The sequence below is a fragment of the Phyllostomus discolor genome, chromosome 1, assembly GCF_004126475.2.
Source record: "Phyllostomus discolor isolate MPI-MPIP mPhyDis1 chromosome 1, mPhyDis1.pri.v3, whole genome shotgun sequence".
NCBI classification, from domain to species: Eukaryota; Metazoa; Chordata; class Mammalia; order Chiroptera; family Phyllostomidae; genus Phyllostomus; species Phyllostomus discolor.
The window spans coordinates 45834718-45978896 of NC_040903.2; the positions used below are offsets into that span (position 1 = coordinate 45834718).

General features: G+C 39.1%; 1 protein-coding gene, 1 long non-coding RNA gene and 1 pseudogene across 4 annotated transcripts; 1 reads left to right on the forward strand and 2 right to left on the reverse strand.

Moving 5' to 3' along the window:
* Positions 1 to 476: 476 nt before the first annotated feature.
* RASSF6 (Ras association domain family member 6) lies at positions 477 to 65810 on the reverse strand. 3 transcript variants are annotated; one of them, XM_036021969.1, is made up of 11 exons: positions 65520 to 65810; positions 55459 to 55556; positions 36156 to 36234; positions 31993 to 32129; positions 13823 to 13920; positions 12474 to 12658; positions 8460 to 8561; positions 8090 to 8141; positions 3713 to 3831; positions 3513 to 3610; positions 477 to 3411 (listed from the first exon to the last, which is right to left on the reverse strand). In XM_036021969.1, exons 1-11 carry the CDS (start codon positions 65709 to 65711, stop codon positions 3336 to 3338), a joined length of 1236 nt encoding a protein of 411 aa, XP_035877862.1. In that variant the 5' UTR covers positions 65712 to 65810; the 3' UTR covers positions 477 to 3335. The 3 variants fall into 3 exon arrangements, with proteins under 3 accessions (XP_035877862.1, XP_028363049.1, XP_035877863.1); XM_028507248.2 differs by having other exon boundaries at positions 65651 to 65803; XM_036021970.1 differs by lacking the exon at positions 65520 to 65810 and adding an exon at positions 59531 to 59848.
* A 38981-nt stretch (positions 65811 to 104791) lies between these two features.
* On the reverse strand, positions 104792 to 109751 carry LOC114491876 (annotated as a pseudogene).
* A 5301-nt stretch (positions 109752 to 115052) lies between these two features.
* On the forward strand, positions 115053 to 136592 carry LOC118499745. Its single transcript, XR_004902276.1, has 2 exons — positions 115053 to 115105; positions 136190 to 136592. It is a non-coding gene; the product is annotated as an uncharacterized LOC118499745 (long non-coding RNA).
* Positions 136593 to 144179: the final 7587 nt, after the last annotated feature.

The window sequence follows — 144179 nt, forward strand, 5'->3', positions numbered from 1 at the left end:
GAATATTGAAGACATTATGGATGTATTTTAAAAGTACCACTGGAGTGATGTTAATGTTTCATTTAAATAATGTATTTGAACTTTTTTGCATATAGCAGAACTGTTTGCATGTTCTTGCTACTTTTTTTGGTAACTTTTTAATCTTAGCTTTCCCATTTCCTGATTTAAAAGTAACACATGTTCACTGTAGACTATTTAATAAGCATAGAATAATATAAGCATGACCAATCCATAATTCTATAATCGACATAACCACATTTAACATTTTTTTGGTTTGTGAGTTATATGTACAAATATTAGTGTTCACACACATATAAACAGATATTTTATGGATAGTAAATATTTTGAAACATTTTTATGTATAGTCTTACTTAGATACATAAGGAGAATTTATTGCCCTAATTAAAATTTATTTGAAAACAATTCTATTACCTGCATAACATTCCATAGGTAAATATTTCTTTTCTTCTCTCACCCTTTTCTATTTTTGACATTTAGGCTATTTACTTCCTTTAACAACAATAAATAGGAACATAGTAAGTATATTTGCTTAATGTCTTTGTATGTCTGATTATTTCAATATGAGACTCTAAAAGCAGAATTATAATATAAACTTACTGCTAAATTGGTTTTGAAAAATTCTGTACATTTGTATTTCTATCAGTAGCTTAAAAGCCCATCTTGTAATTTGTTGAGTATTTAATATTATCATTTCTTAATCTTCACTAATTTAATAGACCAAAAAGTATATTTCACTTTTCTTTACTTTGTGTTTTGTTGGCAGGCTAGTTATTTTATTGCCTCTCTGCTCCAAATTCATTCTTTGTGTCAGCTTTGTGAAACGGAGGTGTGTCCTTTAAATATATTTTCTTTGCCCTTGCAGGCCATGACTCGTCAGCAGAGGGCACTGGAGAGACATAGTACATCAACAGAAGGAAGTAGGTCTTTTCTGATTGCTATGAGCTGACTGGCCAGGCTCTTAGAAAGCTCACTTTTTTCTTTCCATTTCTCTGCCCAGAGTGGTTTCTGCAGTGCTATTTGACAGTAGGGTGCAGCTTTCCCTAGCATTTATTTCTCCAACGTCTTTTCCAATTTTTGATTGGGTTTGTGGTGGCGTAGCCTGGAGTCTCAATGCAGGCCTGTGACTAGCTCAAATCATTGCTCTCTGCACCTTCTCCTCAAGTTGGTGCATGCTCCCCTAGAGGGCCCTGTGCGGCTGGCCATCTAGTGAGCCACTTACCCAACCTTTGTTCCATGCAGCCTGAAAGACGCTGCAGAACCAAGTCATACACAGAGTTGTAGTGGGTTCCTCCAAAGGAGGCTCCTCCAGCTCTCAATCCTACCAGCACCCCTCTTTCTCTGTGCATACCTTGGAGTCTTGGCTTTCCTGTTCCTTCAAACCATTTCCTCGGCACCTTCAGTCACAGACCCTATGTGATCTGAGCCTTGCACCAGCAGGGAAGTCCCAACCAAGGCTCTCTGCATACCTGCCCCCCTGCCCCAGGTGGCCTGCTTCACAAAGGCTGTTCCTGCTTGCCCTAAGGCTGTGGCCCTGCTCTGGTGTTCGCAGCCAGCCAACTTCTCCTTCTTGAAATAGAATGCAACCCCACCTACTCCAGTGAATTCTGAACCCCTTCCAAGCTTTTCCTTTTGGGGGCACTCTTCCTCAGTACTAGGCTGGCCTTTGGGCTCTCCTTCCATCTTTTGGTTACTCTCCTATCATAACTTAATGATTCTTTGTACTAAAATACCCCCTGTTTAAATTATTATGTGGCTTCTGTCTCCTGATTGGACACAGACTAATACAGCTGGTCACTATTAAGATACAACTTTTTTCATATACTTAGTAGCCACTTGCATTTCCTCTTCTGTGCTTTTTACTTTTCATGTTATCTGCCTTTTTTTTTCCCTATCAAACACTTGGTATTTTTCTTATGCATTCTGTGCACTTTCAACAGATTAAAGATAAATCTTTTGTCATGTTTATGGAAGGTACTTGATGCTACTTTAAGTTTTTTTTTTTAAGTAGCATCACTGAATTTTAACTGTCATATTTGCCTATCCTCTTACTAACTGACAGGTGAAAGAACAAAGAGGCAAGCCTCTGTTTTACACAATAAAACAGACTTACTGGGACTGACTAGGCCCACTTTTCCTCTCATCCAGTTTAAGTTTTGGTGACACTGAGAAGTAACACTTTTGTTCTGAAACTGTTTCATAAACCAACTGCGTTTAGTATAGAGAGCCATATCCCAGAGGACATGTAATGTATTCAAACAGTTTAACACAAGTGTATGAAAAATGCAAGTAGAAGTAGTTCACAGAATGGAAACAAGCTGCATACAACTCCATTTAACACAGAGTTCATAAATAGAATCACAAATGAGACTTATGGCATTCTCAGTTTTGTTTTTTTTTTTCAAATTGGTTTACCAACTTATAAATACCTCAAGCATTGTTTTATAGAATAAGACGTCTTGAAGAAAAAGAGCAGCACTCTAGAGCCCTTGCCCAGCTTCAGCTGCGATAGGTCCGCATTGTCCTTTGTATTCATTCACTAACAATGGTTATTGCAGACCAAGTCTGGGCTTAATAGCTGATTAAATGTTAAGTCTCCATGGTATGTATGTTTGGAAAAATAAACTAGTTTAACTGACCTAAAAAAACCTTTGAGAATATTTTTGAAAGTCATCAGTAAAACAGAGCAAAAAGGGGGGAGGCTCAGATTGAGAAAATTACAATTTGGATTTCTTAACAGAGTGCACAAGCTTTTCCTTCCCAAAGGACCAATAGTTTTGACATTACAGATAGCCAAAAGTCACCTACCACATAAAGACAGCCCTGGACTTTATGAAAATACTAGAATTTTCAAAGAGCTATAAGACACTGTTATGATCAGATTTCTTGGTAGGGTAAGAATATGCTTCTGTTTTATTTCAAGAGCTGGCAGCTTTTACTTCTAAATCATTTCTGAGAGTTGATTGTTGGTATTCCAGTTCTCTTGACAGTTCGGGCTAAGAGGTGTTTAAATTGTATCATATTGAAGACACCATTTAAATTCCAGTTCATTGAGTGTTTCACTATAAAGGCTATTTAGAATACACAGTATCCAAGCTTATTTCAGTTACTGAAACTAAATTCAAGCTCATCTCAGTCAAATTGTGAACCCGAGTTAACCTCATCATCTCGAAGAGAGAGAAGCTTTTTCAATATTCAGTCTTCTGCAGACTCAAGTTCATATATATTTGTATGAATGCAAGTACAGGATGTGGGCATTCATACAATAACATCCCTCTGATTTTGTTGAAGTTTTTTAGCAAGAGTGGCCTGTACTACTAAACTGTCGTCTCTGTTTTTACTACCTGTTTCCTTTGAAGATATTTCTGTATAATAGCCTTTTCTGTATTGAACCTGAAAATGAGAAGGAAAAAAAGAATATTAAAATTTGGATGCATTTTGTACATTCAACCTATTAAAGGAGCAAGTACCCACCATGCATGGTCTTGACTTACTTTGTTGTTATTTTTTGAATCTCTCTTGTTTCTTCCTCATTTAATCTTTGAAGGATAGATTCCAGGAGAGAAAAATGAAAGTTAATGTACTGAGCCACCTGAAAAACACACAAACACACACAAGAGAAAGCAGAGCATTTATGTGAGAGGTCCTGAGCCAGGAGGAGGCTAAGTCAGATTCAGGATGATGGGATGCATACATCACTGCTAATCTCCTCGGTGTCTTTATCCATGAGGAAAATGCGAGCGTTCTCTTTGGAAGGTCCCTGAAGGAGTCGATGCAGTAGTGGAATGTCTGTCTTCTTTAGCCGCTTCCTTTCTGAAAAAGAAAATAAGAACCAGCTACAGTCAAGAATCCATGTCAGAGAAGAAAGAAGAACGATAATTTGGCCATTTACTTACTTTCTTTTTTTTTTTTAGCTCACTTTGAAAGATGTGAAAAAAAAAACCCGTCCCTACCCTCCCAAAAACCAACAACAACAAAAAACAAACCCAGGTACAATAGGAGGCACTCAGTCAAAATCATTAAGTTGAAATTAAAACCTTTAAGTGGACTAAATATGGACTTCTTTCTGTTGTTATCCCTCAGAGTTTGACTCAGAGAATTCAGTCTTGCCTTTGGTTAGTATGTTCAGACAAATCTCCAGCTCATATATGCTTTTCATCGAGCAACACACTACAAAATATCTTTATAAGTTTTCATTCATTCACTCATTCAATAAATATTTATTAATACTTTCCTATTTCAGTTAATGTAATTCTATGTTTCTAGTTATTCAGGTTCAATACTTTGTAATTATCTTCAATGCTTCCTTTCTCTTTTATTCCACATCCAATCCTTTTGTCTTCCTTAAATATATATTCAGAATCTTTTGATATTGGAGTATTTTTATTATTTCATTCATCTGTGGGCTTCATCCATTCAGCCATGATAATGAAATAAGAAAGAAAATAACTTCCAATATGGTATATTCCCAGGACTTCTAATTTCCAAAAGTTATATACAAATACTTCTACCACAAAAACTTTCTGACAAAGTAGCTTTCACATCTGTGATTTCATTTTTATCAGGATGAAGCACAACCAGAACAGAGTGCCCTTATGTTCACTGTATTTTTTCCCTCCTTCCTTCCTTCCTTAAATATTTTTGAGTTCCTACTATGCGTTAGGCACTTCTGTATAGTTCTGGGTACACTATAGAACAAAACAAAGTTAAAAACAATTCCATCACAGACCTTACATTCTAGTGAATGATACAAATAATAAGAAAAATAATAAAACATGCCACATGTAAGTGATGAGTATTCAGAAGAAAATGAAAGCAAGAAACAGTGTGAATATGTGTGAATAACATGTGTGAATATGTGTGTACAGAGGAGAAGTTTGCAATTATTGATAGGGTGCCTGGGGAAGGCCTCAATGAACATTTGAATAAAGACATAAGATAGATGAGGGTGGAATCCTGAAGCTATTTGGGGAAGTGTGTTCTAAATAGAGTAAGTAAATAAGTAAAGCAGCCCCGAGGCCAGGGCATGCCCCAGGCTTTTAAAGAGCAGCAAGGGACAGGGGTGGGGGTGGGGAGTGGGCATGGAGAAGATGAGGGGAGGGTAGTAAAAGGTGAGGAGAAGTAACAAGCTCACTGTAAAAACCCTGGCTTTGCTGTGAAAAGAGAGACCAATGGAGGATTTAAGAAGAGGTTCACATCTCATGGCCTGATTTATGTTGTTAATAAACAATCTCTCTGCCATGTTGGAATAGACTGAAGGGGAAAGGGTAGACCAATTAGACCTTTTCACCTTACCAAGTATCTATAAAATAAATTCCCTAGGGTTCTTAAAAGCTCCAAAAGTTGGAACTGTTCTCATCCCTTGGCTGGACTTACCCTGGGGAAAAAGTCAAGAGAGGGTCTAGAGCACAGAAGCCCACAAATGAAGTAACATTATCTATTCCTGAAATTCCTCTACCATTTTGGAATCATTTTATTTGGCTGGTAATTTAGTTCCTCTCAATAACCTGCTAAAATCCTTTTTTTGACAGCTGTATCTTATGTTAACTTGGTTTTGCATTTTCAATTTGTTCTGTTCTGGATCTTGCTCTAGCAAGATTTCTTGCTTCATGATTTTGCTTCATGTTCGCCTGGGATAATTATTAGAAACACATATTCTTAGACTGTCCCCAGCTCTAGAGAGGTTTCGGAATCTGTACTTTAAATGAACTCTCCAGGTAGATAAAGGTATTGAAAGGTACCCATCTTCATTTCCCAGATTACTACTCACACAGGTGCTATATGCTGCATTTTTTCTCTTATGATTATCTTCAGTTCTTGATTTTATGTGCAAGAAATTTTGACACAAAATATAAAAGAAAACATGATATTTACAGATAAATCTTTAAAGACCTACATTTTTACAGTAAAAATGGACATTTTTTATTATAAAAATAACACATGCTATTGAGGAAGGAAAACGGAGTACAAATTTTCAGTTATCAAAAAAATAAATTCTAAAGCCCTGATATGCAGCATGGTGATGGTAGTTAACAATATGGTACTATACACTTGAACGTTCACGAAAGTGAATATGAAACCTTCTTACCACAAGGAAAAAAGTTTATATAAAGTGGTGGATGTGTTGATTATCTTGATATTATTGATCATCATTCCACAATGTAGATATGTATCAAATCATTATGTTTGTACTTCAAATATATACAATTATATTTGCCAATTATTCCCAATTATTCTTCAATAAAGTCAAAACACACAGACACACACTCGCACATACACTATTGTAATCAAATCTACGGAGAGAAGCATGAGGCAGAAGGTGAAAGTCGCCTGGAGTCCCAGGGCTCTGAGACTGTCAGCATTTCTATCATCTGAGCACCATCCCTCCCTATGTCTCTTTCTACACAAGGCACACCATCCATCCAGATGGTGGTATACTAAAATAATAAAATATAACAAAAACAGTGGTTTTTTACTGTAGACATGGTTTTTTAAATCATGATATTTTTCATTCCATACCATTCTCCCTGATTGTATGATCATATATACCACATATGTAAATAGGGATTTATAGCACTTTTATAAAAATTGGATCATAGATAAACATTTTAGGCATCTTGCACTTTTCATTTACTGTATATTATAGAACTTCCTCCTATTCAACTGGCATAAAGCTTACTCATTCCATTTAATGATTCCCCTAGGGTAAGTAACTTTAGCTTTTTGTCATTATAAACAGGATTGCGTATAAATCTGTAGGTACCAGTCTTTTTGTTTTTGTGAAATAAATTCTCACAGTGGGATTGCTGGGGTAAAGAATACATATGTATACTGTACATTTTAATAAATACTCCTATAGTGACTTCTGAAAAAGCAAAGACAGTTATATTTTCACCAGAATTGCGTGGAAGTAACTTTTACCTTTATCTACACTAGCCAGAGGTAAAATCACTTAAAAACATTTTGCCCATCTGATGAGTGCAAGGTAACATTACATTGTGGACTGAACCTGCATTTCCTTCACTACATTTCTTTGAAGACTTGTATTGCCTTTTCCTAAAAAATATTTGCTGGTCATTTTAATTTCTTATTCTTTGAATTGCTTTATCATACCTTTTTCTGTTTTTACTGAATTAGTTGCAAGGAATCTTTGATATTTTAGGCACTAATCTTTTTTTCTGGTATTCTTCATAATTTATTCCTTATACCTTTTACATGTTTCTACTTTTTTATACCTTTCAATGTTTTTCTTAAGCTAGCATATGAATATATACAGCCTTAGAAATTAAAAAAATTACATGTATATTTCTTATGTTTAAGCTTTCAAATGATGAGAACTTTCATTTTGTGTATATTTGGAGATCCAGCTTTAATTTTCTTATAGATATTCTGACATCAAAATGTACTATTTTATTTTTTTTATTACTGGTTTAAACATTCTGAAATTTAAATCATCATCTGGGATATTTCCACAATCTCACATTTCAACTTTTTCAAATTTGAGGTTTTCAAAATTTGAGCATCACCTTAGGGTTTCTCTGATCTCTCACTAGCAGCTCCTAGCATCCCACAGACAACAGCTTCCCAGAGCCTGGTTCTCACATTCTACCCCCTACCAGCCACTTCTGAATGCCTCTCTAATGAGGAAGAATAACATCCTACAGTGTGTCAGACACTCTGCTAAGAAAGAGATAACAAGATCAGAGGGAAATGATATGCAATGATGACTCCAGTAAGAGCCAAAGCGAGAAGGAAAACCAGAAAGGCGTGCAAGAGACCAATAATGACTTAAATGCTTAACAATTACTGGAAAAGTTCCTGGGAAACTTCATGGATTCGTGAGGGCTTTAATCCTCCTTCAGATAATTGAGGGTTTAGCCAAGGAGTAAATTCTTTTGTATTACAAAGTCTTCTAGGATACCTTATTCGTTGGTTCTTCTAGAACCCTCCCCTCTTTCCTTCCTTCTGCCCTTTCTTCCATGGAATGAAGTCAACTGCTCTGCTGCCTCCTCATGGGCAGAATACTGTAAGCCACAGGAGACAAGGACAAAGCACAATCAAGCTTTCTTACCTCCTGTTGCAAAAAGAATGTAAAGCGCAAAATCCTGGGCACTGTTTTCAATCTGTCAGTGGAAAAAAATGAACAGACATGAATTCTTTGTTTTCATATGATGTTTTCTAAGCCAACCAGACCCAAATTATGTATCCATCATCTCACATTAATGTTCACTTTCAGGCATGAAATCCTCTGCTCCCTGGGAATAATGTAATTTCTCAGGGCACAGTTGATAAAAGGTGTCATACATAGGAAAAAATTCTTTGGAACAGAACATTGAACTTAGATTTACATGTTCATAGGTCTTTTTCAGAAGAGAGAATTTATGGGTGTAGAGTTAAATTATAAAGAAGGTATTTATATCTTAGTTCAGTGATAAAATTACCTTGAATTTCTGAAGAAGTTGCTTTATTACTTCTTCAGTGTTCATGTTACTGTTTACTCTGACCTTAGTTTCTGATCCAAAGGCTGGAGTGAAAATGGATGTCTTAAAAAACAAACAAACAAACACATATGTCTTAAAATTACAGCAAAGTAACAACAGTCAATATTTTGAAACTGGCCTTCTTTGGGCAAAATAAAATAAAAATCCAAGGTCATCAAGTATAAAAAGCCTGTTTTCCTGTTTTTGCTTCTTTGCTGTTGTTGAGTGTCCTGTCTCCTTTTAAGAAGCCTTGCATTATTTCTAAAGTAAATTAGGTAAAATATAATCTAGCCATGTACAAAATATTTTCACTAGATAACCACACCATTATTTAGTACAATTTAAGATTTTAAAACAAATTAACTATTATAACTAAACACAATTGGTAGGAATGCAGATTTGGTACAACTACTGTGGAAAGCAATGAGGAGATACCAAAAAATTAAAAATGGATCTGCCTTTTGACCCAGCAATCCCACTTCTGGGAATATATCTGAAGGAACCCAAAACACTGATTTGAAAGAACATAAGCACCCCTATGTTCATTGCAGAGTTACTTACAATCACCAAGATATGGAAGCCACTCAAGTTCCCATCAGTAGGTGAGTGGTTAAAACAAATATGGGACATTTACACAATGGCATACTACTTGGCCATGAGAAAAAGAAAATTTTGTCCTTTGAAACAGCACTGGATGGACCTGGAGAGCATTGTGCTAAGTGAAATGATCCAGTCAGAGAAAGACAAATGCATTTGATTTCACTCATACGTGGAATCAAAGGAACAAACAGAACTAACAAGCAAAATAAAGACAGACTCGTAGATAGAGAGCAGGACAGCTAAGGAGGCGGGCAGTCACGGGGCAGAGGGATTGAGCAAGAAGGAAAAAGGACTCATGGACCTGGACAACAGTGTGGTGGTTACAGAGGGGTGAGGAATATATGGGGACTAAATGGGTAATGAAAAAATATATAATGAAAAAATATATAATAAAAAAAGTGGAAAAGAAATATAAAAACTTTTTTTAAAATTGAAAAATGTGAAAAAAAGGAAGCTGAGTTAAAAAAAAAAAAGTAACACAAACAGGCTTTTTCAAACTCACATGCCACTTTCCTCCTGCATAGAAATAATTGTTCTACTAATTATTATTAGTTTGAAACATATGAAAGCTCTCTGTTTTGATTGATCAGAAATGATCCAATGTTGGCAATTTCATATGGATCAGCCTGTATCTTAGCCAAGGGTTGGCATGAAAGTGCTACCAGTTGGAGCTCTGAAGTGCTACGAGATCTGTTCAGAAAGTATCCAGCCATGTAATGTAAACATATAGGCATTTATTGAAGAAGATTCAAGATACAAGAAACATTGTACATAGAATAATGGCATGTCAATCCCCTTCCAAGTAGGGACCTTGGGACTCACATAGTTCTCCCAATTTCCATCAGCTCCCCTGTCATATTTTCCTGAATCTCATAAATGGTCTGAAATCTCTTCTCTTTCAAAGGTGATTTTAGCTTGGGGAAAAAACCACAAGTCATAGGGTGTCAAATCTGGGCTATAGCCATGGGTGAGTCACCTGGGTGATTTGATGTTTCACCAAAACCTCTGCATGAGACGTGATATATGAATGGGTGCATCATTATGATTAAGTTTCCAGTCACTAGCTGCCCATAGATGTGGCCTTCAGAATCATCTGAGTAGTTTCCATGGAGGAACATTCCAGCTCAACGCAAAATTTGATGCAGATTTGTTGCTCTACTTTCTCAGTCACTTTGAACGCAATGACCACACAGTACACATGCTCACTCAATAACGGCGTCTACCCCCCCACTATCCCCTGAATCGTGCAGTGAAGACATCATTGTTCATGCATGCACCTTAGCTGCCAGGTTACATCAAGGTCATGCAAACCATTCTTGTTATATTAACAAAGGCTGGAATTTTTCTGGACAGACCTCATACGGTTTGACATCTTCATGGAGTTTGACAATAGAACTAGATTAGGATTCAGGAGACCTAAAATCTAGTGTCTGCTAATTCCAACTTTCTCAACTTACTTAGCGTTGGGACCTGAAGAGGCCTCAATGATTTCATTTACACAATAAGAGAGTAGGACTAGATAATCTCCAAGACCTCATGTGCCAACATACAAGGACTTTGAAATTATGTTTTTCAGAGTTTTATTTTAAAACAAATTCTTTCTATCAGTTTTGTTGGCCAGATATCTAATACAACCCTATCATAAAATTATTTCTTATTGCATGGATAAAAATATGCTACAGGTCAAGTCATATTCATACGTTACCTACTAATATCACAATGTAAGCTCTAATGTGGGTGTTATCCACAGCCTAACAATGCTGGTTATTATCAAGAGGTTTCATGGTATAAAAACACATTTAAAGACTACATCAATTTAAGTTTATAGATGCTCATAATTACATACCCATTGATAGAGTGCTTTGGGTTTTGGAGTTTTCTTTTTCTTTTTTCTTTTTGTTAGTTTTTAAATTACAGTGAATGACATTTGTATAAAATACTTGTAGTCCCAGCTTGATCTCTTTCAATCAACAACAGTAAAGGTAATGTAAATGGAATTCCTTTCTTCCCTTGTATTAGGCACTGTGTTTAACTCACCTTGTTTCATTCAATCTCTTCAACAGCTTTGTGAAGTAGGAAGGATGGAGGAACTAAGGCGAAGAGATTGAGTACATTTTTAACTTCGCTCAGCAAGAATTTGAAATCAGGTCAGCAAGCTAACACCCAAGCATAGAACCATTTAACCACTATGCTACATGGCCACCTTAGTAACAATTTCATTTTTATCACAGGAGATCGCATCTGGAAGTCAATCATTTGGTACAATGTGGCTTTCTCAGCTTCCTTTAACACAAGTCACCTCACCAGATGACCACACATGGCATAGTTCTGGGAAGAAACCAGGGAAATCTGTAGTTGCGCACTGGTTGGGGAGTGTCTATGTGACTTTATGGCCAGGAGATAATTTTTGAACAAAAAAAAAGTGTTAATTTGAACAAAGAATTCAGAAGAGAGGTTGGCTTGTTCCCACCAGCCTCCAAAGGCATAATACTGATAACCTCACAAGGGTGGAAGAAGGAATAAGGTAAAAAGCCCTATAGGAAAGGCTTAAGATGAAAGAATTATTATCTTGAATCAAAGGGCTCAGAATGGTGCCTGGCACAGAGTAAATACTTTTGAAGTATTTATTCCATGAATGGATGAATAATTGTTAAAATACATGACATGAAAAATATTTGTTTTAGAAAAATGATATATTTTCTACCTTCAGTACAGTGAAATGTCTTACAAATAGCATGGAAAGGCACATGTAAATTGAACACATATTAGGTGAAAAATCAGAATACAAATGATATCTAAACTACAGCTATACTTATATAAAAAATAACATGTGTATTTTTACAAGACTTGGAAGGGAACATGCAAAATGAGAACTTTGACTTATTAAAGTAAATAGGACTCTTAAAAATTTAAATAGTATTTAAATGTTAATGTTTAATGTACTGATTTTTTTCCCATGTCCTGAGCTCCTTTCTGGCAGGGGCTTCAATGGATTTATTTTTATATTTCCAAAGCTTGGCATAGTACTGCCACTTAAATAGGGATCATCCATCATGGTGGCTAAGAATTTGGGTTCTGGAGTAAGACAAAGCTGGGTTCAAGTTCAAAGCTACTACTTAAAAGCAGTATGACCTAACACAAATTGTCTAACCTCTGTGAGTCTCAATGAACTCATATGTAAAGTAGGTAAAATAATGGTAACTATTTCATAGTATCATTACAGTGATAATGAGAAAATTAATCAAAATTAATTTAAAAGTTAAATACCTAAGGCACAGAGAATACCCAGTCATTATTAGATATACTAGTACCATTGTTATTGTTAGTATAATAAAGAACACTATTTTAAATGACACCAACAGAATTGAAACTCACTTCATGGTTGTAAAAGTGCCCGTTAATAGAGGCTCTATGTCTCTGTCTGTCTTTTCTGTCCATCATTGGAGGCTTCATCCTTTTTCTGACCAGAGCTGCTTCACTCATGGTTCTATAGAGCAATGGAGGTTTTGGCTCTTCATCTTCAAGAGGCTTCAGAGTGCTGCTGTGATAAGATAAATAATCTGGGAAGAATAAAGATGATAAGGCCATATCATTTAGTGTCCACCTCTTTGCATTCTGGGTGGACTTGTATATGTATTTAATAACTAAATATGTAGCTAAGCAATGGATTCTAATGCTTTTAAACAGTGGGAAAATAGCAATGTTCTCATGTAGGAAGAGAGCCTGCTGGTGATACTTGTGTTCCATTTTACCTTGAGAGTTTAAATAATTCTATATTGTAATTAAGAGTATCATAAAATAATCATGAGATAGTTCACTTCCTCCAGTACTGGTCCTAAAATACAAGTAGATTTTTATGGTATCCTTGGTGTCAAGATATTGAGATTCCCCTAGGTTTAGATGAGTATTTTTTTTCCAAGTGGCTAATTGGAAAGATCCTTGTCTACAAGATGTCAAGAGGCCATGAGACAAAGATAAAGGAATCGTGGAAGAAAAATCGTGTTTGTCATAGAAAATGGTTTATTACAGTGTGACAGCAGAGGAAGCTGAATTAATAATAGTTTGATAAAAACAACTAAACATCAGAGGTTGTTGGAAGACTTGGGAAGGTAAGGCCAAAAGGAACCCTTGTTCAGTGTGAAGCCAGCTTGTTGACATCACTACCAGGAACATGAACCCACTGGCAGCCCCAGTCATCTTCCTTTGTGGATCAGTACATATTATATGGAAACAAAATCCATGTGCAATACAGCATCACACCTGACACTTAGTAGAGTTTTAGTAAATGACGATCATTGATGTCATTAAATCACATAAATATTATTGTTATAACTACTGATGTGACTTGTTATAGAAGCTGGCATTTTCCATTGGTTTGGCATGGCCTAACATGACAAGCTACTGAGTATACTGAACCATCCTAATCCTTGAGGAAAATATTGAACAATTTTATGAATATAAACTTTATTCAAATCTCCCTAAAAATCTGGGCTCTGGAGACATCCCTTAGTGAATTGGTGTAATTTTTAAAATCATCACATTTTTATGTAGGCAAGTAACATTCTTAAACACCATACCAGAACTATAGTGATTTAAGTTAGTATGCTTCTAAGTGCCTTTCCTAAAAACATGAAATAAGAGCAGTGTATAAAATGTTAAATTTCAGAGAAACAGTTATGATTCATTCATTAAAGTCTCTTTACTAATAACTGTTTGACACTGACCTTTCTGGGGATTCATTGATTCAGGCACTGGAATCTGGGTCTTGTCCAGTTCACTAATATTATGAAGATCATCAAATTCTCCCCAGCGTGTCATTCCCCTGAAAAATAATAGATCTTACACGTGACATCAATTTCATTTATAATGAGGTCTATGATGGTTTTCAGATTTACAGTATTTATATTAGTACTGTGGGCCCATGTTGATAGGTAAATCATCCTAACTTATAACGATTTTACATTATTAAAATAATATTTATATCAGAGTGCTCAGCATGTATTTTAAATACTTGCCTTATTTATTGTGGACATATCTTAATGTAATAATTCAGTTATACACTGAAATACAAGATTATATAGATTCTGTAAAATACATGTGCAAACAGAATTAGTAGAAACCAACATAATCCATTTTATACAGAGACCTTATAATGCTTTCAAGTGAGTTTGGACACAAGTGTTCATTCTGCCAACATGCCTTGGGTTCCTCTTTTTTTTTTTTCCAAGCATTGTTGGGTAGAGTAGCTCTAAAATAATAAGACAGTGCCTATATTTTAGGTGTTGACTACTATGAAGAATGCCATTTGCAAAGAAGAAAAGTGTATAGAAACTTCTTTTCTAGAAAAACTTGATTTATATGGATACTAACAATTGTCAATATATTCTAATGCCTAGAATAAGTAAAACTGAGCAGCATCTTATTTTTTCCACATGGGCCAATAGTCATATTTTGTTTTTTTAAATCTGGCCTTAGACAAGTTACTTTACTTCTCTGTGGCATTTCTACAAAATAGGGATGATAACAGTATGAGCTATAATAAGGTAGTTGAAAAAATTGAGTTAATTTGTATAAGTCTTAAAAACAGCACCCAACATATAGTAAGCATTCAATATTTGTTAATGATCAAATCATCCTCATCTTCACTGTCAACCTCATCATAGTCACCATGATCTACATCTACTTCATTATGACCCAGGAACCATTGGAGATCCAAGTTATTCCTGGATCTCTATATGTTAATGGATACTGTTATTGACAGGACCACCTTAGTTTTACTACAAGTTTTTTTCATAATGTCTATTTTTCCTTATGACCAAAAATATTCACCCATAGGAAATTTGTGGCACTAACTGGTGGCAACAAAAATTACTTATTAATATCAGTGCTCATTATCTGTAAATTAATAAACCTGATATAACCACTTAAACAAAGTGAAGGATAAAACTCACATGATCATATCAATGATGCAGAAAAAGTATTGATGATATCCAGTATTCATTTTTGATAAAAACAGCCAGCAAGTGAGAATAGAGGAAACATACCTCAACAAAGGCTGTATATGACAAACCCACAGTCAACATCAAACTCAATGGGCAAAAACTAAAAGTGTTTCCCCTAAGGTCAGGAGCAAGGCAGGGATGTCTACTTTCAACACCCTTATTCAACATAGTACTGGAAGTCCTAGACACAGCAATCAGACAAAAAGAAGAAATGAAAGGCATCCAAATAGGAAAGGAAGAAGTAAAACTGGCATTGTTTACAGATGGCATGATACTGTATATAGAGAACCCTAAAGATTCCACCAAAAAAACCTACTAGAACTGATAAATAAATTTAGTGAAACAGCAGGATGCAAAATAAATATCCAGAAATCAGCTGCATTTTATACACCAATAATGAACTATCAGAAAGAGAAACTAAGAAAACAATCACATTTATAATTACATTAAAAAAACAACCTTGAAGTAAATTTAACCAAGGATGTAAAAGACCTATACTCAGAAAATTATAATAACTGAAGAAAGAAATTGAAGAAGATAGAAATAAGTGAAAGCATATAATGTGTTCATGAATGAGGAGAATTAGCATCATTAAAATATCCATACTACTAAAACAATCTATAGACTCCCTGCAATTCCTATCTAGATAACAATGGTATATTTCACAGAATTAGAAAAAATATTCCAAATATATACATAGACCCACAAAAGACCCTGAAGAGCCACAGGGATCTTGAGAAAGAACAAAGTTGGAGGGATCACACTATGAGATATCAAACTTTACTACAAAGCCATAGTAATCAAAATAGCCTGGTACTGGCATAAAAACAGACATATTGATCAATGGAACAGAATAGAGAGCATAGAAATAAAAACCATGCCTTTATGTCAATTAATATTTGACAAAAGAGGCAAGAACATACAATGGGTTAAAGATAGTCTATTCAATAAATGGTGTCAGGGAAATTGAAGAGATATGTGCAATAAAATGAAAATAGACTACCTTCCTACACCATACACAAGAATAAACTCAAAATGGATTACAGACTTAAATGTAATATTTGAAACCATAAAATCCTAGAAGAAAACATAGGCAGTAAAATCTTGGACATATCTCATAGCAATATTTTTTCTAATGTTTCCTCAAGCAGGGGAAGCAAACAAAAAATAAACAAATGGGACTACATCAAACTAAAAAACTTTTGCGAAGCAAACAAAAGCGTCAACACAATGAAAAGATAAACCGCAAATGGGAGAACATATATGCCAATGATACATTTGATAAGGGGTTAATATACAAAATGTATAAAGAACTTATAAAACTCAACACCAAAAAACAAACAATTCAATTTAAAAATGGGTAAAAGACCTGAATAAACATGTCTCCAAAGAGGACATACAGAGGGCTAATAGATATGAAGAGATGTCACTAGTCATCAGAGAAATGCAAATTAAAACTACCATGAGATATCACTCACACTTGTCAGAATAGCTATCACCAAATCAATCACAAACAAGTGTTGGTGAGGATGTGGAGAAAGGGTAACCCTTTGTATTACTGGTGTAGAATGTGCAGATTGTACAACCACTGTGGAAAACAGCATAGAGTTTTCCTAAAAATTTAAGAATGGGACTGCCTCATAATCCAGTGATTCTACTTCTGAGTATATATCTGAAGAAACCCAGAGCATGAATTTGAAGAATATATGCATCCCTATGTTCATTGCAGCAGCACTATTCACAATAGCCAAGACTTGGAGCAGCTCAAGTGCACATCAAGCAGCTAAAGTGGCAGCTCAGGAGATGAGCAGATAAAAAAAAATGTGGAACATTTACACGATAGAATACTATTGTTCTTGGCTGTAAAAGTAAAGGAAATCTTTCCTTTTTTGACATCATGATGGACCTGGAGAGTATTACCTAAGTGAAATAAGCCAGTCAGAGAAAGACAAATACCATGTGATTTCATTATACATAGAATCTAACAAACAAAATAGTAAGAGACACATAGATACAGGAAACAGACAGCTGTTAGAGAGGAGAGGGGTGGGAACTATGTGAAAAAGGTAAAGGGTTAAGAAAAAAACCTCACAGACACAGACAACAGTATGGTGATTGCCAGAGGGAAATGGGGGTTGGGGAGGTAGAAGAGAGTAAAAGGGGGATAAATGGTGACGGAAGGAGATTTGACTTTGGGGGGTGAGCACACAGTGCAATATACAGATGATGTATTAGAGAATTGTACACCTGAAACCTATATAATTTTATTAAACAAGGTTACCCTGATAATTCAATAAAATTTTTTAAAAATATTAGTGGTGGTGAATATGATAGACATGATATTTTTTCCCCTTGACCTTTCAATTATTTTGGTCTTTTTTATACTTTTATAGCATTTGAGCCTCACAATATTCTTATGAAGGAGATAAGGAAAATCTAATATATTTGTTCATTAGTTGTCCCAGTGAACTCTACTACCTAGAGAATAGCCAGTCCAAACAAATGTCATAATGTCAAGAAATACAGGCAATAACTTTAACAACAGGAGAACTATTAGGTCTTGACTCAGAATCTAGTTCTTATTATGACAGATGAAATTATCCATTCCTCTCATCTATAGAAGATTAATAAAAAAAGGAGGCAGATAAAATTACCATAGAAAATTGGGTAGCAATTGAGACAGAATGCCAAAGAAAAGCAAAACCTCAAAAGGCAAAGCAACCAGATTCTATTTCATATGGGAAAATGAAATGCCCAAGAAGGCCAGACCAGTGATGTGCTTCACTGGAAGTGAAGCTCTAGCAGAGCTTGGAAACTCTAGCAGACTTGGCACCTGTTCTCACTTTCTTATAACTTAGCAGTTTCACACTACTACAGGGAAACAAACATGGTTCAATATATGCAGTGTTTAAACCTGTTTTCTTCCTACCATTTTAGGAGACTACACAAATGTTAGCTCTGGATTGTATAATTTGAAGTATCACCATCTACAACTTTGCCCATGAGTAAGTATGAGGACAGTTAGCCCATAGTTTCCTAACCAAACTGATTAGAACTTTATGTAGTACCAAGTAGTTAAAGTTGCCCCAGCATGAGACTATTTACATCACTCTGACCAAGCTCTGGGATACATATGGTTAGCAAATTTAACTGTGGGGAGGTTTGCTAATGAGTTTCAAGGAAAAAGGAGGTAGAAATTTGATAGACAAATAGAATGCAGTCACTTTTCTACCCATATTGTAACACTATTGATAACATTCAAATATACATCTGTCCAGTTTTGGCTCTTTGTTTTATTCTGCCATGACTTGTCCAAAATGTCCCAAAGCTGACTTCGGAAAGATATGAAAAGAGGAAATAAAACTGATATAAGTAAATATAAAACTGTCATTTTAAAAAAATTTTTAAAGAAAATACTTGTACCAAATATGAAAGATCAAAGTACTGTCCATAGACTTCATTCCATAAAAAACTAATTACAAGTGATCACAGATCAAACAACCTAATTTATTTAAGCTTCTACCACTCCTATTAACTGTCTCAGTGTGGCTCATTTCAAATGTAATTAAAACAAACCAGTGTTCCTCCTGCTAAGATAGCAGCATAGGTAAATGTGGCACTCACTTTTTCACACAGCTACATCAAAATTACAACTAAACTACAGAACAGCCATCATTTAGAACTACCTAAATGGAAGTCCTACAATTACAGAATTAAAGAAGCCACATTGAGACTGATAGGAGGTTCACAGGCATGGAACAGGCTGGTCACATACCCACACGTTGCAGATAAAAATTGGGAGGGATATCTTGGCTGCAGAGATCCCTCTGAAGAGTGAGGAGTCCCAGACACACACCAGTCCCCTCATTCCAGGTTCCAGTTCCAGGAAGATAAGTTCCCATACCTTACAGTTGTAAAAACCAGCAGGGACTGAGGCTGAGGGAGATGGAGGGCTCTGGAGTCCTAGGCAGTTCCTCTTAAAGGGCTCATGCATGGATTACCCAGACTGCCTCCCTCTGAGCTCCAGCACTGAAGCAGTAAAAGGCACCAGACACAAACAGGGAAAGACTGAATTGTCTGACATCAGCATGAGAGCTGGGGGAGCAGCTTTCTCTCAGACTAAAGTGCTGGCAGAGGCCATTGTTCCTTTGATGAACATCTCCCTCCCCCAGAGCTATCCCCCCAGCCCCACAGAGCTATCAGGCTGGTGTCATATCTAAGTCTCCATGGACCTGGTTCACACTGTTCACTTTGCCCTGGTGATTTCCTGAGACACTGTCTCTCCCAACTTGCAGGCCCACCCAAGATGTTTCCAGAGGCTTTTGCATATGAAAGTCCTGTTTTGGCTCTTCCTGGTGTATTTCTGGTGCCTTTCAAGCTACTGTCCTAGAGTTGGAGCTCACTGTGGAACATGAGCTGTGCAAAGGCATACCCTACAGAGCAGAACTTATTTCAGCAAGGCTGTGGTGCCCACTGAGTCTACCCTTTGAGTATGTTATTTGTAGGGGGTACTCGGGTAGTAATGCTTTGATGTGGTCTGAACCTACCCACTGGGTGTTCTGGCTCTGGGAATTCTTGAAAGGTTCAGGGCAAGGTCAACCACTGGCCTATCTTCTGCCCAGGGCTAACCCTACATGAACTACAAAGTGATCTGTAGATGGCTGCTACTTGTGCTGGCTTGGAGGTGCTCGGGTAAGGCCAAGCTGCAAACCAGGCCAGCTGTTGCTAGTGACAGAGCTGAGGCCACTTAGTGAGAGATATGGGGCCACACTGAAGCCAGATGCTGCTTGTGTTGAGAGATTTTAGGAAAATCTGAAGCATGAGCCATTCAGGCATGAATGGACAGTAGCTTGAAAGGTAGCCAGAGATACACCAGGAGGTTGGTGGTCAGTAGCTGCATTCTTGCAGCTAGTTGGCTTGGGGGGTAAATCCCCCCCTTTGATGTACTGATAGCAATCAGATCTCAACTACAACAGGTCCTGTGTGCACAGTCCACACAAGGAACAAACTCAAGTGTCCAGTTTGGGTGATCAAGAAGGCTATGCACTGGACCTTACGGAATACCCACTACATTAGGGCAGTCTACCAAGCCTGGGAGACATAAAAGCTTTACTTAATGCATAGAACAGATATAGAAGGCTGCCAAAATGAGGAGACAGAGAAACATGTCCCAAATGAAAGGATAGATCCAAAAAGAATCTTTTCTCTAGAAAAAGAATGATACAAAATAGAGACAAGCATCTACTAGATGCAGAGTTCAAACAGCTAAAAAACAGCTAAAAAAATCCCCAAATTAGGGTAGTATAAGGGCATCTGAGACAACTTAAAGTGTGCCAACATTCACATCATGGGGGTACCAGAAGGAGAAGAGAGAGAGCAAGGAATTAAAAACGTATCTGAAAAAATAACAACAGAAAATTTCCTACCTTGGTAAAGGAAATAGACATAAAAGTCCAAAAAGCACAGAGAGTTACAAACAAGATAAATCCAAGAAGCCCACACCAAGATACACCATAATTAAAATGGGAAAGGTTAAGCACAAAGGGAGAATCCTAAAAGCAGCAAGAGAAAAGCAGTTAGTTATCTACAAGGGAGCTCCCATAAAACTGTCAGCTGATTTCTTAACAGAAAGTTTGCAGGCCAGAAGTGATTGGCAAGAAATATTAAAGACAATAAAAAGCAAGAATTAACAACCAAATTATCTACCTTGCAAGGCTATCATTTAGAATCAAAGGGTAGATAAAGAGCTTCCCAAAAAAGAAAAATCTATAGGAGTTCATCATTATGAAGCCCTTATTATATGAAATGTTAAAGGGTCTTCTTGAAGAAGAAGGAGAAGAAGAGAAGGAGGAGGAAGAGGAGGAAGAAGGGGAAGAAGAAGAAAGGGAAAAATATGAACAATAAAATGGCAATAAACACAAAAAATCAAACTAGCATTACAAATTGATGATTCTTTCAAAGGGTGAACTGAAAGACAAGATGGCAGCCCTTGCTGCTGCTGAATACACAACTTCTACTTCTTGCTCCACATCCACCCACTAGGGATATCAAATCTGTGATCCTGTGACAAAAGAGGTGTAAGTTCTGCCCTTAGAAATCCAGCATGGGGAAGGAGACCTGAAAGAAGTTTATAGAGTAAGGGAACAGTCCATTTCTTTTCACAATTTATTTGAGGCTCGGTGTGTAAATGAATGAGGGTGTCTAGGATTGGATTGAAACAAAGACTAGTGACTTAGGTGGCTCTGCACCCCACTAAGAAACCAGAGGCCAGGGAACAACATTATAAATTATGCTGCACCTTCCTGATGAGAGTTCATTCAGCTTATTTCCAAGAGGGATTCTAGGCTAATTAATCACACCTAAATCTAATCTCACTCTTATGTGGGTGAAAAAGAGGAGTGGGATCTTTTACTGACAGTTTATACCCACCAGAAAGATCTCACATACCGTGGATGTGTACTCAGACAGTCTCCCGTAAGTCTCATCACTGTGGTAAAAATCAAGCAAAGTATTCCAGGGGATTCTTTCTCAATCTTAAACTAAAGGAGATAATTCCTTTTTCACTTATAGCAATGTTTTAATAAACAATGAAAAATGAAAATGGGGTCCATGGCAGTACATCATGAGGACATTAATTTATAATCTTCCACAGTATGTGGACAGGCATCGTTATTGCCTTGTGTACCTGGGCTCTTGAAACATCCCAAAATTCAGGATTTCTAGGAAAAAGTTTCTGTATTTAAATTGAGACATAGAAACTCTTGGGATATTCAAAATAATGATGGTTTAATGTGATAATATAATATCTTACTGCATTCCCTTGACATTTTCCCATAGTGTTCCATACTTATCAGGTTTTCATGAATCATATTGGGTTGGGAAGGTGGCAGCGTGGTCGGAGGGAACGTATTTCCCTTCCCCTATTCACAGGAGAGAAACTGGCTGATCTGCAGAGGAACAGAGCAAGGGGCCAACAATATCGCAACATTTATGAAAATAGGACATCAAAAATTATAGCAGACATTAAAAAACCAGATGGCAAGGAGACTGCTTCAGGATAATAAGGGCCCAGGATCAGCGGGGAGACCAGGGAGGTTGCGGCCCCCAGGCCTGGTGCTCCAAGTCTGCCTCAGGGCACCCGGGAGAGCAGAGTCACCTCTCCCTTCCCGGACAACAAGGATTGAGCAGCACCAGGGGAGGCCCTGTTGCTTGAAGGCACAGAGAGGGGAGTGAGACTGGGAGATAGTCACACAGGGGCTGCAAGCACCCCCACATAGCCCTGGGAAGGGTGAGTGCCCCAGCCTGTGCGACCAAGGGCAGCCTGGCCAAGCGCCTTCACCCCCAACCCAGTGAGAGTGTGGTTTTGTGGAAGACCCAGACCCCATAGCCCTGAACAAAGAAAGGGCATGGGCGCTCTCGGGATTCTGGAGCCCACCCTGGTGGAACTCGGGGAAGCACGCACCCCTTCGGGATTCCCGACTCTCACACTGTGAACACAGAGAAGACGAAGGTGCTTCGCGAGAACATAGAGCCCGCGGTGGTGAAACTGGGGGAAGGGCGTGACCCCTCACGATCCCTGGAGCTTACACCATGAGCCAGGAAAAGACAAGGGCGTTTTGTGGGACCCCAGAGCCCAGGAGACCGAGGCAGTGATCTGGAGAGCGTGCTTGGGAGCGCCCATACCCCCACCCAGGGCCCTGCGGAGAGGCATCAGATCAGCTCTGGGGAGAGCACGCGGCTAGCCCTGGGGACAGTACACAAGAAACTGAGTTCTGACTAGGAACAGTGAGAAGCATTCCAATAGCCCCTCAGCCTGCTGAAGCCAGCAAGACCAGAAAAACTGGTTTGGCCAGTTAGAAACCAACAAGAGGTGTGTGCACGTGTGCGCGCGCGCACGCGCGCGCATGTGTGTGTGTGTGTGTGTGTGTGTGTGTGTGTGTGTGTTTTGGCTGTTATTTGATTGTTTGATTTTATCTTGTTTTTTAAGTAACCTTATTTTTTAATTCTTCTTACTTTTATATCTCTCAATTCCTTTTGTTTCTCTTCCTTTCATCCTAGTGGTATTCCTTCCACTCCAAATTTATCTCTCCTGCATTCCATCTTCTGCTTTTTTTTTCCTTTTTTTTTTTTGAGCCTGCAAGTTACTGCAAATTTGTATTATCTTTTTCTCACTTTTCTGACATTTTTTATTTTAATAGTATTTTGGTATTCTTTTTCTTTCTGTATAATCTTCTTTGCTTGGCTGGTTATACTGTATCATTTGATAGGTTTCCCCTGTTATCTCATTCATAGTGTATTGCTAATTTACTGTCCTTCATTTGTGTTCCATTAGTACACCACTCAGGGTTCTATACTCCTTGTTCTTGTTATCTAGATCTCATAGATTTTGCCACATGATTGTTGCTTTAATATTACTGTAAATAAGACCTATTTCATACAATTGTAAATACTACACAACACCCCTCCCAGATCTCAGTCCACTTCGCAATTTCTTGAACTCTATTATTGTAGTGGTTATCTCTATTTTTTTACACCCTACTCTTATTTACTAATCTTTATTCCCACCCTACCTCAGAATCTGACCTCCCACAGCCTCACAGCTTTCTAGATCCAACTAACAATGCTTTCCTCCCCAATGAAAGTCTTATCTTCTTTCCATCCTTTCTAAAACGTGGCTAGTGGGGTGGAAGATCACAGTTAACACTATATGTAGCCAAAGAATCTCCCATCTCTTTTCTACTGGCTGCTACTCTAAATATCGTAGAATACTGTCTTGCTATCTTAAGCCATTTTGCCTTACTCCTCCAACTGATCACAAAAAAGTAGGGGGAAGGTGTGAATTCCAGGATACCTGAAGGAGACTGTACTACTGAACCTCACAGGTATTCTACCACAGAAGTTCACACCATAATTACAGGGAACCAGAACAGATCAATTTAAGAAACAGAGGCTAACAAGAAGAGTCTCACAAACAATGAGAAGACAAAGAAAAAATCCCCAAATGAAGGGAAAGGAGGAAGCCTCAGAAAGAATGCTAAATGAAATAGAGACAATTCAACTATCAGATATTGAGTTCAAAACAATGATTATCAGGAAGCTCAATGAGCTCACAATGAGCTACCAGAAACTACAGGAAAGCTACAATGAACTCACTGCAAACTATATCAACATGGAAAAGGAAATAGAAACTATCAATGAGGGCCAAGAGGAAATGAAGAATACAATTTCTGAACTGAAGAACCCAGAGGAAGGAATGAAAAGCAGGATCAATGAAGCAGAAGATCGGACCAGTGAGCTGGAGGACAAAGTAGAAAAAAACATACAGAAAGAGCAAGAAAAGGAAAAGAGACTCAGAAAGAATGAAGAGGGATTAAGAGAAATACAAGACAATATGAAACGTAATAATATCTGTATAATAGGGATATCAGACGGAGAAGAACAGCAAGGGATAGAAAACCTATTTGAAAAAGTAATGATGGAAAACTTCCTTAATTTGATGAGAGAAAAAGTCACACAAATCCAGGAAACACAGAGAGTCCCAATTAAGAGGAACCCAAAGAGGCCCACCTCAAGACGCATCATAATTAAAATGGCAAAATTTCAAGACAAAGAGAGAATCTTAAAGGCAGCAAGGGAGAAAAAGGAAGTAACATACAAGGGAGCCCCAACAAGGCTGACAGCCGACTTCTCAATAGAAACACTCCAAGCCAGAAGAGAATGGCAAGAAATATTCCAAGTAATGAGAACCAGAGGTCTTCAACCAAGGCTACTTTACTCAGCAAGGCTCTCAATCAAGATAGAAGGCCAAATAAGAAGCTTCCCAGACAAAAGAAGTCTAAAAGAATACATCTCCACCAAACCAGCTCTGCAAGAGACGCTGAAGGGACTGCTTTAAGGAAAGGAAGGAAAAGAGAGGGAGAGAGAGAGAGAGAGAGAGAGAGAGAGGAATACACATACATAAATGTCAATGACTAAGTACCTATCAATAATAACCTTAAATGTAAATGGATTAAATGTTCCAATCAAAAGATATAGAATAGCTGAATGGATAAGAAAACATGACCCACACATATGCTGCCTACAAGAGACCCACCCCAGGATAAAAAACCTGCACAGACTGAAAGTGAAGGGCTGGAAACAATTTTCCAAGCAAACGGACAGGAAAAAAAAAGCCGGGGTAGCAATACTCATATCAGACAAAATAGACTTCTAAAAAAGGGCCATAAAGAGAGACCCAGAAGGTCACTTCATAATACTCAAGGGAAGAATCCATCAAGAAGACCTAAATATTGTAAATATATATGCACCCAATATAGGAGCGCCCAAATACATAAAGAAAATCTTAGAGGACTTCAAGAAAGATATTCACATCAACACAATTATAATGGGGGATTTTAACAACCCACTGTCAAAAATGGACAGATCTTCCAAACAAAATATCAACAAAGATATCATGGCATTGAACAATACCCTAGAAGAAATGGACTTATCTGATATATACATAGCCCTCCATCCCAAGAAGCTAAATACAATTCTTTTCAAATGCACATGGAACATTTTCAAAGATAGACCACATGATAGGACACAAAACAAGCCTCAGCAATTTCAAGAAAATTGAAATCATACGAAGCATTTTCTTGCATCACAAGGGACTGAAACTAGAAACCAATCCCAAGAAAAAAAACACAAAACACTCAAAATCATGGAGATTAAATAGCATGCTATTAAACAATGAATGGGTCAAGAATGACATTAGGGAAGAAATCAAAAGGTTTCTGGCAACAAATGAAAATGAACTCACAACAACCCAAAACTTATGGAACACAGCTAAGGCAGTCCTGAAAGGGAAGTTCATAGCAATACAGGCATACCTAAAAAAGATAGAAATATTTCAAACAAACAACCTAACCCGATGTCTACAAGAACTCAAGGAGCAACAAAGACAGCCCAGAGCAAGTAGAAGAAAGGATATCACAAAGATCAGAGCAGAATTAAATGACATATAGACTAAAAGCACAATTCTAAGGATCAATGAATCCAGGAGCTGGTTCTTTGAAAAGATAAACAAAATTGACAAGCCTTTAAGCAGTCTCATCAAGAAAAAAAGAGAGAAGACCCAAATAAACACAATCAGAAATGAAAGAGGAGAGATTACAACTGATACCACAGAAATACAAAGGATTGTAAGAAATTACTACAAAGAACTGTATGCCAAGAAATTTGAAAACCTAGGTGAAATGGACAAATTTCTAGAAAATATAATCTTCCAAAACTCAATGAAAAAGAAGCAGAAAGCCTGAACAGACCAATAACAGCAAAAGAAATTGAAGAAGTAATAAAAAAATCTCCCAACACACAAAAGCCCTGGACCAGATGGTTTCACAGGAGAATTCTACAAAGCATTTAAGGAAGAGCTAACCCCTATCCTTCACAGACTATTCCAAAAAATCCAAAAAGATGGAAGACTCCCAAACTCTTTTTATTAGGCCAACATCATCCTAATTCCAAAACCAGATAAAGACACAACAAAGAAAGAAAACTTCAGGCCAATATCGCTGATGAACATTGACACTAAAATCCTCAACAAAATACTGGCAAACCGCATCCAACAATACATTAAAAAGATCATACACCATGACCAAGTGGGATTCATTCCAGGGATGCAAGGTTGGTACAATATTTGCAAATCAGTAAATGTAATACATCACATAAACAAAAACAAAGACAAAAACCACATGATCATATCAATAGATGTAGAAAAAGCATTTGATAAGGTACAGCACCCATTTATGATAAAAACACTCAGCAAAGTGAGAATAGAGGGAGCATTTCTCAACATAATAAAGGCCATATATGAGAGACCTATAGCCAACATCATACTCAATGGGCAAAAACTAAAATCTTTTCCACTAAGATCAGGAACAAGACAAGGTTGTCCAGTTTCACCACTTCTATTCAAAATAGTACTGGAAGTTTTAGCCACAGTGATCAGACAAGAAAAAGAAATAAAAGGCATCCAAATCAGAAAGGGAGAAACAAAACTATCACTGTTTGCAGATGACATGATAATGCACATAGAAAATCCTATAGATTCGGGCAAAAAGCTGATTGACCTAATAAATGAATATGGCAAAACAGTGGGATACAAAGTCCATATCCAGAAATCAAAGGCATTTCTGTACACCGCCAATGAAACAGCGGAAGCAGAAATCAAGAAAAAAATCCCATTTGAAATAGCAAAAAGAAAAAATGAAATACCTAGGAATAAACCTAACCAAAGAGGTAAAAGACCTGTATTCAGAAAACTACATAACACTGAGGAAAGAAATCAAGGAAGACACAAACAAATGGAAACATATACCGTGTTCATGGATTGGAAGAATTAGTATCATCAAAATGTTCATACTACCCAAAGCGATGTACACATTCAATGCAATACCTATTAAAGTACCAATGGCTTATTTCACAGACATAGAAAAAACACTTTAAAAATTTATATGGAACCATAAATGACCCCAAATAGCTGCTGCAATTTTGAGAAAGAAGAGTAAAGTAGGAGGGATCACAATACCTGGCACTAAACTATACAACAAGGCCACTGCAATCAAAACAGCCTGGTATTGGCACAAAAACAGAGACATGGACCAATGGAACAGAACAGAGAGCCCAGAAATAAACCCAAGTCTCTATGGTCAATTAATATTTGACAAAGGGGGCAGCAACATAAAATGGAATAAAAATAGCCTCTTCAACAAATGGTGTTGGGAGAACTGGACAGCTACATGCAAAAAAAAAAATATGAAACTCAAGCACCAACTTATACCTTACACAAAAATAAATTCAAGGTGGATAAGAGACTTAAATATAAACTGTGATACCATTAAAATCCTAGAGGAGAACGTAGGTAGGAAAATCTCAGATATTTCATGCAGAAATATTTTTACTGACATGTCCCCTAGCGCAAGGGACATAAAGGAAAAAATAAACAAATGGGACCTCACCAAAATAAAAAGCTTCTGCACAGCTAAAGAAAACAGTATCAAAATAAAAAGAGAACCAACTGTACAGGAAATATATTTGGCAATGATACCTCAGACAAGGGTTAATCTCCAAAATATATAAAGAACTTACATGACTCCACTCTAAGAAGATAAGCAACCCAATTAAAAAATGGGCAAAGGACTTCAACAGACATTTCTCCAAGCAGGACATACAGAGGATCCAGAGACACATGAAAAGATGCTCAATATTGCTAGCTATCAGGGAGATGCAAATTAAAACCACAATGAGACACCACTTCACACCAGTCAGAATGGCCACCATGAACAAAGCAACAAACAACAAGTGTTGGAGAGGTTGTGGAGAAAAGGGGACCCTAGTGCACTTGGGATTGCAGACTGGTACAACCACTATGGAAAACAGTATGGAACTTCCTCAGAAAACTAAAAATGGATCTGCCTTTTGACCCAGCAATTCCACTGCTGGGACTATATCCTAAGAACCCCGAAACACCAATACAGAAGAACCTTTGCACCCCAATGCTCATAGCAGCACAATTTACAATAGCTAAGTGCTGTTGTAAATTGTGCTGTGTTGTAAGCCTGGAAGCAACCTAGATGCCCATCAGTAAACGAATGTATCAAAAAACTATGGTACATTTACACAATGGAATTCTACGCAGCAGAAAGAAAGAAGGAGCTCCTACCCTTTGCAACAGCATGGATGGAGCTGGAAAGCATTATGCTAAGTGAAACAAGCCAGGCAGTGAAAGACAAATACCATATGATCTCACCTTTAACAGGAACCTAAACAACAAAACAAAGAAAGAAGGAAAATATAGTCAAAGACACTGAAAGACTCTGATAGAGGACAGGCTGACAGTGACCAGAGGGGAGAGAAGAGGGAATTTCAGGGGAGAATGGGAAGGGTTTTTAGGAACAAATTTAAAGGACACATGGACAAAAACTAGGGGGGGAGGTAATGGGAGGGAAGTTGTGGGGGTGGGGGAGTGGGCTGGAATGGGAGTAAAAGGCAGAAAACTTACTTGAACAATGATTAAAATAAAATTTTAAAAAGTTTTCATGAATCAGATCACTAAAATGCACCAAAATGAGCTGGCTGCTTAGAGAACTTTGCAATGAGTTCTTAGGCAATATGAAGAATAAGAACTAATTTTGCCAAATTCATATCTTGTACAGTTCTCTAAAAGTGGGGCTCATGGGTAATTTCTCCTTTTTAATGATGCTCCTGCTCACTGAGAATCATCAACCCCATCAGCCATATAGTACCCGAAGATGAGAGATGCAGGGTTTCATCAGGCTGCCTAGTCTTTTGTTTCTCTTGCACTCTTCCATAAGTCCTGGACTCTTTGCCCATTGGCAGTCCTTAGCTTAGAGAAGGACTAGTCAGAAGTGGTGTATGTACAAACATTTCTCACAACAGAGCAGAGGTAATTTAACCACCAGGCTGCTGAGGGCTTTGTTTGATACTATATTTTGAGTTTGTTCTTTGTGCCAAGAACCCTGCTGAGCACTAGGATAGCAAAGATGAATAGGGCATGCTCCTCATTCTCGGGGAGCTAGCAGGCTAGAGGAGGGGAGGCTCTCATTACAATGTAATTCATGACATGCTCTGAAACTGATAGAGAAAAGTTGTCAGTGCACCTAGTACAGACTGAGGGGTGAGAAAAAGCTATCTGGAGAATGTGTTATCTGACCTGAGTCTTAAAGCATTGGTAGAAGAGAGGCAAATGGGTATGGAGAAGCAGGTAGTTTGCCAGGCAGAGTCAGCCAAGTAAGAAACTGCATGCTCTGCATAGGAAAGTACAAAATGGTCAGACTTGCTGGAGCATCATGTTTGAGAAAGATCAGCAAGGTGCAAATCATAGTGGGGACTTCAGTGTTTTCTTCAAGGAAAAGCAGAACTTCCTTTAAGGTGATTCCTGGTTTTTCTTGATTATGGCCAGAGATCAGATTGGGGAAATGGTCCTGGCAGCTCTCTCTCCACCCTGCCCTCTCTGCTAGAACTCTTGCCCTTCTACCTATGGAAGGGAAGATAGATGAGGTGAAGATTTAGGACCTTCACATGCACACAAAAGGGAGGTGAGCTGCAATCTCAAGGATTAAAGAGGAAGGGAACTTGTATGGTAGATCTATTTTAAGTTTCTTTTTTTAAAAAGGAATGTCCATTCTATTTCCATAATGGCTGCATAAGTATTCCCCTTCTACCACATCCTCACAGGACTTGCTATTTGTTGACTTTTTGGTAATAGCCATTCTGATGATTAGTGATATTTTCAAATGTCTCTTGACCATTTGTATGTCTTTGGAGAAATGTTTCTTCATGTCCCTGCCCATTTTTTGTGGTCAGATTGTTTATTTCCTTTTATTATTGAGTTATCAGTTTCTTATATACTTTGGATAGTAATTTCTGATAAGATATATTATTTGCAAATATATTCTCCATTTCGTAATTGTCATTTCATTTTGTTGATGATTCCCTTCACTGTGCAGAAGCATTTTAGTTTGAAATCCCATCTGTTTATTTTTGCTTTTGTTTCCCTTGCTTGAGGGGTATTACCCAAAATGGTATTACTCAGAATTATATCAAATAGTTTACTACTATATTTTCTTCTAAGAGTTTTACAGTTACCATATAACTCAGCAATTCTGTCTGGGTATTTGTTCTAAGAAAATGAGAACACTAATTTGAAAAGATATATGTACCTCTATGTTCATAGCAACATTATTTACAGCAGCCAAGATATAGAAGCAACCAGTTATCCATTGATAGAGAAATAAATAAAGAATATACATACACACACACAATGGAACATTACTCAGTGATAAAAAAAAATGAAATCTTTCCATTTATAACAACATGGGTGGACGGATCTAAAGGGTTTTGTTCTAAGTAAAATAACTCAGATAGTTAAAGACAAATGTTGCATAATTTCACCTATATGTGGAATTTTAAAAAATTAAAAAATGGATAAGCAAAAAAAAAATCTCATAGAAACACAGAACAAACTGCCAGGTGGGAGAGGGGTAGAGGAATGGGTGAAAAAGATGAAAAGAAATATAGTCGATAATAGTGTTGTAAGTTTGCATGGTGACAGATAGTTACTAGACTGAGTGTGGTGTTCACATAGTAAGATATATAAATGTTAAATTACTGTGTTGTATATTTGAGTCTAATATAATATTGTATACTAACTATACTGTAATTAAAAATTAAAATTATAAAAAAGGAAGAGAGGAAGGAAGAGAGGGATAAAACACAGAAAAAATATATACATATGATTCCTTCTGAGAATATTTATTGGTTTTTCTAAGAATTGCAAAAAGGTAATGAAAAAAATCAGCCCAACTTATTTATTCAAGGTACAGTTGCATAAACCCAGACAGACAACCGTCATGTGCATTTATTGTGCTTCAGATGCATTTTGCTATGCCTCCTTGAACAGGGTCAGGACAATCAGAGGACCATAATTAAGTCTCGTTTTTAGAAAGCAGAAAGAGCCCTTTGTTCCAAGGGAAATTTAAATTTTATCCTCTTTTTTTCTTGCCTTTACATGTTTTCTTTTCCAATGAAGGGGGCGGTGTTCCAGGAAAGAAGCAATATAGCAAAGAGGTCAAGAGCACAGGCTCTCGAGCCTGTAGATCTGAAGTTCAGTCCAGTTCTGCTACTGAACTGGAGTGGTGATTGGAGATCTTGCATAATTTCCTAACCTCTTAGAGTTCTGGTTTCTGAACACCTGCTTCATAAGGTTGCTGAACGGTTACATGAGATTGTATATAAGCATTTAGTAGAGGTCCCACCTTTAAGAGTACATTCAATAAAAGTAAATATGAATATTATCTAAAGAATTCAAGAGGTGAATGAGAGCTTACATTTTGGAAAAGCCATCTGGTGACTTCACAGTAAAAGAAGGGATTTGTTTCTCATCTTGTATTTTCAGCTGTATAGGCCGTTTTACTCCCCAGCAAATGTCCAACATTCCTTCAACAATTAGTGTATCATCTTTAGTCTAGGGAAGAAACCAATCATCTCAAACATTCTTGTATTATTTATAGAACACAGATGTTTTAACTGAAGATATAGAAATTAAATATGTGAGACATTTTAATAAATAAAAACATAAATTTCCAAGTGGGATTGTTTGGCTTTTCTATCTATCTACAAAATAATTTTGTTTTTGAAACATTCTTTTCAATTTTTGAAAACAACTATAACCAGCAAAGCAAGTCATAATGGTGATGACATGCCTCCCAGAAGGCACAGTATGTTAAAATGCCTTCCGGACTCTGTGAATCTTCAATGAAGTGGAAGTTTAATTCTCTAATTCTGTTTAACTTAAAGTTCAAGTAGAATTAAAAATGGCACTAAATTAGAAATCAGAACTGTTGACAGATTTAGTGGCTCTTTCTCTACTTTTAAACAGGAAAATTTTAACTCACAAAGTTTTTATGTAGAATGAGTGAAATAATGTATATGAATGAAAACAGTGTACAATGTAAAACAGAGATGATTTTTTGAATACCATCAGTAACATTTGAATTATGTCTGCTGAGTTGGAACTATTATAATAAAAAAAGGAAACTCCATGCAAACAAAGAAAAATTAATGAACATCTATGAAATATTTACTTATTTAGAGGTTATAAATATAAATACCAAAGCACATTCCCATAGAACTTATTTTCCAATCTACTCTTCTCATGTTTATGTAAGTCTTTGTGTTTTTAAAGTAATGTATTAGCATTATAGGCAATTTGGAAAGTATGGAAACTAAAAGAGTCATATTCCAACCATCCAATAACTACTGTCATTAAGAGAAATTGATTATTATAAAACATAAATGTCTTAATTCTTATTCGAGAGTGTAATGAAAACTCCAAACTGTGCAATCAGATAGTCTTGTATTCAAACTCTGGCTCTGCAACTTCCTAGCTGTGTGACCTTGGACAAGCTGCTGAAACCCTTAAACCAGGGTTGCTTCTTCAGAAGACTGAATATCACAGTAGTCCCTAAATCATAGGACCTGGTATTTAATACCTGTTCAAAGAATGTTATTACCTATTATTTCTTTAGCTGATAAGCCTACCTTGGAGCCACTTCTGAAACAAAGTTTTGATTTTTCCCACTTTTCAGTTCATATTTCAGATTGCTGAGAAGTCAGGTTACCAACAGTTGTTTTTAACAACCAAATAAAATTTGGGCTGTACATGATGCAGGCACTACATTTCAGTTGTTGATGTATTAAATTCTGTCTTTGCCTAACGAGAATTCAATTAATCCCTTACATCAAACACTCAAAGAGTAACTGCTCTTCTGAGGTTATACAATTCTTGCCTGATTAGCCAAAGAACATATGTGCATGACCCATGGACACAGACAACAGTGTGATGGCCCGAGGGAAGGGTGGGTGGGTCTGGGTGGAGGTGGGCAAAGAGGGGGAAATGGACACATCTGTAACAGTGTGAACAATAAAAATTCAGTGAAAAAAAATTCTCCAACTATCATGTAAGGAATATGAGAATATTTTCTAATTTCAGAAAACATCTCTTGGTAGATTAACTGATTATCCCTGAAGGCTTACTTACACTTAATATAATTTCCTTGTCCCAATTCTTAGGTCTCTTCTCTTCCACATCTACACAAACATCCTTGGTAATTTCAAGGATCCTTATATTCCATCTCTAAACAAGTAGCTGCCAACTTTATATCTCCAGCCCAAACCTCCCCCTTGAAATCCAGTTGTCATACTGCCTACTTGACATCAAACTTAATCTGTTTCTAACTAACTCATGATAGTTCTTCCATACTTTCTTCTCCTAGTCTTTCCCATTTTGGTAAATAGCACCCCCATTTTTCCAGTTGTTCAGGCCAAGAACTTTACAGTCACCATTTATCTTTCTTTCAATACTAAACATTCAATGCAAATCCTATTAACTCTACCTTAAAAATATATCCCTAATATGACCACATTCACCACATCCACTAGCATGATTCTGGTCCACGCCGTTGTCATTGATGACCTGGTTTATTTCAAGTTTCTTTCTGTTCTACCTCATCCTTCTTCTGCCCCTCTGTATATTCCCAGTAGCCTGAGAGATCCTTTATGATGAACCCTTTCACATAATGTCACTATTCTACTCATAACTCCCTAGTGGTTTCCCATCTTATTCCAAGTAGAAGCTAAACTCTTCACAAGACCCTACACACCTTCATGCCTTCCCCTTCTCAGTTCTCTCTCTGCCTTCACTACTCACTAATTCCCACTCTCACAAGGTTCCTGCTGTCTAGGCTCAAAATCTTTATTCAGGCTGTTCTTTCTGCCAAACTGTGAGTCCCACAGACTTCTGCAAAGTTTGCTCCCTCACATCTTTCAGAGTCTTTGGTCAAAGGCTCCTCCTCCCCACCTCACTTAGATTCTGCAGCCTGCTTCCACTTTGAAGTTCTCCACAGCCACTATCACTATCTGATACAGTACATGTTACTTCTGTTTCTTGTCTGTCTACTAAAATGTAAGCAGCATGAAGGCAGCATATTTCATCTAGTTTTTTTAATGCTGTATCCCCAGCTTACAGAGCAGTGTCAGGTGCCTGGTGGACAATAAATATTTGTTTAATTCATTAATCAGAGGTTAAGAAAGCCACATGTTATCCTCTGTGGACTGCCCCTTTTGACATCATGGTAAGTCAGGAAGAAGATTTGGAAAATTCTGTATTCTAACTTCATTGACTGGTGAGTAAAGATGGAAAGACTAAAAAACCTGATACTCTCCCTGTATACTTTACTTCATATAATTTTTAAAAATTATATGAGACATGAGATTTTGTTTTAAAATTATATGACTTTCCTATTGTGAACTGAGTACTAATTCACGGGTTTGGAAAGGGCCTGCCTCAACTTGTAGGTTTATAACATCAAAATCCAAACACGTTCCTAAAGATAACACACTTCCTAACACCATGAATTTTGTGAAAACTATAAAAGAAAATATAAAGCAGCATTTTCTTAAAATTTTGATCTTTTCTTAAGTTTCATATTTTTATGAATTGTGGATATTAGAGATCTGAGATATAGGCCAATATTAAAATAATTTAAAATTTGGCCCATTTATTTTTAAAGGGACTAGTTACTCTTCAGTATATTACATTTGCAAAGCTAATTGACATATCCAATTGAACTAAATTATTGAAGCTCATTAGTAAACGACAGAGTGGTTTGTAAATATCCTTCCATCTCAGCTGCAGATTTAAGCCAAAACATGGTGGCCTAAAGTCAATGTTCTACCATCCAATTTGAAGACTTAAAACAGAATATTAGAAAATTATAATGTTCCCTGGGACCAAGAAGATATTATAAATATGGGAAGTGAGCAGCATTAGAATAGAAGACTGAGTGGAGAGACTTGTGGAGAATGAGGTGTTCAAATGAATGAATGAATGAGAGAAAGAGAAAGAGAGAAGGAAGACCTAAGGCCAGTGTGTGCAGTAGCCTGTCAGCTGCACCCCTAAGAATGCTTCTAGCGTCAGGACTTTCCTGAATTGTTGCTTTAACATTTTTACTATGACACGGTACACACTCATTTTAACAACCAAATCAAACTGTGTTACAGATATGTCATGAGTGATCTGAGCAATTCTCCACTGGTGGAGACTTAACATACCTTCATTTTTTTTTCATTACAAATGATATCACTGTGAAAAATCCTTCTGTTTACATTCTGGTGCATTTATAAGAAAGTATTATGATAGATTTCTGGTAGAATTGCTGTTCAAAAGATATTCATACACTGTTTTTAAAATAGAAAGCAGATGTGTCACTGAAGTTATTTTAAAATACTTTCTTATTCACAAGAAAATGCTTAGGAAGTCACGGATGTCCCAGGACTATAAAAAATTATGATCAAGTTTAAGATTAACCTGTTTCTCACAGACCATTTTTGCTGTTGGCTTATGGACTCCAACTCATCCTGACCCCTCTGTACCTTTATGGGATTTTTTTTCCTGTGAATCAACCGTATTGCATTTCTTTGATGGACTTACCTGTCCATAGGAAATATGCAGATTTTCCTGGTTCTCATAAAAAATGTTATAGGTCTTCAATAAAGAATTAAGTTGTTCCCTACAAAAAAAAAGTTACATTCAGTTACAATCTGTTTTTAATGATGAAAGGCAATGATGGTGCTTCCAGGTCATAAAGGTGTGAGGTGGAAAGAAGTGGTTCAGTGGGATCTTACCGTTCTGTCGTTTTAATGTGATGTAGGTCATTGAGGACTGAAGGCTTCTTATGACCCAAATAAATGTTAGAGGTATTAATTTGTAAATAAATAGCAAAGAAGGGACATGACTGAAGACAAAAGTGGTGAGGAGAGTGTTCTATAGCAGAAGGCGGCTGTAAAATAGAGATTTGGTTTTGCATTCCTTTTTTGTTTTATAACATTTAGCCAACCTAAGTGGAGCAGTTAGGATTTGCCTGGCATTATGCTTCCCACCGGAGACAGAGCTAAGGTTCAGGAAGGGTCACTGCTCCTGAGTATTTGCCCCTTTGTGGCACGTGGGCTCTGAGGTGGGAGGGTGGGGGACCGCTGTTTCCTGACACACCTCCATCCTTTTCCCTGTGCTGCCACAGCCCAAAATGCTTATCTGACCTATTCTGTTCGTCCAACTATTGTCTCTCACCTGGATCATTGCAAGTTTTCTAAAAGCCTCCATGTACCCGTTTGTCTATTTTCAACAACAAGAGTTATTTTAATTTATGCTTGATCATATCTCTCTTTTTTTCAGACTTCTCATTATTAATACCAACATCTTTCCAATGACTTCAAAGGCCAGACGTGACTGTCACTGCTATTATCCCTTCTCATATATATCTCATTCCCTACTTCTCTCTCCTTTACTCATTACTCTCCACCACTGGCTGCCTTGATGTACCTTGAACACCCCAGGTACCTCAGGGCTGCTGTACTTGATCTCTCTATCTGGAATGATCTTCCCCCCAAACCATCACAATGTTAGCATGTTTGTTTTTAAAAATATCTACTCAAAAGTCATCTTCTCAAGGAGTCCTTCTTGACCTCCCAATCTAGAAGTTTTCCTTTCTAAACATTTACCTTCTTTGCTTCTGCTGCTTAAACGCCACTTAACCTTGTATATATTTTACTTATATTCTTGCAATATATATATGTTCCTATGTATTATAAGAATATATATTTTGTAATATTGTCTTATATTCTGCCCCCCTCGTCCTCTGCTACACTAGACCTCCCTGAGAGTAGGCATGTCTGTATGTTTTGTTCACACTCTATTTCTAGTGCCCTGAAGGGGGTCAGGCACATTGTGAGAACTCAGCAAATGCTGGTTGAATGAAGTGATCAGAGAAATCTTTATTCCTAAAACAACAAAACACACTGACGAAAAAGGAAAAGCCTTTTAAAAAATGTAAGTGAATTTATGTGAGAGAAATCTCATGATATTAAACTTCCAAATATATCAATCACTAAAATTCCTTGATCCTCAATATGTCTCTCTCTCCCATAAAAATCTTGGCCCCATGAAGGCAGGGATTTGGGTCTACCCCCCAAAAATTCATTGCTGTCTTTGTAGTCCTTAGAACAGAGACTTGCTCCTGCTGGTTTCTTATTCAATAAATACTGAATATTGACTGACAGAATTAATGTATATTAAGTTTTACATGTTTGTGATCACATTCTTTTTCCATTTGAACACTTTCCCTTGTCATTTTTTTCATGTGCATATTTCCGAAGATCAACACACTCCAACACAATCACCCCTTTAAATATTTCTATAGAATTCTTGCATGCTATCATTCTATGTCCCAACTGGGTTACTTTAAAATTTTGGTGTTAATAAATATTTCTGTCCCAACTGGGTTACTTTAAAATTTTAGTGTTAATAAATATTTCTGTTCTAAATATCAATGAGCACACTGATTTTTGTGCCTTGGAATCATTTCTGTGGGATACTTCCTAAAAATTATAGCACCAGTAAAGATCATAAACATTTTTAGAGCTCTTATCATTAAGTGCCAGAGCAGCATACGGAAATTTTGGGTTCGCTTGGGATGCAGCTCCTGATATGCTGAGCTGTGAGAGTTGTTATTAAAGCAAGTGAATTTTTACGTAATCTTATTCCCTCAGCTTCTGTTTCTGATAAAACTGCTCAATAAGGTATAGTACAAGTATCCTTCAAAGTATTTACCTCAGGATTATGTTTAATTAGAAAGATTATTCTCTGGGAACAAGCTATTTGGAAAATGTTTCTGTATCTGAACAAAATCTTCCTCCACAGAAATAAGCCTCCCAATGACCCAGGCAATTGGCAGACTGTGGTCTTGGGCCATCTGCTTTTTGTAAATAAAGTTTTATTGGAATACAGCCACACTAATTTGTCGGCTTATTGTCTATAGCTGCTTTCCTGCTAGAATTGCAAAGTTGAATCATTGTGACAGAAACCAGATGTCCCACAAAGCCTAAGATATGTATTACCTGGCTCTATACAGAGAAAGTCAGCCAACCTATCAAGTATCACAGAAGTCTTCCTTTTCTTTCTTTCTTTCTGACTGTCAGTGATATGTTGAAGTATTGGAGTATGGGAGAAGAGTAGAGCAAGCTCAGTAAAATAGTGTTGAAATAAAACTAGGTGCACTTCCGGCAAGATGGAGGAATAGGTGGATGCACCGTACCTCCTCGTACAACCAAGATTAGAAAACCAATAATTTACAACAATAATTTACTATCAGAATAACACCCAGATCCGGCAGAGGATTTATCTGAATGGAAGTCGGGCAGCCAAGAAGTTGAAGTAGACACGTTCATCCGGACTGGTAGGGGACGACGAGCCGGCTCGGGTCGGTGGCGCATGGAGGTCGGGGGAAGGTTTGGCGCGAAATCGGCGCAAAAGCCATCGGGCGCATAAGAAGGCAGCGGTGATCCCTGAGTACGCAAGCTGCGGCTGGCAGACCCAGAGGGGCAGCGATTGTGGACCAGGGCAGAACTCGCAGCCCGGAAGCCCAGACAAGGGTCTGAGTCCAGGGGAACGGAACTACCGCCATTGTTTTCTCCAGCCCCGCTCCCACTCCCACCCCGCCCCCACATATAACGTCACAATCTAGCGACCGGGGTGCCCAGCCCTTGTGAGCACCTAAGGCTCCGCCCCCCCACCGTAACAAGAGCAACCAGACCGAAAAAAAAAAAAAAAGGAGAGACAGGGGAAAAAAACAAACAAACAAACAAAAAACATGTTTTCAACAGAGCAGATCAGTCCCCCAGGACTCATCCTTTTGAGTGACCAAGAATTAGCCAATCTATCAGATGCACAGTTCAAAACACTGGTGATCAGAAAGCTCACGGAACTGGTGGATTTTGGACGAAATCTAGATGAAAGAATGCAGATTACCATAAAACAGATGCAGGAAGACACGCGGAGGAGAGCCAATAGTGAAAGGAAGGAATCTGAGTCTCAAAACAATACAGTGGACCAGAAGGAAGATAGAATCAACCAAGCAGGAAAGCATGATGAAATAAGAATTCAAAAAATTGAGGAAAAGATTAAGAGCATCCAAGACACCTTTAAACGTTCCAATATCCGAATTATAGGGGTACCAGAATCGGAAGGGAAAAAGCAACAGATTGAGCACGTATTTGAACAAATAATAAAGGAGAACTTCCCCAATCTGGCAAAGGGAAGAGTCTTCCAAGAAATCCAAGAAGCTCAGAGAGCCCCAAAGAAGTTGGACCCAAGAAGAAACACACCAAGGCACATCATCATTACATTAGCCAAGGTAAAAACGAAGGAGAGAATCCTAGAAGCAGCAAGAGGTAAGGGGACAGTCACCTACAAAGGAGTTCCCATCAGACTGTCAGCTGATTTCTCCAAAGAGACCTTACAGGCAAGAAGGGGCTGGAAAGAAATATTCCAAGTCATGAAAGACAAGGACCTACATCCCAGATTGCTCTATCCAGCAAAGCTCTCATTTAGGATGGAAGGGCAGATAAAGTGCTTCTCAGATAAGGTCAAGTTAAAGGAGTTCAGCATCACCAAGCCCTTATTTTATGAAATGCTAAAGGGACTTATCTAAGAAAAGAAGATAAAGAAAAGACATGTATAGTAAAAGGACAGCAAACTCACAAATATCAACAACCACACCTAAAGCAAAACCAAAAGAAACTAAGTAAACAATTAGAACAGGAACAGAACCACAGAAATGGAGGGCACATGGAGGGTTAGCAGCAGGGGGGTGGGAGGAGGAGAGAGGGGGAAAAGGTATAGAGAATAAGTAGCATAGAATGTAGGTTGAAAATAGATAGGGGGAGGGCAAGAATAGTACAGGAAATGTAGAAACTAAAGAACTCATAAGTATGACACATGGACATGAACTAGAGGGGGAAATGTGGCTGGGAGGGGGGTACAAGGGGGAGGGGAGAGAAGGGGGGAAATGGGACAACTGTAATAGCATAATCAATAAAATATATTAAAAAAAAAAAAAAAAAAAAAAAGAAATAAAACTAGGTAAGTTAGTGGTGCAATGAAGTGAGGAATTAACAAAGAATATTCAGAAGTTAGCTGAAGAAGTTAACTGTATCAATGGGGAGTGCATACCAAACACTAAAAGATTATCACATTTCAATTATATGCTCTGACCAGAGGCCCTTTTAAAGATGATCCCTTTATACAGCTGATGAAACAATGGGTCTAATACAACACAGAATAAAATGTAGCTTGAACATTCTAAGTTGACTTGTTGGCATTAGGAACACAAGGAGCTGAAATGTTATTGTTAGACTGACCATCTGCTGACTGATTCACATCATGTCCCCTAACAGAACACCTGTACTAGTGGTCATTCATTCATGCATTCACTGTGTGAGCACAATCAAGAGGCCTCAGTCATGTTGTGAGGGTGAGTGAGAGCTTGGAGGAATAGATGTATAGCAAACTCTGGAGGGTAGGAATTAAATCAGGAAGAAGTGAGGAGCTTACCAAGCAAAGTAAACAGTAACAAGGACAGGTAGCTCTTTCTATAGTGGTTGTGGAGAAAACTCAAGGAGCTGGGATTCTGAGTGTGACATGTAAAATGGAGAGTGGTGAGCAATGAGCTGAAGAAGCAGATAAGAAGCTCATGAACCATTTTAAAAAGCTTAGAATTCACCCTATAGGTTCAATCAAACAGCATGTACATTTTATGTGTGATATATAAAAATTGACTTTCTAAGATCTGGATATTCTTTAGAAAACATCACACAGTAAATAATCTAGATAGTGTTTTTACAAAACTAGGGAATGGCAAACTTCCATGTAAGCTGGATATCTAACTACATGAACACAGAATCATAATCTTACCCTGGACAGACCCTGGCACTGCTCTCTGTCAGTGCAGAGAGAGGATCCTGATAGATGCTGATGGACACCCAGAATTCCTCATTGAGGTCTCTGGAAGAGTGCTACCCAGGGAGAGACTTAACATGGGTGACAGGTGTAGAGGACAGATACAGAGGAGAGCGCAGGGCTCCTGTTCCTTTAAGGCTCCCAGCTCAGTTTTAATGAGTAATAACAGATCCAGTGTTAAGTGTAGAATGCTTATGTGTACTTTGCACTTTGTGGTCTGAATTGCAGCTGCTCAGCAGATGGGAATTACCCACATTCTGATGTTTGCTGTGAAAAACAGACTTAGCAAGAAATTAGTTCCTCAATCTTATCATGCTATTTAGTTGCCCGGAAGAAAACCATTTTTATTGGATTTTATAAAGCTCTGATATGTATGGACATTGGACAGCAGGATGTGTGAAAGTGAATTATGCCCTATGTAGATAAAATTGATGGCAAATGTTACATGTAATAACAGCCCTATCTCTTGTTTTACCAATGATTTATGGCATAATTAAGTGGATATTGGATTCCTCTCCTGGAAACCAAAAATCCACGTCCCATTCTTTCCTAAGTGATTCTTACAATTTGGATTCACTGAAGGCAAACCATAAATACTGTTGTATGTTGTATTCCAACACAAACTTCAGAGACTTCCACATGACAAATTAAACTTCAGAGGAAAATACAGTCCAATGTAGCCACCAAAGGCATGTTTGGCTATGACTGTGCTTCCTGACTTTTTGTCACTTCTGCCTCTTGGAGTCTTGCTGAAAATGTTCAGGCTCCAAATCGGGCAGCATGAGAGCAGCATTGGGAAGAACATTCCACTGTGTGTGTTGCCTTGTTTAAGAGCAAGAGTCTAAAGTATATGAAAGAGTCTCTTCAAAGAGATGAAAAACTGAGGCAGAATAAAAATGCTAACTTGCTCTTTTACAATTTTTTCTTCTCCGAAAAAGTATCCTCTCACAAACGATTTTGTTCATAACGTTAAATGTTAGCAATGAGATTAACAACTGCATGTTAGGTTCAAAAAGCAACTTAAACTTATGTATATACTTTCTAAAATAACTAGGAATTAAATATGTAAAAGTAACAACGATCATTTGCTGAGAATTAAGGTTGTAATTTTTATTTGACATGTTGTAGTTCTTACACCTCCCACAGTCTATATAATAAGTGCATAATACATTCATAATGCTTTCACAATTTTGCATCCATAAAAACATAATATAAGTGCCTCTATGTCTGGGGAAATGTGGAACCAGGAGAGAGGAGAACGGAGAATAAGTGCAGGCTCATCATGAACATATTTACCGAAACAAAACATCATTCCATATTTCTGACATCTGCAAGCAGTAGCAGAATTCTCATAACCCACTTTACCCTTCATTACTGTCAACCTGAATTCGGGAATTAAAATCGCAACCTTTGCAGCCCCTCTTCCACAAGTGGCCACAGCCCCAAGTCATTTTTGCCTTAGGCTTCAGCTCCTGCCTCAGACAATGAGGAAAGAATGCCTTTCAACCTTTGCATGGAGACCTTCCCCTGCTAGCAAAGTAGGTTATTCACATTTCCATTGCAAATGAGGGGACTGGGTTCCACAGTCTGAAACCTGAGAGGAAAGAGCGTGACTATCTTGATGGAAGTGACATTGCAAAACCTAAATAACCAGAGAGCTCCAAATTTGCCTAACTCTTCCCGACTTCCTTTGAAGGAGCTGCCCTTTTTGAAAAGGAAGGGTTTCCAACATTTCTAGCAACTTTTTGGTAAGGCTATCACTAATTATTGTTGCTGGTTGTGGTGAGAGCACCTGTGATTTGTTTGCTTTGTTCTTCTAAGCAGTTCTGTCTTAAGACCCTAACCATCCCTTCGGCATGGACAACTGATAACTTAAAAATTGGGGCAGGGCGGGGCAGGGAGCAGGGAGTGGAAAGAGAAGAATCTGGAAGTTTTATAATCTAATCAGGACCAGACCCGTCTGTCTCCTCCACAAAACCCACCCTCGGGCTGCTTTTAGCCATTTTGTAACTTTCGTGTTTTCGGGGCCTTCTGTTCACCTTTTCAAGGTTACCCTTGTAAAACACCGCCCCGGACTGTAGAGCTCTGCCCCAGAGCCGTTAGCCGATGCGAGTGTGGGCTTCTCTCAGGCCCACAACTCCTAGACTCAGATAAGAACAAAAAGAGTAAGGAACAATTTTACAGTATTAAGAAGAAACTTGAAGTAATGGCTAGCCAATAAATACAAAACAAAGAAAAACACTTAAAATGTGTTTTGATTATAAAAACTCCACTGTTTAAGAGAATGCCTTTAGCTAGTCCAAACATGTCACTACATTTGATTAGACATGGATGAGGGGATAAAATGGGAGAGGCAAAGAAAGATTGTATCACTTATTAAAGTACTAGTTTTCTGAAGAAAACAGGAATGTGCTCTAGATCTGATACCTGATTTTTTAAGAGAATCCCTTTATAAGAGTAAATATCAGTATTTGACACTTTGACACACTAGTGTATTTTCCAACAACCTTGGATGAAAGTAGACACTTATCTAACCCCTCTCCCTCTGTGGTCTGGCATCTAAAGGTTTTTGTGAAAGAAGTTTGTGAACAGGGAAGAAGCATGAAGAAAATCTATGCTTTATAATCTTCTCTGGCCTGAAACGCAAAGAGGTATGGTCTCTGGACCCCTAACACCATATGCAAATCAGTACCAATCTTTACATTTCTATTCTAATCCACAGCAGGGACTTGAAACTACTTCTGCTTTGGTGAAATCAAACCTGTTTGTTGTTGTAGCTGACTCTTTTGGAAAGAACAGGTAAACATTTAATGCCCAAGAAAATACACTGTAAAAGTTACAAAACAATGTTATGTTCTGTATGTGTGGACAACATGAAACACAGTGGTACATGTGCTAATGTTAGACCAGTGGTTCTAACACCAGAGCTAGCACCAGAATTACCTGAGGGACTTGTTGAAACACAGATTGTGAGTGGCACTCCCAAAGTTTCTGATTCAGTATGTCTGGGATGGGTCCTGGGAATATGCATTTCTAACTTGCTCCTAGGTGATTTTGATGCTGCTAGGCTCACGTGTTGAAATCTTTTCTTTTAGATGTTAGGGTCCTGAGAATCAATGCGATATTTTCTTTTAGGGAAAAGTAAGTCTTTTTACTGGCAGATTGCAGGTTAAAATAGGTGGTAATTCCAATTAAAACTCTAATAGTTACAAGTAACTAGCCCATACACACCTGCTTCTCCCTCCTCTGTTACTGAAGGAAGAACCCTGTACTTTCAGACCTTCTTGCAAGGATGTTTGTTCTAGTTTCCTATTGCTGCTGTTACAAATTATTACAAACCTAGTGGCTTTAAACAGCACAAATATGTATAGTAGCTTATAGCTTTTTTAGGTCAAAGTGCAGGTCAGCAGAGCTGTATTCCTTCCTAAGTTTCTAGGGGAGAGGACATCTCCTGGTTTTCTCCAGTTTCCAGGGTCTGCCCACATTCCTTGGTTTCTGGCTCCCTTTTCCGCCATCAACGCCAGCACTGGCCCTTGAGTCATTCTCACCAGCAAAACTCTGACACTGGCTCTTCTCAAATCGCTCCTTTATGATTACACTGGCTTTAATCTCAGCTGACTAGGAAAATTAATTCCACCTGCAATCTTAATTCCCTCTTGCCAATGTAATGTAAAATAGCCATAGCTTTAGGGGATCATCTTTGAGGGGTCATTATTCCGCTATCACGGACTTAAGAGTGCCTCCTATCTAAATAGTGTTGGGACACCTGGAAGACATCTTATTAGAAATCAGAATCTGTATTTTAACAAAGATCCCCAGGAAATTTGCATGCACATGAACATTGAGAGAAGCCCTGATGTAGGTAATCACCTTGCTCCTAGATATGAATCTGTATTTAAGGGAACACATGTCAAGTCTAAATATTAAATTCTTGACTCTGTTTTTTTTGAGGTAGGTTACTGCTACTCTCATTCAAAACCACCCAAAATTCACTGAAGAATTACTATGTAGCAGATTACATAATAGATGCTGGGGGCACTGTAATCTGTACAACCAATGAGGCCCCTGCAGTGACGGGGCTTACTTTCTGCAGGAGGAAGACAGAAGAGAACAGAAGAACAAATGAAGAAACACAGTAAGTTCACAGAGGGATAAGTGCCAGGAGAACAATAACACAAGATTACGTGATGCAGTGCACTGAAGAGGACGTTTTAGACAGGGCCACCAGGAGGCCCGAAATGTTAGCCAGAAACCTCAGTGATGGAAAAGAGCTGGCCATGAAGAGCCAGGGAGAGTGTTCCAGGCGTGGGATGTGGGCCGCATCCTGTGTGCAGGACTAAGCTTGGCCTGGTTGAAGGAAATAAGAGGGGAAGAGGGGCTCAAGATGAGGTTCTAAAGGTCCTCCAGGCTAGCTCATGTTGGGCCTTAGAGATGCCTCCTGGTAAGGATTCTTCTATAGAAACCTTTAAGGATTTAAGCAAGATGCTGTGACTTAATTGTAAAGGGAACTTCTGGCTGATGGGGGAGAATGGACTGTAGGGACAGAGAATGGAAGCAGGATGCCCAATTGCAAGGTGGTTGCAGCCATCCAGGCAAAAGATACTGGTAGCTTGGACTAGATGGTGAGAAGTGATTGGATTTCGGAGATGGAGCTGATTGCACTTGCTGCAGGGCAGGGTATAGAGATGAGGGAATGGAGCAATGAGATCGGTATCCAACTTCTATTGAGGGGTGTTGTTTCTCATTTTTCCATGAACTAAATTTTCATTTCAGGCTTCTCTAGCACATGCCTTATAGATTTTTTTAAAGCTAGTTGAAAAGTAAACACTGTTGTGCCATGCAATATCAGTCCTTATTGGAACAGATGCAGGCTGGTTGTAAAATACACCCTTTGTGTGTGAACAGCTGGAGGTTTTGTGCTTGCTAAGGATGACGGGCTGGATTCCACAGTCTGATGCCCTTTGTTCCTTTGGGATGGGGAAACGACGTCTATCTAGTCTGCTAATGAAGGCTTTCAGTTATTTTGCTGATATGCCTTTCAGTCTCGTGGATTGTTGGGATTGTCACAAGAGTGTCTGAAGCACAACAGTGGTCATGGATCCTGAGGGCCATCCTTGTGAGTGTGAGCCAGACAGGAGCTTTCCTTACCTCCCTGTTCTGTGATGCTGCCATGGCTTTGACCACTGATTCTCCTTCCATTTGAGAACATATATATTAGACAACCACCTTGTTTCTCTTCTGAGCATCCTCCAGCTATTCTGCATACTCTGTACAGAGTATATAGAACACATCTCATCATATCATCTGCTTTAACATCCTTAAATGTTCCCATTGCTCTTGGATAAAACCCCCTAATCCTGATCACAACAGGTAAAGTCCCGCTTGGTATCTCTTCCTCTTTAGCCTCCTTTCACAAGACACTTTTCCCTACATCCAGTACCTTGGCCACACTGAGTACCTTTCACTTGCTGGAACTGTTTCCTCTGGCAGTAAACATTTTGGGCTGACTCTCAGAGTTAGGAATGCTCTCCTGCTCACTCCCTTAAATTTGCCAGCTCCATCCTCCTTCATATCTCTGGACCCTTCCTGCTTAAGCTAGGTCCTTATTCTCTCCTAATACTGGGTTCCTTTCCTTTTGAACACTTACCCTCAGTTTGTTGTCAGGCCTTTAGACATGTGCTTCTCAAAGTGTGTTTCCCCGACCAGTAGCACCTAGGGTCTACACCACCTAGGATTTTGTTAGGCAAATGATCACTCCAACCTAGACCTACTGAATCAGAAACTCTGGGAATGGGGTCCAGCAATCTTTAGTTCAATAAACTCTCTGAGTGATTCTGATAAAGGCTCAAGTTGGAGATCAGTCCTGAGACTGCCCTTGTCTGTTTTTGCTCAAAATTCCATACCCCACCTTCTAGTACAGCTTCTGGCTTGCAGGATGCTCAGTAATTATTTATTTAGGGAATCAAATATGGAAAATTAAATCCTGGCCCATTTTTAAAGAGAAAAAAATCTTCCATCCATGTAACTAACATATCCAGAAATTCAAGTAAACTCTCAGTTAATATATTTCTAGATTCTTTAAATTTTTATTTTTATCCGACTTTCTATTGAACTATTTTTAGTTTATCTCGGACAGATCTTATTGTTTATTAATGGATTGAAGTAGTGAAATAGATAAATGTGAAATAAATATATTTTACTGGGAATAACAGTCATAATGCTAAGCTTAATGACTATTAACAATATATGTTCATTGAAAAATATCTGATATAAAGAAAGCTTAAAAGTGAACTTTTTCACACATCTGGGGGTACATTATGGACTTATTGTGACAGTAACAAATGTGATTCAATTCTCCTAATGATTTTTTTTTGTGTTCACTAGGTCATCAAACATAAATAATAAGAATTTTAAAATAAATTTTTAAAAACAATCTTCTCATAGAAAAAAATTTGTCATTCTTAAAAAACATGGCTCTAAACATGAATCAAACATTCTCCCTGACGTATTTTAGAATCCTGACTCCTTATGTCTGAGAGGGCTGGCTCCCTCCCCCTTTATCAGAGACCTCAAGCGGCCTTCAGGGAAGTGGTGCTCTCTCTTTCTAAACCTACAGGCAGGGCACGCTGGGGCTCGCAGTGTGTGCTCTAGTTCCTGTGCTCAAGAGAAGGTCCTGGCCATGAACTTGGCAAATATTGCCCTCAGGCTTTCCTGGCCAGGTAGCAGCAGCTTCTGAACACTGGTTCTTTGTGCTGAATTTGTGCTCAGAGGTACAGGTGGCGGGTTCCTTTGTTTCAGCAAAGGGTGCTGGCCAACACACTTGAAAAAAGAAACTGTTTGGAATAATGCACTTTCTGCTAAAATTTATTACATCATGCTAATTAAAGTTATTTACTAAGGACAGGAATGTGCATGTGCCTCGTGGGCTGCCTTTGGAAAGGTGGCAGCCTGCGAGGGTTTGTATTAGGTTCCCAAGCAGGAGGAAGAGTCTCACAGCTTTCCAGAGTGAAATCCAATCTGCACTCAAACACTGAATTCACACTTTTTTTTCAAGCACAGGGTTGGCATTTACTTACCTCCAAAGTGCCCTGGTTTCAGCCTAAGACTTAAAATGAAAGCACTTCAAAAGCATTCATGCAAAACCATTTTTAAAGAAACCAGCTCCCTTTGAATATTAACCAGGTGAAACAACAGAGTAGTGAGGACCCTGGGCAATGAAACAGCAACTGGAACTTAGTCCTGTGATCATGAAGCTAACATATGCCCAACACCCTTTGCTCAAAGAAGTTTCTAAATTCAGAATTCTCACCTGGTAGTAAGACAAATTTTATGTTGATTACTGGGCTATTAATATTAAAACCTTTCATTTTATTGATCACATGTAGTTCTTATGAAACTGGCTAAAACTAAAATTTCCATCAAGCAGATTTAATTTTTGTATTAATTTCCATTATTTTTGTGTATGTCTGTGGAAAAAAATAAAAATCCCTCAATAAGTTGGTAAATCTGTCTTGTTTGCTAGGACAATGACTGGTACTGAGGGGAAGCTGAATGACTACATGTTAAGTGAATAAGTCAATGAAGGTGTTTGCCAGATTCGGGCCGTGTTAAATGTCATTGGTGGTCAGTGATGATTTTAATGTTTCTGGCCATTGCTTTGTAAAGACTGCCCTAGGCTCCAAGAACTTTTTTGTTCCAAGTGGTCTGAAGTCCTCAGACTTTCATCCTTTCCTACTCCAAGCAGTGGCTCTTAGACTTCACTGTGCATCAGAATCACCTACAGAGTTCTGGGGAGGAACCCAGGATCGGCATTTTTCAGAAGCCTCTGATTAGGAGGCAGGTGGCTCAGGGACCCCATTTTGGGCAATGCTGACTTCAAGTCAGGTGTTTGTATAAATACTATGTTTTACTTTGCCATCTGGAGTTCCAACTAATACATGGATAGTAGGGTGTGAAAGCAGCTCTGGGTTACAGAAGATAAACTATAAGTCCTCATTTCATTCCATTAAACATGTGACACCAAATAAGGGTCACTATAATTACAGATATTTCTTTGGAAATATCTTCCTAAAAATATATAGTTTCATTGTGACATATTTACTGCAGGCTAATTATAAAGTGGGAAGGCATATAGATTCTTTAATTTTGTTAGTTTTCTTCCTCCTATTATATTCCTGATTATTAGAAAGTATTTATAAAAGCATTTTCAGAGGTGGAAAACAGTGTCGAGTGCTGGCTGTTAGGCTATTTTGTAGGAAAGTGATTAACACACTCTGGCTGAGAGCTGCGGCTGTGCTATTCGAACTAATTACTCATGTACTGTCTTCCTGACTTTGGGTAACTCCAAGTGTCATCTTTTGTCAAAGTTTTTCTAATTGAATCCTCTTTTTAAGCAAGAGTTTTATTCATCATGAGCAATAATGTTTGTAAAATCAAAAATTTCATGTGTGCAATATACTTCTCTAATATTTTCCTTGAGTGTCCAAATAAAAATCAATGATCTATGTTTCACTTAAAATCACCCAGATGCCCCACCTTGGGAAACAGGATGCCAAAGACGCTTGGGGCTGACCCTCGAAGGGTTTCTACGCTGTGCCTCGGGATACCACACATCTGCTAGGAGGCAATGAAGACGCGTCCAGGGACTTAAGCTGTTGGTGAGACAGAAAACTCATCGAACGTTTTCAGAAAGCTCATTTTTGTAGCGATAACATTGCATTTATTTGTACTCTGATCCAGTATTTCCACTTCTGTGAACTAGCCCTTGTGTATTCAAAAAGTGAGAGCCATCTTGAGGGTCAAAATTAAAGGAATGACTCTATTAAGATATTTCTGTGTCATTGAATGCTATGATATCATTACAGTCACCTTTAGAAAGATTTTTAATGATAAATAATAATATTTCTAATATAATGTCAGGTATGTAAAACAAGATACAGTATGATCTCAACTATGGCAAATATAATCCTTACTAGATGGGGAATGTGACAAGATTAAATAGTGTATATGTTTCCTCAGTAGTGAGATTATGGATAATCTTCATTTTTTAATCTGTATGTTTCTATATTTTCTCAGTTTTTACAATTACATAAAATATTAATATATAAAATACAATAATTTATCAAATCATCATACTTGATAATTTGGAAATAAGTATTTTAAAAGAACAAAGTAATCAACCCAGGCTAATTAAACTCTCACTGCAGTTCAGGGAGGATTTCAAGGGGAAAGTGAAAAGCTGAGACTGGGAAACAAAATATTACAAAAGAAACAGAAGTTGACTTAGCAAATTCTAGCGTCTGTCAGTGAAAATTTGTGATTTTCACATTCTGACTTCACAGATGAACAAAAGAAGAGAATGTGGCGATCCAGGGCAGGCGTTACCATTGGCTGCTCACAGCTACAGTGAGATTGACATGAAGCTTATAAGAACTGAACTAGGAGCTCTATAAAGGTGTAAGAAAACTGTTCTAGAGAAAGGACCAGTGGGATAAATAACCTAGAAAATAAAGGGAAATGCATGCATACCGATGACGGGAGTTAGCCAGGACAGGAATGCCCCTAAGAGCAGACAGGAGTCAGGGAGGCCACAGGAGCTTCTCTGTGACATTGTCTTGAGCTTTTTCCAGGGAAGAAAGGTTGATGCCAGGGTGTGCAGACAGAGGACTGTGGAGGGAGGTGACCTCATACCTGTTTAGAGTATATTTTAATCTGATTGTATGGGTAAATCTAAAGATTTGAGTGAGAAAGGCCTTTGCTTCCTCAGGAATTCAGGAGGTAGAGCTGCTGCGTCAGAGCTAAAGTGACTAAGGGACAATGGTTGTACCCTCAGCGGTTGTAACCTGAGAGGTGGGACCAGGAGCAATTTAGCAATGCACTGGCAGGGGCAGATGGGAGTCATGATTTCACGAGCTGAACTGAGTCATGCAGAGTTGAACAAGAGGACAATATGTACAGGGCTTTGCACATTCTTTTCTTATGCTCTGTGCTTTTCCTTCTCTGAACTTTCCTCCTGGTATGGTAATTTTTAAATTTGTTTTCCAGTTGATTAAACTTACACAGCACAAAAGGCACTGAGGCAAAAATGAACACCAGAGTAGACTCAAGGCTGTTGTCTTTGGAAACACCTCTCTTCCTTCCGTAATTTTTTTGGGAGGAGGCAAATGTGGTAGGGCTCTCACCCTGTTCTTCCCCTTCTGTCACTCTCTTGGGGGCTCTTAGCTTTTATTCACAAGCTCTCCCATCATTTCCATCATCCTACCTTGAACTTCATTTGCCTCCTACTTCTCTTGCAGATCACTCAACTCTTTTCCATCTTTTCCTTTTCCTTTCACTCTTCCCAAACTGCCATCTTTCTGGTCCTCCCAACAATGCCCATCTTGTTACCATGTCCATTTCTTATCAGTCTCTAGGAACTTCCGTCCCTTTTATCTTCTTATTTATGTGGAGAACTACCTTCCCTGACCTTCATTGTCAGTCATCTGCACTTAATATTTTAAAAAATGAATTTCTCATTTTTTAATTTCAATTTTATAACTCCTCAACTTCCTTCTTCCCCTCATATGTCCATCACCACCAGTGCTTCAGTTATCTTGACATCCTGAAGTGGTTTTATTCATTCAGTTACCCTGACATCTCAAGGTGTTGTCATATATATTATAAATGACATATATGTGGTGAGTAATATATATGTTTTTTCCCTCTATTTTTCATATTACATGGCCGGATATATTCTGGACAGACCTTGTATACACACAAGGTCTTTCCAGAAAAACTGCAGCCATTGTTAGTATAATGAGAATGGTTTGCACAACATCGATGTAAACTGACCATGAAGGAGAGTGGACTGGAATGCACATGCATCAACAATGACACCTTCACTGTACTAGTCAGTGGGAGACAGTAGATGCTGTTGAGTGAGCATGTGTACTGTGTGGCTGTCAAATTAAAAATGACTGAATGAGTAGAGCAACTAATCCACACCAAATTTTGCATTAAGCTTGAACATTCCTTAACAGAAACTATTTGCATGATTTAGAAGGCCACAGCTATGGGCAACTGGTGATTGGCAGCTTCATCACAATAATGTGCCCGCTCATGCATCACATCTTCTGCAGAGTCTTTTGGTGACTCAGCCCTGCTACAGCCCAGATTTGGTGCCCTGTGACTTCAGGCTTTTCCCAAAACCAAAGTCACCTTTGAAAGGCAAGAGATTTCATACCATCGATGTGACTCAGGAAAATATGACCAGGCACCTGACGGCAACTGGGAGAACTATGTGAGGTCTCAAGGTGCCTACTTTGAAAGGGACTGAGGTATCATCATCCTATGTACAATGTTTCTTGTATCTTGTATTTTCTTTAATAAATGTCTCCATTTTTCATGGCTGGATACCTTCTGGGCAGACCATTCACACACACACACACACACACAACCTGCTGTATTACCCAGTACATTACTGCTCTTCCTCTCTGCTCAGTCTCCACAGTCATTTTGCTTACTTTTCACCCAACATACTTCTTTATTACCTTCTTGTTTTCTGTTTTTCCAACTTTATTTCATCCTTTTCTAACCTTCGATCTTGAATCTTCTCCGCTTACACTTATTTCTTTCCTGATCTTACCATTCTGAACTCCTACCCCAAACTTGCTCTTCCTATAGTCTTTATAATAGCAGAAAATTGTAACTCTACTCTTCTAGACCAAAACCCTTGGAATCATCCTTGGTTACTCTTTCTTTCATATTGCACATGAAAATCTTCAGGAAATTCTATTGTCACTTCCTTCATAACATATCCAGAATCTGACCTTTCCCCCCACCATCTCCACTGCTGCCACCTGTGTCAGAGGCACAGGGATCTCTATCCTGGACTATCATCTCCTTGATAGTTTCTCTGCTTCTACTCTGCTTCTTTCTTCAGTCTGCTCTTAACAGCCAGACTGGCCCAGTTTCCCATGTACGCACTATTCTTCAATGGTTTCACATTGTGTAAGTGGGAAACGTGGCATCTCACGACGGCTTCTGAGACCCTCCAGGTCTGGCCCCATTATGTGTCTAACTTCTTCTTCTACTGTCCTTCCCACTTCGCTTCTCCACACCTGCTTCCTCCTCCCTCACAGGCATGTGCCAACCTCAGGTCTGTGAACTTGCTGTCTGTCCCCTTTGCCTGGATGCTCCCAGCCAGTTATCTGCACAGCTCACTCCTTCACCTCCTTCAGGTTTTTATTGTTACTTCCTCACTGAGGAGTCCCCTGGCTATCTTATATAAAATATCAACCTGCCACTCCTCTCCCAGCACTCGGTGCTCCCTTTCTTGCTTTATTTTTATGTTTAATACCTTTCAGCATTTAATAATATATATTTTTACTAATTTATTTTAACATATTGACTATATAATAGTCCTCTCTTATCTGTGAGGGATACATTCTAAGACCCCCAGTGGATGCCTGAAACTGTGGATAGTACCAAACCCTATATATACTATCTTTTTCCTATATATGCATACCTATGATAAAGTTTAATTTATAAATTAGGCAATTTAATGAATGAAAGGTTCTTTCTTACCATAGATTGTGGCAACCTCAGAATAATTTTTTTTCCTTTCTTTATTGAGAACTTTCACCTTTACATTTGCAGGAAGCACTTATGGCTTCTCTTTGGCATATCTGAATTTCCATCATCACTCATCTAGTGTTTGGGGACCATTATTAAATAAAATAAGGGCTACTTGAACACAAGTGCTATAGTACTGGGACAGTTTACCTGGTAAGTGAGAGAGCTACTAAGTGACCAGTGGGTGGGAAGCCTACACAGCCTAGACATGCTGAACAAAAGGATGATTCATGTCTCAGGTAAGATGGAGTGGGATGGTGAGATTCCATCACACTACACAGAATGATACACAATTTAAAATTTATGAATTGTTTATTTTGGGAAGTTTCTGTTTAATATTTCAGACTGCAGCTGACTAAAACTGTGGAAAATGAAACCATGGATAAAGGGGGACTACTGTATTCTTTTTTAGAAGGTAAACCCATAAAGGTAAAATCTTTGTTTGGTTCATTTCTGAATGCTCAGGATCAAAGAGAGTACCTGTCCATAGAAAGCAGTAAATAAGTATTTGAGGAGTGAATAAATGAATCCATTATCTTTTCTGTTACGTCTTCTTCATTATTCTTATACTTCATGCTATCTTCCACCTGTGGCTTTAATTCCATTTTTAACCATATTTGTTCCTTCTGCTTTCCCATTTCCCAGTTCTGCATCATTTTCATCCACACCCCTCTCTCATTTATTTGTCTGGGTTTCTGTTTCTTGTAAGACATGGGTCATGCTCTGGTGCCACTTGTTTTTGCCTAGCATTTAATCTTTTCCTTCCTTGGCTGCAGCCCTAGCTCAGTGAAGTTCAGTTCTCATCTTTTCTCTGATAATTTTTGCATCCCTACTCCATTATCACCAAAGCAACACAAGATGCTATTTGCTGTGTATAAAAAAAATAGCTGTGGATATTGGCCATATATCACATAACCTAATGCTTAGAGAGAAATAGTCAAAATCAAGTGTGTCCTCAGGACAAGAGAGAGAGAGGAGAGGACAAAAAACCCTATGTGGGCTCCAGGGCTAACTCTTTGGATAAATCATTTACGTGTAACATTAGGTCCTCTATTTAATGTTGCCTGAGAATTGTACCAACTACTAAAGAGTAAATTTAGCCTTTAGTGAAATTAGACCACATTTATGAAATGTGAGTGATTTTCTATGAAAGGCTATGGTTTAGCAGTCTTTAGGAACATGTAATTCAACTTCTCATTTAATGTCTCAACTGGTGATTCTTATTTTTAATCTTGTGGGTCATATATCATGCTTAGAATAGCATACTGCTGGGGTATAATCTACACATGACTGGCAACTAGGAAAACATATAAGACAGGCATATAGTTACCCGGTAAGGAATGTTCTCTCATTGACGAAGATCCAAGAAGAGGACTGGTGAGCCATCATAGTCATCGTGTCCCCCTTTCTGAGATCATCTAAGGTACCCTAAAACATTAGAATAATGTTAGTGGTATGTCCTTCTGATGCATTCATAAACCTGTTTCTGACTTAAATTGAATTTTTTTGTTGTGTGCCTGGTGTGTAGAAGTATTTGAGGGGAGTGTTCAAGCAGTGTTTCACATATGGGCATAAGGGTTGGGTTGGGGAGGGAAGGAAAGAGAAGATATTTTTTAGCATTTGCCTGCTATGGATCTCACACTTGGTATGTGAGCCAGTTTATAGACCTTATCTCGTTTAATCCTCAGACCATCCCTGCCAGGTGTGGATGCACTGCCTCCATTGCAAATGCTTAGTAAGCAGTGGAACAGATGGTTTGAAGCAAGACCCGAGTGTCGTCAAGGCCTCCACTTTTTCCCATTTCACCAATGGTGTTTTTGCAGTTTAGAAAAGGTAGTACAGATGAAAAATTTTGATTTTCTATAAATCAGTCCATGCTAAGATTCTTTTTAAGGATTTTTTCTATGTCTGAGAGAATTACTATTGAGAACAAATGAGATGTTCTCCAAAATCTTTAATTATAAGAAGATAAGCTTGGAGTTCAGAATTTTAAGTACAACTCACTATGAGTGAGGTTCTAAATGGCATCCTCCAAACCTAGTTTTCACAATCGTTCATAAGATAATTTGTTTTGGGAACAAGTAATAATGTTTTTTTTTTTTCTGTCTCCCCACCCCCTCTCCCCTAGTCCCAACGTATTTAAGTTTTAAGATGTTTAGGTGTTTTCCTCTGTTCTTATTACTCAACCTGTGCTTTTGAGAAAAATCTGTTTTTTTTCTCTTTTGATATCACCTTCCATTTTAAACTGAAAATTATATTCTTCATATAATTTAATGAAAATAGCAGTGAAGGAAGAGGAACATATAATTTAATTTCAACAGTCTCTAATGAAAGATGGCAAAAAGGACATATGAAGAAATATTGCACAACTTGAAGAACAGCCTTTCCATGGGGAATCAACCTGAGAGATCGACCCCTGTGGAGAAAAGAGAGAGAGAGAAAGGCAGACAGGGTGGAACAGTGTTTCTATGAAAGTGCAACACAAACCACAATGTTGGCCCATCATAAATGCTAATGGTTTGCAAATTCATTAGAAAAATCCTGTATGAAAGTTATGCTGGTAATCACCTTACAGTTGATGGCTGCACTAGTTATACTCCTGGAGGTGAGTGTATCCAGTATGTCCAAATGTGGCATTGCTCCTATTACACAGAATCTTATTTCTGAATTTTTGGTATTTGATTTGGAATGCACCCTAAGAATTTCTTTTTCATTTTTCAATTTATCCACAGTTCTGATATGACCAGGTTTTAGTGATTTAAAAGCTATCCTCCTGTCCCATCTCTGTATAAATGCAAGGGTGTGGGGGTGTTTAAAGCTGCTGCACAGCTTATATTTTATTGAGAAGTATAAAGGTAAAAAATGAGAAGCCACATGAAGAATTTGCCCAGCTGAAATAATGCTTATGAAGGCTTGCCAGTTACATGTTATAGTAAAATCTCCAAAAATTTATTTAAAAATATTAGATGTCTTACTGTTATTATATCTTAAAATAAAATTTCTAGAGACTTGTGGGGAAAAAATCTATTCAGTTTTAAACTTCTGCTTACTTTGCAGCTCAATGTTATTTTTTCTAAGAAGACATTAAGTCCCAAAGTCTTCTATGATTCAAAAAGAAGCATTTTGCAATCACTGAACTTTTTGTGGTAATAGGGGAATACAAGGCAGCAAGAGTAGAGAGGAGATCCTAAAGCAATGTTTGGAGGTGTGAAGAAAGGAGAAAACTGTACTAGGTAAGCTGAAAAACTACAAAATAAGTGACCTGAGACAAGGAAGGATGTGCCAGTTTGGTAAGTCTGATTTTGGAGTATTTCTAGAAAGAACTTCCTCCTGTGAGATTCTTTGCAAGGAAGCATATTCATTCTATTACAGAAATTCAATCCAAACTGGCTGAACTCTGCCCATTCCCACAAACACAATTTTAAGTTCTCAGGCAGCCAAAATCAAGCTCAGACTCGCAGGGTTGAGTTAGCATGATGTCACATCCTTGAAGTCTCTTTCAGGCTCTGGAACTGTGGTCAGACATGAATAATAACCTCCTTTAGGTCTTCATGTAAATGACATTAAGGTATGACCAGAGATTTTAAGTATAAAAATTTCTAGTTATTTCATCTTGCAGAAATGGAATATTTGATTACCATTGCTTCAAGCCTGTAGAATCACAAGGGATATAGCCAGAATAAAGAGGTAGGCTGGAGAGAAGAGATCATTTTTTAAAAAATTTAAAAACAGAGGGGGAGGAATTTCTTTCTTCCCCTTCTGAATCAGATAATTTTGGTTGGGGCAGGGTGTGTGGAAGATATTTCATGTCTTTTTTTTCTCCAGAATGGCAATACAAAGTAAAATAAAATAAAAAACAAAACAAACGAAAGAAAAACAGAGAGAAAATATCTACTCTCACAAAATTCCTGATGCATATTTTTCCTTGTAGCACATTGTTATAATCTATAATCTATACTCGAAAGTATGAGTATATCTCACCCAGTGTATTGTAAGAGTCTCTAACCTGAGTAGTCTCTAAACTAAACTAGTTTCTCTTATGCTTTTATCATTGTTATTTAACATCTCCTTGTTTACAAACCTTCCTGTGATCTCATTCTTAAGCAAATACAGCCCAAGCCCCTAAACTTGACATTTAGGCTCTCTGCAATTCCACCCAAACCTACCTTTTCAAAGTCAAAATTGAAGCTTTTCTTTAATATCAGGTCTTCTAGTCTAAAGGACTCTCAAACCACCAAGTCTTCTCACCAGTTCCTTTGCACAAGTGATCCCTCATCACTGCAAGTCCAGATTTCTGCTTCCTTCTAGTCCTGGCTCAAATGGGACCTTATCTAATATCCTATGGCCTGTTACCTACCTACGCTGCTGTGACTCCATGTTCTGCATCCCACCTTGCATTGTTTTTATTGATTTATGTCTTTTCTACTCATACCCTCTTGCTCAGAGAATGTGTTTCTCTAGTTGGGAATGCCATCCTCTTTGATAGCACATCATTTGGAGGAAGAAGGTCTCATGGAGAGTACTAAAGCCAGAGTGTCGGAGGCTCAGTAAACTAGGCAAATTGACTGTGTAGGTCAGAAGCTACATGAGCATTTTAGGCTGACTTGGGTCACAGCCACAACATGCTCTATGAGCCCCACTAATCTCAGTCACTCATTCACAAGATTTACTTTGGGTTGTTTGGTTATACAGCTCTTGCTCTTGTTTCTAAAACCTGACTTTTGTCCCAAGGTTTGTCATTTTAATCACCCACAAAAAAAGTTATTGGTGCACCCTAGTAAGATTTCCCAGTGTTACCTTGCTGCCCAAACACTACGTTCTCCCTCCTGAATCCAGGCTCTTTATCATCTATTCCTTAATTTACCCCTCCTTGCACCTCTCCTCCTACATTCCAACAGTTTATTTTCTCTCATTATTTTATCTGTCTCTTTGCAGCATTTGACGAGGTTGATTGTTACCCCCTTTTGAAACACTTCTTTCCTTAAGGCTTTTTTAAAGTAATCACAACCACCTTGCCTTATTTTCATGCTGTCTCATAGGCCTCCATGGATTAGCCTTCTCCACCTATTTCTCCTCTAACAATCACAAAATGCTGGCTTGTTCTGTCCGGGGCCATCCTCTCTACACTTCTTTCCAGGCAGTCTAATCCATCTTCAGCACAGCCTCTCTGCTCAGCTCCAGGCTCAAGTCACCACAACTTAACCTCTCTGGATGTCTAAAAGCCATCTCCATATCGACATAGCCAGAATAGGACCATTGGCTTTCTCCCATGCTCCAGAATCCCCACCTCCACAATTCTTCCCTATCTGTCCAATTAAGCACCAAAACTAAGACTCGGTCTTATTTTTTCTTCTTTCATCATAACCAGATTCCAATCCAGAAGTAAAGTCTATTGATTGTACCTTCTTATGTAACTTGATCTCAAAAACTTCTATTTCCAAAGCCACCACTTTGAGCCAAGCCACCATCATCTTTCTCCTGGATTATTCTATCAGCCTCCTGGCTGGTCTCCCTGCATCCACATTGTGACCAGTATTCCATCCTCTCAAACAGCATCTGGCATGATAATTTGAAAGATTGAATAAGACTTTGTCATCCTATGATTAAAAACTTGCAAAGACTTCCAAGAATGAACTAGAATAAAATATAACCTCTTTGCAATGACTCACAAGGTCCTGCCAATCTCTTCAGCATTCACTCAATTTCATTTACGTTGGCCTTACTAGTTCTCTATCACCTCCTAAACTAATTCCTGTCTCAGGGATTTAAACCTGCTGCTCCTCCTGGTTGGAACACCTGCTCCCCTGATGTCACATGGCCGCCTTTTCCCGTCATACAGGTCTCAGCCCACTTGTCTCTTCTCTCAGAGGCTTTCCCTATGCAAGTCTCCATCACACTTACATTATTTTCATCTAGTTACATAAACAGTATCTGAGATGAGCTTATTTACTTACATTGCCCATCTTTCCTAACTACAACATGAATTTCTTACAATAAGGGCTTTATGAAATTTATATGTGTACCTCCAGCTATTAGAATTTTGCCTGGAATATGGAAAGAATTCCATTAATATATGTTGAGTGACTGACTAAATGTAAAGTTGCAGATATGGCCCAAAGGATTAAGAATTATTGACAAAACTGTCCTAGACCTCACCTAAAATGATCTGTAGCTGAGACTAGAAGCTGGAGATATTTTGAACTGAAGAACCACCTCTGGATGCCTCTTACAATCACAAAGTGCAAATTGACAGTGATGGGCTGCAGAATCATTGCAGCAGCTTCCTGATTGGCTTCCTATTTGTATTCATAAAATAGCTAAGGTACCATTAAAGATGGCAAACAACAGCTCTGCAAACTCGTGACCTGTGCTGAAGCCAAGAGGGAGATTTCAGATGGGATTAAAGGATTTCAAAAGCTCTCAACATTATTCTCTGACCTCAGGAAGAAAGATAATTGAATGGAATTTAGGGAAGAAAAGAAAAACAAGATAAAATTTTTGCTCATAGGTTGCAAATGCAATTGAATAGGAAATAATATTGACCATGTATGAATCTACAAATTGGCTAAGCAAAATATTCAAACAGTCTAAATACCTGATAGGTAAAAATGTGATTTGGTAAAAGTCTCATTTTATTGTCAGTTGTTAAGATGATAAATAGATCTATGAATTCAAATAATTTCCTCTTTCCATCCCCATTAACCATGATTCATAGCAAAGTAAAACCTAGTTGGGCCCTTGTGAATACATTTTAAATTATAAAGACTCGGTAGATTTAAGCATCTGAGTTAGTTTCCTCTAAAGACTTAAGAGGAGGAGAATAGAGGTCATGATAAATGAGATAGAGAGGTTTATGAAAACAGAAAAAATCATAGATATAGACACCTAGAGTTCTTACTTTGGGTGTGGACAATTAATTTGAGAGGTCACAATAAACTATGGCTTGAAGAAGGAGGCAGTTGTCAAAATCCATGCACTTTACTGAGAGGTCTCTTCCATCCTGGGGCCAGAGCTTATTGATTAGATTGTTTATGAAATAAGATTGTGTAATAATTGTGGTTATTTACTTTTCGTTTTGTCTAGACAGAGTGAAACTCAAGAGATAGTAATTAGGTGGGTTAGCAATTTAGTTTTGGAGAAATAAACAGTTCTGAAAGTACTAGGTAGGTAGGTATAGGTTCACATAAGCCTAGATGGCTCTGCAGGGAAGGAAAGAGGTTAGGCAGGCAGAATGGGTCTGAGCAGGCAGAATGGGAACGCTGAGTATGTGGGCAGCAGAGACCTGGGAGCATCAGACAGCATCAGTGGTTGCCTCCCCCTGCTCTGTACCCTGCCCGCATATGGGCTTGCCCTCACCGGCCAGTTACAAGAGGAAGGCAGAGGATAGATGGGAAATCCATGTTGCAGTGAACTCAAATGGGCCAGTCATTTAAAGTTCCTTCCTGTGCCTAAAACATGGATTAATGAAATGGTTACTTGATTAAAATGTGGAAGATTTGGTTCACTCCTTTGTATAGTCAACAACTATTTCATGAGTTCCGTCTCTGGCTCCACTCCCATGCCAACCACAGGAAGCATAGCCTGTATCTCTGTCTGCAGCGCCTAATTCCTGAGGCCAGTGGGTGCGCACAGCGTCAGGGTGGCCATCATTTTACAATGAACTAAAAACAAGTACAGATGCTAAATTCCCTAGGTTCCCCAGCCAAAGAGAGTCTCTGCTGCCACTCAACTTTCACAGGAAAATATCTGCAAATTGCTAACTCCTTACTGCTTTCTCTTTCCAACTAGTATATTTTATTTTACTTAGTTTGACTATTTGTTCCTTCAGAACAGGATCATTTCCTATTTCAGTTTTGTAATGCCTAGAGTGAATGTAGATATCCAAGTACATATATCCAATTATATAAAACATATGCAAAATAATGAATATATTCAATATATGAGGAGGTATATTAAAATATTAACAGTAAAATTGAGAGCTATGAAATTAACTGATAATTATTATTAAATTATTAAATAATAATAATAATTTTTAATTTCACAGGTACTATTAAAATTGTATGCAAGGAACATATATAACACACACCAAAAGTTACTAAAAAAACAGAAAGTAATACATTGGCATAGCAAGTATGTATTTCAACTATGAAGTAAGATTATATTCAAGGCTGTACACATGAAATTCTTTTTTTAATAATTGTTTTGGCTTGAAGAAGCAATGGAAAGTTACAAATATGTATTCTGATCCAAAATAAAGCTCTAAAGAAAATAAAGTTTCCTTGAAGCTCTGAACTGGAATTGTGAAGTTGAGAAGAAAGGATCTGTATACCAATTATCTCATTTCAAGGAAATTAGAAAAAAAACTATCTATTCACTATCCAAAAGAGTCAAGAGACATGTGGTTTCTGGGAAACATTTGGCTCCATATTCTTTCATAAAGAATGCGTCTCATTTGCAGAGATGGTCAAAGTTAAGAGTTGGAGTACATAAACTATCATTTTATTAAGTGATATTGATTGCAGTCAGGAAATGTTTGTTTTGAGACAAAAATAAACAAAAATATATCATAGTGCCTGAATTTAAGACAGGACTAAACAGGATGTGGCTCAAACAATCAGACTTCTACATGAGAGTGACATTGCTCTCAGTTCAGGTAGAATTGAATTTGAAAAGCAAGTCTTTAATATTCTATTGCATATTTACACATTGCTAAGGTAACGTGCTTTGTTCTCCCCAGAGTGCCCTTGGGGAAGTGAGGGAAGCAAGAGTAGTGGGATAAGCAAACTAGCTTTAAGCCTCAAAGCATCTTTTGCTTGCACACAGTCTAGAAGGAAGCTGCTCAGCCTGCCATGCGTCTTCTGGAATTGCAGCTGTGGTCCAAAAGAATGGTCATTTAACATATCTATAACCTTTAACTAGTTTCATAGATATGTAAAATAGCTGTGGCTTTCTTTGAGCCAGGGGGTTAGTGACTTCAACCCAGGATGCAACTGGGAGGCAACTCCCCCTGGTTGCAGCACCTGTGTGAGAGCTTGGAGATGACTGGCTTCATACCATGGGGCCACACCTGCCCAGACTTACTGTGGCAGCCCAGTAGAGCTGGAAGGATACAGGAATGCTGGCGGGTGTAACTGATTGTGGGAGGAGTTGGAAATGGGGCTGCAGAGGAAGACTGGCACTGAGATTTAAACCCAGGCATGGCAACCATGTGGGGCTTTTTGGGACCACACAGTTTTGGTGAAAGTTGGGGCCATGCAGCTTTGGGGTGCTTCCTTTTCGCCACGTGGCTTAGAAAGCAGGAGAGACTTTGCCTGGAAGAAAAGGGGTGAAAGGATTCTTGCTAGTGGACCATGAGAAGGTGCCATATGGTTTTGGGGTAACTGGAGAACACTGTGGCAACACAGCTGATGGTGCTGGAAGACTGAATCATGGACTTCTGCTTCTTTTCCTGAGATATGGCACCCTGGACGAGACAAAGGGGAGGAGGAAGGACTGTGCATTTGTGGGTGTTCTAAAGGGCTTTAGTATTTTAATGAAGACATTAACTCATTACTCTAAGTCTGTATAACTTTTAGAATAAATAATCCTTTTCCTTTTCACCAATCTCTGGCATTGAGAGATGTCTTTTCCTGGCCACGGGCAAGGTGAACCTAGTATGGGGGGGAACTCCAGGAACACAAGGGTGGGTCCATTCGTTAATAGCATATCATTAGCCCCCCCATTTCTTCTGTAACAGTAAGGTATGAAAATGTTCAATAACTATATTTTACACTTGAAATTAATATAACCAATATAAGATTGTATGCCAACTATTCTTAAATAAAAAAAATAAATTTAAGAAAGCCAAGTAATATCAACATTCAAAAAAAAGATGATATTAAACTAGGGTTAACTGCAAACCACTTAAATGTTTTATACTGATAAAATAAAAAGATAAAATTTCATCAATGAAAATACCTTGCTAGTCACAGCTACTATATTTGTCCCTTCCTCAAAGTTATCAACACTAATAAAACTAACAACATTATTAACAAAAGTGCCCTTTAAATAAAATTTCATAAACTAAGGTCACTTGCCTATAATTTAAGTTTAAGAGGCAAAGACCAACAAAAACAGGTATCTTTCTCTTATGTTCCTTGACTGTCAACACAGATGGAAGTCCATATCACTTCAATACAAACTATACAATAATGTGCTACGGTGCAGGACATGGACTCTGTGGTCTAATTTTCTCCAGTTATTCAAGAGGCAACCTGTCTTATAAAACTCATACATCATGGGTTCCACAATATGGGATTGTGCGTAACTCTCCTATTAAAATTGTCTTTCATATTTGGAGTAAGATATGGATGAATATAAGTATGACTTTTCCAAAGTAACAGTGATTGAGTAACAAATAAATTTGAATTTGCCACTATCTACCCTATTTGAAAAATGGCAACAAGTCAGATGATTTCATTGCTACTAAGAAAGGTAATACTTTTCCCACTCGCCATCTGCTCCCATGTCTTGGATCCGCTCTCTGGGAACCTGTTCAACTCCAGTGCCTCCACAAGGTCCACAGTCTCCCCAGCTTGGCTCATGCTTCCTGATCCTGCTCCTTTGGCAGAGCAGCTTATTTCACAGGGTTAATAGGAGGTACCATTTATAGGATACTTGCTAAGTATTTAATACCCATCTAAGCCCTATTGGCAGATCCTGTTGGAATGCTCATTTTTATAGATAACAAACTGAGGCTTGGATAAGTTAAGTAACTTGCTAGGGACAAAATGCTAAGTGGCAAAGCCAGGATTTGAACCTATGGCTTTCCTGCCTCTGAATTTTATCCTTAACTCACAGAATCCCATTTAGTTAGTTAGGATTATTCTTTCATTGTTTTGTGTGGTCTTTTATCACAAATATTTTTCTTTTTCTTTTCTTTCTTTTTTTTTCTTTTCTTTTTTTTGGTGGGGGAGAAGTCTCTGTAGCTTTGTGGAAACAAATGGAAGTTTAGCCGAACCCTCAGTTAAAAAGACTTTTCATGTTTGCTGATTCAGTACAATATTGTAACCCTAAGAACACTCAGAGTAAGTAGGCTAGTATCTCTGGAGAGTAAGTGCAATTCCAAGTCAAGTGCTCACTGAAGTACTTCCCTGGAGAAAAGGGAGGAGGGGCTGGGCTCAGTGGCTACACTACCCCCACCCCCCACCTTTCCCACTCCCTCCCTCCTTTTCCTGCTCCTCCCCTCCATACCTTAGTCGGCAAAGACCATTCTGAAAAAATCAAGAGGCAAAGTAATGCCCGGGTTTCAGGTTGCTCTGATGCATTCAACTGGGCTGCCTACGGATTCTGCTTTTCCCTACTCCCGCGTTCGCCTGTTATTCACAGTGTGAGCAGAAGGGGCCTTTTTACCTTAGTTGTTGGGCTGAACTGGCTTCGGAGACTGCGCTCCCCTGCTGGGTCACAAACTCGGAAAATCAGCGCTCTCTCACCTGTTCTGGAGGTCTGTGCCAAGAGCAGGAGGAGGGGCGAGCACGGCTCACCTGAGCACCGCTGGGGCTTTGCTCCCGGCAGGCAGTCCTCCTCCACACACAACAAGGTCATCAAGCCCAAGAAGCTGTTAATTATTACTTTTTTCCACCACCGCAGGGAACTGTCAGAAACCTGAGCCACTCCCTGTGCCTCAGAGCATGTTGGGAGTGTTTACTTTTTTTCTTAGGATCAGCTGATAGGAACACTCCTTTGCTCCTTGTCACACATTTTGAGGAGTGAATGGACGTTCTGATTAACACTTTAACCACTGAATTGGACTGATTCTAATATATCTACTCTCTATCAGATTATAGAAAAGTAGCCTATATAAAAATGACCCCAACTTGGACTTAATGTCATTATTCACCTTTCTTTTTTAAATGTTCTCTTTCAATTAGACATTTCATACTTGTTTTTGCTACCTCCAGCACCCACCGCACCTTTTCACCCAGAGCAGTGCTTCTCACACCTCTGAGTGCACCAGCACCCGCAGTGGAACTTGCTGACCCCCAATAGGGCTTCAGCATCTGTGAGACTCTGACCTAGTCAGTCCGAGACAGGCTGTAGGCATGTCTGTTTCTTTACAAGCTCCTCAGAAGAATCAGGTAGACATCAAAGTCTGAAAACTATTGTAATAAAGTATGAAAGAGGAAATTAATAATACTTTAGATAATACCTATTGAATTGGATTTGGGGATTTTGCTTTTCTTCAGTACCTGCAATTTCAAGAAGACCATTAAGGCCGAGTTAACTAGACTTACTGTGGTGAACATTTCACAATATACATGCAAATATAGAATCATTATGTTGTACACCTGAAACTAATACAATGTTATATGCCAACTATACCTCAATTTTTAAAAAAGAATGGGCAAAGGCATTGACAGAGAAATAAAGAAGAAAGAAAGGAAGGAAGAATGAAAAGAAAAAAGAAGAAAAGAGAAAAGAAAAAAAGAAGCTCCTCTGAAAACAATAAAAATGCCAAAGCTTTTTATTTTTATTTGAAATTAAATAAGATCAGCCTAAAGAATGCGGAGGGGGGCACCAGAAACTTAGAGGCCCTCCAATGACAGATGCTGTGGAAACACAAAGGCTCTTCCTGTTTCCTATGTAAAGCAACCATGGTAATTTTTAAAAAGTTATTTTTTTAAGTATAAACCATAGAGCCTTCAAAAGGAATTAAACATAACTCCTACAATGAGTTTAGGAGGCAGAGTTGATTTCTGGTGTCCTGAATGTTCATGTGTTAAATTCATAGATTGACCATCACTCAAGATTTTTGGGTCACATGTTTGATAGATACAGTATTTCAAAAAGTCAGCCAGTTTACCTAGTTAATTTATGGCATGTAGAGATCAGAAATGATCAGGTTGATCATTCTTTGGACTCTTTTAATAGAATCAGGCAAATGGTTTACTGGGTCGCAGTCAAAGCTTGTACCACCTCCTTTCAGAGGACAGTGTGATTTGCAAGTACTTGTGGGTATTAGTTCGGCTGCCTGGTTGGCACCACACCCCCCTGCTGGTATGAGCTGACCTTTGAACGATGACTAACAGGATGTGCAGTGTCCACAGCGCCTAGGCTTCAGGATGTCTTTGTTCCAGTCCATGCTCCACCCCCACTTGGAGGGGGTCGTTGATTTATTATCAGTATCAGAGGAACCTTGTTTTGCATGTTTTATGTGCAAGCGTCCTGAAAACCTTTCTTCTGATGATTGATCGCGGTTGGTTTCCTTTAGTTAGAGGCCCAGTGACTCCTTTTGTTTTTGAGGACTTACCCTTTTATATATGTAATGTTTATTTTGTAATATAAAAAGACATAATTACACATGTCCAATGTGGAAACTCTGTAAAACACAGACATGTAGAGGGGAAAAAATCACTTACAATTCCATTTCTCAAATGTAGCTACTATAAACAATTTGGTGAATGTCTTTATTGACAAAGTTCCTCTATGAGCATTTACAAAAATGTTATTACATTTGGCTTATTGTTTTATAACCCGCTTTTATCACATAAAACATGTTATGTGCAATTTACCATATGTCAGTCAGTTCTTTTTTTTTTCTGCCATGCGATTTTAGCTAGCTACACTATATTACACCATATGGACATACCATTATTTGTTTAATCAGCTCTCTATTGTGGAAATTTATATTACCACACACAACAGTGCAGTAGTGTTTATATATGACTTCACACAATCTTGACTGTGTCATTTAGCTACATTAAAAAAAATAAAGTTGCCAGATAAAAGGGAATGAACTTTCAGAAGAATTTCTCTCAAAAAAGTGTCAATTTTATTTTCTTAGCACAACTCCTGGATTATTATTCTTTTAAAAACATTTACCAATTTGGAAGGTAAAAAAATCATATTATATTTTAAATATGTATATTATTGATTACCTGTCACTCTTTCTTCAGACTTACCCTGTATTTTTGCTTTTTTGTTTCTTGGGCTCTTTGTTCATCTTTTCCATATTGATTTATAAGGTCTCTTTATATATTAAGCACATCAAATCTGTCACATATGCTGTGATTACATTTTCCAGTATTGTTTGCCTTTTAGTTTTGCTTATGATACATTTTTGACATATAAAAAATTAAAAATTTAAAATCAACCCATTAATATTTTTCCTTCATGCTTACACCTCAGTGTTAAAAAAGCTTTTCTACTTTACTATATACCTTAATATATATGTGTATATACATATACACATATATATTTTCCTTCTAATTTATTTAGCTACTATTTATTTGTTAAATTTAGGCCATTTCAACCTATTTGGACTTCATGTTGTTAAAAATGGGATATTTAAATCTAACTTAATTTTTCTAAATTATTAGTCTATTAACTAAGTAGCATTTATTAAATAGTTATAGATCATAAACTCCATAAGGCAACTACTATGTCTTATTGTCATTTTATTCCCAAAGCTCATTACAGTGACTGGAAGGCTCATGGAGGCTCAGGTCAAATATTGAATCATTGCTCTTGATCCCTTTTGCTCCCCCGTCCACTCCCAGCAAGTCCTCATGTTCTGTCTCAGTTTCTGCATCTACACTACCCTCTGGATTAGGAAGCATCACTTCTTGCTCGATATTATTGATGGCCTCCTCCTTGGTGTGCCTCCACTCTTGTCATTCTATAGTCCACTCTTCACCTATGGCCTGTGTAATCTCTACAAGCAAAAATCAGGACATGACACCATCTCTGATTTCCTTTGTGAAAACCTTACTGCTGCTTGACGGGATAAAATCTAAAGCTGAACTCCTCCCTATGGCCCCCAAAGTCTAAGTGACCTTGCCCTTGCTTGCGTCTTTGACGCTATACCTGCTGTCCTGGATTGAATTTCATTCCTGAAACAGACCGAGCTGGTTCCTGCTTCACTGCCTGTGCACTTGTTATTTCCTCTGCTAAGGAAGACCTGCTTTTGACACAGCTGATTTCTTTGCATTTTCTGTGTTCCCCCCTCTCCCCCCACTGCCAAATTACTTCCTCATGTAACAGCTGAAAATCCTAACAATGGGAAATTGTAACCCACCCCACTGTTCCTTAGACTTTGTTTCTGCAAGTGCTGACTCTGAATAACATGTAGCTTGCAGAAGAACAGCATGTTTGTATAAGAATCCTAAGAACTAACTTCAAAAGATACAGACCCAGACCTTGAGGCAGCCCAGCTCCAGGTGATTTGCTGACCTTCAACTGTGGAGCCAGGCTGACGCGAAGCTGGGATGATATGAAGCCAGGTTGACTAAACCAGGATGACGCACACCGGACCATCATATGCCTTATTGGAATGGGCTGAGTTCTTCTGCTCGTAGAGAACTTTTCAATCCCTTCCCTTGATCCCTTTGTTCTGTTCCCCTCTGCCTCCTTATAAAAACTTCTGCCCACACTGAGAGGTGGAGATGGGCTTTGAGACATGAGTGCCCCATCTTCCAGTTGGCCAGCATCTGCAAACAAACCACTTTCCTTTACATCAGCACCGCCTCTTGAGTATGGGCTGTTGTTGCAGAAGGCAGCTGGGCCTGCATTTGGTTACACTCAGAGAAGTCTTGCATGACTGATCCAAATGAAGTCTTCAATCATTCTCTAACACAGCCCCCTATTTTATTGTACTAAGGCAACTATCACTGTCCGACTGTATTCTACTGTTTTGTTTATTATTGAATGTATATTTATTGTTTTAGATGACTGATTTATTTTACATCTTCTCTCAATAAAATGTAATAAAAGAGGGACCTCGACTTTTCCATTCCCTGCTCTATTCTCAATGCCTAGAACAATGTCAGACCCATGTAAGAAGTTTAAGAAACATTGGTTCATGAGCACATAATGATGGCTTAATAAATGTGTGTTGAGTAAATAAATACAGATCATATTCTTTCCTTATATGCAAGAACACTTTTATCAAGTCCTAAGTACAAACTTTTCTTAATAATTCTAGACTTGTAATGCCATGGATAACTAACTACTCACTGTAGAATAATAAGGATTTAGTTTATATTTAGTATTTCCAATATTCACAATTGTCATTAGCAATTTCTCCTAGGCCAGCAGGCTAATCCACATCAGTAATTGATGACTTCATGCCCAGGGGAGAAAGGCTCCTAAAAATAGATTTTTAAAATTTATTAAATGAGGGCATTGAAGTGAGTGCTAGACTGACCATAGTAATGGCTCTGACTTCTTCATGCCTCCCTGCATGGAAGGACTTTCCGACACTGGTTCTGGGCTTGGCCTTGTGACTTGCTTTGGTCAAAGGGCCAACACCAAGTGATATGAGTAGAGACTTGAAAACCAGTTGTGCAATGGGGCTTCCCTTCTTGCAGCTTTTAGAGTCCTGAACCACTGCACAAACAATCCTGGGCTAGTCATGGGATAATGGGACCCTGGCCCAGTTGCCACATCACTCCAGCTAACATCCTGAAAGCAGAGCTACTCAGCTAACCTGCAGCAGACTGAAGACCCAGAAGCAAGTCCGACTGAAAACAGCAGAAGTGCCCAAAGCGCTAACCCACAGAACTGAGAGTTGCATCAATGGTTATGGTAAGACATTAATTTTGTTGTGTATGTTTTAGAGCACAGGCTACCTGATACATTTGGTGTGTTTTTTCTCATACGGATGTGCATATACACCAATATCTTGTTAATTGGAAAGTAAGAGAAATACTTGCACCACAACATGTTCCTATCACAATCCTGCTGCAGGGATGCAGTGACCCATAGAAATGGAACAGAAAAGCAGGAGGAAAAAAATGGAGGAGCAGAACAAGATGTGAGTTATCTTGAGAATGGGTCATTTCCACAGGCCATTAAATCAGTCCTGAAAATATTTAGAGATGATTGTAACTTGAAAAAAAAATACATGGAGAAGGAGAAATTGCTTGATTCTAATACTGTGTGACCCAGTTGCCACAGGCCACTCATATCAGTTTGTTTCATGGCCTTATTCCTCATTTTGTATCTGAGGCTGCACTTGCACTTGAAGCCTAGGCTAAGCAATAAGTGAAGTGAAAAAGGAAGAAGAGTAGATCCAAACATCCAGGGGATTCCCAATAAAAGCCTAACTGGAAATTGCTTTGGTAAGGAAGCCAGACACTCATAATAAGGCAACATGATAAATTACTTTTCTAATATGAAAGTTCAAAATAAATATATTTTACAATCGGGAATTTTGCCATAGAAATCTTAATAAATTATGAAATGAATGCTCTGGGAAAACATCCCAACACTTATCTCAAGCGTGTAGAATAAACCGTCATTTCCTCTTTAAATTAAGGAACATGTAATTGCTTTCCAATAAAAACAAAGACTTTAGAACTTTGATTTTTAAAAAAAATTTTGTTAAGAAAAATAAAAGGAGTAAGAAATTCCCTTCTAAAATTCCCCCCAATTTTAACTAAAGCAATGCTGTTACTGATACACATGTCACTTAAAAACTTTTTAGGTAGTTGGTGAATTTTTTTAAAACCTCATTCTTCAGAGGTTTTATATATCCTATATTTATATTGACTTTTGAATCAGGCTATGATTTGTCCTAATGATGGAAGAAGATGTCACACAACTGCTTTTATAACTTGAACAATGAAAAACTGTTCAAGTTACATTAATTAGGAAGTGATACAAATAATTTCCATTTCTAATGCATTTTTCCCCTCTAAGAGGAAATTTCTTGTCTTCAATATGGGCCATTTTTCAAGAGTGGTCAGTGGAAAGAATTCAGCTTAGTCACTAAAAATTTGCTGGAATGTGACCAAAATGTAGGAGGGGACATATGTCATTCCATTGATCACCTAGGTCGATTCTGCTAATTTGGCTGGCTGTGCTGACGTCCCTTTCTCCCTCACCTTCTCCATGTCCATCTCTCCCAAAGCTGCCCCCTCCCCTAGTTGAAAGAGGACCACATTTCGAGAAAAGGAGAATTGTTCTTTGGTCAAGGGTGTAGGAGTAGCTGCTGTGCAGTCCTGCTGAAACCACCAGACAAACTCTCCAGGTCCATTTGTAGGAGGTGAGGTAGTCAACTGCCAAGATTCCAGACCCATTGAAATGAGGCGCTGCAAGCAGCAGCCTGCCTGTGCCGGGCAGATGCAGAGAGGTTGCACAAAGATGGAAAAGACAACCTCTGCCCTCCAAGACCTACTGATTCTCAACATTTAGATGGACTCTATTTTTTCTGCCACAGGAGAGAAAGAATTTAAAAGTATGTATACTTTAAAAATTCCATGACAAAGAAACACAGAACATAATGGCATTTTGATAGATTTTAAGAGGTAGAAGATGTAAGGGTTTTTAAATATATGTACCCTTTAAATTTGTGCAGAATCAAATAAATAAAATAATAAATAATAATTTTCTCCCACCCTAAATATTACTGCTTCTTAAAACTGGTAATTGTGTGCAAAACATAAACAAATTCAATAGAATATGACCATGATTGACATTTTTCTAAATATGACATTTACCAATTTGACTTTTTATTCTATTCTGTTTCTCCTTCCTTTTCCCCAACACACACACTTCTTCTTTTAAAAAATTTTAAAAATTGATGAGAGAGAGAAAGAGATACATCTATTTGTTGTTCCACTTATTTATGAAGTCATTAGTTGATTCTTGTATGTGCCCTGACCGGGGAGTGAACCTTTAACCTTGAGGTATCAGGATGATACTCTAACCAAATGAGCTATTTGGCCAGGGCCATCTACTTCTTAATATCAGATAAGATATCTCTTCAAGTTTTGGGGAAAATGAGTAAGATAATAAAATAATAATAATAATAATGTATTATATGAAAAATTTAATTCTAAGTGACAACAGATTATAAACAATTAAAGTCAATGCACTTAATATCAGCAGTTGAATGCTATAGAATTGTCCAGTTGTTGCCTGGACATAGTTTAGGAATGTATTGTTATGGTAACCATATTTTAAAACAAAAAATTAGAATATTTGGTCTGATTCCTGAACAAATACATGAAATTAGAATTTGCTAGGAAACCATGGACATATGAGCATTAAACAAAGAACACGATTCTCACTGCTGCAGACCATGTGTGACGAGGGCTGTGCATGTTTCTGCACGTTTGCCCTGTTGCCAAAGGACCATGGTATCGACAGCTCCCATCACCTTACATTTACGCCAACCATCCTGTTGCTTACAGTACACACTGGGCTCGGTAGTCATGCTTGCGGGTAACAAGGTGGCTTTTTTATTTTTCATTTAAATAGTCTCATACATAATGGCAAACTTTTAAAAGTGTTATAAATATCAACTATCGTTTTTCTTAAGAGGATCCACAATTGCTTTCTGTCACACCCTTAATAACAACTGTAACTACATGCAGGTCATATATTCTAAGCATAAGTGTTTGTATATTTCCAGAAAACGGGATACAGTTGAGCTGATGCTGGTTACAGCCATAACATGCAACTCCTGGAGCAAACCCTGCTTGCACTAAGGGACACTTCCTGGGTGGATTTTGTGATGTCACATAGATCACAGCATATTGGCAGATAAGGTTTAACACTTGAGTGATGCAATTATATATCTTCTGGGTTGTACACTCATTAGTTATAATAAAATGCTGATCTGGAACAAATATTAGACTATCTGAACCACTGTCATTATGTATTTTTTAAAAGATTTTATTTATTTATTTTTAGAGAGAGAGTAAGGGAGTGAGAAAGAAGAGGGGAGAAACATCAATGTGTGGCTGCCTCTCACGCATCCCCAACCAGGGACCTGGCCTGCAACCTAGGCCTGTGCAGCTACTGGCATGGGAATCGAACCCGTGACTCTTTGGTTCACAGGCTGGCACTCAATCCACTGAGCCACATCAGCCAGGGCAAGTTACGTATTCTTTTAAAAAATTCCTACAGATAAGCTTTGCTTTTGGCATCTAATATTTTGTAGTTTTGCTGCTTTTATTTTGGTTGGTCCAACAATCCCAAGAATCTAGAGTTGCTCCCAAATTTCTTCTGCCCTATGACTAAGTTTTTCTGTTTAAATAAATTTAATTGAGGCATAATTTATATCTAATACAATATACCCATTTTAAATGTACAGTTTGGGGTTTTCACCAATGTGTACACCCTGTAACTACCACCACAATCAAAATGAAGCATACTCCCCTCACCCCCACATAGCTCCTCAGGCCCCTTTGTAGTCCCCGCCCCTACCCACAGGTGGCTACTGATCTGTTCCTTATCACTATTGACTATTTTGTTTGTCTTGAAATTGCGGCTGTGTAGTACCTACCCACTGTGATCCTACTTAGTTCGAATACTTACTTGAAATGGCTGGGGGTTCTGATGGAAATTTATTCTCTCTCTTTTTAAAAAAGATTTTATTTATTTATTTTTAAACAGAGGAGAAGGGAGGGAGAAAGAGAGGGAGAGAAACATCAGGTTGTGGTTGCCTCTCACACGCCCCCAACTGGAGACCCAGCCTGCAGCCCAGACATGTGACCTGACTGGGAATGGAACCAGCGACTCCTTGGTTCACAGGCCGGTGCTCAGTGCACTGAGACACACCAGCCAGGGTGGAGATTTATTCTCTTATTTAACAAATGCTTATTAGTTTTCTGTCATATACCAGCCACTTTCCACCAATCCTTTTATCTTTGCAGGTAATAACAGTAAAAATGGAAATAATTTTATAACTATATTTCATAGGTGAAATTTATATTTCTTGTCAATATGTGATATGGAAGTTAAGAGAAAGAAATATTCTGAGTACCTTTCTTCAATTTCCATGTTGGAGAATTGCATCTTGTATTGAGTATTCACTTTTATTAAGCACAATTGATATATAATAAAATACACACATTAAAAGCAGACAATTTAACAAGTTTGACATATGTATACCCCATGAAATCATTATCACAGTCAAGACAATGAACATGCCATCACCCTTAGAAGTATCCTCATGATTCTGTTCCCCCATTCTGTCCATACGAGAATTCCAGTGGTTCCGCATCTTTACAATCACTCGGTATGGTTAGTCTTTCCAATTTTAAACCATTCTATCGGGTATGTAGTGGTATCTTATTGTGGTTTTCATCTGAATTACCTTAATGACTAATGATGTTGAGTATGTTTTATGTGTTTTTGAGTATATTTTTGTGAGTACTTGGGAAAAATTTTCTAATACTTCAAGACTTTTCTGGTGAGATCAGTGGTGATATTGACAAATGTGATTTTTTGATATTATATATATTATATATCTAGTGTCCCACATCTACAAAATGAGAAAAAAAAAATATATATATATATATATTCACCACTGATATATATATATATATATATATAATGAAATGTGTTAACATTTTAAAGATCTGTGTAACTTGGTAAATGAATATTTTCCAAAGAACCAATACATAATGCCACAAAACTTTGCATGGGTAAAAGATCCATCCAAAGTTCAAAATACACTAGTGGACTTTATTACCATAAAACTTCATTAATATGGTTTCAGATTCCACATTGCAACTAACCTTTAAGAAACTACCACTTGTTAAGCTTTGGTGTAGTATCAATAAAGAATATCCACAACTACCAAAATTTTTTTAAAAGGAGAAACTATTAAAATACTCCTCTTTCCAACTATCTATGTGTATGGCCCTGTTTTTTGTCAATATTAAAACAGACTGAATACAGGTATTGTGATCCCTCCAACTTTGTTCTTCTCTCTCAAAATTGCTCGCTAATCATTAGAGAGATGCAAATTAAAAACACACGGAGATATTGCCTCATACCTGCCAAGTGGCTATCATCAACAAATCAACAAACAACAAGTGGTGGCAAGAGTGTGGGGAGGAGGGAACCCTAGGGCACTGTTGGTGGAAATGCAGACTGGTGCAGCCACTGTGGGAAACAGTATGGAGTTTCCTCAAAAAAACTAAAAATGGAACTGCTTTTTGACCCAGCGATTCCACTGCTGGGAATATACCTGAAGAATCCTGAAACAGCAATTCAAAAGAATTTATGCACCCCAATGTTCATAGCAGCACTATTATAAGAGCCAAGATTTGAAAACAGCCTAAGGTCCCATCAGTAGATGAGTAGATAAAAAAACTGTGGTAGATTTACACAATGGAATACTACACAGCAGAAGGAAAGAAGGAATTTCTACCCTTTGCGACAACATGGATGGATCTGGAGACTATCATACTAAGAGTAATAAACCAGTCAGTGAAAGACAAATACTATATGGCCTCACTTACAAGAGGAATCTAATGAACAAAGTAAACTAATGAGCAAAATAGAGCCAGAGACGGAGAATCATGGAACGGGCTGACAGCTGTAAGAGGAGAGGAGGGAAGTGGGGACTGATTGAAAGAAGGTGAAGGGATTAGTCAAAGAACAGATATGAAGGACCCATTGACATTGACAATGGGGTGGGGATTGATTATGGGAGTGGGAGGTGGGCTAGATGGAGGGGGGCAAAGTAGCAAAAATTGGGACAGCTATAATAGCATAAACAATAAAATATTTGAAAAATACATTGAATGCAGAAACAGATGTGAGAGTGCAGAAAGCTTTTTATAAAGCTAGATATCAAATACATTTGCAAACTGCAAAAACAATGACACCCTCTCCAGTACTTTTTGTTTTGAAAAATATAGCTACTTTTCATAAAATATATTATATGATTAACATGTAATGAGTTAGGTTTTTCAGAATGAACTAACAGGTGCATTGAATTTTTTTCTTAGTTTTAATTTCTAAAACAGTAAATATTGGTAAATATAATATACACAAACCAAAGTCCTTTGAGGTCCTGAATAATTGAAAAGTGTAATGGGGTCTAGAAACTGAAAAAATTGAGAATCACTAGTTGGAAACAGAGAGATGTGTGAAACCTGAAGTATTAGATTTGGGAGTAATCAGCATTTAGCTGGCAATTTAAAGTTCACGTGGATTCAATTGCCAAGGAAAAGTTTATCATGGAAACATAAAAAGCACAGAACTAAACCCGAGATTTAGTTTCTTAGCCTGTTCCGGTCTCCCTCATGTTCAAAATGGGAATAACATTCTAGGTTGCAAATGGTTGGCCACTTGTGAAGCTCTTGGCAAAAGGAAGGCACTCAATAAGTGGTGTTTACTTTTTATCTTTCTTCTGAAAGATAATATAGAATTAGTTTCTCAGACATTTTCCAGGTGACTGTTTGGTTAAGTGCTCTTTGTTTTTTTTATGCAGGAGAAAGTGGAGGAGGGAATGAGAGGGGGAGAGGAAGTCTGACTGAGGCAATGGAGGGAAAGGTAAGTGTAGCTTGGCCTCTGCCCTTCCTGTGCTCATGAAGTTTAAGCTGCCCCTGCCATTGGAGATGATTTTGTTTGTTTGTTTGTTTGTTTGTTTTTAGAGCAAAGGGAAAAGAGGGAGAGAGGGAGCCAAACTTTGATGTATGGTTGCCTCTCACACATCCCCTACTGAAGATCTGGGCTGTAACCCAGGCACATGCCCTGACTGGGAATCAAACCAGCGACCCTTTGGTTCACAGGCCAGCACTCAGTTCACTGAGCCACACCAACCAGCTCAGGATGACTGGTTTTATTAGTTCTTTCAAATTAAGTTTAAATGTTCTAACCATTTTGCAGTGTGGAAGAACACAGAGATATCGGGATCAGATATGATTGGAATTCTGGTCCTGCTCCATACTGGAGGTGTGACCTAGGGCAGTTAACTTCTTCTTTTTTTTTTTTTTTTTTTTTAATTTTAAACAGGGATGCACAGAGATTTATTTAATAACTGCAAGTGACCCCGTGGTCTTGTGGTTTTCTTTCCAGGATGTCTTTAAGGGGATAAAATTCAGCATCCTTCCAAAGGGCCTCATCCACATTTAAGCCACTTTACTTTTCTTTGATACTCTTTTCTTTCTCCTCTACTCCACTTAGAAAATGTTTTGGTTTGTTTTTGTCTCAGTTGGGAAAACTTGTATTATTTCATTGTATCTTCTGAAACTATAGTTTATGCTAGATCATTTCGTTTGCCTACATGGCTGAAACTTTGAAGCAAAATGGTAAGAAAAGCATCTTTATTTTCTTTTTTCAGCTGTATGTCCTTTCACTGAAGTGATAAGTAGAGAATCACCCAGGCAGTTAACTTCTTGGAGCCTCAGCTTCCTCATCTGTAAAATGAGGAGCTTGATAGAGACCTCAGGTGGGAGTCGTAGTATATTAGGAGTTGTAAGTGATGTGCTTCTAAAAGTTGCTGAGTAAATAGCAGTTATTATTGTCTACCATGAGCAGAAGAGGGCAAAGATCTCAAAAGCAACAGGATGATGCTCCCAAGACTGAAGTTCTCAATTATAACTGAGAAATGGAATTAAAGAAAAATGAAAGTGGACTGTGCACAATAAAAAAAATTTTAGAAAATAATTTTGAAGTTTTTGTTTTTCATTGTGACCCAAGTATTCATTTTAATATTTTGCAAAAGGAATATAGACACCTGTACCTATACCTATATCATCTGTACCTATGGGTCTACGCCATGGGTCTCTCCAACAAACTCTCCAGGGAGGCTGGGAGTTTCTCCCGCTGCCACAACCCCTGTAGGTTTTTACAGTCAGGAGTTTTGAGGCTTTCTTTTCCCGTGCTGGAACCCTGGGTTGCTCTGTCTGATACTCTGCCCTCCTTGTTCATCCTGGTTTATGTACACACAGATGTGGGACTGCCAGCCACTGCTCCCCTACCTGGTCCTCCAGCCACTGTGTTGCTGTGTCCTCTCCACCCCTCCTACCAGTTTGAATGAATGTTTCTTCTTTAACACCTTGGTTGTCAGACTTCTATGTAGTTTGATTTTCTGGCAGTTCTGGTTGTTTTTTTGTTTTTAAATTTGTTGTCTTCCTTTGGTTGGTCAAGGAGGCAAAGTGTATCTACTTATACCTACATCTTGGACAAAAGTCTTGTTTTTTTATAATTTCAATTACAGTTGACATTCAGTGTTATTTTATATCAGTGCAGGTGAACATCAAAGTGGTTACACAATCGTGTAGTTTAAAAAGTGATTCCCCCAATAACTGAAGTACCCACCTAGAACTATCTATAGTTTTACACTATTATTGATTCTATTCTCCACAGTGGCTACACCAGTCTGTATTCCCTCCAACAGTGCATGAGGGTTCTTTTTTCCACATCCTCACCGACACTGGTTGTTTGTTATTTATTGATGGTAGTCATTCTCATCGTGGCTTTAATTTGCATTTATGGTGACATTTCTTGAACAAGTAGTGTCAGATCAACCTTCTTTAACATTTTAGTTGTGCCAGCATTTGCTCCTGACCTCTGGCAGACAAATGCAACCCTTCCGATGCCTGGCAGCCCTGCAGCTTAGGGAGTAAGTGGTGTGTTTTTGGGGTCTTGGGCTATGTAGAGGCTTGTCAGTGAGAAAAGATGTCAGAAAAGCACGGCTGAAAGGAAGGAGTGGAATAGAAAAACTCATTGTTTTAAATGTTTCTTTCTGCAGGCATGTCCTGAAATGTGACATTCCATCCCCATAATCTGTCATTTTCTACCCTACAGGCAAAGGTTCCAACCTTTCAACTTGTTCCTGCAAGCAAAGATGTAAACAAGGAAGCAACTACAGAGAAATCTCCTTCATTGGTATCAGCAAAGTTTAATTGAAATGCAGATTTCAGAGTCTTGAGCCCATCTGATGCCTTTTAAGTGAACTCCAGAGAGAGAGAGAGATAGAGAGAGAGAGAGAGAGAGAGAGGCCTGTAGCCCAAGGGCTGTAGAGCTAACTGCATCCTCCTAAATCCTGTCTCCACTTCTGATTTCTCTTAGTTTCCTCATCTGCAGAACAGGGATGGTGGTGAAAATAGTAATATCTACTTCACAAGGTTGTCGTGAGGACTGAATGAGTGAACACAGTGAATGTGCAAGACCTTTAGAACAGTTCCCATCACACTGCAAGCGTGTGTACGTGTTAGCTATTATTTTAATGCCTGAAGCCGTTACCAGTTTTGCCTCCCCCCTTTCCAACATATACACATTCATGTGTATATATATGTATATATACGTATACACACATACACACACATGCATACATATGTACATATACACACAGACACTCGAAGTGTTTATGATACTGATGTCAAGATGTCTATAATCTTCTTAGGCTGTTGTGTACAATTAAAAGGGCTTTGAATTTAATGAGTTTTCAAATACTGTAGCTATTAAGGGCACTAGACAAAAGGAAGAATGCTTTAATTTCGACAGCATTTTTCTAGAGACTAGTGTTCTCTCATGACCGTCAGTGCCTGAGGTAGGAAAGAGTGTGTTGTAGGGTATTTTGGATGCAGCTTTTCTTCCTCTTTCCAATTATACGACCATCAATCCACATCAGCCTCACTAGCTGCCCTATCCCCTGGCGCTCGCCCCAGGAAAACTGAGGCCTGGGGAAAAGGTAAAGGGACCGCAGGGCTGGGAGCTGAGCACTCGTTGCATCATTTGGCAGTTTGGCCTCCTGCATCCAGACCCAGGTCTGGTGACCACGTTCACTTGAAGAAGACTGAACTGTTCCAGGCTGAAACTCCAGGTGTGTTTCCAGACTTTGAGGGTACAAGAAGGGCTTAACTAATACAATCGCACCTCGTCTCCAAACCTACGTTGGCTTGCATAAGAAGCAGGGGTTAGCTTTTTTAACTTCGGCCTCCTATGGTACAGGTCCCTGGAACCCGAACCTCAAGGACTCACATTTCCATTACGACTTTATAGCCCGAGGGCCCCCTGTTCCAGCCTCTCCCATGGTGTCCGGTTTCTTTGCTGTGCTCATAAGATTGGGGAACTTGAGGCTGCAGAAAGCAGGCTCAGCGAGGGTGAAGCTGCAGTTCTGGAACCTGAGTCCCCAGTGTCTCTGACTGTCTCTGCCTGACCTATTCACAGCTTCTTACACTGCAGGCTTCAGCGCGTTTTTCTTTGCCACCACTGAGAGATGCCGTGTTCTTTCCTAACGTTCTTTGCTCTAATCATTTGTCTTAACCTAGAAACCACTGCAAAAAGAGACTTGGGCCCTCACACTCTTATGGAGGGGAAATACGGCCTCACACATCATAGATGGTCACCCCGTAGTTGTTAACTGGAGTGTGCTGTCTAACTGCAGCACTAGCACTCAGCCCCAGCAAAATCTTTTTTAAGGGCTTCTAGATTTCCTTAGGGATTTCAGCCCAGCCCACCCCTTGACTCCAATTTGCAAGCATCTGAAGCCATGCCACTTCCACTGCTGCTGGTTTCTTTACGAAGAGGCGGATGTTCCAGCCTGAGTGTTTTATCCTGAGGCTTCTAACAGCCGTCTGAGACCTCACAACTCCTGAGACAGCAACTCCTGATCAGCACCACCCAAACTGCAGCTGCTCCATGTTAGTAAAACGGTAACTCAATCATGCCAATTGTTCTGGCCAGGAAAGATAGCGACAGCCTCGACTCCTCTCTCTTTCTCACCTCGTCCAATCTGTGGACAAATGCTATTTGTTGTATCTTCAGAATATATCTGGGGTGCTCCAATGATTACCTCCTCTACGTTACCATCTGGTCAGAGGCACCGTCGGCTCTCCTGTGGATTTCTGGTCAGAGGCACCGTCGGCTCTCCTGTGGATTTTGGGAAACAGTAATTGGTCTCTTACTTCCTTTCTACTCCTCCCACACAGCCTTGTTTCCAAAGCGGTTTTTCTGGAGCACTTATTAAGATCACCTTTTAGACTGTGTCATTCCTAATGCTTTGAAAAGCTACAGTGTCTCCTTATTTCACTCAGAGTCAAAGCCAAAGTCTTCTAATAATGGTCCTCAAGGCTTTGCTCTGTCTAGCTTCTTATTCTACCCCTGGCCACACTTTCCAATCCTCTCCACACTGCTTGGGAGTTTTGTAGCCACTCTGGCCTCCTGGAGATCACGTCGAGTGTGTTTGCAGTTGCTCTTCCCTCTGCCTGACACACTGTTCCCCAGGTGAGACACACCTATGTCTTATCTAAGTTTATACTGAATCGTCACCCCTGAAAATTGCACTTAAAATCGCAACCCCACCCCTCTCCAGGACCACCTAACCCCTTCCCTGCTTTATTTCCTCCATAGCACATATGACTTTTCATCTTTCTATTTGTGTATTGTTCATCTCCTTTCACTTGAATGTAGACTCCACAAGGACAGGGGTTTTCACCTCTTTTGCTCACTGCTGTAATCTCAGTGGTCACAGCTGCGCCTGGAAAGCAGCAGACACTAAAACAATTTCTTGGTTGACTAACAAATGAATGGATCTGCCAATAATTATATTTACTTTGGAGTACATTGTTAGGTGGAAGACGTGGTGCTACATGTTATTTTAGTCCTTATAGTACCAGGCCCTGTATTAGAGAAGGGGGTGACGACGAACTATTTGGCCAAACACTCAGCAAAGCCCTTCTTGAGGCCTCAAGACATAAAGCTGAGTGCCATTCCCATCTATTCATGTGGACTTCTTAGGCAGATATCATATTTGGGGGGTGGAGGGGGGAATTTTAGCCGAACTGACAGTATGCCCTGATAGAGAATTTTAAAAGGACCATTTCCCCCCAGAATCTTAACAAAGCTGAGCTCTTTTCACATTGTTTGGTTGCATGGAATCATTCATAAAATGGTGATAATATTGTTCCTTTTCTGCTTCAAAGTGGTATCATGAGAATAAGTAAACACTAATGTTTACAGAGGTGTTTTTAGCAATTATTTAAGGGTGTGCGAGGCTATCCAAGAGGGTTCTTGCTAAAGATCCTGTGTTCCACATGAGGGAGAGGCCTGACCTTGCAGCCACTGGGCACAAGAAGCCTAGGGGCATCAGGGCAGTGGCTGAGTTCTCCAGGTGCAGTTGGGCCCAGGGCTCCACACACAGAGAAAACACTGGTTCTTAAATGTTATTGTGCCTCAGAATCACTCCAGGACCTTTTATTTTTTAATATTTTATTGATTATGCTATTACAGTTGTCCCAATTTTCCTCTTTGCCCCCCTCTGCCCTTTCCCTCCAGCAATACCCCCCGCCCTTAGTTCATGTCCATGACTCCTGCATGTAAGTTTTAGAAGACCAGCTACTGAATCCCAGTCCCAGAGTTCCTGAGCCAGTAAGTCCCTGTTGAAATCTGAGAACTCAGCATTTCTAACATGTTACCAGGTGATGCTGTGCTGCTGGCTGAGGGATGAGACTTTGGGAGGAGCAGAGACTGTGTCTCTCTGGCTGGGTGAAAACCCCTCTTCCACCCTCGCTGCTGGACCCTGTGCCCAGGCTGGGGCTCCCTCACTGCCACATCCAGGGCCCCTGCTGGTGGCTGAGTGAGAGGGACCAGAAGTGATGGATGGGAGTAAGCTTAAGTCTCACTGGTCCCTGGCTGAGCTTTGCTTCTGTAACTGTGAGGATGGACATTCTATCCTTTATAAGTGTGAAGACTTGTACCAAAGGGTTGATTTGGTTAACTCACTAACTCCTCAGATGAGGAGAGGCAGAAAACTGAGGCAGGGGTGGATAAAGCCAGAAGTTCTGAAACTTCAGTGTATACAAGGGATGCTTATAAAATGCAGGTTCCCCTCTGCCACCACCATGACCTCACAGGCATGTTGCTTTGTTAAGCAGATCTAAGGAAGTTTAGAAACAACATTTGAAATAAAAACCCACATAATTTGACTATGGACAATCAGGGAACCCACTTTAAGAAATATTTGATTTAATAAGTTGCCCAAGTTCACCCAGATAATAGCTTACATGGAGTAGAATCATTTATAATTTCCTGAAGTATGTCCTTGAGTGCCTACTGTGTGCAAGCTATGTTCTAGGTTCTGAAGAGGCTATGCTTTGATAGATTGAATCAGTCATGTCCTTTCAACTGTAAATCAATCATCTCTTTCTAAGAGTCTGATGAAAAGTTCTTGAGATGAATTATGCTTTTTTGTGTTTCAGTTTCAGCCACTGTCATTTTCCAAAAATGACAGTTATGGGCATCAATTATAGCATCAACTAAAAAATATAACAGCAAATGGAGAGCCTTTTCTCCATTATGTAGTACCATATAATTCCATTTAATACCATGTAATTAAATACCATATAATTCCATATCATACAACACAATTTTATGTAATGCAATTCAGTACAACACATTAGATTGTACCATACAGCCTGAAAACAATGCAGTGCACGACAACACAGTATTTCATCGCAGCCGCAGTGCAGTGAAGTTGCCGCCAACCTCATCTCAGGCCTTGGGCTGTGGCGCCCTCTCGCGGCAAAACTGAAAAGCTTTTTTGTGGCAGTCACAGCTGCACTTTTCAATTGAATGAGTACTGTCAACATTAACAGCTTGTTAGAAAGGAAAGGTGACGAGGTTCAGTTTTATTATACAGCAGAGATCGTGGATTTAGAGACCTGAGCTTCCGCCTGAGCTGGTGATATAATAACTAATCATGCTGTCTGCACTACTGATTATTTTCACCATATTGTTTTGATTAGTGATGAATAAGGAAGTTGCCCAAGTTGGTTCCGATAATAGCATATGTGGAATAAATCCAGGTGTAATTCATTGAAGAATAGTAATCAGACATATCCTCCAGCAAGCAAACAGGAGACCGATGTGGCAAATACAGAGGTGATAAAAACCCTATGAAAAATTAACATAAAATAGAATATATAATTGAATATAATAGAAATAGGAAAATCTGTGTCTTCTCATATAGAGTCATCTCTCTGTGGTTGCAGAGCAGCTGCTTCTGTGCCATTGGAGATAATAAGGAAAACGCTAAGGAGAGGCTTACAGTCAGGATGGCAACGTAGGCAGGCATGGCTCACCTCTTCGCACAACCACACCACAATTAGAAAATATAGAACCGTCATTCAAGAGCATCAGAAAACAGCCCTGGCTGGTGTGGCTCAGTGGATTGAGTGCGAGCTGTAAACCAAAAAGTGGCCGGTTTGATTCCCAGTCAGGGCTCATGCCAGAGTTGTGGGCCAGGTCCCCCGTGTGGGCCACATGAGAGGCAACCACACATTGATGTTTCTCTCTTTTTCTCCCTTTCTTCTTCTCTCTCTAAAGATAAATAAAGAATTATTTAAAAAAGGAACATCAGAAATCACGTTGAATGGAAGTCTGACACCACATCCATCCAGACTGGTAGGAGGGGCACAGAGCAGAACTGGTTATTCCCACAACCACGTGGATAAAAATTTGGGATGGATATCTTGGAAACAAGGAGTTACAGACCCATACCAGGCCCCCTAGCCCAGGATTCCAGTGTCAGGAAGATACACCCCCATCTGGCTGTGAAAATCAGTGGGGGTTGAGTTGAGTTGGTGGAGGAGGCTGCTAGAGCCCCAAGCAGGTCCTCTTGGTGAACCCACACAGGGACTCACCTACTCAGACTTGCTCCCTCTGAGCTCCAGCACCAGAATGGTAGCTTGAAAGGCACCCGTGGCATACAGGGAGAACTGAAGTGTCTGACATCAGGGCTAACACAGGCCATTGTTGCTTGGCTGAGCCCTTCCCGCATAGAGCCGGTAGGATGGTGCCACATCTGGTACTCCATCTACCTGGCTAACACTGTGTGATCCACCTTGGAGATCCACAGAGGCTCTATCCTACCCCAATTATGAGCCCACCTAAGGTGCTTTTCATAAGAATGACTGGTCTTGGCTCCTAAATCCTATCAAACAAGCAACAGCTGGCTTCAGTGAGTGCCAGCAGCACAGATTAGAATCACAGCTTGGCTTCACCTGGGAATCTCCAAGCCCAGCACAAGTAGCAGCTCTCTCAGATTGCTTTACAGCTCAGGCAGGGTGCCTCAGGCAAAACACAGGTAGGGGCTGACCTTGGCCTACACCACCCGGGGTAACCCCAGGCTCAGCGCACCTAGTGGACAGCTACAGATGATGTTGGAGCACCACCACCCTGCTCCGGAACAGCTGATCCTCCATGGAGGGTGCAGGTTGGTGGACAGTGGTCATAGTCATTCCTTGCAACTGACTGGCCTGGGTAAATCCCTCTCATTGATCTGTCAACAGCAACCAAGGATCAAATACAAGGGGAGGGTGTACTCAGCCCACACAAAGGGGCAAACCCCGAGTACCCAGCTGGGATGATAGGGGAGGCTCTGCCACCAGACCCTACAAGACATGGAGTCAAAGCAGCTCTACTACTGAATATACATAAACAAATACTGGAAGGCTGCTAAAATAAGGAGACAAAGAAACATGGCCCAAATGAAAGGACAGATCAAAACTCCAGAAAAAAAGCTAAACAAAATGGAGATAAGCAATATATCAAATACAGAGTTCAAAACATGGAACATCAGGATGCTCAAGAAACTTAGTGAAGACCTCAGAAGCATAAAAAAGATCCAGTCAGAAATGAGGGATACACCAATTGAAATAAGAAACAATTTACAGAGAAACAACAGTAGAGTGGATTAAGCTGAGAATCAAATCAATAATTTGGAACATCAAGAAGCAAAAGACAACAAAAAAGAAGAACAAAAAGGAAAAAGAATCCAAAAAAAATGAGGATAGTAAAAGCAGCCTATAGGACAATTTCAAGAGGTACAACATTCACCTCATAGGAATGCCAGAAGAAGGGAAAGAGCAAGAAATTGGAAATCTATCTGCAAAAATAGTGAAAGAAAACTTCCCTAATTTGGTGAAGGAAATAGACATGCAAGTCTAGGAAGTGCAGAGTCCCAATTATGATGGATGCAAAGAGGCCCACTCCAAGACACAGTGTTATTACAAGGCCAAAGGTTAAAGATAAATAGAGACTCTTAAAAGCAAGACAAAAGAACTTAGTTATTGGAAGGTTGCCAGACGGGGAGGGGAGGGGGGAACGGGTGAAGGAGGTGAAGGGATTAAAAAGTACAAATAGGTAGTTACAGAATAGCCAAGGGAATGCAAAGCACAGTGTAGGAAATGGAATAGCCAAAGAACTTGTGTGCATGACCCATGGGCATGAACAATGGTGGGGGGATTGTCTGAAGGAGTAGAGGGCACTGGGTGAAGGGGGACAAAGGCGGAAAACCAGAACAACTATAATAGCATAATCAATAAAACATAATTAAAAAAGAAAATATTAATAATAAAAATCCTTATTTTGCAGAAACTGCATGCACATTTACAATTCATTCAAACCATGTATATTGAGCACCTACTATGCTTTCACTTGTTCAAATGAAACACGTACACACACACACATAGCCTTTTCATCTGCATAGTAGGATCCTTTTCCTCCCTCACACGTTTACGGAGGATGATGAGAGCTTTTGGTTCCAGGCCAAAAGCCTGTATCAAGTACCAGTGGAGCTCACAGTCATGGGCTGACTCCTTCATCTCATCTGTGGACAGCATGTTCTCTGATTGGGCATGATGCTGTATGGGATCCAATGCCAGTGGGTCAAACTCAGGTGATCCACTGGGGTGCCTGTTGGCATGCTCTTGCCCAGTTCTGATGGTGAATAGACAAGTGTAGCAATCCTGGCCGGGGAAGGTCCCAGGCTCTTTGAGGGCAAGTTTCTGGGTCATGTCACCTGGAAGCCTCTAAGACAAGCAGAGGTGCCAGCTGAAGAGAAAGAGAAGCTTTGGTGGACAATAGAACACAGTATCATCTGCAATTCCGAGACCACTTGCACTGAGAAGACTGTAGTTTTTCCCACTTAACTTCCTCTTGCAAGTTTACCCCAGGAAGTGAGACCCCTAGAGTGTCCTGGAGGAGCTGCTGATCTCTACACATGCATGAGGAGGTGGGCACCAGCAGGGCTGGGGTCGACTGCGGTGCACACGGGCTGTGGCCCAGATTCCCCTTCACTGCCCAGTCCCTGAGCATGGCGAGCAGATGGCCTTCCATTCTGACACACTCCAGCAACTGTCTCCGCTGCACAGTCACCTCACCCACAGCACAAGTTTACTTCAAGTTTCTGCTGTCGTTTGACATTAGGGTGCTATTAAGTTTTAATTATTATAAATAATTTGATGATAGCATCTTAAGCCTGTCATTTTTTTATTTAAAGATTTTATTTATTTTTACAGAAGGGGGAGGGAGGGAGAAAGGGAGGGAGAAAAACATCAATGTGCGAGAGAAATATCAATGTGAGAGAGAAACACTGATTGGTTGCCTCTCACATGGGCCCGGACTGGGGACCACATCCGCAACCCAGACAAGTGTCCTGACCGGGAATCAAACCGGCAACCTTTTGCTTTGTGGGATGATGCCCAACCAACTGAGCCACATTGGTCAGAGCTCATTTTTCTCTTTGTAAAGAATATGCACATAGAACAAAGTCACATGGTCAGTTTTGCTAACTCAAAGCACATGTATAATTTCGTACCTCCTGTCCTCCATGGACTAATTTCTTTTCAAAAGGGCTGTGCAGGTTGGCGCTGGCCTACCTCAGAATATATATTTCCATGTAGTCCATGCTTTATAAACACCTCCAGCTCAGGTATCTATAAAATCTTAAAATCCTGCCTAATTTTTTTTTTGGTATAAAGATAATTTGCTGAGCTAATTTTGAAACTTTCTCAAAAAAATTGGACATAAGTCTAACAATTTTATCTACATGTGAATGAAAAAGATAAGAAATTTTATCGAATTGCTCTAATGAAAGATGTTGTTCACTTGATGAAACAAGTCCCTTCTCACATTATATCTTTACAACTCTTCTCTAGCCCTTTTTCTTTTTATTGGGAGGGTTTACTTTATATGATTAGATACTAAAAACTTGCATGTTTTTGAGAAAGAGAAAAGCTTCCCCTCCCGTTCAAGAGTTGGTCTGGCGATCCCAGCGATATCTTAATGATCTCCTTTTGGAATAAACAATTTTGCAGAACAGAGACTTCAGACAAGCCACAGACAAGACCACTTCATAAACACATCAGAACCTCAAGTCATGAACGTAGTTTAAGCCACAAAAACGATCAAAATCTCTCTGTCCTCATCAGAATGCCTGCTGCTGCTTCTTTACCGTCCCGGTTTTAGTGTCCCTAGTCTTCCCTGGGTGTCGATGACCGGGATGAAGATGCCCAGCTGTAGAATTCTCCCAGTTCCTGCCAACATGGAATCCAGAGCAAAGCCCCGCTTCCCCGCCCCTCCTCCACATCGCCTCACACATGCCCAGCTGCTGAAATAACTTCTTCCCCACACCATTTTAGTGAGATGGCCCTTTCCATGGCGGGCTTTCTCCTTCACATGAGGAGCAACCCCAGGTACTTGTTCAACTACCGTGTTGCCCTGGGGGAGGCCACTGGCCATTTCTTTGCCCCATTAGTAATGGCGACTTAACTTCACCACAACGTTGCAGGCAAGTGTGACTTACCCTAATCTAGCCTTGCATGTTAACTAATTACACAACGTTTTCTCTTCCAATTTCCTCAATTTTCACTACACTTTTTTTCCCAAACAGGACATAAGTCAACAAAACTTGTATTAAATGCTTGGCAATGTACAGTTATTTATACATGTGCATGCCCATGTATGTATATATTGTTATATACTTTTCTTTTTAAACAATTGTATCACAGCACTGCCTACGGAGAGATGATAATCCAGTTTGTATTTGGCTGGTATACTTTTGCCATTTGCTTGTATGGCATTTTGAAACTCTGAGGCTTCTTCTGAACTTGATCATTGCTGATCATTACTTACCCCCATTACCTGCGAGTAGGGAGAAGACACCTGAGAGAACAGCGGGACACGTGTCGCAGGGTAAACGGAGCACAGGATGGAGAGGGGCCTCTGAGGATGGCAAGGGCTGTGGCGGGGAAGCCCAAGGTGGGGAGCCAGAATGTTGTGACTGACAACACGTGAGGGTAGGGGAGAGCCTGAGTCAGGCCTCATGGCTTGTAGTTCTCCGAATCCCAGAGGAAGACTTCATGGGGGAGATGGTTGGAATCAGACGAGAAACAATCAGCCTAGTCATGTTTCCTTTCTCAATGGCATTTCCTGTTCTGAGACTAAACGATGCCTATGAGTGATCCCATTTCCTCCAAGTTCTCAGAAAATTAAGCTTGTTTTCCTCGAGTTTGACATAAACTGTATTTCACACAAGTTACACAAGGTGGTGAATAGGAGTGTGGCTGACTCAGTGTGGATGCCTTTCTGCTGATGGACCTGCTGTGATGCATTTTAGATTACAAAATCGAGGGGAGCTGCATCACCAGGGTCTGCTCACAGCTTTGGTCTGGACACAGTTCTCCTTTACCTTTAGGAAGATGCTCACTCAGCTCACAATGAAGACTTATTACTTTATGTAGAAAGTAAGCTCCTCATTGAAAGTCATTTCACACACCAGAGTTTACAGTACTGGAATCGATGTATCTAGTTAAGAGTTTCAGTTGGGGAAAACCTGAGTCAACGGGACTTAGATAATAACGCAGATTTTATTGGCTCACACAACAGAAAAACGAAGGAAGATTTAGTGACAGACAGGTTGTGGTCAAGACCCTGGTCCTCTCTCTTCATCCTGGCTTTATCCTCAGCCAGGGTGTGGCCACGTGGTCAGGGCGGTGGCTGCCAGCAGCACCTGGGGCCACCTGCTTCCTTGTCCATTTCCAGGGTAGAAAGTGGCAATTTTCACAATAGCAGATGAAATCTGCAGTTCTTTATGCAGGCTGAACCCAGGTGCGCTGGCCACTGTTCCAAGGCTTGCGAGAGTGTGCCGACGGGTGGTCACTGGGAAATGCCGGCGGGTGGGGTGACTTAAACACTGTGGTTACTGCACGATTGCTGCATGGATTCCTTACAGGAAAATTAGAAATCTTCTGGGTGACGGGAAGAGAAGGAATAATACCATCCAGGAGTTTCCATTTTAAATGTTATCCCTAGAGGATGTGATATCTCATCTTACCTGTAAGTGGTAGTATTGGGCCAAAAACTTAGGCTCTGGACCTTATGGCCCTTTCAATTCTTAGGTCCACCAATTACTAGCGGTGTGGCTTTAGGCAAGTCACTTCTCCTCTCTAAGCCTCATCATCTTCCTTCGTAAAATGAAATTAGCAGAATCTTCATGTAGAGCTCCTGTGAGCATTCAGAGGAACGGCACATATATGGCACTTAGCACAGTGCTTTTCAGTTTCTAAGGACCTGTACTTGGAACTATGTATTTGCACTCGAAGTAGCTGTTTAATGGACTCTCTGAGGCATTGGTTTTATCTGCTTGGGTACCTGCCTGCTGCCCAGAATGTTTTGGAGGCTTTTCTTCCCACCCCTGGGTCATTTTTGTCAGTTAACAAGTTCATCTCAGGCAGACTCGGTTCTTTGACCCAGAGGCTAGAAAGGGGTCTGATGCTGAAGAAGTAGTGTGCTGTGGTACATTGTGGCATCAATGTTCAAAAAGAAGCCCCTGCAGGTGTTCCCGGTGGGGAGGTTCCTTTGCAGTGTAACTGTCGGTCTTGAATGGTTAGAAAGCAGGATTCTAGTAGCATCTTACTAGGCCCCTGTAGTTTCTTGCCAGGAAAATTACCACCTGAGGCCTGCTCAACCTGTACAGAGCAATGAAGTTTTGCTATCCCTTCTTACTTCCTTCAGCTCAAGTTGTTGGAAAGCTGAATACACTCACATGGCAATAATAAAGTGATTTTCTTTTGGCCGGCAACTCTTATTTCATTTTAATTGAAGCTAAGGGTGAGGTGGGAACAGTGGTGAGTAGAGAGAAAGAAGGTGAAATAACCCTAATTATTTGTTTTAAACTCACCCAAATGATGGTTAAAATTGGAGCTTGGACTACACGGTTTTGAGAAAATCTATATAAACTTTGTAATGTATAAAGTAGGTGATTTAGGGTTGATTGCACCAAATAGCTTTGCTTTGCAAAATGATTAACCTTATGCATTTATGGCAGTGATGAACTTGGTTAATTTGACATGTTTTGTGTTTATATGGAGACAGTCAGATCGAGCGAAAGAACACCAACTTTGGAGACACAAAGACCTGTCCTCAATTCCTCATGCCACCCTTTATCAGATGTGTGACCTTGGAAAATGCTTTAATGTCTCTGAGTTCTAGTTTTCACATCTGTGAAAGAGGGACAACATTAGCTTCCTTGTAGAGTTTATGGGATGACAAGAAAGAATAAATATAGTTGTCTAGCCCAGTGTCTGGTAGGTATAAAAGCACAAAACCATTCTTATTCATAAAGATTCATTGAACATGTACAGTGTAAGGAAAGATTTACACCGGGTCAGGCAGAAGGCAAGCCTACTTGAGTGCCATTAGCGGGGTATGTGAATATTTCTCACGAGATGGATAGCAGTTTGAACATTTCACCTAAAATGTTATATGGTATGCTTGAGTGTGATATTGTTACGTTACAGAATTACATGAGTATGAATTTGTAATAAAAGATTTTGTCATAAAAGGGGGTATTATTTGTGCTGGACTTTGTATACAGAAGCAAAGCACACCGGGAGTCAGGATTTCACGACTTCTTGCTGAATGTCTCGGTGTCAGATCACAAAGCATTCTCCTGTCACAGAATCTCAAGGTTTTAGGTCCAAAACTGAGAAATTCACATAATTCCTAGTGTAATTAAGGAGAACCAATAAACTTGAACTGCAACCATCAGCCCACAAAATCATGGTTAAGATTGGCTGCACATTGTAATCACTTGAAAACTTCAGAAAACCTCCTGTGGAGAGCAGGGCCAATACAATGGCATTGGTCCGATCAAGATAACACAACATACATAAAACAAAGCAGAGTCACTCCTGTCAGCCAAGATTGCTGTCAGTCAGCCATGACACTTTGGTTTAAGAGGGAACTACCTGAGTCAGAGCAGACACATCTGTCAAGGAGACACACCTAAGATATTTGCGCATGTGACCAGAACAGCCTTGTCTGCAGAGCAGGACCACCCACAGAGAGGCTCCTGGGCAAATTCCCCACTTGCCATCAGGGGTGTCAAGACACTTAACAAAAGACCGAGAAGAATGAAGTACACCACTCTCAAGGGTGCCACTGAAGCAGTCTTCAAACTGCTGCTGAGAAAGCTGAGCTCCACACAGCAGAGGGCTGCTCCACACCACACAGATCTCCCTTGGCACTGGCTGCTGCTCCACACCACACAGATCTCCCTTGGCACTGGCACCTGCCGGACTGAGGACTTCATCTGCCCCACTGTCCACCTGGCTCCAGACATTATTCCTTGCAGGATGCTGACAACTCCTTTGCCCACTGTGCTGTCTCCTGGAGCTGCAGACTGGGACTCTGGGACTCAATGGGGGATTGTTATCCCCCATTGACTGCTCTGTGTGTGTGTGTGTGTGTTACAATTCTCTTAGACTGTTAGAGTGTGAGGAGGATATTAATGTGTGTTGACATTCTACTTTGAGTGATTCTGCATTCAATAAAAGCTGAGTGAAAAGCATAGTTACTGTGTGTGGCTCTTGTCTATTCTTAGGTGCCGGGCTGCTCTGCAGGCAGCTAGTGGAGCAGTTGCCCAGCTGACTTACAGGAAATACTATACCATGAACCTATGCTCGTGACACCTCTGTGCCTCAACTGCACTTCAGTACAATTAAATCACAAGTTCTCAGTGTTGGAAGCAGACATCAGTCTTTTAAAGCTCTGGAGAAAATCCAAAGTGCATCCAAGGTGAAGAACCATTGCTCTTAGCCATTGCTGCTCAAACTATGATTTGCACATGAATCACCTTAGCCACTTGCTAAATTGCAGGCACTGATCCTGTAGGTCTGCGAAGGGGTCTGAGCTCTGCATTTCCCATGTGCTCTCAGAAATGCCAATGCTACTGGTTTCTGGACCTCTCTGTGCAGCCTGGCTCCGAGATACTTGTTTCCTCCTCTCTCCCCCTCTCTCCCCACTGCCCAGTTTCTGGGAAAGCACCTTTTCATAAAAAATATTTTCTCTTTCCCAGAAATTGCTTCACCACCACCACCCCCTCTTTGGTTCTATTAAGATACAGCCTGCACAAGTTTAAGTTGTAGAGCATAGTCACTTGACAGTCATATATTGTGAAATGATTACCACAGTGAAGGCACTTAGTATCCATCACTTCATATAGGTATAACACCTTTTTCTTGTGAGCAGACCTTTTAGGGTTTACTCTGTCAGCAGCTTTCAAACACACCACCCAGCAGTGTTAACCACAGTCATCGTGCTCTGCATTAAATACCCAGAGCTTATTTTTCTCATAACTGGAAGTTCACAATTTTTGACTACCTTCAGCTAGTTTCCTCACTCCCTACCTTCCACCCCTTGCCTCTGGTAGCCAAAAAGCTGTTCTCTTTTTCTATGAGTTTGGGCTTTTTATTTTTTAAGATTATACATATAAGTGATATCCTACTGTATTTGTCTTTCTTTGTCTGACTTGTTTTACTTAGCATAATGCCCTCAAAGTCCATCCATGTTGTACTAAATTTGAAATTTTTCCCCTTTATATGGCTGAGCAATATTCCACTGTGCGTGTGTGTGTGCACCACAGTTTCTCCATCCCTACATCTATTGGTGGACACTTAGGCTGTTTCCATGTTTTGACTGCTGTAAATAATGCTACTATAAATGTGAAGGGGTACACATGTCTTTTCAAATTAGTGTTTTCATTTCCATTGGATAAATACACAGAAGTGGAATAGCTGAATCAAATGGTAGTTTCATTTTTAAGTTTTTGGGAAACTTTCAGAGTTTTTTCCATAGTGACTACACAAGTGTACCCCCCCACCAATAGGGTAACCAGGGTTCCCTTTTCTCTGCATCCTCCCCAGCACTTGCTGCTTGTTGTCTTGTTGACGATGGCCATTCTACAGGCATGAGCTGATATCTCATTGGGGTTTTGTTTTGCATTTTTCCCAGGAATTATTTTTTCTCCTGAGGTCTTCTTTATCTGTGAGAGGAGAATGCTGTTTTTTTTCCTTCAAAAGTGTTTCAAATTTCTCTATCCTTCTTAAACTAATTTTGACTTGTGAGAAGATGACCTATGATTTTTTCAGGAAGAAGTTCTTAAATTATTTGATACATGTGAGCACCTTCAGAAATGCATTTGAGTTTTATGGAAAGTTTTTAAAGAAGATAATTTTTGCACAAGTAAAAATCAAGAAGAATGCTTATTCAGGCAATGTTTGTTTAGACTGAAAACTATCAAGCATTGTTGAAACTTCTGACATTTGCACCTGAAACCCTGAAGCAGCTTTAGAACAAACTGTCTTGTTCAGGATCATTTAGCTAAATTACACTGGTCAGAAAGCCACCTACAACTGACCTTGACAGAGGGCATGGGAAGCAAACACTCCCGAACAAATCGGCACTTGCCCAGTGTGAGCTGCAGGGATACTCACTTTACTGGTGTGTCAGGACACCCTTTGAAAGAAAGAGCCAGGATATTTAACATTCTTTCCTTATTTTATTAGTTTTTTTTTTTTTACTTCTTTAGCCTGGCATATAGGACCAAGCCAATGGAATTTGAATGAGAATATCTGTGTTGGAAATCTCAGCCTTTCTTATTTTATATCTTTGGGCCTGGGACAATGTATTATACTTATTTGCATAAATAATTGTTTATTATGATCTCACATAACAGAAAGTCATGAAATGGTCCATTTTAAGACTGGCTCTGCAGTTTGACTGCATTATCATGTTATCAGGGCTGTTCTGAACCTATCACATTGACAGTGCCTTTCATCAAGACGATGGTGCTATCTCCAAGTATCACACCTGCACGGGACGATGTCCTTAGCAGAAAGAGAGCAGCAGCATATCTATCATATGTTTCTATTTTACTAGGGAAGAAAATCTGTTCCAGGAGCCTCTCTAGGAGATTGCCCTGTTATCCAGCTGGTTACAAACAGGTTACAGGTCACCCTAACTGAGGGTGACCAATTGTAACTGAGCAAACTAGGGCTTGTCCATATGTCGCCTTGATACATGACCCAACAATTAGTGTTGAAGGAAACAGGTTTTTATTTCCAGGATTCTAACCTTGGGGGGCTGGGGGCACTTCTGCTCAGAGCCCTGTTCTCCCACGAGACCCAGCACTTCCTTCGCTCTCCAAATGGTTATAAGCCAAAACCATACCCAGAAGTCCCCCATATCCTTATCTATTCTTAAGCCAGCTATAAAAAACAGTTCTCCATCCCTTCTGGAAGGTACAAGTGTGGGTCTCAGAGTCACCATTCTCTCGCAGCAGCTCTCTCCTTCAGGATCTGGGGTATGTGGTCCTCAGCTTCCACGTAGCGGTTCAGGAAAATATGTGTGGTGTTACACTGGATCATGGAGGAATCCAGGGAAGCACAAGTTCTAAGAGAGTGGCTTCTCTGTATATCTTTCAGAGAAGCAGAAGTCTACACTCCTGGTCACAGTTCAGTTCCAAAGCATCTCCTGCGAATCTGTGTCTGGTTCGGCAGGTAACGACACAGCTCCATCAGCTCTCTCCCTGTACCCTCTCCTCAGCCCGCATGGCTGCTCTCCTCACCACCCTGGGCTGCATGGTCAAATCCTGATTCTGACCAGCACAGCTTCTACTTCACACACAAGCCGTCATGGCAGATCACTTCACTACAAACCGCTTAGCTACTTACTTCTTCCTCTCTCAGACCTCATGGTGGACCCCTCCTCTCTCAGCCCACCCTTATTTTAAATGTTGACCCAGAACTTCCTATGTGACCTCATATCGGGCCCCTCTTATGGATGTGCTACTCTTGCCAGTTTCCCCATATTTTTTACCTTCTTTTGGCTGCCATAGTTAGTCAGGGCAAGAGTTCTCAGTGATGCATGGGCATCAGCCTCCCTGCCTCTCATGCAAATACAGTGTAAGCTACCCCCTACCCTCGGGGTTATGTCATGAGTCACTACACATTCTGACAGTAACATAGTCCTTTCACCCTGGAGGGCAGTCCACTTCCCTCAGGAGGGACATGGCTATCAACTTGCCATTATTATGCAAAGTATCTTAACCTCTATCCTCCCCCCTTCCCTCAACTGTGGGCTGTGGAGAATTTCTCTGAAATTCTGAGAGCCCCCCCACCCCTGCTTTGGTTACACAATCCCTGGCAGAGGAGAATGGGATTGCTGTGATGGATTTAAATTAATTCCTTGGGCAGGGTGGGGAGGCAGAATCCACATGGTCACATGTTGGACAGCACTAGTCAAATCAGGATCTGCTTAGCAAAGAAAAAGGGGACAGGCTATCAGACTGACTTTTACTTGTCTCTATCACACCTCTGATAAATGTTTTTCTTGTTCTTCAAACTACCACTGCATTAGGCAATTCCACATGGCAATTGGCCCACATGGAGCATCAACAGGCTTGTTAGCCCCAAACTGATTTAGTTTTTACTTCAGAATGTTCTTAGTTTGCATCATGAAAGTTTTATTTTAGTAACAAGAATGATTCTTATTTTGTCTCCATCAAAAACTTCTAAAGAGTTTTCTTTGGGAACAGTATCACCTCTGTTGCTCTGTTCAAAATCTAAGCCTAAGGAGGTGAAACTATTTACTTATAAACAAATACTCTCAGATAAAATCAAATTAAGTCTCTCTCAAAGAGGAAAGAGGACAAATTGTGCTCCACCTGTTATCGATGTCTGATAAATACTTATTGCTTCCACTGAAACTGTATTACAAGTTCATCACTGGAAGTGGCTGTGTCTTAATTTAGTTTTGTGTTCAAAGAAGCTGACACACATCCTGGGTCATAATACATGTTCAGTAAATGTTGTGTAGAATATATTAAGACATGATTTCATGCAATCTTACAAGTGGCAAAGTTATAAGTCAAGGTTCTTGTCTTGGCATTAATAAATATTCTAATTTCTTTTATCATACTTTAGGCAGTTTGACAATGATCTTTTACCGAGTGGTGATGACCGTGTCATCCCATGAATTGACATTACTCGGCATGGATGTAGGATTAGGTTGTTTTCATGGTGCAAATCCCTCTATCTTTCCCATACTTGCCGGGGCATATCCGTCCCAGAGTCCGTAGCTGAGAGATATCTGTAGTGTGGGAGTGAATTCATTGCACTCTAAGCCTCACTAATGCCTGTGTCTGAATCAGAGCAAGGCATGAGGGTGCAGGATTTACTGTAAGTCATTTGTCTGGTTTTCATGTGTTGGCTGGCTAACTCTGGCAGTCAACTCATCTCTCAGTTTGATAATGTTGGAACCAATAAAAAGTAGGCCGTTTTTAAAATAAAAAATATATATCTGTTGAGAAGCAACCTCTTTACAATGCTGAAACAGATAACCAACCAATATAGTCACAAACCTCCTGGTTTCAGAGGAGTTAATAAATAGAAATTTCTTGAAAATGAAATACTTAAGATATCGGAGGAAGGTGAGAATCAAGAATAGATGTCAATAAGGAGTTTTAGAATGTGATTTTCTGGGAGTTGAGACAAGACTTATCTATTATCCTGTCCTATCAGTTACCTAATGCAGTACTTTACACTCTAGGAATGAAGCAGGAACTTGTGCCAGAAACCCTTCTTCTCTCCTGAAACATAAACACTAGAGGCCAGGGGGCACTTGCATTCATTAGTACCTCTAGTGGTCATCCTGACCTGGCTCAGTCCTGATAGGAGTTTCAGTGATGGCTGGCAACTCCAGCTGGCCCTGGCTGGGCCAGTCAGTTTGCACACTTCCAGTCTCTCTCAGTTCAGCCTGGGTAGCTGTTGCAGTCTTCCCTGAATGAAAGACGAGACCATGAACTTCCTCACCCTTATGACAAGGAGTTGCTTGGGCTTAAAGCTGACTTTTTTCGGAAGAACACTGAGTCAGAATATGATGGTAAAGGTCTCAGATTCTGGAGCCACATTTTCTGAGTTTAAATCCTAGTGCTGCCACCTGTATGTGACCTCAGGGGAATTGCTGCACTTTTTCCTGGTCTTGTTGCCTCACTTTTCTCACCTCTGTCATAGGGTTGTAATGAAGATGAAATGAGAGCCCTGTCTGCCACAGAGAAAGCACTATGTAGGTAAGGCCATCATCATTCGTGTCCATTCCAATGTAGACTCGTCAGCGATTACACATGGGGCCTGCACACCAGCGGCACCAACCTGGAGAACTGCTAGGCTGCAAAGATACGTACAAAATAACCTCTGTAGCTACTTGATTGTGACCACCCATTTGCTTCAGTATTTTTGTTCAAACTTTTCTTAAGTACTCTTTTTATAATTTCTTCATTTTCAAGTCAAAATTTAAGATTTTTAGAGGCTTGAAATTTCTATTATTTTTTTGTAGACCCAATGCAAAAGTGCTACATATGTCAGATAAAAAATAGACTGTTTTTGAAATTAAAATAAAATTCTATTGAGAGGCAAGCTCTTCACAATGCCCAGACAGATAACCAACCCATACAGTCACAAGATTCCTGGGTTCAGAAGAGTTAAATTCTGGAGTTGATTTCATTGTTCTCAGTGTACTAATCTGACTACTGTATCCTTTAATCTCTCCACCTAACACCCATATGACTTCAGGATACCTGGAATTCATTACTGCCTTTCATCTTAAAGAGGATTGCATGATGGGATTGCATGTCTTCAGTGAAGACAGACATTGTGGTATTGAGGAATAATCTCTATTGAGAGATTAGGAAGATTCACGTCATACACAGTTAGGATCTTTTTTAATCAATGAAGTATTCAGTTGGCATTACTCAAGTAACACGGAGTATCTGATGATTGGAAACCATGCAATGTGGGCAGAATGTTGATGAAACATGGCAGTGTGTCCTGGTCTAAAAAAATAACATTTTGATTGTTTCTCTGGTCATTTAAAAGTTACATCTATACCTTGTATACAGTTTCTTGTAGGCAACTCAGAATCAATTATTTCCACAAAGCAGTAGGTTTGGCCCAGGTAAGTGGTGCAACAGGGTTGTGATAAGCACTGGCTCTGGAACTGGACTTCTGCACCGTCAGATCACAGCATCAACATACTTCCCTGCCGTGCGACTTCAGGCTGAGGATCTATTTTCATGTCTGAAAAATTAGCATAAAAACAGTACCTACATCATTGGGTTACTGGGAGCATCAGATTTGAGAATGTATATACAGTGTTTAGCCCAAAGACTATATAGTTAGAGCTCATTACATTCAGCCATGACTACTCCTTACTATCATTTGAAGGTATTTCCCACCCTGACTCTGCATTGCTAAGTAACATAATAATGAAAAGATGAGAAGAAGGCTCTTCCTAGTTAGTATTAAGTCCTGCTTTATTCAGGGGAATTCTAATTTGCATCGCATTAAATGATTTAATACTTGTGAGACCAGAAGGTCCTGGAATTGGATTCCCACCCTGTTTTTGTCAGAACCTGTGAGTCAAGTTGAGACTAGCTGCCACCTTCCTATACGTTTTTCATTAAATGAGGAAACCTGCCCCCACTGCTTTCTCTGATAGGCCAAGGAGCTCTTGAGAAAACTGTCAATATGTAAGAGCAGGTTCCTGAAAGGTGGAAGTAATTTGCTTGAGGCCAAGTTTCTGTAGAACTACTGGGCCTGTCTTAATAATAGCCAATTTTAACGAGTATCTACTATGTGCTGGCACTGAGTTAAACACTTGACATGCACTATCTCACTTAATATTAATAACAACCTCTTAGAATGGGACTTTCATCATCTCATTTTCATGCCAGAAAATGAAAGTCAAGAGAGGTGTGTAATTTGTTCAAATCCTCCTAATTCTTAAGAGCCAGGGTGTGCTCCAAACACTACACAATGCCGAATACAAGGGATTTGTGTCTGGTAATTGTTGCTCCTCTGAAACCTGCAGGGTACATATATTTTGAAAGTGAAACATTAACTTCTTTTGAAATTTTTCTTTCTCTTATTTATACAGGGTCTTTTTTTAAAAGTAAGTAACAGCTTTATTTTATAATACAGCAGTAATTAGAAACATCAAAGGAAACAAGACTTGGCAGAAGAAGAAAGGTTTCTTTTGGTCACTACAGACTCAACTCACATTTCAACCGCTTTCTATAGATTTACCTCTCTGGGGCTGGAATTCATTCCCTCATCTCTGGGCTCCAAGAAACGGATAAGTCTTGATAAGTAGACCAATTGGCTCACAATCTCAGCTTCCGTGACAAAGTATTTCCAGCATCAAGAAGCTAAGTTTTTTCACTGGACACCAGCACTATTTAACAGGGGGACACAGGAAGTACGTGCAGTATTGTTTAATTCAGGGTCAGGCAGTTCTCAAGATGTTCACAAGACGTTCAAGCAGATGAGTCTTGCAGGTTGTCAAGAGATGGGACTAGAAATGGAAAGAATGGCTTCGAGTTATCTGACTGGACCATGCTTTCTGATGAAAAGCAGAAACTCCATAAAATATTGGACAAACCTCATTCAAGGATGTCCTCTTTCCAGATTCACTGAGGAAAATAAACCTTTAGTGACTTGCTACCCAAATACAAGAGGAAGGAACAAGTGAATGTTTTCTCCCCACCTCTTTTATTCTCTTTAGAATATGTCAAGTTAGGAAATTACATTATCTTCCCCCACCCCCCGACTTGTGTGTGTGTGTGTGTGTGTGTGGCCTCCACCAAAGACTGGGGAAGAAAAACGTGTCTAAATAAATGCTAAATTTTATTAGTATTTTAAAAGTTGAAACAAGTTTCCTGAACCTGAGTAGTTAAACCAGATCAATCAAATGAAGGCTGGGCAATCAAATGAAGGCCCTTTTTTCCAAAAGGGAGGGAGAATATAAATTACCTTATATTTATATCTGCTAAAACCCCATCAAAGTCCTATTCCTAAACTTTAGCCACAGCTCTGTTATCATTACTCTAAGTGTATAAAACATACCTCATAAATGTTCCCTGTGGGAAAAACGACAGCTTTATGGTCATACTCAGAAAATAAGAAACAAATAAGTTTCCATATTGTCCATGATTAGTAATTATCTCCTGAGATAATTATCTCCTAAGAGGAAGCCGTGAATAAAGCCTTTGGAAAAGGTAGCCGAAAAAAAGCAGGGGTTAGAAAAAGACCTTGGCAGTTTCTTTCTCAGCCTGTCCTGGGTTCTGCTCTAAAGCATGATCGTGTGTGTTGGTTGCATTAAACTAGCTAATTCAACAAATGTCTATTAGGCACCTACAAGGCAGCAGACAGACCCTGTCACTGGTGCTGGGATGTGCGCAAATGGAAGTCCCTACCCATCTGGAGCTTATATTCCAGCATCAACACAAGCAAAACCTAGAAGCAAATGAATATGTTTAGATAAATATGTATGTCAGGGGGTTATCAGGACTCTGAAGAAAAACATAGCACGTGGGTGGATAGAGACCAATAAGGGAAATGGCATTTTAAATAGGGGGCCGGGGGGCCTCTTGGATGACACCACCTTTGAACTGAGACTTGAAGGAAGTGAAGGAGTGAGCCAGGTATATGATAGATGAAGAACATTCCAAGCAGAGAACAGCAAGTTCAAAGGTTGTTCAGTTATTCTGTTGATTAATGACCTGGTAATATAGAGTCGGGCTCTCATTTCTACTTAAGTACCTGGGGGCAGTACTGTGGGGCTGGCCAGCAATGGGTAGAAAACACAGCAAAACTCTTCACTCAGGTAGTAGGTGTAAATCACCCTCATGGGAGGAATCAAAAAAGAAAAAAAGAGAAGGAAGAGTTTATGAGTGTAATTTATGAGTGTAAATACAAGTATGTTCATTTGCAAGCATCACACTGCCTCTTTCACTCACTGGATTGCCAGGAGCTCTCTGTGCTGCCCCAGATTTCAGACTTGAACGTGTTCTTGAGGCTCTGGCCATTTTGAAGCCTCCTCATTGTCACTGGCTGCAGCCTCCTCATAGATGCTTATTCTCCGCATTAGTTTTCTTTCAGCCGATTGAACTGGAGTGCAAAGGGTCTCTCTCTCTCTCTCTACAGCTTTGGTTCTCCAAAACTTTTCTTCACAACTAAGCATTTAAAAATAGTAAGGATTTGACAAATATATAAAGGTCTTGACACAACATTACTATTTGGAAAGTTTAGTTAATAATACCCTCTTCCCCTACCCCCAAAAACTTAATGTGTGTTGCTAAAAAAGGAGGGAAACCTATTCTTACTTATGAAAAAAAATCCACCAGGTGCACATCTTCAATGCTGAGGAACATTGTTGTCCAAGGTGAAGTTAATACTCTCTAAAAATTAGAATCTTAGTAAACACCGGTACTGTTGAACTGAAAACAAATCATTTAGGAAACTTGTGACATTTAATGCTCTTTTTGTTGAAGTCCTCCTTGGTGAACAACAGCAAAACAACAGTTTCTTCAGGGAAGATTTTGTAAATAAAGTTTTTTTTTTTTTACTTTTTCCACTTTATCAAATTGGGTGTGAGGGATGATGACTTGTGCTCCATTTACACTTAGGCAAACAGCAAAGTAAAGCACAGATCACACCTTCATACACTGGAACCACAGTATGCTCACATGCTTTTTGTGGCCTGCATTTCCAGATCTTACTTTACTCCCTATAAACTAGAGGGGGGGAGGGCGGAGAAAAGAAATAAAATAGTGATCATAACACAGAAAGAACTCACATTAAACAATGAAATAGACGTCAAGATGTGTACATGTACACAAACATACATACATACAGAAATTTGCCTGGACACATTGAGATGCCTCAAGCCCTCATTTTAGAAGTAAACTAGGGGGAAAGCCAAAGAGTCATTTGGAATGCTGAATTCATTTAAGAATGTTTATCGAAGACAGCCAGAGAACCAAGGGGCCTTTTATGGTCCATTCTAGTTATAAAATGACTCATTTAGGCATTTGGATCAATCTCTGAATGTATTTGTTATAGTTCCAAGAAAAGAAATTCACACTGCAATTGTGAATGTTTATGAAGTAATTAGTAATACTTTATGAGCTGAGAGATACTTTCAAAACTGAAATGCATATGCAGCATTCACTGAATTTGACCTTCTGGAGAGATGATCCCCTGTTGCTAACTACGGGAACCACCAGCCACGTCACACAACCCAGACTACTGTCTGGTCTATGTGGTGTCCCCAGCACATGCCTGGCAGTTGTTGTACTGTTCTATTCACACATAAATGTTTTAAGACTCCAAAAATAAATGCATGTAAAGATGCAACTATATTTTTAAAGATACCCACAAAATAATGCTATCTTTCAGGTATCAAAACTGAATGACATTTGATTTGAAACTATAGTTACTATAACACCCTTTTCTTCTACCCTTTTCTTCTTTCTGATCTTTTCAATTCTTAAAGTAGTGCCAGCCAATTGACAATGAAGTTCATTTTTATAAAATATAGAGAAGAGTTTTTCTTTAGTTCAAGATATTGGAGAACTCATAGAGAATGGCAAAAGTAAGGTACTAATACTTAACTTTCAAAAAATTAAAACTTTTACAAAAATGTTCATAAAGCTCTAAAATAGATGATTTTAAGCCAAAAACATGAAGCCTGTCCTTTTTCTAATTTCTAGGCAGCCAAAAACTTCATGCTGATGCACTATTCAATTTCTTAAGAGCGTGGGTCAAAGAACTGCTGCCTACTTCTTGGATTTCTGTTGTACTCTCTGCTCCTAGACACACTGCTATACCAGCCAAACAACGTGCAAGGAACTATTTAAGAAAATGAAAATGCCCTCTCTTAGACAACTATTTAGTTTAGCAATGAAATAACCCAAACACATCTCAAATTTTTCTACAGATTCTGAAGAAGAGAGGAAAGGGTGCTGATTTTTATGGGCCGTGGAGCTGAGAGAAAGAGTTGCCTGAGGGAACCGTGGAACTACAAGATGCAACATGTTTTGCTTTTCGTAAGGCTTCTCATAAATCACCATAGAAGCTGACACAGGTGCTTGCCATGGCTGTATCTACTGCAGACTGAGGAAATGTCCCGTGCAGAGCCATCTGAATGTAGCCTGTCAAACACTCTTCCAGTGGAACACAAAAACCAACCAGTGGGATGGTTGGACCTGTGAACAAATTCTGGTCTCTTTCCACTCCAGTCAAGACTTATCCCACTAGATAAAAACCCTCCTTGATAGTCCACAGTGCAAGAGAAATCAACAAACTGTCTCGGGGAAATGGTATCCCAAAGCTGATCAGCAGCAGTGTAACCCATCCCACGGCAATCCCCTTCAAAGTGCTCCAAAACATCCACTGAAGTCATTATGCCGTCCAAATCCAAGAGACAGGGACCTGGGCATATATGGTCCATTGACAAGATCACCCATAGCACATTGGGCTTTGAAAAGACATCCATTAAATTCTTCTGAAGGTTTTCTCCAAATTGTGAAAGCTCTTGTTTTCTTGGCAACTTGCCCCTTATTGTCTGCAATGCTATAGTGCTGGATGAGATCGTTTCTAAGGCGAGTTGCAAAAGCAGCAGCAGCATAGGGCTCATCTTCCTTTGGCTTCCAGCCCCCACCCCTCCCCCACCCCCACCCAGAGAAGAAGCAAGGAGTGGTGCAGAGCTCAGAAGCATCCTTGCAGGACAAGACTGCATAAATGCGATTTTCTTTAATTATATAATGTCTTCATTCTTCTGACAACTCAGTGGAGATGTAATCTTAATCATTTACTGCCTAAGGAAAAGTTTACTGCAGTGACTCACCATTTTAGAGTTTAATGAAACCCAACATATCTCTGTGTTTATTTTACATTCTGGAATAAAAGTCCCAGAGAAGTCATACAGAGTTAGCGGACAGGATCTTGATTCTTTTTTTAAAATATATTTCATTGATTATGCTATTACAGTTGTCCCATTTTCCCCCTTCACTCCCCTCCACCCTGTACACCCTCTCCCACCCACATTCCCCCCCTTTAGTTCATGTCCATGAGTCATACTTATGAGTTCTTTAGCTTCTACATTTCCCGTACTATTCTTACCCTCCCCCTATCTATTTTCAACCTACATTCTATGCTACTTATTCTCTGTACCTTTTTCCCCTCTCTCCTCCTCCCACTCCCCTGTTGCTAACCCTCCAAGTGACCTCCATTTCTCTGGTTCTGTTCCTGTTCTAGTTGTTTGCTTAGTTTCTTTTGGTTTTGCTTTAGGTGTGGTTGTTCATAGTTGTGAGTTTGTTGTCCTTTTACTATACATGTTTTTTTTTTTATCTTCTTTTCTTAGATAAGTCCCTTTAGCATTTCATAAAATAAGGGCTTGGTGATGATGAACTCCTTTAACTTGACCTTATCTGAGAAGCACTTTATCTGCTCTTCATTCTAAATGAGAGCTTTGCTGGATAGAGCAATCTGGGATGTAGGTCCTTGCCTTTCATGACTTGGAATATTTCTTTCCAGCCCCTTCTTGCCTGTAAGGTCTCTTTTGAGAAATCAGCTGACAGTCTGATGGGAACTCCTTTGTAGGTTACTCTCCCCTTATCTCTTGCTGCTTCTAGGATTCTCTCCTTCGTTTTTACCTTGGCTAATGTAATTATGATGTGCCTTGCTGTGTTTCTTCTTGTGTCCAACTTCTTTGGGGCTCTCTGAGCTTCCTGGATTTCTTGGAAGACTATTTCCTTTGCCAGATTGGGGAAGTTCTCCTTTATTATTTGTTCAAATATGTGCTCAATCTGCTGCTTTTCCCCTTCTCCTTCTGGTACCCCTATAATTTGGATGTTGGAGCATTTAAAGATGTCCTGGAGGTTCCTAACCTTCTCCTATTTTTTTGAATTCTTATTTCTCCATTCTTTCCTGCTTGGTTGTTTCTATCTTCCTTCTGGTTGACTCTATTGTTTTGAGACCCAGTTTCCTTCCCTTCACTATTGGCTCTCCTCCGTGTATCTTCCTGCATCTCTTTTATGGTAATCTGCATTTTTTCATCTAATTTGTGCCAAAAATCAACCAATTCCGTGAGCTTTCTGATCACCAGTGTTTTGAACTGTGCATCTGATAGATTGGCTATTTCTTGGTTGCTCAAAAGGATGAGTCCTAGGGGACTGATCTGTTCTTCTGTTGGAAACATATCTCTCCCTGTCTCTCCTTTTTTTTCTTTTTTTTCTTTTCCGGTCTGGTCACTCTTGTCATGGTGAGGGGCAGAGCCTTAGGTGTTCACGGGGGCTGGGCACCCCAGTCGCTATATTGTGATGTTATATTTGGGGGCGGGGGCGGGAGCGGAAGCGGGGACCGGAGGGAACACTGGTGGTAGTTCCATTCTCCTGGGACCTCGGTCCCTTCTCTGGGATCCTGGGTTGTGAGCTCTGCCCTGGTCCACAACTGCAGCCTCACTGGGTCCGACAGCCACTGCTTGCGTACTCAGGGTCCACCGGTGCGATCTAGCGCACCCCGGATGGCTTACGCGCCGAGTTTGCACCAAGTTCTCCCCGGCCTCCACGCGCTGCCGACCCACGCCCGCCCGGCTCGCCCTCTCCGCCCCTCCTACCAGTCTGGATGTACAGGTATACTTCAATTTCTTGGCTGTCCGACTTCCATTCAGATAAATCCTCTGTCAGTTCTGGGTGTTATTCTAGCTCTAAATTGTTCTAATCTTGGTTGTGCGTGGAGGTACGGTTCGTCCACCTATTCCTCCATCTTGCTGGAAGTCCCAGGATCCTGATTCTTAGGTTGGGTTTTTTTTCCCATTACAACATTCTGCCCTTCATGGTTGTCTGTTATGTCTTCACATTTCAGAGGCATCTTCCCTTTTCTCAAGCAGAAAATATAGAAATAAAATACATTGTCAAAAAATCTGGAATTCTAGAGGCAACAGATAGGCTCTTACTAGACTTGTGAGCCATAACTTATCCCAAGGCTGAGGCTGGTTGGAGGAAGAGACAGAAGGGTTCCAAATGGGTAGTTATTTCAGACAAACAAGATGACTCCTTTTCTTTCTCACGACAGTTACTATTCAGGTCACTTTTTAAAATGAATTTGTTTTGCTATCAAATAGAACTCTAGTAGCTTTTCCAGCTTAAGAACAATCTAATTGGAGCTCTCCAACAGTTGATCATAGCCCTGTGGAATCATAAATGATACTAATTGATAGTTCAAGTCCAGTAACCAACTTCTTTCCTGCTATTTCCAGACAATGATTTTGGATAGAGTTCTATTCTCTTACTTGCCTTGGCTAATGAGACAAAAAACATGCTATTCATGTCAGTCAATTGTTTATCTATAGACAAAAGGACACATCTTAGGTAAACAGAAACCTCTATTCTAAAAAAAAAAAAACAAAAAGAAAAAGAAAATTTTGACATTACTTTCAGTGAAGTCTTATAAAGAGTAACTTTTATGATATGTGACTCATAAAATGTGTATATACATTAAGAACAAAAATGAGAAATCTCTTAGTCCTTAGGTGAGGCTTGGTGTTTTGGCCACAAATATATATAAGGTATTTTCACTGGTTTATATGCAATGTTCAGTGGGTGATTATCGAAATCTCCACCTCTCCTTTCATTCTCTTTTAAAATAAAAAGAAGTTTTGATACTTCAAGTGGAAAGAGACTTATGGCAACTGGGAGAAACTGGGCAGTGTGGCAATAGTTACAGAGTGAATAATGTTTTGATTTCATTTTTTCTTGATCAAGTATAAATACCTTTGCAAACACATTTATTGCTACAGCCAAAGTCCACAGGGGAAAATAATGTTCATTGTAATAAAAGCAAACAAAGTGTTTTCATAATAGTCATACTAACCAAAATCAATAGACAGCTGCATTGAACTCTGCCTACACAATCTGTATAGATCTCATTCAGCAGTACATTCTTTTTTTGCTTTTCATTTCATGTTGAATATTGAATCTGGGAGAACTGTTCTATTTCCCCTTGAGGTTATATCTTGATCTCTTTCCTCACCCTTCTTCCTCTTCCTCCTCTTTTTCTTTTGCCTTACATTTTAGTCATCCTGTTGAAAGACAAGGGAGTGAAACAATGGGCAAAAAATGATCAACATATTCTTGTAAAGAGCCTACTATGTGTCACACTGTTTTCGGTTCCCCAAATAATAGTGATCTTTCCCCACCTGAAGCTTACATGGAATTTGGAAGAGGTAAAATAATAGACACTGAAGAAATGAGCACAGTAATTACACTGAAACTATTTCAGTGTGAAATATTTAGTTTGTTATTTAGTTTGGAAGCTCAGAAAAGGCCTCTGTTAGGTGGTGATAATATTTGAACTGTGACTTGAAGCAATGAACAACTCTGAGGACAGAGCTTTCCAGGAAGAGCACAAGACTCTAAGACAGAACTGAACTTGTCAGGTTTGAGGATCAGAAGAAGGCATGGATAGCTGGGGCAGAGTGAGTGCCACCTGAAAGGCAGAGATGGTCCAGAGTTTGAGAACCCTGCGGAGGTACAATGAGTCAGTGCTTTATTCAGTAGGAAGTCATCGGAAGTTTTTAAGCAGAGCAGTAATGTGATTTGATTTATTTTTTAAATGGTCACCCTGGCTGTTGTATCCAGGTGAGAGATGATGATGTGTGGACCAAGGTAGTAACAGTGAAGATGGAGAAATGCAGACAGGTTTGAGGTGCAATTAGAATATAAAAGTAAGAAGATTTACTGATGGATTAAATAGACTGGCAGGGGAAGAGAGATATCAAGGATAAATTCTTAACTTTTAATTGAGCAACTAGGTGAGTTTACCAAATTGAAGAAGGGTTAGGAATCAGCTGGTTTGTGGAGGGGGTATCAAGACCTCTTTTCCGGCCATAAGATCCTGAGTAAATCTCTAACACTTCTAAGAGGACCATCATTGCTAATGGTATTTTTTATTTGTAGAGTATATCATACACTTTTAGCGGTTTTATTCTCATGACTGATGGGCAGATTGCATGGGTGGGTGGGGAGAGCTGGGCACAAAGGGGACATGAGTGGGGGGGCACAGAACACGGAGGACAGAGTGCTCACTGTGGAGTTGTTGTTGACCACATGCCAGGCAGTCTGGCCATGGCTCTGCCTCGTGCTCATAAGAAGTTTACTTCCTTTCCTTCTCCCCTGCCTCCTCCAGACCACAGCTCTGGGGGTTGATATGAGGTACTTTCCAGGGAAAGGAAAACAACAATAGGCTTCTACCCTCTTTCTTTTGCAATCCTCATTTGTCTTTGAAAATCCATACTTTTCTTGATATATATGTCATTCTAGTTGTCACATTAAGGCTTCCTAATCTATGAACTTCTGGGTTCACTGAGTTCTAGGAACCAGGAAAGAATATCCTAATTCTGCATTTACTTCTCTGATATTTATATTTCAATAAATACAAGTAATTTGAATGATTCATTTAAAAGAATGTCTTAAACCATAAAGTAGCACTGAGGTTAGATCTTATCAATGATTTATTATCTTTCACTTGGTAGCCAACTAAATTTTAATTTTTATAGGACTGTTTTTTAAAGTTACTAAATAATAGTTATGTTAAAGACTATTACATTTTTAAAGGTTTTATTTTGAAATAGATCAATAGGAAATTACCAAAATAGTACAGAGAGGTCCATTGTACCCTTCACCTGGTAACAATTGTTATTTAAAAAAGCTCCAATATATTTGCTTTTAATTAATTTGAAGGAGCAAAAATTCTCTCACAAATAATTAGAGTTTTGGTGAAAAAGATTTGTGTTTTTGTTTCATATCTATTTGGGGCAGAATTACTGAGTCACAGAGTATGTATGTATGTATGTTATTTATTGGGTTTTAAATTATAAAATTAATACATGCTTATTGTCTAACATTAAAAAAATGTAACAGCAAAAAAAAAAAGATATGTAAACTACCTGTAATGCAAGAACTGAGACCTATGTAATGTAAACATTTATGCATAAAGTCTTTCCCTGTGGGTGAGGGGAGGGCACCCCAGGATGAAGAACATGCTGGTACAGAAGTCTAAATTGATTGGCAACAATTCACTTTTAGCAGCCAAAGGAAGTTCAATATGATTGGATATTGGACTATTAGCAGGCAGTGTGGGAAAAGACTGTGGAGAACTCAGTAGAGGCTTGTTAATGGAAGGCCTTATAATCCCCAAAGTAAATTTTGTCTTTATCTTAAGGGCAATGAAAAAGCCATCAGGGAATGCTCAGGTAAGAAATAACATGATCAGCTTTGTGTTTTAGATAATTTCTGCCTGCAGGACAAAGAAAGGACACCAGAGTGGAGCATGACTTGAGGCAAGAAACGAGATTTTCAAGTAATGCAGGCAAGAGATAATGGGTATGTGGACTAGTGAAATGTCAGTGGAGAAGACATTTGGTTATTAATAGGATTTGGAGGATTAAGAGAGAGGGACAAATCAAGGAGAGCTTCCAGTTGCTTGGACAACTAAGGAGCTCCATTCACAAACAAGAGAAGGGGAGATCTGGGTCAGGAATGGTTTACTTGGTTGGGATGAAGCACAGGTCATCTAACGGATGTGTCCAGGACACAGTAGATACACGGTTAGTTCTTTGATTCAAAACAATGGTCTATGTTGAAAATAGAGCTTGGGATCTGGCCAGGTGGCTTGGCTGGTTGCAGTGTCATCCCATACACCAAAGGGCTCAGAGTTTTATTCCTGGTCAGGGCACATGCCTGGGTTGTGGGTTCAACCCCTTGTTGGGGCACATATAGGAAGTGACCAATCAATGTTCCTCTCTTGAATTGATGTTTCTCTCTCTCTCTCCCCCCCTTTCTCCAAAACCAATAAACATATCATCAGGTAAGGATTTAAAATTTTTAAAAATATATAGAATGGGAGTTATTAGTAAATAGATGGCTAGTTGTATAAAGGGAATTCTAACAGAAAAAGAAAAGGACTGGAGAGAGAAACAGCTATATTTTAGAACATGGAAGAAAAAAGTCACTGCAAAATAATTTGATGCAGCACAGCCTCATGGAAAATAGCAGAACCAGAACAGTGTAATGTCAGGGAAGCCAAGCAAAGAAAGGTGTTCAGGGACAAGGTGGTGGGATCAAGTGGTGGTGGGCGGAGGGAGGACATGGAAAGAAAGAAGAAAAAGAGAAGTGCCAGATCTCTCTGCAGGCCTATCCTACCTATTTAAGTCAATGTGAGTATTCAGAGAGTGCTGGAAGTGTTTCTTTAATGCCAAGAGCAGTTATGCGTCCACTGTATGGGTGGCGGGGACCTCAAATGAAGTCACCAGGTTTGGGCACAGACTGTTTTCACAAAAAAAGGTTAGAAATGGAAGGGCCGTGGAAGAATGTCAGAGATGGGCTCTCTGGACCCAAAGTCCAGAGCAAAGGGCTAGCGTGGTATGGATGTGTCCTGATCTCCAAATGCCTTTGGAAGACAATTTAGAAAATTCATAGGAAGTAAAATATGGACAAGTAAAAATATGGCCTTCTGAGCTCATCTCCCAGGACTGATCCCCAGCAGGATGTAAGGAGTAAAGTGGCTGCCAGCACTTTGTTTGAAAGAAATTAATGAGATGGGAGCAGAACATTATGGATGAAGCAGAGATGACTTTCAAGACAGATCCTGATGTTTCAGATTGGCTGATTCGTGTACAGTTATCATCAGTAGTCCTTAGGCAGAAAAGAAACACACTGCTAGCCCAGTGTTTTTCAGTGGTAAACAGTATGGACAGGTGACTGAAGTATTCTTGTATATTATACTTTTATTTGGATAGTAATGTTTCTGACTTGGTTCAAACTAGGGTGTTAATGGCCTAAAATTAGAACATTTCCTTGCCTCCTTTGATGTCTTCCAGAGAGAGAGGTAGAATCTCTTACTACCTATGCAAGGCATTATTTGTAAAAATTCTGAGAAACTGAAAGAGAGAATACAAAAAACGAGTTGAGGTTCTCAGGCTCTGGCCTGGGCTGGGCCTGCTGGGTCCTGCTATCAACAGCATGTTGGCTATTTTCTTTTGAACTCTGCTTGCTCTTCTTTTGCTCAATCCTATCAACATGTGCTGTGGGAAGCCTCATGCTGCACCATCACATGGAGGGACCCAGAGGAAGGACACAGCTTTCTCTTCTTCAGAAGCAGAGGGCTCCATGAAAGCCAGGCCAAAGATCATCATTGTTTTTCTCCATGTTCCCGGCAACTAGTCCACAGAAAGTGTTCAAAATGTTTGCTTAATAAGCATATGAGTGTTGCCATGAGACCAGGCACATCTCTAATAGCTTTATAAAGAGTACCGTGACTCATGTTTAACACTTAAGTATTGCTGACAATATCTGTGGGAAAACACTCACATCTGTGGACAGCACACAATCCGCTTGAGGATAAGTAAATAAAATTACAGATTTATAGGAAGTGGAAGTCACATCACACCTGAGATAAATTCTTGTTTCAAACTATATTGAAGCTGACTCTCACCTATTGCATACGTTGCAGGGCCTCAGCCAACACTATTTTAACAGACAATACATTTTAACCCACAATCTGAGGCTTAGTTTGAAACTTCTGTCTGGTGGACGCTGTCATATTTACATGGTAAATTCAAAAAGCTACTATATTGCAGATCTCTGTGCAGAGTTGAATCCATGTCTGCAGCACTGAGTTATGCTGTGGGAATTAAAGACATTTTCACAGTATAAGCATTTGTGTACATCTCACACCGAAACTCGAGAGTGTCAGTGGGGTGACTTCAGTGAACAGTCAACAGAAGGAGGACACTTAAAGCCAGTAGCACAATATAACTCTGCATTGTTGGTTGTGTGGGAAGTTTATGTTCATGGGCTGGTATAATTTACTTTTTATAAAGGTCTTAAATTATAGGCTTCTGTAAAACGACAGATTAAAGTGATTTTAGGCAATTCAATCAGAATTAAAATTTCATTGACATAATTTTAAAGAACCCAATTAAGGATAAAATTTCCCTTTAAAAGAAATGTGATTAGGTGAGAAGGATCACTTAACAAGTATTTCTATTAACTGCTTGTAAATTTGAGCCATGTGGAAGCAATCATCTGTAGAAAAGGGGGAGTGAATGAAAGTCACTGCACACGGTTCCAGTGCCGGCCCTCCCTCTGCTGCCGGTGTCATGGTCTTTCAGAGTCTCTGCCTCTGTGTCCTCATCTGCTCCTGGTGTAGAGGGAAGTTAGTTTCAATCAATTGTCTATAATCATAAAACTCTAAGTTCCTTATTATAATAAAGATTTTATACCATCCCTAATGTCCAAAAATGAAACAGAAAAGCATTAGAATTTCTTTGTACACATAATTTAGTGGATCTCTCAATATAATACTCTGTCCATGATGGAGGGCATAAATAGAAGGAAATGTATTTATAACTAAATGATATGTGTTTTATTTTTTATTTTTTTAAGTCATTTTATTTTATTTTTTATTTTTTTTTAATTTTTTTTTAAATTTATTCATTTTTAGGGAGGGAAGGGAGAGAGAGAGAGAGAGAGAGAGAGAGAGAGAGAGAGAAACATCAATGTGCAGTTGCTGGGGGTTATGGCCTGCAACCCAGGAATGTATCCTGGCTGGGAATCGAACCTGGGACACTTTGGTTCCCAGCCCGCGCTCAATCCCCTGAGCCACGCCAGCCAGGGATATGTGTTTTATATAAAATGCCCAGGCATACATACACTAGAAGACAAAGTGAAGCAGACAGATACTATGCCTATTTATAATGGGTTAAGTTTACATTTGAGAGAAGTGAGGGGTTCAGAAGCCACCCCAGACAAGCATCACAGAGAAATAAAAGCCCAGGAGTCCGAGTGTGAGCACTAGAGAAAAAACAATGTTTGGGTAAGTAATAATAGACCAGGCTGATCTGTGGGTGATAAGAAGAGGACAAAGTTAGAAAGTATGATATTTCTTTGAAGCTCTGTTTGTTGTTTCCTTGTAAAATGTTTATTTATTCTTGATGGTTTCATGGTTTATTTTGGAAAAAAAAAAGTGTTGGCAGACTGAGCAACTTGGTAATTCAAATACCCTGGGGAGGTAAGAGGACTAGAGAGTGCTAGGAGATTTCTGTTTTTTGTTTTTTTTTCATTTTTTTATTGTTGTTCAATTATTATTTTTTTTTTGTAGTGTAGTCAGGAGACTCCCTTGAAGAGAGGTGTTTGTGCAGAGAACAGAAGGAAGCAAGGAAGGGGATGCAAAGCAGGAAGACCCTGATGGGGGTGCAGAGAAAGTATGAGGAGCTGTAGGAAGGTCAGCCCAAGAACACTGCAATAGGACACGCAGGCCAAAGGGAGAAAGCGGCAGAAGATGAGGTCAGAGAGAGGAGACCGTGGAGGGACTGGGGAGTCTCTGAGAAGACTTATCAGTAACTTCCATCTTAGTGCGGTGTGAAGCCCCTGGAGATAGTGACCTGGGCAATAACATGACAAGACTTGTCTTAACAAGAGCCTTTCTTCTTTTCATTCACTCAGAAGGAATATGTTCCAATCAAATATAGAATGTAGGGGTGCAAGAGAAAAAGTAGGTAGATCAATCTATTAGAAAGCTGTAGAAATTCTTTAGACGAAGGGTGATGGTGGCCTGGACTTTAGTGGTAGCAGAAGGGGAACTGGGAAGTGGCTGCATGTTAGATATACGTACATAAAATAGAGAGTAGACAGGAGCTGCTGATGAATGGGATGGGGGAGTAGGAGAAAGGGAAGAGTCATTACTAAAATCAAGACTTTGCTTGAGTCATCTGAAGGATAAACTATTTGGGAATGGACTTCCCATTTACTGAAATGGGAAAGCTTAGTGAGAAGCCATGCTGTGTTTAAGAGGGAAAACAGGAGAATGATTTTTGGCATTCCACACTGAGATGCTTTTTAGGCATGTGTATAGTGACTGCAAGAAACAGTTAGATAGGGAGGATGGAGTTTAGAAAGAGGCTTGGACTAGAGATGTACAGTTTTGATTTATCGATATAAAGAAGATACTCAAAACAATGAGATTGCTTGAGATTATTAAGGGAGTGGATGCAGGGAGAAAGGAGAAATCAGATGGAGTCCTAAGTCAATGAAGTGGATCTATGCATGGAGATTGAGAAGGGTAGCAGACAAGAAGAAAGGGGATAAAGACAGAGGGCTATCCTGGAATTTAAGTGGAGAAATATTCCTCCAGATCAGCTGTGTTCATGGTTTCTGGATGATTAAGACTGATACAGACAATTGAAATTAGCAACATGTCTTTGGTGACTTTCACAAAAAATTGTATAGGGAACAGTGAGGATGGAAGCCTTAATTCGGTGAGTTCAAAAGAGAAGCAAGACCACCAGGGCAGATTCTCTTTTGAAGAGTCGTGCCCTAAGTGGTAATAGAGGAGTGGAGTAGTACCCAGAGGAGAAAGGGAGGCCAGGAAGTTCTTTAATTACATTTTTTAAGATACAAGATTACAGAATGTTAGAAGTAGATGGGAATAATCTTCCAGAACAGCGAGGTCCAATAGAACTCTCAATGGGTAGAAATGTTCTATTATTCACATCTGTGCTATCTGATACTGTGACTACTAGTCACCTGTGGCTATTGAGCACTGGAAGTATGGCCAGTGTGATTGGGGAATTGCATTTTAAATTTGATTGGATTGTGGTTAATTTAAACAGACACATGTGTTGGTGGTTGCTGAATTGGATAGTAGAGCTCAAGAGAGGAAAGAAAAGTTGGTGAAACAGAACTGGGAAGGCTGGTCACTGGAGTGATGACCTTGAGTAGCTGAAGGTGAAAGGGCTCTCATACAAAGCTAGAGGGATTGACCTTGATAGGGCCGGGGCAGTTGATTCATTGTAACAGAAGAAAAGGCATGTGCATTCAGATCTAGGCATGTCGGTAGATGTGGTGGTGGAGGGTTATGGAATTTTTCTTCTGATTGTTTATACGTGTTCTGTGAAATAAAATATGAGTTCAGTAAAGCTGCCTACATCAGGGCTAACAATGCACTCTTTCACTTGTGCCTGGAGGAAAACAATAGCCAACTCCACAGGCCTGTTCTTGCAGCCAGTACAGCCTACTTTCCTAATGCCCCACTGACCTACTAACATTCCTGAGGTTCTGAGCAGTGTCATAGATCACCGAAACAACAGCTGCCCAGCAGGTTAGGCCCCAAAGGCGGAAACACATTTCTGTTTCCCTGAGGTGTGGCGTTAACTCAGTGTAATGATATTTTGAAGGAACACAAAGATTGTTCTGGGAAAGACAAAGCTTTTAATTTATCCAGCTCACAACATAAACCTTATAACAAAGAGAGGACATTTTGGTCTTTATGAATAGAACCAAACAGCTCCATGCCCCTTGAGTTTCTTCCACTCTCCTCTTTTTTGAGCCCCATGAGCTGCCTTGGGGATAGCCCAGTGAGCTTGTCCTCCGTGTCCTCCTTCCACAGCTGAGGCAAGGAGTAAGGCTCTGGAATGCACCTCTGCCAGCTTAATTTCACGTCCACTTTCCCAAAGGAATTTCTGTAAATAACAAGAAACTCTGTTCTATCTTTACTCTTATAAATTTATTTTCTCGTGAGCTCATTATTATTATCACTTGACAAGATAAAGTCATAATAAATGATAAAAGCATCTTCAGTACATGTGTGCAGAGTAGAAGAGGGCCGATGACAATACCATGACTCTCTGAACATCCAACATAAACAAGGGCAGTGGACAGCAGGTGAAGGTCCCATTTCCTCACAAGTTCTTTTGTTGAGTTAAATCTAGAATGACCCTGCCATTTGGTATCTTTGGTGATTAAAACCACACTGTGGAGTCATTCGTCAAATGTTTATTTTGTGACTACCATAGACAGTATAGTTTATATACAACCATTTTTGAAACAAGTCAGAGTTTGAGCTTTCTGTTTGTTCAAAGAAAAATTCAAAAGCAAAAAAGAAATCCAGAAATATCTTAAAAAGTGGACCTCAATATTTTTAATGCACAATACCTGAAAGCAGGAATCAGGTAGATATTTCTAAAGTGTCAAAACATTTCCTGAGCTTTCAGGGTAAAGGCGAATGTTGGGCTTTGGCGTACTCATTCATTTTCCTATGTGGTGCACCTTCTAGATAGTTAATCCTACTTCTGGCACTTATTCATATTTTTCTCCTTGGGGTCACTTGGATATTTAGAAACCAGTCCAAAGATAAAATATTAGAATATTAAAATGATACCCTGTTTAACATCTTAACAAATTGTTTCATGGAGAAGGGTATATAAACATATTGCTATATTGTATTTTCTTTTCCTCCCTTTTCTTCTCCTCCTTGTTCTCCATATTCTTCAGTTTAATAGTTTCCCCCAGTCTATAGGGAAGCATGAGGTTCTGGGTACAGCAGTGATGGTAGTGAGTGGGAGTCCCTTATAAGGGGGAAAAAGAGTTGGTGAAATGTGGCGTTTTGAGTTAAGAAAAGGATTGAGAGTATTATGATTTTAAACTAAACTCCAGAGTTGATGCTTTAGTGCCAGAAGCAAGACACTTGTGTATAAATGTCTCTGATTATTATTTCTGGTAAATCAATGTGCTACTTGGAGTCCAGATTATGAGCCATACCACTATGCTGTCTTGAATTTCTGTCACATCCATATGGTAAAGCTATGTGCAAGGAGAGAGGGATATAGAGATAAATGTCCATGATCCCTGCACTGAAGAAACTCAACATCTAGAATGGAAAATAAAAATAATTTATTACCTATATTATAAAAGCCAAGTGGTAATATACATTTTACATCGAAGGCTTAGAGGAAATTATGAGGGAACTGAAGTATATAGAGATTAAATAGCTAGTCTAAGATCACACAGCAATAGGACTTGAGTTAAGACTTGAATCTACACAGCGGATGAGATAGCTCTTGATATTCTGAAGAATCACAAAAAAAGAAGGACTTTAGGTTAATGAAAGCTCCTGAGGTGAAATCACATTTCACTTAATCGTAAAGGGTGAGCAGTAAGCTATGTATCCTTGGTGAATAAGAAAGAGAAAACAGAAATTGTCGAGGGGCCAAGAATGACCTAGAAACTTGTGATATCTAATAGCTCATCATCTCTTCCCATTACATTGGTCAATTATCTATAAATGCATTGGTATCGACTATTATAATTAGATAACTGACCACAGAAACAGAAATAGGCTCCTACATGAACGCTTAATATAAAAGAGGTAGAATTGCATATCAGTACAGAAAGGTGCTAGGACATTAACTACTGTACAGAAAAATTAAAGTGGACCTTTCATTGGGTGTTGTGTTGCCTGCCCAGATATCCCCTTCAGGATATCTCTCTAATTCCCCCACTGCCAGGAATATTGGAGCTGACAGCTCACAGTGGAATCCCTTCTCAGTAACTTCTCTAGGCCTAAGAAAGATGAATTGCTCAAGGCTTTGCCCCCTCCCTGAGAGTAGTCCGCCTCCAAAGACTGGTTGATATTGTGGTACAAATCTATCAGTATGAAACATCACAGAAAAGCCATCCCAGCTTCACAGTTCCTTAGGGATCTTCTGAGTCCTCTGCTGCATCTGCTCCATGGTTCAAGTTCAGGTTCAAATTCCAGTCTTGCTTCCCCCACTGCCTTCTGGGCATTGTTTCTGAGAGCATTTGCCAATAAATCACATGCATGCAAACCACCATCTCAGAGACTGTTTCCCAGGAAGGTCCAACTATGATGGACACCTCACCCACACTGTAACCCCAAGTCAATTCCAGGTAAATTAAAACAAAGGCACAGAAAGATGAAATAATTTGCACAATGCCAAACACTGGAATATGAATAGAGCTGGGACTGAAATCTGTGCTGTCTGGCTCTAGAGTCTCTCCTCTTAACTACTAATGGCAAAGAAAACAAACCAACTCTAGTTGCACAGAATATCATGGATAAATCACACGAACATATTGTGGGACAAAAGAACTGAGATACCAAATATGCAAACATAATGATTCCTTCTACATGAAGTAAGGAAGCAGGCCAAATGAGTGTGTAGTTTAGAAATGCACACGGAAGTGGTGAGGGTATAAAGGAACAAAGGAATGGCAAGGGAAGGATTACCAAAAAAAGGCAAAAACAAAACAAAGCAAAACAAAAAACCCCAAAAGTGGTTACCAGAGAAGCAGAGAGGGACTGAGAGTGGGAAGAAGGTTCTGGTAATATATTATTTCCTGACCTGTGTGGTGAATACACATATGTGAATTTTATAATATTTTAAAATATAGGTATTCATTCTCTATCACTTATTCTGTAAGTGTGACCCATCTCACAATTTTTTTAAAATAGAGAGAATAAAGAAAATCATAGTGAGAGGGGAGGTGACTGTAGGGGAGACAGTCCTGTGAAGGTTCTGCCAAGGGTGAGGGCCACAGAATTCTGTGTGTATAAGGTTAATGCATGCACAAAGTCAGCTATTAACCATAGAATTTTGCAGGAGACTTCCCAAGTTGTCTGGCTTTGGACAAGGAACTCTGGAGTTCTGGTGGTCCAGACAAAGAGGTTGCTTCTGCTCTCTCTAAGCAGTCATGGAGAGCCGAACTATCCACCTCACTCTGTTGTTTCAGGCCCATGCTTTAATCTGCCTGAACAACTTTCTCTGCTGCATGCATTTAGATCCCTCAGAATCAATTTGTCTGAAACAAAATTCATCAGCAACAGGATAAACTTTTAAAATTCATTCCTTTCCCCTTCTGGAATTGAGTTCATACAGGCTGAGATGATGAAGGGAGGGAGACAGACCACCAGAGTTAACCCAAGTGATGTGAGAGACTTGATTATCTTGAAGGTAGCACTTCGCTCCAGCTCTGCTCTCTGCTTTTCCTCACTCATGGTGTGAGGGAAATCACACTTTCCCTCACTGTGGCTCAGCAGGAAGAGATTCGGAGCCATCACTATATGGCTAGTGATGAGGCCAACAGCAAAGCAACCCCTAGAATTCCTTAGAAAAGATAAAGGGGCAAAGGGGTTTTGGAATAGAAGAAAATGGTAGGAGGAAAGGGGACGAACACAACTTTAAGAGGGTGACTGACTAGGTGATCCAAAGGCCAACAACTGTGACTTTGCAATAGTCAGAGAAATGTGTGACCAAGGCAGTGGAATAGGGTGCAGAATCCACTTTGTACTGCTGGGCTAGTTCCCCCCTTACAGTTTCTTTACAATTTTTCAGCTATTTGCCAGAGGCCATGTGGGATAAAGACTGGTTCTCTCTTGTCCTCAATAAGGACACAGTTCTTAGGCTTCACATATATTTGGTTTACTAACTCTGTAAATGTCAAACATTAATTTTCTGATCAGGACTCTGAGAGGCACAGAGAAGACAGTTCCTTCTAACAAAGAGCTCACACTGTGGCTGAGGATACAGAGAGGTCACTTAGTAAGGACAGTGCCAGGCCTTACTCATGCTCTGGGTTAGACACTGGGAATGAAAGAAAGGAGTACACATGACCCTTATCCTTAAGGAATTTCCCTGGGAGTTAAAAAAGTAATCAAGACAGACCAAGAGTTGTATATAATTTACAACTCTTCATAGGGATGGGGTAGGAGAGTGTTAGACTTGGAGGAAGATCTGAAAAGGAATTCTAGAAGAAATAGTTGAAAAGCTGAGTTTTGAAAAGAAAGTTACTATAATTATTTCCTATTTTATTATCTTTTTGAAAAATGTCTTTCTATTTGTACACATGTTTTCACAGCTTTCATAATATAGTGTTTTGAACTCAGCAAGTACATAATAAATAGGAGAGAAACTTTTGGGGAAAAGGCAGAGGTATAGTTTCAATGGTTAAGGCTTCCAGGCAAGATATCTACACAGAGGGTGTAAACATATATTTCTTTCAAGTATAATATCTTTGGGCAATTAATGGAATAACATTTTAGTTTAAGTCATTTCATGATAGCATAAAACAACAGGGCATGATTAGGAAAAGTGGAGAATCATGATCTCACCTTTCTTGAAAAATTGCAACATGAGGTAGACCTGCTGTTTGATTGTTTAGAAACCTGACTCATCACACTAACACTTGTCAACACACTTAATCTGTTTGGTTTTAAGAAAAAAATTTTTTTCATTGTTGAGGTAAAGAAGAAACTTACAGTTTTTTATTGAAGAAATTCTAAAGTGTTGGACTGTCAACAGCAGGAAACTCACTTCCCAACTTGCTTGGCACTTAAGAGGCATCAAATTGCTCATGAATTAATAGCTGACAGCTGTTGTTATTTCCTGGTGGGAGACTCTCACAGTTAGGGCAGGAGAAGGCTCAACACTAAGTGCTGTTCATCACATGTCTTGGGATAGATATATTTCTGAAGGTCTGAAGTTTACATTAAACTTACAGGAACAAATGTCATTGAATGAAGCAAAGAGGAATCTGCATGATAGAATAAGGCTGTGGAGTCACATAGTGGTTCTGAGTACCTACTGTGCTTTTACCTTTATCTACAACTTCTTTTTTTAAAAGATTTTATTTATTTATTTTTTAGAGAGGGGAAGAGAGGGAGAAAGAGAGGGAGAGAAACATAAATGTGTGGTTACCTCTTGTGTGCCCCCTATTGGGGACCCAGCCCACAACACAAGCATGTACCCCAAACTGGGAATCGAAATAACAATCTTTTGATTCACAGGCTGACACTCAATCACTGAGCCATACCAGCTAGGCCTTTATCTATGACATCTTTCTCACATGTACTAATTCAGAAAATGCTGCTTCATGGGATGAGACCACTTGTCATGACTATGACTCAAGAAACTGAAATACAAGCCAAATAAAATGTTGCACAATTTAGGCTGTTCACCCATAGCACATACAATTTTGAACATAATCATGTGCAACTTCAGATCTGCCAGCCTAGAGACCACTAAGAAGAGTAGAAATGAAGCAAGAGAGGGTACAGTCTGACCTTGGCTGCAAAGGGCAACAGGATGTTGTACACTCAAGGTCACGCTGGTTTCCTTCGATTGATGTGGCAGGCCCACAACAAATTTATGCAAATATGACATGGAAAATAATTTCTTGAAGGCATTTCTTTGTGCCAAATAGACTATGGATAATATTAGCTTACTTCAGTGTCTAGCTCTCCCAATTTTTCCACAAGCTAGAACCAGAAAATGTTTATTTCACAGAAAAGCCAAGACCAAAACCCTACAAAGGAGGCCTGGGAGTGAGAGAGGTCCCGGGGCAGGGTAAGAGCAGGAGGCATTTTCACTGAATATCTATCCTTTCCTCTCTCGTGGCCTCCCGTCTTAGAGTGGCTAGAGTTCACGTAAAAAATAGTAATTAACATCTAAACTTGGGAACAGAGGTGCCTGGCACTTGAGGGTGAAATCACATCACTGTATTCAAGTTGCCACTAAGAAGAAACCAAAACTCTCCTTGACTAATAGGATCTGAACACTGACTCCTTAAAGTAAAAATGCAGTGGCCATTAATACAGCAGAAGGAAGTTTCATTAAAATAAAATAATATCCTGCCCTACTGGTGTGGCTCAGTGGATTGAGCCAGCCTGTGAACCAAAAGGTTGCTAGTTCAATTCCTGGTCAGGGCACATGGCTTGGTTGTGGGCCAGGTCCCCAGCTCGGGGTTTGTAAAAAGCAACTAATCGGTGTTTCTCTTGTGCATTGATGTTTCTCTCCTTCTCTTTCTCTCTTCACCTTTCTCTAAAAATAAATAAATAAAATCTTTAGGAAAAAAAAAACAATATCCAGTAAAATGTGAGTATTTTGCAATAGCAGAGTTGTAGCCCCTTGGTCCTATAATTGTTTGTAAAAAGTGTTTCCAGGGTCTCATGTACAGTATCTGAGTATCACCTGCCTTACTGGATGAACATGCTGCCCCCAAAGACTCTGTCTTCCTCCTGACTGTCCTCAGCTGGTGGCTCTGCTTTCCCCTGAGTTTTCAGCCACCTAGTTTCACCCATCCAGGGAGCCCTCATGGCAGAGGATATCTGTCCTCATTGGACTGACTGGGAGAGGTGGTTCTTTTGACATTGACCAAGGGTCTGGAGGGAAAGTGTTCAAAGATTAAGAATTTATTTCTTATGGACAAGACACCCCATCCCAAATATCTTGGAGTATCCTGTATCCTGAAATTACCATGTGCAGACTCCAGGAAGGAGTTTTCAGTGACCACTTTGGGGCCACTTTTATTGTCCCCACACCATTTCTACTGGAAACACTTTTCCAAGCAAGGATGAAAGAAAGTTGGCATACCCTGGGGTAAGGAGTGTTAAAGTATCCTAAGTGAAGGTGGAACGAGGTACTATTTTACAAATGGAAGGGACCTGAAAAGTAATCTATCCCAACTCTCTCAATTTTCAGCTAAGGAAAAAGAGGTTCAGCAGTCATTCATTTAAAGTTCCTTGCTGGTGGTAATCAAGACCCTGATTTCTACTTCCTGGCACTGTTAATTATAGCATGATGTTTATTATATTATGATTATTACAAAAGCCACAATCAAGTGCATTCAGTCCAGCAAATGGTTATTGATTCCCCACCATGTGCTACTGCAGCTTACTATATGCTAGTCACAGACCGAGGTGCTGAGTGCACCCATAAAGAACCTGCTCTTCCAGAGCTCACATATACTGGAAAAAAGATTATTAAAAAAACACTATTTGCATTATGGTTATGGTCTTTAGTTGTCATACTGCACAATGAAATAATTTTCACAGGAAATGGCTAGCTGTGAAGTTGTTGAACAAAAGTTTGAACATGTTAGTCTTTTGTGATATTCCAATTGAAAACATTCTGGCTGTATGAGTAGGTGCCTCAGGGGAGCTCTCATGCTCTAGTTCTGAGATGTAGATAATAATTGTAACAGGAGGTAAATGAACAACTTAGAAGGCATCTGAGAAGGGCAGTTATTAGAAGAACTACAGAAAGCCAAAGCAGAAATTTATCCCAGACTGATTGGGAAAAAGTGTTTTACAATAATTACTTATTTTTTTTCTTGCTAAGGGATTATATCAGGTCAGAGTTTCCTTTGAATATATTCCTGTATAAAAATTTCCCTTTTTCAAACATTAATTGTCTCATGAAATACAAGTATAAAGAAGTTGGGGGAACAGGGAAGAGACTCTAGTAATGAGGCTATTGAGAGGTAGGCTTTCAGTAGAGAAATCTCCCCCTGACTGGGTGAAAGAGCCTGAAAATCTTCTACCTCCTTTTATTTTAATCCAACTTTTCCCTCTTCAGACTAATATTCTACTTACTGGATTACAGATCAAAACACTAGCACTATAGAGTTTGTAAAGAAAATGTTACCTATAGCACCATATATGGACTAAATTATTTGAATTCTTCTAAGAAGGAATTATGTCTACAAAAATGAATTAATAATTTAGTAATTTCTCAAAGAGAAGTTACTTATGCATTCAATATATGCTATACTAGGTATTCTTTCCTCAAGAGGCAAGACTCAGCTCTTGACCTAGACCTTTGCAGTCCAGATGGGAAGACAACATGGGAGGACAACTCCTGTTCTAAATTTAGTTGTAGTTCAAACTGAGAGCCAGATCATGGTTATCTGGGATTCCATGTGAAATCAGTTGGAATCCTATTCATGTGAAGTAGAATTTATTCATTAAAATAATCTAGATTAAACACTACTATGTGCCCAGTACTAATCTAGTCAATTAATACTCCCCTGTAAACAAAATACTTACATTTAGTAGAGACTTAGTTAGTTACTTTGATAGAAGCCACAAAGAACCATATCCCATGATGCTTTATAACACTCAGGATAGGCCAGGTGTCTGCTGCAAAAGGTGGATGAGTCCCCAGAATTGTGTGGAAGACACACTCTGAGAAAGTAAGGAAGAAGGCAAGAAAGAGCACATGATTTCCTCCTGCAATTTAAAACTTGGTTTTAAGCATTTTTGTCAAAATTTTGTAAGTCAAAATAATAATCTACAGCTATAAGACACTTATTTATGAAAATTACTCCATGAAGAATACATCACCCCATCATCAAATATTAATTAACTGTAAAGGCCTGCATGTATTCTGGGCTCTCTATTCTGTTCCATTGATCAATGTGTCTGTTTTTATGCCAGTACATGCTGTTTTGATTACTATGGCCTTGTATTATAGTTTGATATCAGGTATCATGATTTCTCCAACTTTGTTCTTCTTTCTCAAGATTGCTGTGGTTATTCAGGATCTTTTGTGGTTCCATATAAATTTTTGGAATACCTGTTCTGGTTCTGTGAAATATGCCGTTGGTATCTTGATAGAAGATTGCTTTGGGTAAAATGGACATTTTAATGATATTAAGTCTTCCTATTCATGAACATGGTATATGCTTCTGCTTATGTGTGTCTTCTTCAACTTATTTCTTCAGCATCTTATAATTTTCCAAGTACAGGTCTTTTACACCCTTGGTTAAATTTATTCCTAGGTATTTATTTGTATGAAGTAAGCCAGTCAGAGAAAGATCAGTACCATATGATTTCACTTGTATGTGGAATGTAATGAACAAATTAGACTAACACAAAATAGAAACAGATTCATATAGACAGAGAACAGACTGACAACAGTCAGAAGAGTGGGGTTTGAGGGAGTGGGTGAATAAGGTGAAAGAATTAAGCAAAAATGAACAAACAAACAAAAAGACTTACAAATGCAGACAACAGTATGGTGAGTACCAGAGGGAAAGGGGTGTGGAAGGAGGTAGAAGGGGATACGGGGGGATAAATGGTGATGGAGGGAGACTTCCCTTTGGGTGGTGAACACACAATATAATATCTAGATAATTGATATATTATAGAATTGTGCTCCTGAAATCTATATAATTTTATTAACCAATGTCACCCCAATAAGCTCAATAAACAATTAAAAATAAAAGAAAAAGAAAGAGAGAAAACATAGATCACTCCAGTATGGCTGTGTGCATGGCTCTGAAGGAGGAAGTGGAGAGCATTGGCAGTCTGCTGGACCTGAGCCTTGAGACTGGGCCTACCTCCTCAACTCTGCTCCTCAGCAGCTTTGTAAAAAGCAACTAGGTTCTTGGAACCTCAGTTTTCAAGGATCTAAATGCAAACAATTTGCAAACTCTAAATTGTTATACTGATGTGATTTTGCACAATGATGTTTAGATTATTAAATTTTGAGACTATAATAGAGCAAAAGTTACAAAGAGGGTGAAAATTCAAATATGTATTGAGAATCTGCTTTGGACTAGGCAATATGCTGACTTTTTATGTGGTCTTAGTTATTTCCTTTTCATACTAGTCTTAGTTGTTAGTTTATTTTATAGATAAAATCCCTGGGATTCACAGAGCTTTCTAGAGTCACACAGGCAGTGGACAGAGGGGCTGGGATTCTAATTCTGAACAATTTGACATCTTATTTGTGCTTTAACTGGGGTAAGTGGCTGCTTACACATAGTAAATAATACCATTTGAGAATCTAGGTCAGTGTTTCCCTAAAATGCTATTTTCTTGCATAAAGAAATGAGAATACTTTACGGCTAGACAAAACTTTTTGAAACTACAAAAAGACACAAGGATCATTTATTTTTTAAAAAACATTCTTCTGATATGACATTTACCATCATCCTTTCTGAAAATGGGAAACTACACCCAAAAATTTCCAAAAAAGATTAAGGATTTAGTTTGGAATGTGACATGTATTTACATTATAGTTTTAAAAGAATTGGTGTGTTATTCATTTCAGAAGATTAAGTAGATCTCTGGCAACCTTTCATAACAATATCTACCATGTGATGATATTTCTCTGTGGCCCCATGCTTCCTAAGGGCTTTATGTTGATCTCACTCTTCCAAGCTCCTCTCTAAATCGGAAGTGCAATTACTTCCCATCTCACAGATGAGGAGGGGGTAAACAAATGTAGAGGGGAGGTTCCAGTTCATGGAGGGCTGCTGACTCCAAGACAGCAATGGACGGATGCTGATGAAAAAAAAGATACAGAGATTAGGCAAGATTTCTAAGTATCAGGTCTACTCTGACGAAGATCTAGTCTTTCTGACTTCCACCATTGCTTAAGTAATTCAAAAATGTGCATCCTCATGTTTACTATGGTATGAGTGTAAGAACATTGTGTTTTCTTACCAGAATACTGAGTGAGGTTTACATAATTGTAAAAAAGGGAAATGAGTACTTTAACTTGTTTTGAGGAACAACTGGCCATACAATCAAGAATTCTTAAATTTCAGTTGTGGTCAGTGTTTTGGGCAATTGGCTTTTCCTTAGTCTAGGATGACAGAACAGAGCTGTAAAAAACAGAAAGCTTAAAGGTTTTTTAAAAATGTACACAAAATGAGTTCCTTTTTTTTTCTGGAGATAGTAAATGAAGCTACATATTATTAGATAATTCCTTAGACTAATGTTTTCAGTTTCCATCTGGTAATTTTGTTTTATTCATTTGTGGTAAGAATGAGTGTTCCCCATTATTTAGTACTAATTGTGAGCTAAGTTCTACCCAAGGGCTCTGTGAGTGTTAAATTAATTTTTATTAACTTATTTCATAACCATATTTTAAGGTAAGTACAACTAGCATTATATTTTAGACTGTGAAAGAAGGTGTGAAAATAATGAGATATGTCTCCAGTCCACATTGGTGGTGATATTTGGAAATAAGTCTTCAACCCAGTGTTATATCACTTCAAATGTTTGTTTTCAACCACTATCCTATAAGTTTTAAGCAGCATCTTTATTATGTCAGTGAAACAGGTTTCCAGTCATGCTGTTATATATAGCATTCAGGACCCTTAATAATAATGACAAGACTTTCATAACACCTGTTATGAAACACTAGCCCTTAGAACAATACTGTCAGGCAGGTACTCTTTTCATTTGAATTTTATGGATTAGCCACTAAACAGAGGGCTTCAAATCAGGCATTCTGCCTCTAAAGCCACGTGCTCTTAACCATAATTCTATTCTGCCTCTTTGAGTTAATTAAATTAGTATGAACTAAATATACGTGTAATTGGGGATTTAACATATCTGTTAAATAAATCCCTATTTATTTAACAAACATGTATTGAATGCTTATAATGTTCCAGGTACTGTCGTAGGTGCTGGATACAGCCATGAATGAAATATATAAAAATACTCAGCCTTGCTGAGTATACATTCTAGTGTGAGGGGACAATGTGGAGAGTTAAGTGGTAAACCAATGAAAATATGAAGAATATAGTATGTCAAATGCTTATAAGTATCAAAGAAAACAAGAAAGCAAGGAAGATGTGGCGGAGTGTCTGTTGGGGTAGAGAGAGGAAGCTGAGGATGTTGATGAGTATGCCAATTGTTTTCTTGAGCCATGATGGATAATAGCCCAATAAAAACAGAAACAAATAATATATTTTTAACATTCTATCTTCATCCATAAATCAGGCTGTATGTGTTATTCAATGATATGAAGACAAAACATAATATTATGACTTTTAACCTCTTAAGGGCATTCTTAATTATTATCTGAAACAAAAGAAAGATCAGGGAAGACCCTTTAAGTGGCCCAAAATTGGTCCAAAATTCCCAGCTGAGCTAAATTTCAATTTGAGTGCATGCAGAAAAAGGAAGCATGATCTATACTTTTTAAAAAAGAAGTGAAAATCTTCCTTTCTTTGTGAACACAATTGTGTTTTCTAACACAATGCCATAAGTATATCCATAATATTAAATCACAAAAAGAACTAATTGAAATGGAATATATAATATTGCCTTCTGTAGGTTTCTGAAGGAATGAGCCATTGTTCCAGATATTTTGAAGTTCTACAATAAAAAGGTAGCAAAAAATAGTTTCTTTTTGACATTTCTTATTTAATGCATATTACTAGGCTGTTCATTTTAGTTTATTTGTTCTTTTAAATAGCAAATGTTTCCATTTTATTTATTTATGTATTTATTTTACATTCTACTCTATTTTGTCTTAGTTTCAGACATACAACATAGTGGACAGACAATGATATACTTTATACAGTGACCCCCTCCCAGTATTTCAAGTACCTACCTGGCATCACACATGGTTATTACAATATTATTGCTTATACCCTCCAAGCATGATTTATTCTGAGTGACTTTTGGAAATTTACCAACTTGCAACACGAAGAACACTAATGGAGATAACAATCACACAAAATAATTGGCACCATGCCAATTTATTGGTTCAAAGAGGCACTTGGAAATGGTACTTCCTGCTGCTCCCCTCTAATCCTCTTGCTTCACCCCTTGAAAGCCCTGAATCCTGACTGTTCAGCTATGTTATATCTAGTCACCATGACCCTTCCACTCCCTGGAAGGAATGCCTTCTGACGTTGACCCTAAGGATCTTCTTGCTTCACGCTTCTCCTCTTCTCCTTTCTTCATTACTTCACATTAGGACATTCAGGTAGTTGAAAGTACATTATTTCCAATATGATAATGCCTAGGCCACTGACACATAACAGATGCTATATAACAGTTAAAAAAAATTTTTTTAAAAAGAATAAAGTGCAAAAAAGAACCTGAGATGTTTTGGCCATTGCTAATCTGGTATTAGAACTAAGATGTTGAGAAGGATGACTCTTTCCTTTTGCAGTTCCCAGAACCCAGCCTCTGCTTCTCTAATCAGTACGCTTGTCTGCGCATGAGTAAGGCCTCCAAGGTGATTCTTAGGAAAAGTCTTCATGAAGCACCAACCTTAAAAGTAGCTGTGTTGTTCATGTTGTGGTCGTAAGCCTCATGATGACCTTGACCAGTTGAGACAAAAACAACCTCATGACTTACTTCTGCCTCCTGTCATGACCTTGCCTAAGTTCTTGGCCAGCCCTCTTTTCAATAACAGACTTTGTGCCAAACTTCCCATAGTATCTCTAGGTTCCAGTTGGTTTTACATATCTTTATTGACTTGATATCTCATTTTCTTACTTGTGACTCTAGGTTTTGGTTTGGGATTAAGATTTGTTATCCTTGTGTCCTACATCTGAACCTCATTGTGTTCCTGAACTTAGTGCTGTGACATCTGGGTTTAGAGGTTTATTACTCGCTTCAGTTCCTTATTCCATTTCTGACCTTTACTTTTGGAAGAAAATGTTTGTCCTTCAAATTATGTCCCTTAAACCTGCTTCCTTATTCATGGATTCCTTCAAATTACATTACTGGATGAAATTTTCTTCAATATTCAAAATCTAGTTTAATTGCTTTCTTTTTTAAAAATTATTTATTTATTTATTTTTTTAGAGAGGGAAGGGAGGGAGATAGAGAGAGAGAGAGAAACATCAATGTGCGGTTGCTGGGGGTTATGGCCTGCAACCCAGGAATGTACCCTGGCTGGGAATCGAACCTGGGACGCTTTGGTTCCCAGCCCGCGCTCAATCCACTGAGCTACACCAGCCAGGTAATTGCTTTCTTTTGTAGGAAGCCTTTCCCAGTCCTCTCAGAATAAATGTCTCTCTTCTTGGCCCCACTATTTTTAAAATGTATGTTATTGATTATGTTATTATAGTTGTCCCAATTTTTCCCCCTTTGCCCCCTCTGCCCAGTATCCCCCTTCCCTACAGAAATCCCCCATTAGTTCATGTCCACGAGTCATGCATACAAGTTCTTTGGCTTCTCCATTTTCCTATAGTATTCTTAACACCCCCTGTCTATTTTGTATCTACCAATTATGCTTTTTAATCCCTGAACCATTTCCCCCATTCTTCCCCTGCCCCCTCACAGCTGATAACCCTCTAAATGATCTCCACAATTATGATTCTGTTCTGGTTCTTGTTGTCTGCTTAGTTTTTGTTTGTTTGTCTTGCTGTTGTTGCTGTTTTTTGAAGATTCAGTTGTTGATAGTTGTGAATTTGTTGCCTTTTTAATGTTCATACTTTTGATCATCTTCTTTTTCTTAATAAGTCCCTTTAACATTTCATCTAATAAGGGCTTGGTGATAATGAACTCCTTTAGCTTTACTTTATCTGGAAAGCACTTTATCTGTCCTTCCATTCTAAATGATAGCTTTGCTGGATAGAGTAATCTAGATTGTATGTAGGTCCTTGCTTTTCATCACTTCTTGCCAGTCCCTTCTTGCCTGCAAAGTTTCTTTTGAGAAATCAGCTGATAGTCTTATTGGTACTTCTTTGTAGGTAACTCTCTACTCTTCTCTTGCTGCTTTTAAGATTCTCTCTTTATCTTTAACCTTTGGTATTTTAATTAAGATATGTCTTGGTGTGTTCCTCTTTGGATCCAACTTGTTTTGGAATCTCTGTGTTTCTTAGACTTGTATGTCTATTTCTTTTGCCAAATTAGGAAAGCTTTCTTTCATTATTTTATCAAATAAGTTTTCATTTTCTTGCTGTTCTTCTTCTCCTCTGGCATCCATATGATTCAGACATTGGTGCATTTTGAGATGTCCCAGAGTCTTCTTATACAATCCTTTTTTTTTTTTTTTTTTAATTCTTGTTTCTTCTTTCTGTTCTGGTTGAATGTTGATTTCTTCCTTATGTGCCAAGTCATTGATTTGAATCCTGGCTTCCTTCCCTTCACTGTTGGTTCTCTGTAGATTTTTCTTTAGTTCATTTAGTGTAACCTTCATTTCTTCCTTTATGTTGTTACCATATTCAACCTGATCACCAGTGTTTTGAATTCTGCATCTAATATGTTGGCTATCTCCATTTTGTTTAGTTCTTTTTGAGGTTTTGTTCTGTTCTTTCATTTGGGCCATATTTCTTTGTCTCCTCAATTTGGAAGCCTCCCTGTATTTGTTTCTGTGTATTAGGTAGAGCTGCTTTGACTCCCTGTCTTAGAAGCATGGTCTATTGTAGAAAAGGCACTTATAAACTGTGTGGGGTGGAGCCTTAGGTAATCGCCAGGCTAAGGCTACTCACTTCATTGTTTTGTGGCTCTGTGTGGAGAGAGGGTTCAGAGAGGGCACTATGCCATTGCCTGGCTTCTGGAGGTTTGCCCAGCACTTTCTCTATTTCTAGTCACTTTACCCACTCCCCATATGTGATTGGTGTCCTTCCAGCTGTTACCCTGGTGTTGAATCCCAGAGTGGGTGAGTTTGTGTATGTTTTAAGACCCCACAGGCCCTTTACCTGGAGCTTCCTGAAAATCTGTCAGTTTCCTCTGCTACCCCAACCTCCACTGGTTTTTACAGCCAGAAGTTATGGATATTTATCTTCTTGGCGCTGGAGCCCTTGGCTCTGCAGTCTGGCCTGGGGCTGGGATCACTCACTGCCAGGGTATCCCTCCCAATTTTTATCCATCACATTTGCATGTGGGACTGTCCATGCCTGTTCTGCTGCTGCTGCTGCCTCTCTGTGCTGCCTCACACCACATCTCCTTGCCTCTTGGCTTCATCTCTGCATTTCTGCCCCTTCTACCTGTATGGATGAATGTGGATTCTTCAAATCCTTGGTTCTTGGACTTCCATACAATTTAGTTTTCTGACATTTCTGGGTGTTATTTGTTTTGAGATTTAGTTGTAATTCTTTTTGTGGTTGCATGAAGAGGTGAAGTGTGTCTCCCTATGCCTCCATCTTGACTGGAAGTCCCTAGTATTTTCTGTATCTCAAAATGTCTCCAATTTTGCCTTAAATTTGAAACTGTCTTGAGAACAAGGGTCTTCTTTCACACCTATGCCTCTGCAAAGTAGTAGCCTTCATTTATTGAATTGAAGTGTGGCCATTCCACCATTGTAATGCCTAATAGTTGTCACCGCTCAAGTGCTGATCGTAGATGTCATCTAAACTGGAGCCATAGGACATATGGCATACAAGAATAAGCCTGTTTAATATCAGGTTTTGTATGGTTAAGTCCTAAACTTGACCACTGTTGCAAGGAGATAAAAAGAAAATGTTACTATTCTTTAAGGTCAGATGCAAAGGATAGGACACAGTTGGGATAAATTTCTGAGAAGACTTGAAATCAGGCTGTATGCAATCATGAATAGCATGGATAAGATACCCATGGATTTTTTTCTTTATATTAAATAAAATGTAAAGAAATCTAAAGGAGCTACTACTTTTTACAGTGAGCAGTGCCCTTAATGAAGTCATGTTTCTAACCTAACACTCCATGAGAGATTTATATAAATTCACAACGCTCCTCTAGTATCTTTCCATAAATCACCTGTGGTGTGGTAGAAAGAGAGCTTAGCTTGACTTGGAATCAGGCATTGGATTTAGGAAGGCTCTCCTATACCAGATATGTGAGCATGGTAAAATCACTTAAATGTTCTTACCCTCATTTTCCCACTACTACCTGCAAAATGCGAACACAGTAGGTCCTGGTGGTGCCTATCCCTATCCTGTTTTCTGGACCAGTGCACCCAACTCCCAGCTGCTAGGAGTGCTGGCTGATAATGGCTCATAGTTGGGAGAAATGCCCTTGTCTGACATTTCCACCCCCTTCCTCTGAGAGTTCACTATGTGAGTAGCTGACATTGATGAGGAGGGGTAGTAATACCTGTGTTAAAGAGTTGTTAGGATGAAATAAGATAGCATATATGAAAATGCCTAGGATGCTAAAGTATCGAAATTTTTTAAAAAGGAATTAAAAATATTGTAGCCTTATATTGCTAATCTTTAAGGCTACACTCATGATGTCAGGGTATAGTCATTATACTTTCTAGGCCCAAATTCTGGGTGGGATGGTTGGCACATCTAAATGACAGCATTTGTGTTCTCATATGTGGAACAAACTTTCTAAATCACCAGGAGAAATGTTACCTCATGGTGGTACAATAACAAGTAAGAGAAGAGGATGTTGTCTTCTATGTCAGGCTGTCTTCCTTAGCAACTTCCTGGAACATTACAAAATTCATACTTTTAAATAAGTAGGACATTTGATGTGGCTGATTGCTACTCTCAAACAATGGAAGCTGGTTTAGGATTTGGTTTGACTTAGGTCTTTAAAATAAGCAGCTATGAGCAATCCTGTCAACAAATGACAATGGCGATAATTGTACTACTTATTGAATGTCTTTTGTGTGGTAATTACTCTACATGCACTTGTTATATTGGTCAATCCTTTAAGGTAGTTGACTACCTTGAATTATCCTTCAAAGTAGAAGGATAATTACCCCAAATTTACATTCAAGAAACTGGATACTTTATCATTCAATGACATGTTAAAAGGTCACACTTACTGACAAGTGTGTCAGAATCATTTGGAAGCCAGGTTTGTCTAATCATACAGTCTGTGCTTTGTACAGCTAAACTAGGGCTGCATGAAGATGAGCCCATGTCTGCATTTTTATGTTAGACCAAGGCCTAAACACCAGAATGTGGAAGAGGGGTAAGTGCCACCAGAAGGGTTGCTAAAAGAGGACTCTCATTTACTGGTGAATCATAACTTAAGAATTGAGTGGTACAATTATTTCATAAAACATGGGAATAGTGGATAACATTAGAGATTGTCCTTAATACCTACACTCTTCACAGCCTGGGAAATGAAATCCTCCCAACCCACAAGTGCAGGATTGCCCAATTTTTCACTGCCATGTGTGCACATGCTTCAATAGTAGAAGGAAGACGTGGGTAATGATAGGTTTGGCAGACTTGGTGGCTACAAAAGGTAAACATAAGGTATCAATAGTGGGATCAGGTTAACCTGAGTTCAGGAAGCTAAGTAAGGATGTTATTGCCAAACAGAAATATTTGAAGTCTCCCATGAAATATTTTTAGCATCATCACCCTTTTCAGTGAATTGCTCTTCAAAATTGGTTACTCTTTGAGGAATGTTGATCATTTTCTCCTTCAAAGATGACAGTCAAACAATGTAGTTCCTGCTAATGTGAATCTACTCTGAAAACACATTTCAGAAGCACCAGTGAATGGCTGATGAAAATTCTCTTTGGAGTCACATTAATTGTAACTTTAACAACTGTTCAAAATTCAAGATACTAATAATGATTGCTTATTAAAGTGTATCTGATATGAAGATTCATTCAGCTAACCTCAACTAGATGGATTGTAAGCTTTTACTATTTTCTCATTCTTTTTTACTTTTATTTTTCCTAAGTCTTGTCAAAATATCTGAAGCCAAGGGAAGAAGTGTCAATGTGACACCACAATAAACGGAAGACTAGCTGGCCTGTTAGGGTAGTTTAAAAAAATAGCATGTTTAGACTGAACAGAGATTACTGAAAACTTTCCTGGTAATGTTTGGCTATCTTTTAGACCAGCATATTTAAACTTGGTTTTATAATAGCTCATGTATCTCAAAGATGTCATGATTTTAAGACAAGAACTCATGCATCAAAAATTGGAATTCTTTCCAGAAATCCTCGAGTTTACATTTTTTGAAGGAGAGAGATGACACAAAAGCAAACCCTATCATGGCCTTGTTATAATGACACTTTGAGAAAACTCGGCTGACTGGCCTGTGGAACTTTAAAAGCTATCACACTTTCTTTTTCAGGCAGTTCCCTCAAACGAGACCAACATTGCTGTGCTTCCATGTGTAAATTCAACACCAGGACAACTGCAGAAAGGCATCATGATAATGACGAATTTCTGGCTTAGTAGATGAAGAATCTGATATTCAAAGTAACTGAGTGGCTTCTTCAAGAAACCCACAACATTTCAGGACCCAGTTCCCTGCCTTCCTGACCAGTTTAGACTACCTGAAAAATGCATTAAGAAAAGGAAAAAAAATGACTAAAATCATTTAATAGGTTTAATTATTAGCCTTTAATATACACCATTACAGACACCATTACACCATTATCTGAGGTTGATCTGGTCTGGTAAGCATGCAAAGAGAATGTTTTAATAGTTGAGAGTTCTGTAAATGTTTTATTGTAAAAAAGTAATCCAAGTCTTTCAACGAAAAGGAAATAAGGGGGCAAAGGATTTGTTTAGATCATCCCATAAGATGAAGTCCTCAATCCAAGTTATGTGACTAGATAAGGATCCTTTTTTTTTTCCAATTTTATTTTAATCGTTGTTCAAGTATAGTTTTCTGTCCTTTACTCCTATCCCAGCCCACCCACCCATCCCTCCCCACCTCCATCCCATTTCCATCCCCACTAGTTTTTGTCCATGTGTCCTTTATATTTGTTCCTGTAAACCCTTCCCATTCTCCCCTGAAATTCCAATAGAGGTCTTCAAATAAAACTTTATTCTTATGTCATTATTAATGTCCCTTAAATATTTAGAGCCTTTGTAGGTAGAAATTCCTTGCTCACAAAAAATACATCCAAATATTTTTAACACTTGAATTGGGTGTTCATTTTAGGCCCTGATTACACAATAGAATATTTGCCCAAGTAAAAAATAAAAAATACAGTCTGTTATGTAGAATTTGGGCTATATAACTTCTAAGTCAAATCCTAGATATGACCCTGAGTAGCCCAGTAATTGCTATCTCAGGCACTGAGATTACATGTGATAAATGTATTCTTTCTGCTGGCATTAGCAAAATGCAGAAAAAATTTTCAACATTTATAATGATTTATTAGTGATCTCAGTATTCCAGAATACAAATGCCATAGAACTTTAAAAGATGCAGAAAACAAAAAGGTTTATTAAGCAAGTCTATCTTAAATAATTGTTATATACAGAGAAACTTGGACAAACAAGGCACATATCATTATCTTCATAATTTCTTGAATATGCAGGTGTTGTCTCCTGTGTAGTTTCTTTATTATGACGCTCCATGGGCTAATGCTGTTTTATCAGATATGCATCATGACTGAATAAAAGAGATTTGTGGATTCTTAGTCCTAGAAGAGATTTATACCTCATGTCATTTGATTAAGAAGGCAGGCTCTGTAATTCAATATTGGAGTTTGAAACTTGCTCAGTCACTTAGTCCCTATGGGACCTTGGGCAAGCTTCATAACCTCGTCTGCCTCAGTGTCTTCATCTGAGGACAAATTGGTATAGTGATACCAACTTCTTAAGATCATTGTGAGGACTGAATGACTTACTACATGAAAAGCACTAGGGAAACTTCCTAGAATATAAAAAAGACACTGCCAAATATTCTCTGCTGTAGCTGCCCAAGATTCTCATTTCATAGATGAGGAAAGTGAAGCCCATCAGAATCAAATGTTTTTTTCTTTATATTTCAGAGAATAGAGCTTTATCTGGTATAGAATTAAATTCATGTAACTAATCCCAATGGATTCTACACTGTGTGATGTCATCTGGTTATGATAGCTCATTTTGGACTTCGAAAATCACTTTTTCATAAAATACTGAGTTCACTCTGACTTGTCATCTGACATAAGATTATTTCAAGTCTGGCATTGTGCATCATTGAAGTATGTAATTGTCCATGTGATGTCCCTTTAGAAGAACTGGGAATGACCAATGATGAAATAATTTCTTTCCACCCACTGACTGATGCCTGCAATTCCCTTTACTTAAAGGATTTGTTCTCTATTCAAATATGCATTTTTACAAATTAGGGAAAAATTTAAGTCTTATTAATCATTCATGTCAAATTGCAGAAGAAAACTCAAAAGTGAGGTTTTGAAAAGGGGAAAGAAGAGAAAATGATGATCCTGGGCACAAGAAGTGGAGCATAGAATTGGGGAAGTTTGGGAACTTTGATAGCAGACTTTCCCAAAATTTTAATCAGAATTAATTCTGCATGTGAATACTCCTAAAGTAACATCTGTCTTGGAATTAACAAGTCTTACTTTATTTGCAGCACTCTAAGCCATGTGCTGGGCACAGCTGAGGAGTTAGACTTAACTTACAGTCAATCAGGTAAGAAAAAGAAAATAAACGCACATGAGCTACAACAAACTGCCAAACACAACAAAGCCGATGGGTTGAGTGGGAATCAGTGGGAAATCACTACACCGCTCTCTGTTGCACTGAAGTAACTTCAATGATGTGGGAGTGTATGCTTGGAGCCTAGGGACTTGGGGCCAGCAGCAGAAGCCTGATGACCCACACAAGTGTGAAATTCTTTGGAAAGCATTTGTTTTAGCTGAAAAATTCAAGCAATATTTCCTACTTAGTAATTTTTCCTTGATTGGTTCAATGCACCATAAAAGTAATATTTTAATTTGCTTCATACCCATTTGCTTTATATCCTTGCTTTATACTGATGCTGCAGGGGATACCCATGTCAATCCCACAGCCTCTTGTACAATCTGGTATGATGCTGTGTAACCCTGAGGACCAAGGGTCTCCAACCTGGAGCTTGGAAGGAGGAAAACATGCATCCTAACACCCACAACCTTTCCTGTATTCATGGCTTTATTCTCTCAATCCTTAAGTTTCCCATATATTTCATTGAAGGTTGTAACTCATGGCCTGAAAAAACACAAGTGTTAGAGTGAGCTATGCTTTCTTCTCCAAACACCAATTACAACCTGGTGAAATACCGACACTATTCAGATCAATAAGGAACAGAGAGAGGAGAGGATCAAGGAAAAATTCAGTCTACACAGGAGCTGCATGGTGGTCATGGCCCTTCAGAATTCTGAGCGCTGCCTAGTGTGCCTGTTGGGCCTGCCTTCCCTATTTTAAACCCACAATTTACAGGTTTATTTCATCTGTACTAAGCAGCATAAGTGAGGAGATGTTAGTACATGACCGTTTGGGGAATAACTAAAGCTAAACTGAAGCACAGTAAGAGCATTCTCTACTTCTCCCACCCTCCTCCCCACTTTGGTTATTATTCAGAGTTTTTTATATGATGATAATATTATGCTTGCTTTTCTTCATACAGTAAAGGAAATCTATTATTATTGTTATAAGTGCCAGGCCAAACTAATATTTTATACTTCAAGGTAGTTTTTGAAGGTGTGTTTAAAATAATATTGATATCACAAACATCTTCCATTCAGTATGTAGGCAAATTTTATTAAAAATTGTAGTAGGCAGTATTAATAAATGTTAACAAAAATTCACTTGTACCTAACAACATGCCTAGCATTTAATGTTATTCAGTAAATATTAATTCAATTGATAAATGCAAAAAACCATTAATGAGCAAGATTAATCAAAGAATCCCTTCTAATAACATAGTGAAAGATAAAGAAAACACTGCCATAATTATGTCCTAGCTAAATTCTTGACATTTTCTATTACTTGTATATTCTGGCAAATTAATATTTGTGATCAAGTCATTAAAACTTCAAATAAATGGTTTTTCCACTTTACCTAGAAAATCATTTTTAAATTTTAAATGAGTCAACTATATTATTGTTTTTATTATTCTATAATTTTGGTCAATATATTGTATATGTATGTGCGTCTATGTACAGATTCCTAGGTCCTCTGAATTCCAGCTCAGGGTTGACTAATGTTGATGAGACCTAGGACTGACTGTCCATTTTCTGCTAGAGTGACAGGCAAGAACTCCTGAGGTTTTATTTCCTGGTTATTGTATTACTGCATATGCATATGTAAGAGGCTAGAACTAAAGAAAGAGACACCTGAAACATTCAGGGTAAATCTTGTCCTTTTTCTATTTTAGGAGGGAAGCAGAAAATGTCCTGCTTCATCCCCACACATACTGCTGTTTATAGGAAGAAATCAGTTGGAAAGTGTGTGTGGTGGCTGTCTTCACTTTTTTGTTGATTAAATATCTATAAGTCTTTTAGCTAATTGTTGATCATCCATGAGGTGCATGAGTCTGAACTGTCATCTTTGAGTTCAGCTCCCTACACCTCTGTTCATGTACTAAGTAATTTGTGCCCTGGTGATTATGGGGCTGATGAAAAAACAAACGGAATTGGGTGGCTCCATAAAGAGTGGGCAACAATTGCAAAGAAATTCTGGGATAAAGCAGAGGGAACTGGGTCATTCCTGTGGCCTTCCTCCATTGGTCTCAGCAGTGGGAAGGAAAGTTAACTTCTAATCCTGGTGAGTCCAAGCTTGCCTAATGAGACTGAAATTTCTCTCACAGGTGTCTTTGAAAACATGGAGCCAGCATGAGTTCTTTTATCTTCTACTCCTAAAGGAATCATTAGCCATTTTTACATAAATTACTAATGTATAAATTATTAGCACATTTTAAAAGACTGTCTTAACATCTACAAGCTTAACATGTAAAATTGAAACTGGAACACTTTAGAGAAGCAATGCTTTGGTTCCTGTCTTCCTCTGCTTATGGCAAGTTTAATAAACAATCATTTTCCTGAATTTGGTAAGTTTAGGTGTAGCTTCAAAACGTCATCTGTATGAAAGCAGATGTGGTTAGGAGGGTCAAAGAATAGAATTTGTCACATGGAAAGCTTCCATTAGGTCACATTCAAAGGGGTTTTTCTTTCCACAACACTATATTTTCCTTGGTATGATGTTCAGCCTTTCTTGTGCCTCACCTGCTGCCAAACATGGAAATCCTTTACATATGCAAAAGTGTGTTTCCCAGAATTTTAAGGTAAAATTCATGTAGTTTTCTCTGTAACATTTTGTGGTTCCTAATAGCAAAGTTAATAAGGAACAATTGCACAGTTGGTGATTTATCCACAGGAAAGCAATGCCTTATTTTTCTTATTCTTTGAAATATCAGCCAAGAGAAATTTATTGAGGAAAGGGGATTTAGGGGGAGGTTTCCAAAATCCCCTGGAAATCCCACACGTGGCCGAGGTACTCAGACCCATGACTCCTGGAGCGTGTCAGCAAACAACATTGCACAGGGATTGCTGTTGAGTCATGACTCAGAAATGAATCTATCATACTGCAGCCCATGGAGGAAGTATACTCTGCATGGTTACAGTTACCACTTGGTAGTTGAGCCAGAACGACTCCAGGAAGACTTCCTCCAGTCAGGAGGTTTTATGTGCTTACCATGTGCAAAGATCTGGGGGCTCATTTCAGACCCTGTTTCATGGAAGTCACTGCCCAGAAGGCAGAAACAAACAAGCAAACAAAAAAATCACTTAAAATATAGTATAGTAGGCTACAGAAGTGGTACTTAAAGCCTATTTCCTGGACTGGCAACATCATTGTTACCTGGGAATTTGTTGAAAGGTGAATTATTGCTCTGGACCCTTCTGAAACAGAAACTCTGGGTATCGAGTCCTAAGATTTGTGTTTCAACAAACCTAGGTAACTTGTATGTGCCCACTGGGCTCGAGGTTGGTACACAGAATTAGGGGAGAGCAGATTAGGAGGCCCAACCCAGATGGGGGCAAGTTAAGGAGAGAGTAAGTTGCTGCCTAGACTTTGTAAGGGGTCAACAGGTTCGTTGAGGAAAAAAAAAAGCAGGGTGGGAGTGGGGTGTGGAGGTAGGGTATTCCAGACAGAGTGTGCCGTAAGCTCAAAGAGCCAAGACTGGAAGGACTGAAGCTGAGCATGGGAAAGAAGACAGGTACATCCAGAGAGGAGTTTGGAGAGGTCAGCAGGGTCCTAGTGGAGCAGGACTTTTATCGTGGTGAGGGGGCTAAACTGTGTCTTGAAGACAATGGTGTTGACATAGAAATTGAAATTAAAGCTAGGGAAAGGTATGGCCAGATTTGCATTTTAAAAAGTTCACTTGGTAGCAATGAATGGATGGTGGAGGAATGAAGTTTGAGGTTGACTCAGTGGGTAGGTTTCAGTGGTGACCCAGACCAGAGAAAGGAGGGCTCAGCCCAGTGCAGTGAGGCTTGGAAACAAGGAAGGGCCTCAAATAGAGATGTTAAAAAAAGTTACTTGGTAAAATCACATATTATAATATATTACAAATGCTAAAAATCATGATATGTAGGTGCTGATAGTAAAAGCTAACATGAGAGTGGAAGGTGAAATAAACAGAACTCAAAATTGTATGTATTGTTAGCCTAATTTTTGAAATACATGTTCATAAATACATGTGCAATATTGGAACATACATATCAAAGTCTTTATCTTGGGTGCTGAGATTACAGATAATTTTTGTTTTCTTCTTTATTTCCCAAATTTCTACACTGAAAGTGAATCATGTCTATAATCGGGAACTATAATTTTTAGGGAGGGAGGGAGGGAGGAAGGAAGGAAACAAGGAAGGAAGAAGGAAAGGAGGAAGAAGGAAGGGAGGATATGTGAGAGAGAGGGAGAGTAGTCATATTTGCACACTGAATGGGATAATGTATAGCAAGTCAGAATGGTATAAATAGAGATAAATTATAATGCCTACAGGAGACTTTTGAATTTGGCTTGCCTTAAAATTTCCTGCAAACCAGACCTGACAGCATGGCTCAGATATATTGTGGGGAAGTGGAGCAGGGGAGGTGGGGAGGTGGGGAGAGCTGGCCATGAGTGGGAGCCCAGCAAGGGGAATAAGGTAGTTTTGTCCTCCTTGACTGTCTATTCCATTGATTCATCCGTATCTACAAAAGTCACAAGAAGGGGATGTGTGCCAGGGAGGTTGCAGTCTTTGAGTCTGACTTCTTGGATAGAGGCCGTTCTGCCAAAGCTGTGCCAAAGACTGGCTGCCCAGATCCTGGCCCACCTAGCTCTGCCTCACCAATTGAGAATATTTGATGCTCTATGGTTGTTGAAATAAATTGATAATTTGTGCTGGAACAGAGTGGTGCTGAAGACTATTCTTTCACTGTCTTGGCAGCTACTTAACCCATTTCCTTGCTATAGGAAATGACACACAGTTCAATGATAATAATGTAAGAAATATATGGAGCATTAGGGTATGCTTTTCAGGGGTCTGGTAGTGAGTTACTAGGTCATGATAGAGAAGTTTGGGATCATGTCATTCATGGAGAAGTAACAAGTGGCTAGAATTCCAGGAAATCCTAACAACAATAATGAATACCATCATTTATCACTATACTACACACTTTACAAGCATTATGAGTTAATCCTCACAATGACCCTGTCAGTTTTCTTTTAAACATACATACAATTTATAAAGGAAAGAGACTGAGGCTTCAGACATAAGTGATTCTTAGTGTCAAGGACTTGATTTAAACCAAGGTCATTTTTATTAAAGAGTCAGAAGCAAGACATACAATGGGCTAAAGACAGTTTACTCAATAAATAATGTTGGGCAAATTGGACAGATATGTGCAGAAAAATGAAACTAGACCACCTCCTTACACCACACACAAAAATAAATTCAAAACAGATTAAAGATGTATATGTGAGACTCCAAACCATAAAAATCCTAGAAGAAAACATAGGCAATAAAATCTCAGACATTGTTTGTAGCTATATTTTATCTGATATAGCTCTTTAGGCAAGAGAAATAACAGAAAAAATAAACAAATGGAACTACAACAAACTAAAAAAGTTTTTCAAAGCAAGGAGACAATCAACAAAACAAAAAAGACAACCCACTGAATGGGAGAACATTGCCAGTATTTGCCAGTATATCTGATAAGGGGTTAATATCCAAAATTTATAAAGAACTGATAAAATTCAATACCAACAATCAAACAATCCAATTAAAAATTGGGCAAAGGACCTGAATAGAACTTCTCCAAAGAAGACCTGCAGATGGCCAACAGACATATGAAAGATGC

What these genes read in the sequence shown, in the direction of transcription:
- RASSF6 (XM_036021969.1), bottom strand. Translation starts at nt 65,711, where the DNA reads ATGACCTTGTTGTGTGTGGAGGAGGACTGCCTGCCGGGAGCAAAGCCC. An exon ending in ATCAATGAATCCCCAGAAAG is followed by an intron (nt 12,659 to 13,822) that starts GTCAGTGTCAAA and finishes TATTCTTCCCAG; the next exon opens with ATTATTTATCTTATCACAGC. An exon ending in CCGAGGAGATTAGCAGTGAT is followed by an intron (nt 3,611 to 3,712) that starts GTATGCATCCCA and finishes TGTGTTTTTCAG; the next exon opens with GTGGCTCAGTACATTAACTT.